The sequence below is a fragment of the Dermacentor albipictus genome, unplaced genomic scaffold, assembly GCF_038994185.2.
Source record: "Dermacentor albipictus isolate Rhodes 1998 colony unplaced genomic scaffold, USDA_Dalb.pri_finalv2 scaffold_67, whole genome shotgun sequence".
Taxonomy (NCBI): domain Eukaryota; kingdom Metazoa; phylum Arthropoda; class Arachnida; order Ixodida; family Ixodidae; genus Dermacentor; species Dermacentor albipictus.
Genome location: NW_027225621.1, coordinates 9,148 through 153,326, shown reverse-complemented (window position 1 = coordinate 153,326; position 144,179 = coordinate 9,148). Strand labels below are relative to the sequence as shown.

Sequence of the window (144,179 nt, the reverse complement as noted above, 5' to 3'; positions counted from 1 at the left end):
CATGACTTGCTTCACGCACCCCTTTTCTTACAGGGGAGGTTCTCCATGTACTGATGGCCGTTGTCTACCAACAGCACAAATTTTCCATGGTCAGCGTAAGCCCACCTGGTCGGCACAGCGACGGCAGCGTATTTAATATCTGCGAATTTGGAAGGCAGCTGGAAACGGGGACCTTCGCCAAATCCTTCAACGCTGCCGAACAGTACCAGAGTGGCAGGCCATGTATTCGTGGGGGACGAGGCGTTTCAGCTTCGCTATGATTTTCTGTGGCTTTTTCCTGACGATAACATGTCCTACACCCACCAGGTGTTCAACTACAAGCTGAGCAGAGCGAGGTATTGGGTTACTAATGACTGCTGTAGGCAGCTATTTGGCTTTTCTATCCATAACCTATAAAGCGACGCAATGTATACTTCGTTTGAAGACTACGATGGTAAACTGTTAATGCTTTGGGTTTGGATATCTTGCGCAACAAGTTAGAAAATACTTGCCAACAAGTGAGCTAACGTTGCTTTGTACTGTCAAATATATAGGCAGTGGGAATGAAGTACCGCAAAATTATAAGTGCAACCAGTCGTATTTACAGGTCACACATTCACAAGCATTATGGCTAAATTGCTCAACTCAATTCTTATGCAACTGAAAGCCGTCAAAATTATTGTGAAAACAGTAATTTGTGATCAAGGTACATCTAATGTAAGCCTAGCTCAGCAGTTGGGCATTACTGTTGAGAAACCGGTTTTTGAAGTTCTGGGCGAGCGAGTCTATTTCATTTTTGTTCTGCCTCATTTGGACAAAACCACATGTAACAATGTCCAAGCTCATAAGCTACTAATTGGGAACGAGCCTGTTGATTGGTCGTACATTGAACACCTCTACAAATCGACGCACGAATTGCGGTTGCGATTGGCTCCGAAGCTGACAGAGCGGCACATCTACCAGAAACCTTTTTCCAACATGAAAGTTAGCAAAGCGGCACAAGTACTGAGTTCATCCGTTAGCATAGTAATTATGGCACTAGTTTATGTGAATGGACTTCCTGCATCAGCCATAGCTACAGCAAATTTCTGTGAGCATATGGATAAGATTTTCGACGCTCTGAACAGTTCAAGCCCCCATAAAAATGCACAAAAGTGTCGATACGGAATTAAGAAGGGTGACAATGAATTATTTCAATTTCTTCGAGAACAGCTTCGGTGGTTCCCGTCATGGAAGTTTTTTGCAAGGCCTCACGCACGAGCAGTCATTGGATGGCAGACCACTATTCAGGCAGTTCTCCATCTTTGAGAAGACCTCTCAACAAATTACGAATTTATTTACTTGCTAACTCGTCGGCTGTAGCAAGGCCCCCTCGAAAATATGTTTGGGCATATCAAGCAGAAAGAAGGGTGCAACACTAACCCCAATGTAGCAAAATTTATTTCTGGTTTGAAACATATTTGCATTCAAAAAGCTTTTAAACTATCCGAGAAAGCAAATGTAGAAGAAGATGAAACTGAACTCCTTAGGGAAGTGTCGCCGTTCTCCCTGAACAGTTCTTTTCTGGTTGACATTATCGAATGGGTTAAGCCTGACGACTTTCCATGTCTCGAGGACATTTCAGAACTAGCAGCCCATATTGAATCTCATATAATCGATGAATCCGCAGCTTATTACGTCGCTGGCTTCTTGGTGAAGTCATTTGTTACAAAGACTGTGAAAGATTGCACTTGTCGCCACTTGTTGCTCGGTGAAGAAAACGCACTGAGAGGAGCGCACCAATATTTCACAATGTTAAAAGCATATCATGTACCAAGGAAACTTTTTGACAATCTCACTGTACCATCACAAAGGGTATTTATTTTTGTTCAGGAATTGGAGACCCACTTCCTTGCCATGATCGAGACTACAGCGCATATTGCGTCTGTCTGTGATGTTTTGTTTCCGTACCTGTCTCACGCTGGGGACATGGAATTCTGTTCCGTTGAGTGTCGGGGGAGGTTTGTCAAGATGTATTGCCGGATCCGTTTGTGTTGGCATATCCGATTTGTGAACCGTAATTTCTATAAAATTCGCTTTCAGCCATCTGTTTCTGGCGTGCAGCTTGAAAAATTCTAAGGCTGAAAAATTCAAATTTCAAGAAAGTAGGACTTCCTTTAAACCAGTGAACATATAATTTTTTCTAACATAAAATTGCTGCTTCAGGTCTGCTACTGCTTGCTTGTTCGCACTGGATAGGAATTTCGAAGGGTCATATGCAGTACAGCAGTGCGGTGGCGATGGTGGCTCCCTCCGGAGGTGCAACAGCTCTTCCGGAGGAGGGGGGGCAACGTGGTCCTTCCAAATGCTATTGATAGCGACCAAGGCACCCGCAGCAGGTTTGAAACTTTTTTTACAGTCGCCGAGTGCCTAAGGGGGAGGAGGTACAAGCATACGAAGTACGGAGCGATCTCTGGAAGGTTACTCATCCTGGGTCCGGTTTAGTGTCTGCATTATTTTTGCTCACGTGACAGCTGACGCGAAGGACAAGGGTGGGTAAGGGTGTAAAGTGATGTAAATGCAAATCACTGTAAGTGGTCTCAAGAAGGCTTGCTTGGAAATGAGCTGCAGGTGCGATACTGCTCCGGTTCATGCCTCTCACGTTCCCGCTTGAATATGCTAGTGCATCTGCATATGATGGATTTGATTATATATTCAGTGGTGAGATGTCTTTTTTGTCCTTCATGTTTTGCTGCTGCTGCATTGCATTTGCCTGAATAGTGCTGTGGTTAGATGGGCCGATCAACTTGCATGTTTGTGAAGCCATGGGAGATGATATTTGTTTCGGAAACTGCGATGGGCTCTTGACGAGGGCAGGTGATGGTGCACTGTTGGCATCATTGAACTGCGCCAAGCTTGCTTTAACGTTGTTTACGAAAACCGTCTTCTCTTCAGTGCTGCTATTGGCATACTGCACTCCTTTAGGTGAACACTTCTGCTGTTCTTGCAGTTGCAGTGGCATTTGAGAGAGAGCTTGGCATCTGGCTGCATCAAGAGGATTACTAGATACCACATAGGGGCTTTGAGCACCATTAGGTTTGCCAAAAGCAACACCTGACAAGGAATTCGCAGCCCTCACTGCACTGTCAGCTCGAAAATTTGACTGAATCGTCGTCGTCAAGGCTTGGTTTCCAAAGCCCACATTGGGAAACATGTTTGATGTCTGCATCACCTTGGAAGGGTTAAGAGAGTTATCTGTAGTGCTAAAGATTGCATTGCGTAATGCTGCTAGGGAAACATCAAAACCGTCACCGGGGGAAAAGTTTGGTCGAGGTACACTCAGGCCAATTGAGTGCTTGTCATGAACTTGCTTGTGCTGCTGGTGCTGCTTTGCCATTTGTTTTAATGTCTGTGCTGCAGGGCTTCGTTCCGAAAGCTTGAAGTCCAGGCTGCCCATATTTGACGCTGAGAACTGGCCAGGACGTGCATTGCTTGAGGAGAAGCTCTGCTGAGGCAAACATGGAGCATTTGCAGCAAGGCTGTCCATTGCAGCTGAAGACCGTTGCTCATACGTGTAGCAACGCTGAATAGGTGCTACGTCACGCTTATATGTATGCACTGCGCATGACCCACTGCGGCACTACTTTGTATATATATCCCGTTCATTCTTGCAATAAAGTTGATCATTGCCTGACCCCGACTCGCCTACATGGTGGCAGCGGTTCACTATCGCTATGTCGGCCCCGTCAACGCTGCTTCCCCCGCCGAAACCACTGGACCCGTCAGCAGACGCATGGCTCGGATGGAAAACTTGGAAATGTGAGTTCACATTGTTCTCCACGGCTACCCAGTTAAGTAAGCAGCCCAAAGAAGTCCAAGCAGCAACGTTACTTGTAACAGTTGGAGAGGAGGGCAGAAAAGCTTACAACGCCTTCAAATTCGAAAATGAATCGGATAGGAACAACGTCGACATTTTGCTTCAGAAATTTGAAGAATTCTACAAACCAGTGACGAATTTGACGTTTAATGAATTTCGTTTCGGATCAAGAGACCAAAAGCAAGGGGAGTGTTTCAATGATTGGCTAACCGACCTCAGGCTTTTAGCAAAAAACTGTGAGTTCGGGGACCTAGAAGACCGTTTGCTCCGCAGCCGAATCATTCTGGGACTGCGAAACAAAAGCTTGCAGGAAAGGCTTATTTCCGAGAACCCGTCATACAGTAAGACCATTGAAATTTGCCGGGCCCAGGAACTGGGAAAAGAGCAATTTAAAGAAATCAGTGAAGGCGCAGAAGCATCACGTGCCGCAGTAATTCAAGCAGTCACCAAAGAAAGGAAACCGTGTGGTCATTGTGGATATACCGCTCACCGTGGCGAAATATGCCCGGCTGAAGGGAAAACATGCAAGAAGTGTGGTGGGCGCAATCACTTCGCCCAAGCATGTAGATCCTCAGTGCGACGACAAACCAGAGGCGCTAAAAACGTGCTGCGCGAGGTACAAGCGGAAGACGACGATTTCTTTTTGCAAGCCCTGACTAAGTGCAGTCGAAGCGGCAGATCATTGGAATGCAGCAGTTGACATTGAAGGCCGTAAGTTTACGTGCAAGCTAGACACAGGTGCTAACTGCTGCGTCATTTCAAACAAGGATGCCAAACTGCTGCCGAGCAAGCCACAGCAAACCTGCCACGCCACATTGACCGCTTTTTTCGGTCATAAGACTACAGCGAGAAGAAAAATTCGGCTGCGACTGTCAGCTAACAGCAGAGTGCACGAAGAGTCGTTTTTCGTGGTCGAACAAAATGTGCCCGTGACGCTGAGTGGATCAGTGGCGGAACGCCTCGTGTTTCTTTGTCGCGTGCAAAACGTTCACGTCGAAGAGTTATACCCGGCAGCACAACCTTTCGCAGATGTTTTCAGTGGACTGGGACAGCTGAAAGGCGAGGAGTACACTATGCAGCTAAAGCCAGGAGCCGTAGGAGTCGTCGTGCCAGCCAGGAGAGTTCCAGTGGCCCTTCAAGACAAAGTCAAGGAAGAGCTTCTGCGCATGGAAGAACAAGGCGTGATAGCAAACGTAAAGGGCCCGACAGAATGGTCGAGTTACATGGTCACAGTCATTAAGAAAGATAAAGTGCGGATCTGCCTAGAACCCATAGCGCTGAACAAGGCGTTGTTGCGGGAAAACTATCCTATGCCTACTCTCGAAGACGTTGTGCCAAAGCTTGCGGGCGCCAACGTTTTTTCAACCTTAGACGCAGCATCGGGGTATTGGCAGATAAAGCTAGACGACGCAAGTTCAAAACTTTGTACAATGAGTACACCGTACGGACGCTACAGGTTCTTGCGCATGCCTTTTGGCATTGCCTCTGCTCCGGAGATATTTCAGGCAGCGATGCACCGCGTCCTAGAAGGTCTGCCAAATGTCGCAGTAGTAATGGATGACATTCTTCTCTGGGGCAAGACTAAGCAAGAGCACGACCACAATCTACAGCTTCTTCTAACGCGCTGCCGAGAACAGAATCTTCGACTAAACTTGAAGAAATGCTTCTTTTTGCAGCGAGAGGTGCGCTACTTGGGACACGTGCTCAGCGCCGAAGGCCTGTGTGTGGACGCCCAACGTGTTCAAGACATTCTAGAAATGCCGACACCAAGAAACTGTAAGGAACTTCAAGTGTTTTTGGGCACTATGAATTTTGTACAGCGCTTTGTCCCAAACATGTCTGTAGTAACAGCACCACTACGAACTTTGTTGCGAAAAGACACTGCATGGGTTTGGACGGAAAAACAGCAAGAAAGCTTTCTGAGACTGCGTGAGGCTCTTATTCAAGCACCTGTGCTCAGCTATTTTGATCCAAGCAAACCCGTGACACTATCAGTTGATGCAAGCCAGCTGGGGGTAGGCGCTGTGCTGATACAGGATGCGCAGCCTGTTGCTTTTTCCTCACGGACACTCACAGAGGCACAGACAAGATACGCTCAAATCGAAAAAGAAACTTTAGCTATTGTTCATGGATGCACCAAATTTCATGACTACATATTTGGACAGCATGCTGTAACAGTTGAAACTGACCACCGCCCCTTAGTGGCGATATTCAGTAAGCCGCTATACCAGTGCCCGCTACGTCTGCAACGCATGCGCCTAACTCTTCAGCCTTATCCTATCATTGTGACGTTCAAGCCTGGCAAAGAGCTGCTCCTCGCTGACGCCTTATCAAGGTTTCCTAGTAAAAGATTCTTGGACGAAAACGAGCAGTTTCAAGTAAATGTTCTTGAATGTGTTTCAGCCTCTGAACGCTCCCTGCAAGATTTACTAGCAGCAACCAATGATGACGACACCCTCGTAAAGCTACGGGAGTACGCGAATACAACGTGGCCTCTTCACAAGCAAGAAGTCCCGGAGCCACTTAGGTCGTATTGGGCGTACCGGGATGAGATACATGCACAGGACGGCCTCGTGTTTCGAAGCAACAAGGTAATTGTACCACAATCAAAGATATTGGAAATGATGAGTCTTCTTCACGCGGCACACGTGGGAGTGGATAAGATGAAGGCGAGAGCAAGGAACGTGATGTTCTGGCCCAATATTTCCAGCAACATTGAGCAGTTCTGTAAAGCCTGTAAAGTGTGCCAAAAGCATCAGCCTCGACAGCCTAAAATGCCACTCCTGAGTCATGATGTGCCCTCACTACCATGGCAAGTTGTCGGCATGGACTTGTTCTTCTTTGAAGGCCACGAGTTCGCCCTTATTGTCGACTTCTACTCCTTCTTTGAAATTCGAGAGTTTCGTACAACAACGGCAAGCTCTCTTAACACGTGGTGTTCTCAAATTTTCTCAGTCCATGGCTTGCCCAGGAAGTTGTGCACTGACAATGGTCCACCTTTTAACAGCAGTGAGTTTAAGGACTTTCTCAACACCTTGGCTATTGATCACATCACCTCAAGCCCCTATCATCCGCGTTCCAATGGCATGACTGAGCGAGCGGTTCAGGAAGCAAAAAAGCTGTTAAAAAAGTGTGCCTTTAAAATGCCTGTGCTTCAAATGGCATTGCTTGAATGGCGCAATACCCCACGGGATGATGTGCTCCAGTCCCCCGTGCAGAGGCTGATGGGACGCCAGACTAGGACGCTTCTACCAGTCCCTACCAGCCACTTGGAACCACGGACAATTCCCCCGGACGTGGTCCAGGGCCGCCTTCAAGAAATACGCCAACGACAGAGGACCTACTACAACCGTGGCAGCAGGAACTTGCCACCTGTGATGCCAGGTCAGCAGGTCACAGTGTACGATACCAACCAGCGGACCTGGTCTCCCGCCGTCTTTCTCCGACCAGCCGATGAACACCGCTCAACGATAGTCAAGACTGAAGACGGCCGGGAACTTCGGCGCACACGAGAGCACCTCCGCCTGGCAGACCCACAGCCGGAAGCTAGCCTCCTGCCCGAAGACGTATCTTCCACAGAGCCCCCGCAAGAACTATGTCGAAGCACAAGACTTCGACGCGAGCCCTGTCGGTACCCTCAACAAGAGACACGGTAACCACGTCTTAAGTTCCCCTGTAAAAGGGAAGATGTAGCAAGGCTGAATAGGTGCTACGTCACGCTTTTATGTATGCACTGCGCATGACCAACTGCGGCACTACTTTGTATATATATCCCGTTCATTCTTGCAATAAAGTTCACTGCCTGACCCCGACTCTCCTACAATACGGTGATACTAGCACCTGCTGCGATGCTTGACTTGTAGCTATGAATGACTCGCTGCCACTAAATACTGTGTGTTGCTGCCTGCTTTTCTTTTCATTTAAAGAAGTGTTGCTCATACCTTCAATTTTGACTGTTTCTTCTGTATTTTTTATGCACTTCATATTATAGTTGAAATTGAAATCAGTCATCAAATCTGATGGATTTGTTATGTCATCAATGAGGCGCCGCAAAATCTCAGGGTTGTCTACCCAAACTTCAGAAGAATCTTCTGGCAGGCTCAGATTAGGAAATCCATCGAGAAACTTTTCTCCGGTATCTGCACTCTCATCTTGAGCTGCTGCAGCTGAAGTAGTGGCGTCCTGGGAACGTGCACAGTCATTGGTTTGACCACAATATCCAACGCTATCACATTCTTGCTCCACATAACATATCAGTGCAGATGGGTTGTGGCTGGTCCCTGCTGAAACTGGAGACTTAGGTGTAATGGAAGGTCCAACAGATTGCTGTTTGATGCATTCAAAGCCAGGAATCTGCATTTGCTGAGAGTCCAAGCTCATCTGCTTCTGTTGCTGGAGCACTTGTTTATCTGAAGTGGAGCTGCTCATCCGAGCCATCTTGGTAAGCCTGTGGTCCTTGTCATCGGAGTACGGCAAGCCTAGCACATTCGCGTTGACGATCATTCACGGTAAAGGGGAATTACGCTCCTCAGCCTCGGTTAGGTGAGCTATGAGCGGAGTCGCGGAAAAGGTCACCATAGCCCTGGCTATGACCGACCCCTCGCGCACCAACGTTTTCACAGACTCACGAGCGGCCATCAAAGCTTTCGAATCGGGTAACCTAGCGCGAGAGGCTGCCTCCATTGTGGAAAAGAGAACCAACCCTGGCACTCACTTCATCTCTTGGTTTCCCGCCCTAATGGGAGCGGACGTTCATCAGAACATCCCTAACCTCAACTAGCTTGCCCATGACCGTGCGCGAGATCTAACGCGCCGCGGCGGCATGGAGGTTTTATGGGGACAGGATGAAACCCAGCAGAACGATCCACTCCTTACTTTTCATGAAATAAGCTCTCACTATCGGCTTAGTAGAAGGGCCTATCCTCTTCCTCGCCCGAAGTTAGACAGGTCTCAGTCAGTTTCACTTAGAATGCTTCAGACGGGCTCATTCCCCTCGCGGGGCTTTCTCAGCCATATCGCCACAGACATCGGTTCAAGCTGTCCGGAGTGTACTGAGATTTATTGTTCCTTAGCGCACGTGCTCTGGCAATGCCCCGCGTTACCTAACGGCCCTCTATCCAGCGAAGCAGACTGGGAAGAGGCACTCTGGAGCCCATCGCTCCAAACACTACAGGCAATCCAGAGGGCCTAAGAAAGGGCAGAACATCACGGTATTCCTGCCCGGACTTGCACGCGGCCAGCAGCTTCCGCGGGCCCCTATGGCCACCGCGGAAGCTCATGTTGGAATAAAGTGCACTGTCTGTCTCTCTGTTTTTCATTGCACGTTTAGTGAGTGGTGAGGGTGTCAACCTTGCTTCATATTTTTGCAGGTGCAGGTGATGACCCAGCCATATTTTTTTTTAAATACTGCCGCATGACTGCAGAGAAATTCAACGATCTGCGCAGTATTGTGAAGAACACGCTAACCAAGTGTTTCTTGTGCAGAGAGCCAGTCTACTCCGAAGAGAGGCTTGCCATCACCTTGAGCTGTAGTAACATTTAACCATATGAACCACCCTAACGTTATTGCGGTTAAGGAAAACGTGGATTGCAAATATGTGTTCTTCAGCAACCTCTCATCTGGGATGGCAATTAAGTACGTAGTCAAGCTGTTCCGGGTCGGCCTAAAACATGTCGAAACATCATTCACCACACATGCTGAGCAATCTAGGAACAGCTACAGCCGCTCTACATGCCTGTAAGAGAAAGTGCTCCTGCAGTTATTTTCTAGGGATGTAAAACAGTGCAAGCTTGTGCCAACCTAAATTATGACTTTGGTTCACGGTCCTGGACACTTGGACAGAATCACAACCACTGGTGTCAATGTACTGAATGGCCGTTTTATCTTTTTGCATCTCTTTGTGCACTGTCCCCGAACCAACATAAGCACAGTATGCATATACACGAAGCAATATACATTGCTTTTAAGCTTGTGTTCCCTATCTTTAGATACGAGCAATGGCAGCAAATTGCGCATGCGTTTGGCACACGTTGGAATTTTCCCAAGTGCATTGGCGCTGTTTACGGCAAACACGTTGCAGAAATGGCACCGCCGAATTCAGGAAGCAACCACTTTAACTACAAGGTATACAATGTACTGAAAAGATCTTACGCTGACACACAGTATTTGGTCTAAGTCGTTCTTCAATTTGCATGCATGTGCTCAGAATCAATTGAAACTAAGGTCATGACTTGCTTCACGCACCCCTTTTCTTACAGGGGAGGTTCTCCATGTACTGATGGCCGTTGTCTACCAACAGCACAAATTTTCCATGGTCAGCGTAAGCCCACCTGGTCGGCACAGCGACGGCAGCGTATTTAATATCTGCGAATTTGGAAGGCAGCTGGAAACGGGGACCTTCGCCAAATCCTTCAACGCTGCCGAACAGTACCAGAGTGGCAGGCCATGTATTCGTGGGGGACGAGGCGTTTCAGCTTCGCTATGATTTTCTGTGGCCTTTTCCTGACGAGAACATGTCCTACACCCACTGGGTGTTCAACCACAAGCTGAGCAGAGCGAGGTATTGGGTTACTAATGACTGCTGTAGGCAGCTATTTGGCTTTTCTATCCATAATCTATAAAGCGACGCAATGTATACTTCGTTTGAAGACTACGATGGTAACTGTTAATGCTTTGGGTTTGGTTATCTTGCGCAACAAGTTAGAAAATACTTGCCAACAAGTGAGCTAACGTTGCTTTGTACTGTCACATATATAGGCAGTGGGAATGAAGTACCGCAAAATTGTAGGTGCAACCAGTCGTATTTACAGGACACACATTCACAAGCATTATGGCTAAATTGCTCAACTCAATTCTTATGCAACTGAAAGCCGTCAAAATTATTGTGAAAACAGTAATTTGTGATCAAGGTACATCTAATGTAAGCCTAGCTCAGCAGTTGGGCATTACTGTTGAGAAACCGGTTTTTGAAGTTCTGGGCGAACGAGTCTATTTCATTTTTGTTCTGCCTCATTTGGTCAAAACCACACGTAACAATGTCCAAGCTCATAAGCTACTAATTGGGAACGAGCCTGTTGATTGGTCGTACATTCAACACCTCTACAAATTGACGCACGAATTGCGGTTGCGATTGGCTCCGAAGCTGACAGAGCGGCACATCCACCAGAAACCTTTTTCCAACATGAAAGTTAGCAAAGCTGCACAAGTACTGAATTCATCCGTTAGCATACTAATTATGGCACTAGTTTATGTGAATGGACTTCCTGCATCAGCCATAGCTACAGCAAATTTCTGTGAGCATATGGATAAGATTTTCGACGCTCTGAACAGTTCAAGCCCCCATAAAAATGCACAAAAGTGTCGATACGGAATTAAGAAGGGTGACAATGAATTATTTCAATTTCTTCGAGAACAGCTTCGGTGGTTCCCGTCATGGAAGTTTTTTGCAAGGCCTCACGCACGAGCAGTCATTGGATGGCAGACCACTATTCAGGCAGTTCTCCATCTTTGAGAAGACCTCTCAACAAATTACGAATTTATTTACTTGCTAACTCGTCGGCTGTAGCAAGACCCCCTCAAAAATATGTTTGGGCATATCAAGCAGAAAGAAGGGTGCAACACTAACCCCAATGTAGCACAATTTATTTCTGGTTTGAAACATATCTGCATTCAAAAAGCTTTTAAACTATCCGAGAAAGCAAATGTAGAAGAAGATGAAACTGAACTCCTTAGGGAAGTGTCGCCGTTCTCCCTGAACAGTTCATTTCTGGTTGACATTGTCGAATGGGTTAAGCCTGACGACTTTCCATGTCTTGAGGACATTTCAGAACTAGCAGCCCATATTGAATCTCATATAATCCATGAATCCGCAGCTTATTACGTCGCTGGCTTCTTGGTGAAGTTATTTGTTACAAAGACTGTGAAAGATTGCACTTGTCGCCACTTGTTGCTGCGTGAAGAAAACGCACTGAGAGGAGCGCACCAATATTTCACAATGTTAAAAGCATATCACGTACCAAGGAAAGTTTTTGGCAATCTCACTGTACCATCACAAAGGGTATTTACTTTTGTTCAGGAATTGGAGGCCCACTTCCTTGCCATGATCGAGGCTACAGCGCATATTGCGTCTGTCTGTGATGTTTTGTTTCCGTACCTGTCTCACGCTGGAGACATGGAATTTGCTTCCGTTGAGTGTCGGGCGAGGTTTGTCAAAATCTATTGCCGGATCCGTTTGTGTTGGCATATCCGATTCGTGAATCGTTTTTTCGATAAAATTCGCTTTCAGCCATCTGTTTCTGGCGTGCAGTTTGAAAACCTCTAAGGCTGAAAAATTCAAATTTCAAGAAAGTAGGACTTCCTTTAAAGCAGTGAACATATAATTTTTCTAACATAAAATTGCTGCTTCAGGTCTGCTACTGCTTGCTTGTTCACACTGGATAGGAATTTCGAAGAGTCATATGCAGTACAGCAGTGCGGTGGCAGTGGTGGCTCCCTCCGGAGGTGCAAAAGCTCTTCCGGAGGAGGGGGAGGGGGGGGCAACGTGGTCCTTCCAAATGCTATTGATTGCGACCAAGGAACCCGCAGCAGGTTTGAAACTTTTTTTACAGTCGCCGAGTGCCTAAGAGGGAGGAGGTAAAGGCATACGAAGTACGCAGCGATCTCTGGAAGGTTACTCAGCCTGGGTCCGGTTTAGTGTCTGCATTATTTTTGCTCACGTGACAGCTGACGCGAAAGGGGGTGGGTAAGGGTGTAAAGTGGTGTAACTGCAAATCACTCTAAGTGGTCTCGAGAAGGCTTGCTTGGAAATGAGCTGCAGGTGCGATACTGCTCCGGTTCATGCCTCTCACGTTCCCGCTTGAAAATGCTAGGGCATCTGCATATGATGGATTTGATGATATATTCAGTGGTGAGATGTCTTTTTTGTCCTTCATGTCTTGCTGCTGCTGCATTGCATTTGCCTGAATAGTGCTGTGGTTAGATGGGCCGATCAACCTGCATGTTTGTGAAGCCATGGGAGATGATATTTGTTTCGGAAACTGCGATGGACACTTGACGAGGGGAGGTGATGGTGCACTGTTGGCATCATTGAACTGCGCCAAGCTTGCTTTAAAGTTGTTCACAAAAACCGTCTTCTCGTCAGTGCTGCTATTGGCATACTGCACTCCTTTAGGTGAACACTTCTGCTGTTCTTGCAGTTGCAGTGGCATTTGAGTGAGAGCTTGGCATCTGGCTGCATCAAGAGGATTGCGTGATGCTGCTAGGGAAACATCAAAACCGTCCCCGGGGGAAAAGTTTGGTCGAGGTACACCCAGGCCAATTGAGTGCTTGTCATGACCTTGCTTGTGCTGCTGGTGCTGCTCTGCCATTTGTTTTAATGTCTGTGCTGCAGGGCTTGGTTCCGAAAGCTTGAAGTCCAGGCTGCCCATATTTGACGCTGAGAACTGGCCAGGACGTGCATTGCTTGAGGAGAAGCTCTGCTGAGGCAAACATGGAGCATTTGCAGCAAGGCTGTCCATTGCAGCTGAAGACCGTTGCTCATACGGTGATACTAGCTCCTGCTGCGATGCTTGACTTGCAGCTATGAATGACTCGCTGCCACTAAATACTGTGTGTTGCTGCCTGCTTTTCTTTTCATTTAAAGAAGTGTTGCTCATACCTTCAATTTTGACTGTTTCTTCTGTATTTTTATGCCCTCCATACTATAGTTGAAATTGAAATCAGTCATCAAATCTGATGGATTTGTTATGTCATACATGAGGTGCTGCAGAATCTCACGGTTGTCTACCCAAACTTCAGAAGAATCTTCTGGCACTCCCAGATTAGGAAATCCATCGAGAAACTTTTCTCCAGTATCTGCACTCTCGTCTTGAGCTGCTGCAGCTGAAGTAGTGGCTTGCTGGGAACGAGCACAGTCATTGGTTTGACCACAACATCCAAGGCTATCACATTCTTGCTTCACATTACATATCAGTGCAGATGGGTTGTGGCTGGTCCCTGCTGAAACTGGAGACTTAGGTGTAATGGAAGGTCCAACACATTGCTGTTTGATGCATTCAAAGCCAGGAATCTGCATTTGCTGAGAGTCCAAGCTCATCTGCTTCTGTTGCTGGAGCACTTGTTTATCTGAAGTGGAGCTGCTCATCCGAGCCATCTTGGTAAGCCTGTGGTCCTTGTCATCGGAGTACCGCAAGCCTAGCACATTCGCGTTGACAATCATTCACGGTAAAGGGGAATTACGCTCCTCAGCCTCGGTTAGGTTAGCTATGAGCGGAGTCGCGGAAAAGGTCACCATAGCCCTGGCTATGACCGACCCCTCGCGCACCAACGTTTTCACAGACTCACGAGCGGCCATCAAAGCTTTCGAATCGGGTAACCTAGCGCGAGAGGCTGCCTCCATTGTGGAAAAGAGAACCAACCCTGGCACTCACTTCATCTCTTGGTTTCCCGCCCTAATGGGAGCGGACGTTCATCAGAACATCCCTAACCTCTACCAGCTTGCCCATGACCGTGCGCGAGATCTAACGCGCCGCGGCTGCATGGAGGCCTTATGGGGACAGGATGAAACCCAGCAGAACGATCCACTCCTTACTTTTCATGAAATAAGCTCTCACTATCGGCTTAGTAGAAGGACCTATCCTCTTCCTCGCCCGAAGTTAGACAGGTCTCAGTCAGTTTCACTTAGAATGCTTCAGACGGGCTCATTCCCCTCGCGGGGCTTTCTCAGCCATATCGCCACAGACATCGGTTCAAGCTGTCCGGAGTGTACTGAGATTTATTGTTGCTTAGCGCACGTGCTCTGGCAATGCCCCGCGTTACCTAACGGCCCTCTATCCAGCGAAGCAGACTGGGAAGAGGCACTGTGGAGCCCATCGCTACAAACACTACAGGCAATCCAGAGGGCCTAAGAAATGGCAGAACATCACGGTATTCCTGCCCGGACTTGGACGCGGCCAGAAACTTCCGCGGGGGCCCCTATGGCTTCCGCGGGCCCCTATGGCCACCGCGGAAGCTCATGTTCGAATAAAGTTCACTGTCTGTCTCTCTGTTTTTCATTGCACGTTTAGTGAGTGGTGAGGGTGTCAACCTTGCTTCATATTTTCGCAGGTGCAGGTGATGACCCAGCCATGTTTTTTTTAAATACTGCCGCATGACTGCACAGAAATTCAACGATCTGCGCAGTATTGTGAAGAACACGCTAACCAAGTGTTTGTTGTGCAGAGAGCCAGTCTACTCCGAAGATAGGCTTGCCATCACCTTGAGCTGTAGTAACATTTAACCATATGAACCACCCTAACATTATTGCGGGTAAGGAAAACGTTGATTGCAAATATGTGTTCTTCAGCAACCTCTCATCTGGGATGGCAATTAGGTACGTAGTCAAGCTATTCCGGGTCGGCCATGAAACATGTCGAAACATCATTCACCACACATGCTGAGCAATCTAGGAACAGCTACAGCCGCTCTAAATGCCTGTAAGAGAAAGTGCTCCTGCAGTTATTTTCTAGGGCTGTAAAACAGTGCATGCTTGTGCCAACCTAAATTATGACTTTGGTTCACGGTCCTGGACACTTGGACAGAATCACAACCACTGGTGTCCATGTACTGAATGGCCATTTTATCTTTTTGCATCTCTTTGTGCACTGTCCACGAACCAACATAAGCACAGTATGCATATACACAAAGCAATATACATTGCTTTTAAGCTTGTGTTCCTTCTCTTTAGATACGAGCAATGGCAGCAAATTGCGCATGCGTTTGGCACACGTTGGAATTTTCCCAAGTGCATTGGCGCTGTTGACGGCAAACACGTTGCAGCAATGTCACCGCCGAATTCGGGAAGCAACCACTTTAACTACAAGGTATACAATGTACTGAAAAGATCTTACGCTGACACACAGTATTTGGTCTAAGTCGTTCTTCAATTTGCATGCATGTGCTCAGAATCAATTGAAACTAAAGTCATGACTTGCTTCACGCAGCCCTTTTGTTACAGGGGAGCTTCTCCATTTACTGATGGCCGTTGTCTACCAACAGTACAAATTTTCCATGGTCAGCGTAAGCCCACCTGGTCGGCACAGCGACGGCGGCGTATTTAATGCCTCCGAATTTGGAAGGCAGCTGGAAACGGGGACCTTCGCCAAATCCTTCAAGGCTGCCGAACAGTACCAGAGTGGCAGGCCATGTATTCGTGGGGGACGAGGCGTTTCAGCTTCGCTATGATTTTCTGTGGCCTTTTCCTGACGAGAATATGTCCTACACCCCCCGGGTGTTCAACTACAAGCTGAGAAGAGCGAGGTATTGGGTTACTAATGACTGCTGTAGGCAGCTATTTGGCTTTTCTATCCATAATCTATAAAGCGACGCAATGTATACTTCGTTTGAAGACTACGATGGTAACTGTTAATGCTTTGGGTTTGGTTATCTTGCGCAACAAGTTAGAAAATACTTGCCAACAAGTGAGCTAACGTTGCTTTGTACTGTCACATATATAGGCAGTGGGAATGAAGTACCGCAAAATTGTAGGTGCAACCAGTCGTATTTACAGGACACCCATTCACAAGCATTATGGCTAAATTGCTCAACTCAATTCTTATGCAACTGAAAGCCGTCAAAATTATTGTGAAAACAGTAATTTGTGATCAAGGTACATCTAATGTAAGCCTAGCTCAGCAGTTGGGCATTACTGTTGAGAAACCGGTTTTTGAAGTTCTGGGCGAGCGAGTCTATTTCATTTTTGTTCTGCCTCATTTGGTCAAAACCACACGTAACAATGTCCAAGCTCATAAGCTACTAATTGGGAACGAGGATGTTGATTGGTCGTACATTGAACACCTCTACAAATCGACGCACTAATTACGGTTGCGATTGGCTCCGAAGCTGACAGAGCGGCACATCTACCAGAAAACTTTTTCCAACATGAAAATTAGCAAAGCGGCACAAGTACTGAGTTCATCCGTTAGCATAGTAATTATGGCACTAGTTTATGTGAATGGACTTCCTGCAGCAGCCATAGCTACAGCAAATTTCTGTGAGCATATGGATAAGATTTTCGACGCTCTGAACAGTTCAAGCCCCCATAAAAATGCACAAAAGTGTCGATACGGAATTAAGAAGGGTGACAATGAATTAATTCAATTTCATCGAGAACAGCTTCGGTGGTTCCCGTCATGGAAGTTTTCTGCAAGGCGTCCCGCACGAGCAGTCATTGGATGGCAGAGCACTATTCAGGCAGTTCTCCATCTTTGAGAAGACCTCTCAACAAATTACGAATTTATTTACTTGCTTATTCGTCGGCTGTAGCAAGACCCCCTCGAAAATATGTTTGGGCATATCAAGCAGAAAGAAGGGTGCAACACTAACCCCAATGTAGCACAATTTATTTCTGGTTTGAAACATATTTGCATTCAAAAAGCTTTTAAACTATCCGAGAAAGCAAATGTAGAAGAAGATGAAACTGAACTCCTTAGGGAAGTGTCGCCGTTCTCCCTGAACAGTTCTTTTCTGGTTGACATTGTCGAATGGGTTAAGCCTGACGACTTTCCATGTCTTGAGGATATTTCAGAACTAGCAGCCCATATTGAATCTCATATAATCGATGAATCCGCAGCTTATTACGTCGCTGGCTTCTTTGTGAAGTTATTTGTTACGAAGACTGTGAAAGATTGCACTTGTCGCCACTTGTTGCTGGGTGAAGAAAACGCACCGAGAGGAGCGCACCAATATTTCAGAATGTTAAAAGCATACTATGTACCAAGGAAACTTTTTGGCAATCTCACTGTACCATCTCAAAGGGTATTTAGTTTTGTTCAGGGACTGGAGACCCACTTCCTTGCCATGATCGAGGCTACAGCGCATATTGCGTCTGTCTGTGATGTTTTGTTTCCGTATCTGTCTCACGCTGGGGACATGGAATTTTGTTCCGTTGAGTGTCGGCCGAGGTTTGTCAAAATGTATTGCCGGATCCGTTTGTGTTGGCATATCCGATTTGTGAACCGTAATATCGATAAAATTCGCTTTCAGCCATCTGTTTCTGGCGTGCAGCTTGAAAAATTCTAAGGCAGAAAAATTCAAATTTCAAGAAAGTAGGACTTCCTTTAAACCAGTGAACATATAATTTTTCTAACATAAAATTGCTGCTTCGGGTCTGCTACGGCTTGCTTGTTCACACTGGATAGGAATTTCAATGGGTCATATGCAGTACAGCAGTGCGGTGGCGGTGGTGGCTCCCTCCGGAGGTGCAACAGCTCTTCCGCAGGAGGGGGGCAACGTGGTCCTTCCAAATGCTATTGATTGCGACCAAGGCACCCGCAGCAGGTTTGAAACTTTTTTTACAGTCGCCGAGTGCCTAAGGGGGAGGAGGTAAAAGCATACGAAGTACGGAGCGATCTCTGGAAGGTTACTCATCCTGGGTCTGGTTTAGTGTCTGCATTATTTTTGCTCACGTGACAGCTGACGCGAAAGGGGGTGGGTAAGGGTGTAAAGTGATGTAAATGCAAATCACTGTAAGTGGTCTCGAGAAGGCTTGCTTGGAAATGAGCTGCAGGTGCGATACTGCTCCGGTTCATGCCTCTCACGTTCCCGCTTGAAAATGCTAGTGCATCTGCATATGATGGATTTGATGATATATTCAGTGGTGAGATGTCTTTTTTGTCCTTCATGTCTTGCTGCTGCTGCATTGCATTTGCCTAAATAGATGGGCCGATCAACCTGCATGTTTGTGAAGCCATGGGAGATGATATTTGTTTCGGAAACTGCGATGGGCTCTTGACGAGGGGAGGTGATGATGCACTGTTGGCATCATTGAACTGCGCCAAGCTTGCTTTAAGGTTGTTCACGAAAACCGTCTTCTCGTCAGTGCTTCTATTGGCATACTGCGCTCCTTTAGGTGCACACTTCTACTGTTCTTGCAGTTGCAGTGGCATTTGAGAGAGAGCTTGGCATCTGGCTGCATCAAGAGGATTACTAGATACCACATAGGGGCTTTGAGCACCATTAGGTTTGCCAAAAGCAACACCTGACAAGTAATTCGCAGCCCTCACTGCACTGTCAGCTCGAAAATTTGACTGAATCGTTGTCTTCAAGGCTTGGTTTCCAAAGCCCACATTGGGAAACATGTTTGATGTCTGCATCACCTTGGAAGGGTTAAGAGAGTTATCTTTAGTGCTGAAGATTGCATTGCGTGATGCTGCTAGGGAAACATCAAAACCGTCACCGGGGGAAAAGTTTGGTCGAGGTACACCCAGGCCAATTGAGTTCTTGTCATGACCTTGCTTGTGCTGCTGGTGCTGCTCTGCCATTTGTTTTAATGTCTGTGCTGCAGGGCTTGGTTCCGAACGCTTGAAGTCCAGGCTGCCCATATTTGACGCTGAGAACTGGCCAGGACGTGCATTGCTTGAGGAGAAGCTCTGCTGAGGCAAACATGGAGCATTTGCAGCAAGGCTGTCCATTGCAGCTGAAGACCGTTGCTCATACGGTGATACTAGCACCTGCTGCGATGCTTGACTTGTAGCTATGAATGACTCGCTGCCACTAAATACTGTGTGTTGCTGCCTGCTTTTCTTTTCATTTAAAGAAGTGTTGCTCATACCTTCAATTTTGACTGTTTCTTCTGTAATTTTTATGCCCTCCATACTATAGTTGAAATTGAAATCAGTCATCAAATCTGATGGATTTGTTATGTCATCAATGAGGTGCCGCAGAATATCAGGGTTGGCTACCGAAACTTCATAAGAATCTTCTGGCACTCCCAGATTAGGAAATCCATCGAGAAACTTTTTTCCAGTATCTGCACTCTCATCTTGAGCTGCTGCAGCTGAAGTAGTGGCTTCCTGGGAACGTGCACAGTCATTGGTTTGACCACAATATCCAACGCTATCACATTCTTGCTTCACATTACATATCAGTGCAGATGGGTTGTGGCTGGTCCCTGCTGAAGCTGGAGACTTAGGTGTAATGGAAGGTCCAACAGATTGCTGTTTGATGCATTCAAAGCCAGGAATTTGCATTTGCTGAGAGTCCAAGGTCATCTGCTTCTGTTGCTGGAGCACTTGTTCATCTGAAGTGGAGCTGCTCATACGAGCCATCTTGGTAAGCCTGTGGTCCTTGTCATCGGAGTACGGCAAGCCTAGCACATTCGCGTTGATAATCATTCACGGTTAAGGGGAAATTACGCTCCTCAGCCTCGGTTAGGTTAGCTATGAGCGGAGTCGCGGAAAAGGGTACCATAGCCCTGGCTATGACCGACCGCTCGCGCACCAACGTTTTCACATACTCACGAGCGGCCATCAAAGCTTTCGAATCGGGTAACCTAGCGCGAGAGGCTGCCTCTAATCTGGAAAAGAGAACCAACCCTGGCACTCACTTCATGTCTTGGTTTCCCGCCCTAATGGGTGCGGACGTTCATCAGAACATCCCTAACCTCAACTAGCTTGCCCCTGACCGTGCGCGAGATCTAACGCGCCGCGGCGGCATGGAGGCCTTATGGGGACAGGATGAAACCCAGCAGAACGATCCACTCCTTACTTTTCATGAAATAAGCTCTCACTATCGGCTTAGTAGAAGGGCCTATCCTCTTCCTCGCCCGAAGTTAGACAGCTCTCAGTCAGTTTCACTTAGAATGCTTCAGACGGGCTCATGCCCCTCGCAGGGCTTTCTCAGCCATATCGCCACAGACATCGGTTCAAGCTGTCCGGAGTGTACTGAGATTTATTGTTCCTTAGCGCACGTGCTCTGGCAATGCCCCGCGTTACCTAACGGCCCTCTATCCAGCGAAGCAGACTGGGAAGAGGCACTCTGGAGCCCATCGCTCCAAACACTACAGGCAATCCAGAGGGCCTAAGAAAGGGCAGAACATCACGGTGTTCCTGCCCGGACTTGGACGCGGCCAACAGCTTCCGCGGGGCCCTTATGGCTTCCGCGGGCCCCTATGGCCACCGCGGAAGCTCATGTTCGAATAAAGTTCACTGTCTGGCTCTCTGTTTTTCATTGCACGTTTAGTGAGTGGTGAGTGTGTCAACCTTGCTTCATATTTTTGCACGTGCAGGTGATGATCCAGCCATGTTTTTTTTAATACTTTTTTTAAAAGACGGCGACACATGCAAGCTGCCCCAACGGGTACGGCAAATCAAAGTTGCATCGTTTGTTAAGGTGTATCTTCTGATGCCTAGCTCCGTTTACATTAAGACTGTATACACACACTACGTCACCGTTTTTTTTTTCGTTCAGATTTTTCAATTAGAGAAGATGCTTAACGTTGATTAGAGACGAGTGTAAGACGGTGGTGAGCGATGTGATAAATTGCTACTGTAGCAGTGTATGAGTTGTGAGACAAAGTAATCTAAGTCTGTTAACATGAGCGCGATTTGTTTCACATTTGTTTTTGTTTTTTTTTCCTTTTACAGGAATCAGACGCCTCCAGACTACGGGTATTGAGGTCTTGCGAAGGAGAGAAGAGAACGAGTTTATTCGCCACCAGAAAGAAATAGAAATCGAGCAGAGAAGGCTTGAATATGATGAAAGGTGCCTGGCCCTTGAAGAACGGAAGCAGGCGACAGAAACTCGGATGCCCAGCGTTATGAAGACAATATAAAAATGCTTTGCAGCCCGGGACTGGCGGCATTTGTAGACGCGGCCCAGTACGGGCGCAGCAACCGGTACGCGGCCGTCTCGATACGCTGGGATGGTACGATAATTAACGCAGCATCGGTCTAGGGGGTAGCGTCCGAAGTGGCCGAACAGGTGGCAATACCCATGGCAATGAGGGACCTCGAACGTCCTTACGTCTACACAGATTCGCGATCGGCGGGCACAGTATTCGCTTCGGGCTCGATATCGCGGGAAGCGGCGACCGTCCTCGGCAGCGAGGGAGCCGCGGGTCATCACATCGTCAAGTAGTTTCCTGCCCACATGGGGGCCGACGTGCACCCCGAATTTCCCAACGCCAACGAGCAGGCGCATGGACGCACGCGAGGATTCACGCACCGCGGCGATCGTGGCGAGCGAAGTGGCGGGGAGGGAGGGGAGCACCGAGATCCCCTGCTCACCTTCAACGAAATAACAACACACTATCAGCTGTCGAGGAGGACCTTCCCGCTTCCCCACGCTAAACTCACTAGACCACAGTCATCTATATTCACAATGGTTCAAACAAGGTCGTTCCCCTCGAGAGGCAGACTGAGCCTTTATTCACCGGAAGTAGAGCCGCAATGTCCGGATTGCGGCGAATCGTACTGCTCGCTATCGCACATGCTCTGGCAATGTTCCGCGTTAAGCGGCACCGTGTTCAGCAAAGAAGACTGGGTGGACGCCCTGCGAAGCGACGACCACCAGACCCTCCGGGCCGCCCAGAGGGCTCACGAAAGGGCGGAGGCTCACGGGCTTCCCGTCCCAAAGTTGGTGCGGCCCGCGACCCCTGCCGACCACTAAACCAATAATGGGTGGGGAGGGGTTCTTCAGGACCCAATAAAGTTATTTCCTCCTCCTCCTTCACAGTATTAAAACTGCGCTCGAGAAGCAGCAAACACAAATTATAAGCCTTTTCAAATAAAGTTCTCTCACTGTGTGACTCAGTTCTGTGGCCTCAAATAAATCCTCCAGCTGCGGAGGTTCAACCCCAAAATGCTGCGAGACCTGCCAACCGCACATACATGGTGTGACAATTTGCAAATACAATTGCAAATTGTATTTGCAAATACTTGCAAATTGTCACACCATGTATGTGCGGTTGGCAGGTCTCGCAGCATTTTGGGGTTGAACCTCCGCAGCTGGAGGATTTATTTGAGGCCACAGAACTGAGTCACACAGTGAGAGAACTTTATTTGAAAAGGCTTACAGCCCCAGCTTTGTACATCCGAGAAACATTTTGTCTCTTCTGCTTCTGATTCTTTCGAAAATCCAAGAATGCAAACAGGCCTGCTATCTTTCCAAAACCCCACTCGACTGATTACCTTAAAGTGCTAATTTTTTTGTTGCAAGCATACTGCAGCAACGTTATGCTAGTCCTTCCATAAGGTTTCAGCAGCAGAGGTCGCAAGGGATAAGCGGGATCACCGCACAGAAAAAAGCTGCGTCCTCTGACAAGCTTTTGGTGCGTATTCCTCTTTCGGAGGACACCTGAAAATATAGAAACACATTTTACTACAGGATATCACGGATGGGTATATCATTGCAACCTGCGCACAGTAGCTGGCTAGCCAATAACGATACACAGCTGAGAAAGCTGCCGAGTGTTATTTTTCCGATGCACACTTCCTTCACGCAACAATGCTAGTTCACGATACTCTATTAAATAAACAAGGTTCCTTCATATTAAGTCGCAATCAAATAGGTATTTCTACTGCTTCTAGTAATGATTGTACCTTTATGGGTGTTATTCCTGTTGTCAATTTAAACTGTAAACATGTTGCACAATAACAGACGAAACTGGCTTATAGCATTAGTATGTTAATTAGGACAGGCCACTGTTTCACCATTTTGAGCTTACTAAATTTTACCATGCCCTTTTCACAAACATGTTGACAATCGTATCACCCCATGGGACAATATTTGTTTCACGACGTCGCTCGTAAGATGAGTAGCAGTTGAACAAGGAGTGCCTCTGAAGCAATTTCAACAAAGGAACTAGTAAGCAAGTCTGTGCTCTTGTCTCGCACAGGTTTGACTGCATTATGCATGTTTGAGTCACAGCATGTAGCGAGTGGCTTTACGTAATAAAAATAATCAAAATCGTTAACTTGCCTGCATCACGTCGATTGCCCACAAATGGGCCGTTCAATTGGCAGATAATTCCATTGGGGGCAAATGATGGACTGGTGTTTAAAGACATGAAGACGCTGGTGCCCCGAAAAGAAGACCCTCTGGTCGTTCGATGGGCGGCAAATGGCCCGCGCTGTGCCATCGATGGAGGCCCAGAAGTTGTGGAGCGGCGCCCCTTTGGAATTCACGCCCTGCGAGTAAATGTGACAAAGCTGAGTACGAGCACACACTGGCAGGTAGCTGAATCCATACCTTGGAAAAAGTTTCCAGTTGAGCGAGGTCCAGCCAGAAATGGTTATTCATCTCTCGCAGAAGGCAGCCGAACGTGCCCTCAATGTGTGCGAGCACCTGCATTAGTGGCTGAAGAAATCACTGAATAATGTCGCCCGAAGAGCGGCTCCAGTTCCCGCAGCCTGTTCGGATATGCCAGCCGCCGCAGCGTTAGTCAGAGGCTCTGAACTCCTGGAATGTTGAGACACTGCGGCGTTGACAAAACTTCCGGCAGTAGCAGTGCACGCTGCAGCCTTCGCACATGTTGCTCGAAGCGAAACTACGTGCGGAATTGCCAACTTGCCATGGCCGTCGATGTCGCGGTAGCCATGCAGTGACAGCGGGTCTCGGCGCGTGTACTGGAACACTTCCTGGCACAACAAATCTTCTACCTCTGACCACTTCAAAGTAGACATGAGAAAGGTGTCCTCCAGCACACTTCTCGGCGGCATCACTAGTGCGAGCGCTAATAACTTGCCTAACGCACCCCCAACTTGTGCTCTAGGGGAATAAGTGTTAAAAAGAAAAAAACAACGTCGCAGGAGCATTGGCGTCAGAAAGGATTGGATTGGATGCGGAATGACACTGCTATCACGTGGCGTTCGTAAAGTGGACGCTTTATTTTCCACTCCATGAAATGGATCGATAATTCATTACAAGCGCACGTCTAGATACTTAATGAACAACGAATATATATATATATATATATATATATATATATATATATATATATATATATATATATATATATATATCGGTTTTATTCTGTAAACGTGACAAAATGGCGTTTTGTTTTTTTTTCGCTACGCTGAATTTGGCCAGAGGGCGCTGCTAATAGGGAAGGTCCGCTCCACTACGCTAAGCGCATAGCTAAAATGTGAAAATCGCCTGCCGCTCCGCTGGGGCTTAGCCGAGCAAATCGGACCGGAGCGGACCGTAATAACGCCAAACTAAAGCACTCTTACGTTGCTGGGATCTTTACTCTGAACAGCGCGTGAATATAGGCACAGTATAGCATGGGCGGCTGAGCTATATAGATGGAAACAGTTGGTGCTTCAAAATACCGCGCGAAAACAGGGGCAGGACGGAAGAGAACGGGACGGCGCCGCAATATGGGTATGCTGCGACGCCTGCCACAGCTAGGGCGCCGTGCGGAGCAACGAGACAAATTACAAGTTGGTGAATGCATGTGCCTATGCATTTGAAGGACTGCATGTTTCGGATGCCTCCGACAGATATAGCTTGAATCTTCAGTAATGACAATGCGCCCGTGACGACTCGCGTATAGTCGCAGTCACTTTGCAACAGTGCGACCGCGGATCTCCGTTAGTCGCGCTGTACCATTTTCTACTGACGCGTCTCGTAATGAACGCCGGGCGGCCGCCGGGGTCACCGTTCGAACCCCACCAGTCTGGCTCTGCGGCTGCCGCCTCGGACGCTCATCGGCGCCCTCCTCCTCGCTTCCTCAACCTTGGCGGCCCGACGACAGCGAGAGAGACCTAATGCCAGACAATGCGAGCTGGTAATAGCGTTACGCCGATCCGAAATTTGCGCCAGGCTCGCGCCGCAATTTCCGACGTCTTGTTTGCGCAAACGAACGCAATGCCGAGAAGGAAGGCCATGCGCAGTTCCGTCAATATAAGCGTGTCTGTTTTGCTGACAGACTGGTGTTTGAGGCGTGGAACGACGCGCCCGAGAGATGCCGTTCAAAAAATATTTAGGTTCACTTGTTGGCACGACAGGATAGCACGACGCACTACACGGAAATCATAACGTCCACGTTACTGCCCACCTGCGCTCTCCACAGTGACTACAATAATGGGAACGAGTGCCAGCGAACGGCCACAAAACGAGCCGAATCTGTCGCTAAGAGTTACTCCTGGGGCAAGCAGGTATCAGAAACGGCTGTGTTGACAATATAGCATGCTTTGCCCATTCCGTGTCATGTGAGGTTCAAAACTTCAAACCTTCAACAACAACAAAAAAAAAAAAGACCACACGCACACATACACATATATGCAGTGGCGTAGGCCCGTTATCTGATACAACTGTTTGCGGCAAGCCCAAACGGGCAAACAATTCTTGAAGCCGCGCGATTGTGACTTCTGTGGTCGCCTACTTGACTGGAAGTGCCTCAATCCATTTAGTATGCGAGTCGACGACTATCAGCAGCATGCGTCCGTCCCTCTATCGGTCCGGCATAATGAATGTGAAGCCTTGACCATTTGGTTCCCGTTTCTGGCCAACAGATAGGAACCTGTCGATGGGGCATTGGCTGAGCTTGTACACATGAGATGCACGAACGTGCAAGGCTTTCGATCTCACCATACAACCCAGGCCACCAGAACAGCGTCCGAGCCAGTCTTTTCATCGCAGATGCACCCTGGTGTGACCGATGTAGCTCAGCGAGCATGGAGACTCGCGCTTTGCGGGGTACGACGATGCGATGAACCCAGTAGAGCAGGCCTTCTGCGCTTGACAACTCCAGTCTTCTGCAAAAATAAGGTTGAAGGTGATTGTGACACGGTGACAAGGGTTTAGGCCATCCATTCAGTACAAAGTGCTGAACAACTCTAAGGTTTTCATCTCCGTTCGTCAGCGCCCGTATGGCGTCCGCTGGCACGAACGAGCTGTCAAGGGGTCTCTGAAGACAACACGTATTCTGGTAAGGTGCCCAATCGACAAACGTCTGTTATCGGCACGGGCAAGCGGCTGAGTGCGTCCGCGTTGGCGTTTTCCTTGCCGGCCTTATACTCTATGCGGTAGCTATATTGGCTTAGAAACAGAGCCCATCTCTCAATACGTGCCGACGCCATTGGGGGCACAGGTCGATCTTCTCGTAGAAGTCCCACCAGTGGTTGGTGGTCCGTGACCAATAGAAACTGGCGGCTCAGCAGGTAGTCTCGAAACTTTGTTACTCCGAATACCCCCAGTACGAGCGCTTCCTTCTCGAGCTGAGAATAATTCTTGTCGGCGTATGTTAATGTGCGTGAACGGAAGGCAATGGGCTTATCCAATGTTCCAATTCGGTGCGAGATTACGGCACCTAAACCCGAACGTGACGCATCGCATTCCAAGCGCACTCGTTGGTTGGGATCGAAATACGTCAGAACAGGCGAACTCAGAAGTGTTTGTGTAGCCTTGAGATGAATTTTGCTGCGCCGTTCCCCAGTGCCATTTATGCTCTTTTTCAAGCAGAAGATACTACGGGGCCAGCATCGTTGACATGTGTGGCAAGAACCGGTCATAATAAGTCAACAGACCCAAAAACGAGCGCAGTTCGCTCACATTCGTAGGCCGTGGCGAGTCACGTATTGCTGCTAGGTTCTTCTCAAGCAGATGCAAGCCGTTATTGTCAATGCGATGGCCCAGGTAGACGCTTGAGTCTTTGCGAAAATGGCATTTTCCGGCCTTCAGCTTGATACCATTTTCTTGAAGCCTGCGCAAAACGTCCCGAAGCACTGAGCCATTATTGTCTTGACGTTCCGCTATGAATACATCGTCCAAATACACCTGCACGGCTGGAAGACCATGCCAGGATCGTTTCCATGCGCCGCTGAAAAATCGCGGGAGCCGAGGCAACTCCAAACGGAAGACGGTTATAGCAGAACAACCCCTTGTGAGTGTTTATCACGGCCAACTTCCTCGCCTCCTCATCCAAAGAGAGTTGGTTATATGCATCCTTCAGGTCCAGTGTTGTGAAAAATGATCCCCTACGTAGCGACCCGAAAATGTCTTGAATGTTTGGTAAAGGGTACTGCGCAGTTATGCACGCAGCATTGATTGTGGTTTTGAAATCGCCGCAGATGCGAAGGGACCCGTCTTTCTTCAGTACTGGTACGATTGGCGCCGCCAACTCAGAATGTGCTATGGCCGATAATATGCCTTGCTCTACTAAACGGTCCAGCTCAGTTTGCACTTTTTCACGAAGAGCATAAGGAATTGACCGCGCCTTGTGGAACTTCGATTGGGCGCCTTCTCGAATGTGGAATTTCACAGGTGGCCAGTGAATGTTTCCAAGTCCTGGCTCAAAAAGGGCAGAAAACTTGGTCCTGAGGCTGTCGGGATCTGCTGACGTCGATTGAACCGTAGCGAGAAACCCAGACGGCAAAAGCGAGAACGCTTGGATTAAGTCCCTTCGGCAAAGGCTGGGACCCGAGCAGCCTGTAACTATCAGTGTGGCAGGTACAGTCTTCCCCGCAAAATGGGATTCAAGGTGCAGTTCACCGACAATGGGTAGCTTGCCCAAGTAACAGCTGAGCGTGTGTTGGCATTTCAATAAGCGTGGCCAACTCAGACGGTGCTTTAGATACACCTCCTGCGGAATGATAGAAAACGGTGATCCCGTGTCAATAATCATGTTCAAAGGCACGCCACCCCAGCGGATAACTCTGCGGAACGCCTGGAGCAAAGATTACTTTTCCCGTGATTCCTGCAATGTGAAGACTGATGAAATATCGCCTTCCTCCGTTTCGGATACAGCGCTCTCATAATGAAATGCGTTAGCGACGCCATCGCGCCTACGACCAAGCCCGGAGCCCCGATTGGGAGCCGCATTTTCTTGCGAAATGACCAGTCTTCCGACAGCGAAAACACTGCTCCTTCTTGTGCAGACAGTCGCTTGCTTCGTGATCGTAGTTTCCGCAGCGCGCGCACTCAGTATGGCTTTGCTTATCTTTGGTGAAAGTCTGATATCGGCGCGATTTACTCGCTACAGTGCACACCGCTGCCTCATAATCAAGTCTAGTCATGGCGCTTACTTCAAGTGCGGCTGTCTCTGCCGCTATGGCAATCGTTTCAGCTTGGGCAAGTGTGAGCTCAGTTTTTTCAAGCAGCGTCTGCTGCACCGCCCGATATCGGATGCCACAAACAATGCGGTCCCGTAACATACGGTCCAAACTGGCGCCGAAGCGACAATTATCCACAAGCTTGCGCAACTCAGCAACATAGTCCCGGACAGATTCACTTGCAGCCTGACCCCTTGTAAAGAACTTGTAACTTGCGGCAACCTCATTAGACTTCGGCGCATAGTGGTTATTTAGGATGGCAAGTGCGTCCTTGTAACTCAGACCATTTACTTTCTGGGGGGCGCAGTGTCCAGCAAGAACGCCTACCGTCGTCGTTGACGGTGTCGAAACCAAGAGCGCCCGTTTCTTATCATGTCTTAATATCATTTGCTTCAAAAAATGCCTCCAGTCGAGTGAAGTAAATATCCCACTTACCTAGATTTTCGTCGACACTTGGAGTACCGAGGTTCGTAGCCAGGGCCATGACCGCCGATGCTCCGTAGACTCGATTACTTTCAGTACCCAGCAGGACTCCCAGCGCTACCGAGACGCCACCGTTCGTAGCGGGGGCTCTGCGGGGAGGTCACCCTCTTCGCCACTGTTGTAGCGGGTGGCAGAGTGACGGAGAAGATCCAAGAGCACGTACCGCATTGTTTTATTTCAGTGACAGCGAACTATATATATAGGCTGCTTGCCTATGACGTAACATAAAAAGAACGAATCATGTTTGACACGTGTGGCACAGCACTTCATATCAGGGATCGGGTTCTTCATCTCGGTACGAGCCACTCGGATGCCAGTGTCGACACCCGGGCGACCCTTGAAGACGGGCTCGTGGACTTGCTGAACACGGCCAGAAGACCTGACGCCAAGGCTGCATCGCCGACCCACAGTGGCACTCGGAAGACTGAAACGTGGAACTATTTCGCGACCGACTTTGACTAGCGGTACCGACACGCCATTCAACAGTATAGCGCCTCGACTCTTGAACTTCGAAGCTGCACTGTGATTTGCGGCAGCTGCTCCAAACTTTACGCCTCCCATGTGCAGGAGGGTCTTGATACCGGAAGGACCGGTCACGGCTGGGGCGTCAATTACATCATTGACGGTACTGCCCTCTGGTGCACTGAGGACAAAACTGCGCCGTGAGTGGCTGTGCGGAGAAGACCATCAGATGGCGGGGCCGAGCCCTGGCTCGCATTGAAATTGAGTATGAAGAACGGCTGAGGAATATGGCAGAAAGTAAATGGGCTGGGAGAGTTTTCAGGTATCTGTACAGAAAAAAAATTAATTCACAGTGGAGGAAAAGAACTAGGAAACTTACCAGCAAGTATGCGGCCTATAGGGTGGGCAACAAAGCAACAAAGAACGTCAAGCGGAAAGTAAGAGAGGCTGAAATAATCTCATGGGTGGCGGCAACGGAAAAGGAACCTGCCATGAGTAACTACTTAAGAGGAAAAAAAACGACATCAGGAATGAAACAACTTATGATGACTCAAAGAGAAATTCATTACTTTTCGAAGCGAGATCGGGATGCCTTAGAACACGCACCTAAAAACGAGATATAAGAAGGTAGAATGCTTGCTGCGGTAAAGCTAGGGAAACTATGGAGCATGTTTTATTAGAATGTGAAGACGTCTACCCAGCGGTCGATTTAGGCACCACTGGCCTCCTTGAAGCCCTTGGGTTCAGCGAGAGCAGCAGAAAAGTAAACATGTCCGCAATAGGCATTAGTAAGAGGCGATTGGAGGATTGGTTGAAAAAAAAGTTGGGAAATGACAAAAAAAAACTGCGACGTACAAAACAGTTCGCAATAGACGATCAGAAAATTTGTTTGTAGGAGTTCACAAGCTTTTTTTTTATTATTGTACAATAGGCAGGTACAATAGGTACAATATTGTACAAATTAGGCCGTACAATAACAAAAGCTGGGTGGCGCAACCCACCGCACCGTTCCAAAGGGCACGCTCATAACACCCATCCCACGGCGAAACGATGCGGTGCCCGTCGAAGTGATACACCGCAAGTCGCAACTATTTTTGGAATTTGATATGGATAGGGGGATAGCGCGAACGCAGTCCCCCACTACCAAAAATTGCATGCCCCATCTGCCCCAGTTTGGGGTAGTGGCAGGGGTCAGCACGGGCGCAGTGCAATGCCCGCGCCTCTCCCTGGGGGCACCGCCTCGCTGATCACGGTTACCCCGGCACCAGGTAAGTATGCCGAGGCAGCGTCGCCACATCGGTGCACACCCCTGGCGATCCGACAAGCGACACCGGTGCGGAGTTGACGACGACTGAAGATTACTGTTGTCTCTCGATAAACTGCGATACGCGTTTGAGAGAATTCAAAGCAGCAATGATCACTAAAAAAGTCTGTAAAGCTAAATTTGACGTAACATGCAGCTGCATTGAGAGAGGCCCCAATTTTGAGTGATTATCATGCTCGTTTCGAGAGCGCAAAGTTTTCGCGCCACTAGGGGCGCCACCGCTGCAGTTGTATCAGGTCAGCCACATGGCGATGCAGACAACAACGCGAAATTTCCACGAGTAGCGCAAGACGGAAAATGGTGGTTAGGACTTAACGATCCGTTTAACATGAGGCTTTAGCTCTGGGGCTCCATATCTAAATAGGTGGGAAAGTAGAAATCGTTTTTGTCGACAACCACTGCACGAAGTTCGTTGAGGTTTGCTGCCTTTAAAGGGAAAATGTTAAAATCTAGTGACTGTTGACAGCGGATTTTTTTTTTTTTCAATCGTCAATTTTTTACAGCGAAGCTGTTAGCCTTTGGGTGGTTGGCATTGTTCATGCCCGTCCGTGAGCAGAAATTATCAGCAATGGCTCATCCACCTCTTAATGCAGAGGCTACAAGCACTCAGCAAAGTCAACAGTGCGTACATTCATTGTAATCACGCATACAAGCTACAGAACAGCATATGTTGTAACGAACAAGCTTAATATCACGAGCCACCCGCGTGGAAGGCAAGTATTATGCCACTCAAACACCGAAGCCACGTATAAGAAGTATTGTACACTTCTGCGCCGATGAATTTTCACGCGAAATGTCGATGCAGTTCAGTCGCAAGCTGAACCGCAGCCAGATAACAATGTCACATATAAAACGAACAAAGCAGACAGTCAGTCCACCGCCTTCTTCAGTGAAGCTCAACCGGTCACACGGTGGATCTATGCGCCTTCGTTTACACCCTGGAAAAACGTGTCGTGCAAGAAGCGGACACGTGGGTCTGGTAGCTGGATTTAAAGAGTTCAGTCACAGCCTCGTATACATATTTCTTTTTTTTTTCCATGCCGGCCCAGTGGCGCCATAACCGAGGGTCGCTGAGATTGCACCGCTTTTCCAATAGTTTCTCCGTTTGTGGAACCGCGGGTACAGTCACGTGGAATCCTTCCTGGCACGTGATCGCACGTTATGCAAAAGCCAAAGATCGGACCAATACGGCATGGAGTGCCCAGCTAAAGTTGTCCACGGCAGCAGCAAGAACAGGGATCAAAAGGCTGGGAATGTAGTGCTGCCGCAGAGGACCCCTATGGTTCCTATGAATATGCGGAGCGAGTGGGCAAGCGCTGAAAAATATAGAAGGCTAAGGTTCAACAAAATCAGCACGCAAAGGCACCCACCTGCTAAGTGAACCCACGCAGTTGTGGGCGGTACCCACACGTCTAGCTAATTATACAGTTCCCGCTCTTTGTGTTGCACGTTGTCGGTATTGTTGAACAAGTTAGACAAAGAGCAGTTTGATCTGATTTCTGAACCTCATTCAGGAGTATAATTATTTTACCGGGACAGACTGTTTTGAAGCTCCTTTCTTCTCTGGCCATGAGCCTTACTTCTCGCATTCCACAGGTGGGTGGATGGCCCCCGGTGTGGCGGTAAGCATATATTGTAAATGCTGATATGCAGGGGTATTTTCTTATGGAAGTTGCTATTTAGTCTTCGTAGCTTCGCTCTCTATCGCACCAGCTCATGTACGATCGTGTATATGCATACTGCATGTTTTCTTTTACCACATGCAAAAGTTTTGTTTCGCCTTTCTCGGTTAAAAGTATTTGAACTGCTTTTTTTTTTTGCGCTGTCGTGGCTGCGGTGGTGTTGTCACCGTGAAGGGAATCGCAACCGCTTAGTTGTCAAGCTGATTCCTCAGCTTTCAGGTCCTACTCCTTTCTGCAAAAGGAAATGAAACTGAATTGAACTTCCACCAGTGACAAGGAGTATTCCCTGAAGCAAATGTTCCGCCCAGCTACTCAGGGGGAAGGAAGTCGTGAAGTGGTAGACATCTTTTTTTATTATTATAAGGGAAACAATCATGAGGAATTCCACTCTGCGAGGGTATGATGATTTACCTGACTGCCTTAATTATACCCTACCAATATTATACGCAGACGATACGACTGTTGCCCTTTCGAATAAATCATTACTTTCGTTAACTTCGACGCTAAACAGTGATCTGCTAAAGATGACTGAATGGTGTAACGCCAATTTTCTAGTTATAAACCCTACGAAAACGCAATTCATGTTATTTAAGCCACCACAGAGACATTTACCTTGCTCTCCGACCATAAATCTGGCATCGCACTCCTTCCTCCACTTGTGTTTCTTTCCTCGGCATCAAATTAGATCCTCACCTTAAGTTTACTAACCACATTGCACACATCAAATAAAAAAGAGCATTTGGCATTAAAGCACTACTGAAATCACGTGCATTTTTTTCCAAAGAAGCATTATTATCGTTATACTTCGCTTTAATTCATAATCATATCATTTATGCTATCGCTGCTTGGGGTAATACTTGTCATCATTCCTCTATTCAGCACATTTAAAATCAGGCTATCCGCATCATAACGCGAAGCCATTTTTTTTTTCTAACGCGTCTTCCTAACTACGTACAAACCGCATTCTTCAAGTTACTGATTTGTCTGACTATCATTTAGCGAAATTATTTTTCAAATTACTAACTCAAGTTTCTTACATCTTCGTATGTTCTGATTTCCTTTTAATCCCAGTAACACAAGGTTTGCAGCACAAGGACGTTTCTTGTTGCCTTTATGTCATACTAATTACGGAAAGATGGCTTGCTCTTTTTGCGCGCTTAAGCTTTGGAACAGTCTTCCATATTCCATTAAGTTGTCATCTACCTTGTACTCTTTCAAATAGGAACTCAAGATTTGCTGTCTGATTAATTTCCTACAATGTTATTTTGCTATTTAAAAGCTGTGTAATTGCCATTTATTGTACATATTTCCTCTTCTTTTCGTCTTTTATGTGTGTCGTCACTCAATTTCCTGGTTATAATTTTCCTTATTTCATAATTTGTTTCTCTTCTCTGTATTTCGCTTTATTTTTTATGTAACTTCTAATCCAAGGGTCCCCGTGCAGTCTCTGACTTTGGGACCCTTGTCTGTATACCATCTTTTGTAACAAACTGTTATGAACGAATAATAAGCTGAAACTGAAATGACGAGCGAAGCTGTTTGACACATGACGCAGAATGTTGAACGAAGCTACAAACACATTTCTCGTCCTGATGGCTGGTCATCGTGAAGATAACTACGCACACACATTCACACCTCCCCTCTTTTATTAAATGAGTAAGCGCTTGTATAGATATGCAACGAAAAATCTGTCCATCCCATAAGACAGTGAATGGCTCATGCCCCCGTAAGCAAGCAAAAAAAATCTATCTGTGTGTACTGATCTTGAAAATTATGCCTTTTAATATTTACTAATCTACTGCAAATGCATATACATGTTATGAAACGTATAAGATTTTGCATAGAATGGCGCGATGTTGCATCTAATTCGGGAGCCGAGTTTTCGCAGGCGCAGATTTGTTGACGGACACGAACAATGCACAGAATCCCAGCCTTCAACAGCTGAAAAATCTAGCACTCGAGTATGGGTCACCTAGTCAGCGAAGCGACCCGCCAGTGCGATATGCGCCACGGAGGGACTTGCCCTAATTCATGCGAGTTCGATTACGAGGTAAACCTAAAGTGCTTAACGATGGTTGAAAAACAGGCTCCCTACATTAGCGTCGAAGTCGCAGGGAGACAATGGCCAACCACCCAAGAGCATTTTACTGTGCTGCCCGACGTTTCCAGTGCACGAATACACGAAACCCGTTGAGGTGACACGCAGCAACAACTCGCAATGAGCAACTATTTTTGGAATTTGATATGGATAGGGGGATAGCGCGAACGCAGTCCCCCACTACCAAAAATTGCATGCCCCATCTGCCCCAGTTTGGGGTAGTGGCAGGGGTCAGCACGGGCGCAGTGCAATGCCCGCGCCTCTCCCTGGGGGCACCGCCTCGCTGATCACGGTTACCCCGGCACCAGGTAAGTATGCCGAGACAGCGTCGCCACATCGGTGCCCACCCCTGGCGATCCGGCATGCGGCGCCAGTGCGGAGTTGACGACGACTGAAGATTACTGTTGTCTCTGGAGAAATTGCGATGCGCGTTTCAAAGAATTCAAAGCAGCAATGATCATTGCAAAAGTCTGTAAAGCTAAATTTGACGTAACCTGCAGCTGCATTGAGAGAGGCCCCAATTTTGAGTGATTATCATGCTGGTTTTGCGAACGCAGACAAGAAGTCGCGCCACCAGAGGCGCCACCGCAGCAGTCGTTTCCGAGGAGGCCTTTTGAAAACATACTTGTTCGTATCAGGCAGCCCAAGGAGATATTTAAAAACAATGATCCAGCCACCCGGCGATGGAGACGACCGCTCACAACCCCAACAAGTGACGATAGACGAAACATGTGCGTTAGAATAGAACGACTCGTTTAACTGCTCAATTGCTGGGCGGTCAATTTCTTGAACGCATGCCCACTCGGCTTTAATGTACGCTTCGGCAACTGCAGTGATATATATATAAAAAAAACAATATCTCCAGATGTCCGCGAGTAAGGTACGACACAGTGCGAACGTGTCGTCGCCTTGGCTTCGTCTCCTGAACTCGTGACATGTTTGACAACGCGCTGGGGCTAGCTGCATGCAGTTTGAGTAACTGCAGCCTGGTAGACGCAAAATATTTCACAGAATATGTAAAAATAGGAGTCGAATGCTAATATAAAAGGAAAAGACACTGATGTAGCGAAAAAAAACATGCGTCGGCCGGGAATCGAACCCTGGCCACCCGCGTGGCAGGCGAGTATTCTACTACTGAACCACCGACGCTTTTTTTTTATTGCCATTCTTTGACAACTGAAACAGACAAACAGACATACAGATGGCGTAAGGATGATATGTACAGTGCTGTGGTGATATAACCGCCTGCCGTCATTTGGCAGGCGTGCATTGTTAGAACCGCTTTAGACAGACGAGTTCATCTAACAAGGTAGCCCATTCAGGCTTATCTTGTCGTGCATCGCAAGCCTCGCGCAAGAACAACATACTTTCAGTAAAGTGCTCTCTAGCTGGGCGAATAACCAGTCTTTCATGCCTGACGTCCATGCGTGTTTTCCACAGGCTGTATAGAATCAACGCCATAAGCATATCATAGGGAACACCACCTTCACTGGGAATTGGAAGGAAACGGATGCCGTACGGTGTGATAGGCAACTCCTTTTTTAGTGTACGTTGCAGAATGTCCCACAAGAAAAGTGCGTCCGAGCAGTCCAAAAATATGTGTTCGATCGTCTCTGGTTTTCTACACCTGCTGCAGTTGATCGACCATGCGACAAAGAGGCCTTTTTCTTGTAGCCAAGGTTTGACAGGAAGGGTTCCAGTATGCAATTGGAAGAAAAAAGTTTTAACCCCAGATCGCACTGGCATCCGTTTCACTCGCTTCAATACATCTGCCCCTGTGGTCGGTGAATACATAGATCGGTACAAAGGAACAGGCATACAAACGTCAATTAGGTCCTTATACAATTTTTTTCTCCCAACAATAGCAAGATAATCAAATGAAAAGCGAGCATGCAAGAATTCTACGGACCAAGCTACCTCCCGTAAAAATCCGCGGAGACTTGCGCCATTTGCCGTTCTTGAGGTTACGATAAATTGAGGTAACGCATTTCGTAAACGTAGTTGGCACACTGTTCGCAAGAAGGGATCCTTCTGATCTCGCAAAAAAAGAAATCTTGAGACAACTTGCCTCAAAAACAAATGCGCCAAACCAAGGCCTCCTGATTTCACGGACCGAAATAAATTAGTGCGGCTCGTTCTCTCCCATGTGGATCCCCATATAAAAACAGCGCATGCTCTATGTATCTTTTGGATGGTCATTCTTGACATGCACAGTGCTTGCAGTACATACCAGATTTTTGCAAAAAGGAAAACATTGCATACGGTTGATCGCGCGAAAATCGATAAATTTCTACCTCCAAACTTTGTTGTTTTAACTTTCATTTGCTCTAGTTCTTCTTGCCAATAGTCTTTTGTATCATGATAATGTTGCAGAGGTACCCCAAGGTACCGCGCAGGGGTCGTGGTCCACTGCATATTTTCAAAAAATTCTATTTTATCATTCCAATTACCATGCCAGATGCCCAATGATTTACTCCAGTTTATCGCACTTCCAGTGCACTTGCAGAATCTGTTCGCCACTTCTACTGCATTAGAGATGCTTTGCTTGTCTCGACAGAATATGGCGATATCGTCTGCGTACGCCAAGATTTTAACTTCTCTGGAGTCCATTGCAAATCCCCTTATGTTATTACTACTAATAACCTTTAAGCAGAATGGTTCAACGTACAATGCAAAAAGTAGAGACGATAATGCGCATCCTTGGCGGAGTGCTGACTTAACTTCTATCATAGCCGTAGGCTGTTTATTAACTATTAGTTTCGTAGATACGCCAGCGTAGCACATTTTAACACCTTGCAAAAGAACAGAACCTATCTTGGCTTGTTTTAAAACAAGAAAAAGGATTTCATGTGACACTCTATCAAACGCTTTTTCAAGATCAAGTTGCAACAGTGCAACCTTTTCTGAGAAGGCATCGCAACTTTCCAATATTGTTCTCGCTACATGTATATTGGTGACAATGGATCGTCCTCTTATGCCACATGTCTGGTGCGACCCTACCAATTGCTGTATCACATTTTGGAGTCTCCGTGCAAGAACCTTCGTGTATATTTTATAATCTGTGTTTGTGAGACAAATCGGGCGGTACGCGCCTGTCGACAGTAGTACATGAGGGTCCTCGGACTTCGGTATCAACACCGTGTGACTCTGACGAAAAGAAGGGGGCAGCACGCAGTTCTCATACGCTTCCGCAATTACATTGTAAAGGGCAGTGGCTATGTCTTGTTTGAAAGCTTGGTAGAAAGCGGCGCTGAGACCGTCTGGCCCTGGCGTTTTTCCGGAACTTAGTGCGTCGATCGCCCATTTTATTTCTTCTAAAGTTATCGGTTCTTCTAGCCTTTCCGTTACTTCCCTTTCAAGACTTGGCAATAGCGACAGGAATTCAGTATCGAATCCTTCATCGCGAATGCGTTCTTGCCCTAGTAGTTCGCAGTAATGCTCATAAAAGGCCTGTCTTATTGTTTCTTTATCTCGTACAACCTCACTGCCGTATGTTACGGCTGTTATCTCGTTCCGCGAGGCATAAGCTCGTTCGTCCCCGAGTGAGCGCTTTGTCGGCTGTTCGCCGCACCATAACTTTTCTGCGCGTGCGCGTACGACCGCCCCTTTGTATCTTTCAGCTTCGACTAGTTCTAACTGGGATTTAATTTCTTTTATTTCCTTCGTATACTTTCCGGGACTGACATTCTCAACACTTAAATAAAAATTTAATTTATTTTGCATTTCTAATTCTTTTTTCTTTTCCTCTCGGCGCAAGGCACCAGACCTCTCTATGGCTAACATTTTAACGTCTTGTTTGAAATTCTCCCACGCTTCTGCATAACTTTTGTGTTCTGTCTCGAACCATCCGTGAAGGCTATCATTAACACCCCTCAAAAATAATTCATCTTCTAAGAGCTTAAAGTTAAATTTCCACAACTCCAGTTATAACCGGTCGGCTTTTTCGGACCAACGACAAAGTTGACTAAGCTGTGATCGGTGAAGGAAACATGATTTACTTCATATAGAATACACAATGGTATTAGATCCGCTGTAACGTAGGCGCGATCCAACCTGGCATGACTATTTCGCTGATAGTGAGTGAATGGTGGCGTCTCTGCATTGGACATCACATCCCCAACATCCTCTAAATTGTATTTTTCTATCGCTGCGTTCAAAGACCACCGACGCGACATGCCCAAGCGGTGCTGCCGTTCAGTGTAGAGCACGGTGTAGTGTAGAGGCATGTGAGCGTCGTGATAGAAGACAGACGTTTTACGGTCATCCTGCAGGCACAAAAGATATCTAGGAGACTATGGGGCCACCTAATCGTTACTTCGGCAGGGTCGCTGTCGCCTGAAAGGGGGGGCAAAGTACACATGCCAGCTGCAGAAATGAAGTTGTTCGCTGTGGTGACCACTGCACGAACAGGGGTGTTTATTGGACTGTGAAAACCGCCTTGAAGATCCAAGAAACTTGTGAACTTCCTAGGTGGCGCGCGCGGCAGATGTCGCTACCTTTAAAATTATGGCGAGGCCTTACTGGCTCCCACGGCGAGTATTCTACCACTGAACCACCGATGCGACATGGCCAAGCGTGCCGCCGTTCAGTGTAGAGGCATGTCAGCGTCATCACTGACGACGGCCCTTCTACGGTCATCCGGCAGGCACAGAAGACATCTAGGAGACTATGGGGCCACCTAATCGCTACTTCGGCAGGGTCGCTGACGCCTGAAAGGGAGGAGGGGGCTAAGTACACTCGCTAGCTGCAGAAACGAAGTCGTTGTTCGCCGTGGTGACCACTGTTATGTTAACTTCCCAGGTGGCGCGCGCAGCAGAAGTCGCTACCTTTAAAATTATGGCGAGCCCATAGTGATACACCGCAAGCAACAACTATTTTTGGATTTTGATATGGATAGGGGGATAGCGCGAACGCAGTCCCCCGCTACCAAAAATTGCATGCCCCATCTGCCCCAGTTTGGGGTAGTGGCAGGGGTCAGCACGGGCGCAGTGCAATGCTCGCGCCTCTCCCTGGGGGCACCGCCTCGCTGATCACGGTTACCCCGGCACCAGGTAAGTATGCCGAGGCAGCGTCGCGACATCGGTGCCCACCCCTGGCGATCCGACAAGCGGCGCCGGTGCGGAGTTGACGACGACTGAAGATTACTTTTGCCTCTGAATATAATTCGATGCGCTTTGGAAGGAATTGAAAGCAGACATGTACATTGCAAAAGTCTGTAAAGCTAAATTTGACGTGACCTCCAGCTGTACTGAGAGAGGCCGCAGTTTTGAGTGATTATCATGCTGGTTTCTGCGAACGCAGAATAGTTATCGCGCCACCAGAGGCGCCCCCTCTGCGGGTGTCAGGCCAGCCACAAGACGATGCAGCCTACCGCGCAAAATTTCCACGAGTGGCGCGACACGCAAAGTGATGGCGAGGACTGAACGATTCCTGGCGCTAGACGGAAAGTGATGCCTGTACAATACAGCTTTATGACGATGACGAAAGTTATAGTGAGGACTGAGCAATTCGTTTAACGTTACTTAGCTCGTGGGCTCAATATCTAAATGCAACCACTTCACGAAGCTTGATGACGTTTTTTGCATTTAAGTGAAAATGCTCAAATCGAGTGACTGTTGGCAGCGGACTTAATTTATTTAAGGCGTCAATTTTTTTACGGCGAAGTTAGCGCCTCGGTACTCGGCATTTTTCGTGCCCGTCGGTGAGCAGAAATTATCATAATCAGCAAGAGCTTACTAGCTCGTAACGAAGAGGCTACAAGCACTCCGTTAAGGTGAACAGTACGCACATTTACTGGAACTGTGCACAGAACGTACAGAACAGCGTACGTTTTAACAAAGAACGGGCTCGAGATCACGAGCCATTCCACTCCGTGAAGGCGGATGACCAGCGAAGCTGCGTAGCACACAACAAAAAGGTGACAAAGAATTATGAACAAAGGTACGATCACATTTACTGTCTTGACTGGTGGGCATCGAGACGAAACGTACACGCACACAGATTTTTTCAAGAGAAGCATGAATTGCCTCATTCGTGTCGGTGTTGCCGTAAGAAAAAACTCAAGCCCCGCGACAAGAATTGCTTGTCTGACTGCAGGTTCGAACCGCCGACCTCGGGAGGTTGCGAGAACACCATGCTAACCGATCCCGGCACTGTCAATTTTTTTTCTTTATTGCATGTAATTATGAGTAGTGTCAAACCAATATTGTTACATTACACTTGAACATACATGAGAAACAAATGCACACATGGTACGTAGTCCAATGAAAGTTCAAAATTTGGGCAAACAAACACAAGCTTCCAGACGCGAAACCCATTCAGCTACGGGAACAAAGGCAGCAACCACACTACATACTCACTTGAGCAGTCTCTTCTCCAAAGATAAATATAACATTTCAGGAATTCCTGTGTCCTTGATCAGCTTTTCGAGGAAGCCTATCAATATGGTGAGCTTCCTCCGTCTTTCTATCAGGGCCACAAAACCTTAATACCAAAGAGCAGTGATAATGATTAAAGTAAACGGATATAGTCCGATATCCGTTACGTAACGTCGATTACTAAATATTTGCAAAAGTACTGACAAATAGGTTGCAGACAGTCATTACTAAATGAGTAGTTGGATATCAAACATGGGGAATGCGAGGACGCTCTATACAGACAAATGTTCATATCACACGTTCAGTCCTTGAGTGCACAGAGGGCAGCATGGATCAAGTAGCTCTTCCCCGGATCGACCTCGCCAAAGCCTGTGATAAGGTTCAGCACGATTTTTTGTCCGAACTGCTGCGACATATTCAGTAAGGGGATGTAACGTACAATGGTATAACACTTGGTTACAAACATTGCAATGCAATGTTAATTGTCAACCGCACCCTCTCAGATATAATAAAGGTACAGTCATTCGTTCGTCAGGGTTGTCCTCTCTCGCCTTTACTCTTCGCTATATACCTGGACCCACTTTGCTCAAGCGTGCTTTGCGACTCAAGCATTAAAGGATACAAGTATGCAGATGAGCAAATTGAAGTGCTAGCTTAGGCAGATGACACTGCCTTCTTTTGCGTCGATAAGCCAATCGTTACCAAGGCAATAAACGCCCTGCGTTTCTGCGAGACTGCAGGAGCTAGTGTACAGATTTTGACAAAAGTAGGGGCTTTTGACTAGGCATGTGTGCGCTCACTTGCTCTGTATTCGCGAATATTCATTGGAACCAGCCTCCGTTGCGATATTTTGGTGTGCCTCTCGATAACTTCCGGAATAGTGGACCTCATTGGACGTCAACAATAAGCACTATCCGTCGAAAGGTGACAAAGACGTGATCTCCATTTTTGCGAGAGTTAAGACATGCAATATATTTCTCGCTTCCAAGCTTCTTTATGTTCTGCTGGTCTTGCACTGCTCACGTATCCATGTTCATGCATTTCATAGAATATCTGCATGTTTTATTTGGCGTTCATCATGGGAAGCCATGAGAAGGGACAGCCTTTTCCTTCCGCTTGAGAAGGGAGGCCTGAGCCTTGTGCATTTGTTTGTGCGACAATTGTACATGGGATTATTTTGCCTCAGAAACGTCCACCATGCATATTTTCTCGCAGTTAATCGCACACGTCTTCTTTCACGCCTCCCTTTTTGTCACGACAAACTGCTCAAGAACTGCTGTTATGGGGCTTCCTGAAGGAACTTGTCGATACTATAGCATATTTAAAAGCCAGATTCACTCTAGAATATTTCTTTACCGTTGATCGAAAGTTGCTAAATGTAGCACTTACAGACAACCTTCTCTCTGAACCTATGTACCGAAAGGCGTCTCTATTTCGTCAAAATGTTCTTTGTCATGGCCGTGGAATGCGCATTACGTCAACAGCGAAAACGTTTTTATTTCATCTGCACACCGCCACCCTGCCAGTTAAAACGTGGCTTTAGGAAAAAGGACTATATGTACCTTGGAATACGAATTGTAGACTTTACGATCAACCCGAGACAAGCGTACATTGCTTTATACTTTGTAGTAACGAATTTCATTTTTGGCCCATTTGACAAAGAACTATCAAAAAACACCCTCTCACATCTTATGGTATCCGGTTCCTTCCTTTCAAAAAGTCAGCCAGTGATACACCATATCATTTCTTTATGTTACTAGGACTTCATTCATTATGGAGAAGCCGAATGACCGACAGACATGCCGAGTCACGTCGCTCCTGCCACTGTCAAATCATCCCCCGCGCCCTTTAAAGCGGGGTGTTATATGGATGAAGAAGTAGACGCAGCGCAAGGCGCGAGTCAATCACAGGCGTTCCCTCAGGAGGAGGGAAAGGGTGTGATCGCGTGTTCGCTCGCCTCGCGCCCGCCTTTCCCGCCAGCAGGGTTGCCGTTGGTGGCTACTTTGCGCCAAATTGGCTACTTTTCGACCCCGTCTGGCGATGAAAATTTCACGTTGGCTCCTTGGCTACTTTCTGGCTACATTGAACTTCTATTTTGGCGCATTCACTAGCCATTTTTTTTTTGCAATTGCATATACAATAGCAAGCAAGAACAAAGAAGAACAATTATTTTTAAAGCTTTGCTCTCCTCATGGCTGTTCCGGTCGCCTTGACGCGCGCGCGCCATAGCGCGCGCGTCCTGTACGCATATATTCTCTCCGCCGGCGGTGCGCACATAGAGACCAACTAGCAGACGCGGGTGCGCAGACGCACGGACTCTGGGTGATGGGCGCACGTCGAAGCAAAGCCCGTGAGGACGTTGCGCGCCATCTGGAGAAAATAACGCTAATTCTAGCGCACGGCGAAGCAAAGGCCGCAAGGACGCTGCGCTCCATCTGGAGAAAATAACACTAATCTAGAGTACTTTCTCCGTTAGGGTCATGCATCCGAAACCATGTGTTTAGGTGCAGCCGTGTGCACGGCATGACACCAGAGAGGAACGAGCAGTACAGGTGAAATAACACTTGTGTACCCCAAGGCGACAAAGCTTCTGTTTTTGTGCCTTCGGCTTGCCGACACCGGCGTCTACCATGGGAAAAGACGCAAGAGCAAAGCGCACGTTTCGAGAAGAATGGAGAAAGGACAAGAAACTGAGCGGTAAGCAAAACGGAAACTATTCTTTAGGCGTTTAGTCGCATGCCGCTTAGTATCTAATATGCATATTACCATGCGTTACAGGATGGATTTCGTCACGTGACGGCGGAACGACTGCTCACTGCAAGTACTGCAATTGCAACATTCGACCCCACTACAGTGATCTGTTGGAGCACGCAGAAACCAAAAAGCACCGCGAGTGCGCAGTAATCCCAAGTTCGCAACAAAAACTGCCGCAGCTTCTAGCGTCTTCGAGTCGAACGTACTATGAAAAGGCTCGCCGAGAGTTAAGGATCGCCTTGTACACTGCAGTGCGCACTTCCATAAATGCTGTCGACGAACTTGGTGAGATTCTGCATTCCGAATTCAATGATTTTGATCTGCACAGAACGAAGTGCACGGCTATAATTACGAATGTTCTCTTCCCGTACTTCACGGAAAACATGGACAAACAACTGAACGGCTCCAGCTATTCTCTAATGGTGGATGAATCAACCGATGTATCCACGACAAAGCAACTTTGCATGGTTGTGCGGTTTCTGAGTTTAGAAGAAAACAGGATTGCAACCACCCTTCTTGATCTCCTAGAGCTGTCTGATGGAACGGCAGAAACGCTTCACGACACGGTACTGAAGATGTTGGACAAGCACGGCCTATCGATCAAGAACTGTCTCGGACTCTGCACCGATGGTGCAAATGCCATGTGCGGCAAACACAATTCTCTGTTCAGTCGTCTTAGTGAGGACAACAAAGACTTGATTCTGATCAAATGCTCTTGCCACAGCCTGGACCTTGTGGCATCCAAGTCGATGGAGGCGATTCCTTCTGCGGTTGAGCACTTAGTGCGAGAAACCTACAACTACTTTGCACACAGCAGCTGCCGGCAAGATGCTTATAAGAGACTGTATGCCAGTATGACAGTGGAAGATGAAAGTGCAAATCCACCGCCCAAGATTCTGTCGCTTTCGCAGACGAGATGGCTTGCTATTGCAGACTCTATAGAAAGAAATTTGGCGCAGTACCAGTCTCTCGAAGAGTTTTTTGAGAAAGCAGAAGATCGCAGCTACAACGTGCGCATTTTACGAGAGATGTATCGAGACAGAAAAAATTATGTTTACCTCGTGTTTCTTGCCTCAGTTCTCCGTAACGTTAGGCGAGAGAACAAAATGTTCCAAACAAACACAACTGACCCACTGGTTGTCTTCCAAGAGCTAGAAAATTTGTATTTGGAAATTCTTAGGCGGATTTTGAATCCATCAGTTTTGAGGCACAACACAACGGCAAGTCTGCTGTCGCTAGACCTGGCAAAAATGAAGTCGATTTTCCTGCAACCAGAGGTAGTGGACCTAGGTGACGTCTTCAGAGAGAAGATTTCACTAGTCCCTATTGAAGACCAACGGGCCGTGAGGGAGCGCTGTTTCCAATTCTTGGGACAAATGGCGATGGGACTGAAAGCCCTGCTAGCGCTGAAACGTGGGCTGAGTCAGAAAAACTAGTCATTGATGTTTGCCGCAAAAATCTTGATATAACCTTGGAACCTAACGACATTGAAAGAGCGCATCGCCTCGGAAATCATTCAGCCGATCGAATTCGTCCCGTAATCGTAAAATTCCTGTCTCATAAAACCAAAGACGCACTGCTATCAAACGGCCGTAAATTGAAAGACACAAGCTACAGTATTGGAGAGGACTTCTCCCGCACCGTTCGCCATGCGCGTAAACAGTTGTTAGTGTTTGCCAAAGCCAATTCTAACAAGTACTCCTTGCGCTTCAAAACCCTGCACATCGGCTGAAAACGCTATGTATTTGACGCATCATCCCAAACCGTTAAGGAAATAGCATAGCAATTGCCCCGTCACAAAACTTTAACAAATCGTCGACCCGCTCCACCGCACAATGTTCTCTCGTTTTCGATAATATTCACTAACATCCGTAGTCTTCTTCCAAAGCGCGAACTCATATCAAACATCATGTCGTCATCCGGGAGCAACATACTAATACTAACAGAAACTTGGCTAAATAGTGACGTAACGGATACGGAAATTTTGGCCGATTTACCCAATTTCGACGTGTATCGAAACGATCGAAATGGCAAACGGGGGGGGGGCGGTGTTCTCATTGCCATTCATCGAGGCATATCATGCTCTGTTGTTGACGTCGCATCAGACATTGAAGCCATATGGCTCATCTGCTGCGCTCCCCCCGTAACAGTTCTGCTTGGCGTTCGCTACAGGCCCCCCCAGACTAATCCAGACTTCCCACGTCATCTGAACAACATCCTTCATAAACTTGTCCGCACATATCCAAATGCCCGTATTCTTCTTTTTGGTGATTTTAATTACCCGGATATTGATTGGCAGAACATAGCTAGTTCCACAATAACGTGTCATGCAGAGGAGAAGAACTTCATCGATGTCTGTTTAAATTTTAACCTCACTCAATTAATTTCCCAACCAACCCGTGCCTCACGAGAATCAGCAAACACGCTCGACCTGATACTAACAAGCAGCCCCGAGAATGTATCATCCATCAGTTACCTTCCTGAAATCAGCGATCACAAAGTCATGCATGCTTTATTCTCATTTACCTCGACTCAAAAACAGACATCCGATAAAACGATACAACTCTACGATAAGGGTAACTATAATGCAATAACTGAAGAACTTAACACCTTTTTTCCTGAATACGTATCCGCATTTCACACTCGCTCAATTCATGAAAACTGGCTGATATTCAAGAACAAATTAAATCATCTCACTAATATGTTCGTACCAAGGATTACCTTTCATACTAATCGCAATAAACCATGGTTTACCCAGCACTTAAAACGACTCGAAAACAAAAAGAAACGATTGTTTCGTACCGCCAAACGAAACGACACGCCTGCCGCATGGGGAAAATACTTCGAGGCCGAAAAATCATACCTACTTTCTGTTCGTAACGCCAAGTACTCATTTTATCATAATGACTTACCTAACTTACTTATAAGAAACCCCAAGCAATTCTGGCACGTTTTAAACCCAACACATCCTCCCGATATTAAACTAATGAATTGTTCACATGAAGCGGTGACTGACCACGACTGCGCAGAAATATTTAACCATGCATTCGCATCTGTGTTCACTACCGAACTCGACGCACCTTCACAATTACCACCCTTTAACTTAGATACCCCCATGCCGGCAGTCACGTTCGTCGAAGAAGGCATTTCATCCATAATTCATAATATGAAACTTTCATCATCAGCTGGTATGGACCTGATTAATTCAAAACTATTGAAAAATGTGGAATCAATTTGCGCATCATATTTATGTCTCATTTTCTCACAGTCACTCTCCTCAGGAATTTTGCCTCTTGATTGGAAAATGGGGAAGGTCGTTTCAGTCTACAAATCAGGTAACAGAGACTCGCCGTTGAATTACCGCCCCATTTCATTGACTAGTGTGCCCTGTAAAATCATGGAACATGTCATTTACTCACAAATCATAAACTTCTTGGACCGAAACCATTTTTTTCACCCTTCACAACATGGGTTTCGTAAGGGCCTCTCTTGCGAAACCCAACTAGCGCTTTTCCTTCACGACTTGCACACTAATCTAGACCGTAATATGCAGACCGACACCATCTTTCTTGATTTCGCTAAAGCTTTTGACAAGGTTCCCCACCGCCGGCTATTACTAAAACTCTCAAAGCTGAACCTACCCCCTAATATTCTCAAATGGATTGAAGAATTCCTAACTAACCGTTCTCAGTCTGTCTATCTTAACGGCCACCTCTCTACATCTCTCCCGGTTACTTCAGGCGTCCCACAAGGTTCTGTCCTCGGTCCCCTCCTATTCTTAATATATATTAACGACTTGCCCCTGCATGTTTCCTGTAGTATTCGAATTTTCGCAGATGATTGTGTTATTTACCGCACCATTAATAACTGTCACGATCAATACACTCTTCAGACAGAGCTTAACAGCGTACTAAATTGGTGTAATAACTGGCTAATGTCCCTCAATCCTAGTAAATGTAAACTCATGTCCTTCACTCGTCGTCCCAATCCATATCTCTTTCAATATTTAATTTCTAACACACAGATTGAGCAAGTACAATCATATAAATATCTAGGAGTCACCCTCTCTTCTAATCTATCATGGCAGGTTCACGTCGGTAACATCACTTCAGCATCAAACAAAACACTCGGTTTTCTAAAACGTCACCTTCGTCTTGCCCCACCACATGTTAAATTGCTCGCGTATAAATCACTTATAAGACCCAAATTAGAATATGCATCCCCCATCTGGAGCCCACATCAAGCATATCTAATCACCGCATTGGAAGCTGTGGAGAATCGTGCTGCCCGATTCATTCATTCCTCATACTCATATGACGTCAGTGTTTCATCCTTGAAAGCTACATCCGGACTGCCACCCCTCTCTTTTCGTCGTCGCATTGCTAGCCTCACCCTTTATCACAAATTCTTTTATTCTCCTCTCAATCAAGAACCGTATATCGCCGCCGCATCACGCATATCTCACCGCACCAGTCATCCCCTTCAAGTTGCCCGCCCACTATCACGTACTACTACGTTTTCAGCTTCGTTATTTCTTCGAGCAGCCACGGACTGGAACGGCCTACCCCATGACATCGTCGCCATCGCTTCAACACCTGCTTTTCAAGAACGCGTAACAGATCACCTTCAATGTTAAATCACCATCGCTGTTTGTTTTTCTCACTACAAATGTAATCCCACCCCTTATGTAACACCCCCTGAAATGGGGGCCTTTAAGGAATAAAACTGAACTGAACTGAACTGGACTGCAGCAGCGACTTCCAAATGCCTCCTCTGCACTTCGAAGACTGTGTACCATAAATCCCGATGGCATAGAAAGTGCTAAGAGCCGTGAATGCATAATGAAGCTACCGCTGCATTTTTTTGGATGTTCCTCAATCGAACTGGAGTCTGAAATACGCCAGCTGCAGAGTGTTAGCGGTGCACTTGATCGCGCATCATGTTTGACTTTCTGGCACGCAGCGGCATCGTACAAGGACCCTTGCGGCGAATGCCCTTTTCAACACCTGGCGCAAGGAGCACTGAAAATTCTGACCCTTCCAATTTCTAACGCTGATGCAGAGCGCGTGTTCTCTTGCGTGAACTTGACGAAAACAGAGATGCGTAACAAAATGAAGCTGGACTTGCTCACGGCGATTCTGCGAATCAAATTTGGGCTACGACTTCAAGAAAAAACAGCATCATCGTTTGACGTTCCTGCTGAGTTGTTGAATAGAATGTGCCAAAATTACTCCGGCATGAACACTATCTACTCTAGATAAACTACGCGGACTGAACTTTTATTTATTTGCAACGTAACTGATGCTTGAAGGCCAAGCAAGAGAACCAAATTTCCTTGCTCTTTATTTACTCTGTGTTCTTGTGTTGATTCAAAATGATATTATTTATTGTTCATTAATAAAAGTTGCTTATAATAATGGTACTTTTCTACTTGGCTACAAATTTGGCGCCAAGACCAGGTGGCGTGGCTACTTTTGGCTACTTTTAGCCTCAGTTCTGGCTCTTTTTGAAAAATTCCCAACGGCAACCCTGCCCGCCAGTTAAGGCCCTGCAGTCAGATGGGGAGGCCGCGTTGAAGGAACGCCAGAGAGAGCGGGCCGCGCGTCGTTCATTCGGCCGAAGCATAGGCGGCGTTTGATGAACGCCGCCGGGAACTCGCTCGGGAAAGGGCTCGTCGTCGACGTGCCGACCTCGCCGTGAGGGAGCACGAAGCCGAGGCGTTACGACAACGAAGAGCAGCGGATTCAGAGCCTCACTTGCACCACTCTCCACAGTAGCGGAAGGGCGGTCATTTTTACACATTCGCGTTCATTTGTGTTATACATTTGTTATAGTACATTTGTGTATATTCGTGTTTTCATTTCGCGATATATCGAGGCAAAGAATTTGGGACCGAAATCCCCGCACCGACTGGCAGTGGGCCAGTGTCTTGGCAGCGGGAGGGGCAGTGTGGGAAGCTGGCACAATGAGCGGCAAAGGAGACAGCTGTGGAAGACGACCACGAACGCGCGAGCACTGGCACGAGCGCGTTCGCGCGGTTACGCCGAGGGGCGCCAACGAGCCAGCTGCGGTCAAAGACGACGAAGAATGCGCGAGCAGTGGCACGAGCCATTGCCGATGATGTTAGGTTTCGCTGACAAAGATTTGTTTACGGACATGGAAAATGTGCGGAACCCTAGCCATAAACAGCTTCGCTGTAAAACAAGCATATATAATCAGCAATGGCCCGTACCCCTAAAAGGCGGAGGCTACAAGCGCTCAGTAAATGAAGCGAACACACAGAACAGCATAAGTTTCAATAAAAAAAAGCAAGCTCAATACAAGCATTCGAACCGTAAATTAAGGACTGCATAACCCCCTAGAAGTTGTAGTGGTGGTTTTTGCAACAGGTTCGCTGGACATCAACTGTCGCAGGGCAGGGATGGCGAGTCAATTTTGAATTTAAAAAATATTCGAAAATAGCAGACTTTCAGAAAACGAATCTATCAGTTTACAACTCCTAACACGGCAGTGTAAAACGGTATCAAAAATCTGTAAACTGCATCAATAGTACATATAAAGAGAGCAAAATCGATATAATCGCTCTCAAATAGACCACTAATATATGTGATTAGGAATTTTGCCAAACCCTTTTAAACAATTTAACAAATTCTCGCGAGATATAAACTGGTGTATTCTCCAACGACTTATTGCACTCGATTTGAGTGCCGCAAAACACGCCACTGACGCATCTTCTTCACGAAGGACTGCACGTGTTTAATCATAATACGCAGAATGACTAACCACGGAGTCAGGAGAAAAATAATACAGCATATTTGATTTCAAGATATAAACACTGATTCCAATTAGACGTACTGCATATGGTACCATATACAGTAACTCTATACAGCCACCTCTCGCAGGGAAAAAATATGAACATGTCTGTGCACAAAGGAAAAGCGCAGACAAGACCAAGCCCACAGGCGTTACGCTAGCTGCAGCTTGATGGGTCCTGGACATTTAGACACAAGGTATCAGTTCGTAGAAAAGGTACACAAATAGGAAATGTCCAAAGATTGCAACTAAAAAAAAAAACTCGGAGCCCTTCCACTCTGTGAAGAAGGATGACCAGCGAAGCTGTCTACGTGCGACCCGTGGCGAGCTGCACCTTCGCCGTGGCTCGGCCCGACATTGCACGATCTTCGGGAATTTTTTTTTCTACACGAACACACGATAGTGGGGAAAGTAGCCCTTAACAGCTTGGCTGTAAAAAAAGAAAGGATGCGACGGAAGATTCAAACGTGGGCCACTCGAGTGGGAGGCGAGTATTCTGCCACTGAACCACCAAAGGTACGTATAGAAAGTGACGTACACTTCCCCGACGATGAATTTCGACGCGAAACGCCGATACAATGGAGTTGCAAGCTAGACCGGAGCGAGATAACAATGTCACATATACAACGACAAACCAGACAGTGGAATTAACAAGTTACACGGTGGATCTATGCGCCTTCATTTACACCCGGGAAAAGGGGGTCGTGCAAGAAGCAGACGGGTCTGGTAGCTGGGTTAAAGAGTTCAGCCACATACATCTTTTTTTTTTTCATGCCAGTGCAGTGATAAACACGCGCAGCGCGGATTTACATCGCGATCCCGCGCGGTGCGGGTGTCATTCCGCCAGCGGTCGGGTCTCTTCGCACACTTTCTTGAGGTAACTCAGAAGGGTAACTCAGAAGGTAGATCCGGCCAGTTACTGCGCTTACGTGGGCGTCACGGTGGGCTGGACGACCGCCTCTGTAGTTGACGAGGCCTACACGTTGCCACGTGCAGGTTTTGTGCCTCACATGGGCACACCCGACGCGCTTGCCCCGTTAGACAGATCGCGGACAAGGCTGTTTGCATGCGTTGCGCAGGGCCGCATTTGGGGGAGCAATGCACGGTGCGTGCGGGGACTGCGGCGGCGTGTTGCAATTAATGCCGACGGGCGGAAAACTTGCTTCCCACCCGACCGGTGATAAAAGTTGCCCCATCTTAGTTAGCAGGGTAGCCCGTGTGAAGGCTAGAACGAATTATGGACAGCCCCTTTTTAGTCACCTTTCGAGCGCGGCACGGCTATGGTGGCATAGCACGGCGGTCCTATACTGCGGCTGCCGATGGAATTCGCGCTGGCAGGCGACTGCGCTTGGGCTCGTCGGGGTCGTGGGCGCATGCGGTGTCACCGCGCCCTCTCCCCCGCTCCACTTTGGTGGTGTAGATTTCTTCATGGCTCATTCTCCTTTACCGTGGAAAACAGGGGGAAGGCGGGAGATGGAAATTCAAGACGATGACCACAACGAGAACAAGGCGAAAGCAGGAGCCCACGTTTCGACAGGTGGACTTGTCTTCTTCAAGCCTTGAAGAAGACAAGTCCGCTTGTCGAAACGTGGGCTCCTCCTTTCACCTTGTTCTCGTTTTGGTCATCGTCTCCTTTACTGTGTACTTTATTCCCTTTCTTCACTGCATGTTTCACTTCAGTGCACCTTACTGCATGTTTTCCATGTATTATCATGCACTATTGTATTCTGTCGTGGCTGCCAGTTGTAAGGCAATGTACACACAAGTTTTCCTTGCGTGGCTACGCCGCCGGCATGTGTTTGCATAATTAGACTGCAGCGAAAGGTGTTTTTGTGTGGCATGTGTTGCTTCCCATGCGTGTATTTGTCGGTCTGGTCGTGCTCACGCGGTATATTTTGATGGACTGGCCACTTTGCGGTAAGTGATGGATAGTGACACCCAAATTAAATTCTTGAAGGCTAATCTTGCTAACACCCGCGATGCGACTAAGTTGATCGTGCATCATATGTTAAAGGGAAATTTTTCGTTCGCGGTGGTTTCCGAACCTTACACGCGATAGCGCACGATCCCCAACTTAGGACGTGAAGTCAATCTGTTCAACGCATCAAGTAACCCGCATGTGGTTGTACTCTCGCGAGCACCTGGTATAGACTTATTCCCTTTGCATACGTCTCAGGATGTGGTTGCGCTCCGCTGCGAACGTGCGGGGCAGGTGTTTGTTCTGGTGGAGCTATACGTTCCGCTTCGTAAACCTCTTGATCCAACTCTAGATGAACTGAGTCAACTTTTCTCCTGTAACGCAGCAAATTCGTTTTGGCCGTGGATTTTAGCGCCAGGCACGCACTTTGGGGAACGGATGTTGGAGATGCTCGTGGAGCGTTACTCGTACAGTTCGCATGTGCAAATAACCTGACCATTTTAAACGACCCAACATCAATCCAAACTTTTGAAACCCCATATGCGCTTTCGTGGATTGATATCACCCTTGCGTCCCTTCCACTCAGAAGAAATGGATACAGTTGGCAGTATCTGACGCCTAAACCCTTTATGATCGCCGCTACATTGAATTCTCGCTGTTTGACATGACTTGTTATGCCGGTGCGCCGACTCACTAACTTCGCGCGAGCTAAGATTCTGGAATGTATCAAGGGAGGTAAATGGTTTGACAAGCGTTTGCCAATGCGGTTTCTCATCGAGGCTGGCACTTGAACTCGTTGTGAGGCGGTTTTATTCCATCTACGATGCGCTCCGCAAACGCTTCTTGCGTAAAGTCAAGGTGCGCAGCCCTGGAGGAAGGCCGTGGTGGACTCCCTCAATTGGGAGAGGAGCGACTTCGGGTGTCTTCATTCCGAAGCCCAACAAACCACTTACACTCCAAAACCTTCGCCCAATCTCGCTAACCTCGTGTCTCGGAAACCTTTTCGAGCATGTGGTATCAGCGAGGCTCGCACAGCACATGAAAGACCATGACTTATACCCTCACAGCATGGTGGGATTCCACCCCCATTTGTCCACACTAGACGCCACGTTGCAAATCACCCATGACATCTTCGATCCGCTCATTCCAAGCCACACTAAGGCAGTCCTGGCTTTGTATTTATCCAAAGCCTTTGATCGCGTCGAACATCACGCGATCATGACTGCACTCTCCCCACTGAATGTGGGCGCACGTACGTACACCTACATTCAGGCATTCCTCACAGCACGCACGGCCGAGCGTAACTTCGGCCCGCTCACCTACCTCACATACTCACTAAAAAGCGTAGGCACCCCGCAAGACTCCGCCCTCTCACCTTCCCCTAGCACGACAATTGGCAACCGTTCCTCACCTGAAACATACTCTCTACGCAGACGACATTACGCTATGGACTACCCATGACTACCCACTATGGTGGGCTTCCGGTCACACCTCTCCACTCAAGACGTCATGCTCCAGCTCTACCACCAGATTATCAATGACCCAACTAGTGGCAACCGCGCCATCCTCGGTTTAGATTTGGAAAAGGCATTTGACAATGTAGCACATGCAGCAATCCTGAGCCGCATAAACAAGCGCAACTTGGGTGAGCGAAGCTACAACTACGTCAGAGACTTCCTGTCGCGCCGCACAGTCACTCTCGCGCTCGCGGTCGGCAGCATGACATCCGACGAACATACACTAGGAAGCACCGGCACTCCTCAAGGATCGGTCATATCCCCGCTCCTTTTCAACCTCGTGATGCTGGGTCTCCCGGCCTACCTCGACCAGATCGATGGCCTCCATCACGCCTTGTACGCAGATGACATCACCCTGTGGGTCAACAAGGGCAGTGATGGTCAGATAGAATGCACCTTAAAAGCAGCGGTCTCTGCAGTCGAAACCTACCTCCAAGACACAGGTCTCCGACTATCTCCACTGAAATCGGAACTGCTCGTCTACCGCTCGCGCCGCCGGCCCAAGCCTACCGCCGAATCGCGCCAGTGTGACGACATAATCCTCTATACGCTCCTAGACGGCTCCTGCATTCCCCGAGTCCCGAAGATACGCATCCTAGGCATGCATATAACAGCCAACGGGTCAAACATAGAAGCTATTCGCAAAATCGAAGGCAAGGTTACAGCGGCTACCCGCCTGATCAAACGCATTACAAACAAGCACACGGGCATGAAGGAGGATAGTGTCATGCGCCTCATACACTCTTTCGCAATCAGTCACATCACTTATGTGGCTGCCTTCCATAACTGGAATGTCACTGAAAGAAAGAAAATCAACACCCTTATACGCAAGACTTACAAGACCGCCCTTGGCCTACCGGAGTCCACAAGCACTGCTCGTCTGCTACAGCTGGGGGTATACAACACGCTTGAGGAAATTGTGGATGCGCAAAGAACCTCTGAACTCGAACGTATGTCTCTGACAGCCACGGGCCGCTACATCCTGCAGAAACTCGGCTTCAACTACCACGTCCAACACGGTCAGAAACAGGTCATTCCACCTGACCTCAGCGACACGCTGATTGTCGCCCCTATACCTCGAAACATGCACCCCGAATTTAATCGGGGCCGACGCCAGGCCCGTGCCAAGGCACTGCTGCACTCCTTGGGTGGAAAGAGGACTACGCGCTTTGTAGACGCCGCAGAATACACACGAGAACACCGGTTCACGGCGGTAGTCGTAGACGTTAGCTCCCGGCTTACGCACGCGTGTAGTGTCGCAACAGAATACTCCGAAACAGCAGAAGAGGTAGCAATTGCGCTTGCGCTTACCGACCCCCTCTGCGAGGTAGTTTTTAGCGACTCACAATCCGCAGTTCGCAACTACGCGCGGGGGTGCATTTCCTCCGAAGCTCTCCAGATTCTAAGGAAAGCTGGTCGACAGCACTTCGATAACACCGCCATCATATGGTTTCCAGCGCACGTCGCCACCCCCAGCGATGAGGGCCTCATTAACTTGAACGAGGTAGCACACCGCTCTGCGCGAGAACTGATCCGCCGCGCAGAATCAGAGACCGCCTCTTCGAGTTCAGAACTGCTGGCTCAAAACACGCGAGAACGCCTGGTCAGGTACAATGACATCACCAAGCACTATACCACCTAGGCAGGCGGTTGTTGCCCCCACCTCACCCCATGCTGAAACGTCGCCAGGCAGTCATCTGGCGACAACTGCAAACAAAAACCTTCCCCAGTCCGGTGCGATTGCAGCACATTTTCCCCGCGCAATACCTGACTGCTCTTTGCAAATTATGTCAGGAGACTAGAGCGACGCTGTCACACATGTTGTGGGAGTGTCGGGTTACATCAGCTACAATGGCAGTAGCTCCGGAGGCTCTTGCGTCGAAGTGGGCCGCCGCTCTGCGCAGCTCGAACCTCAAGACACAAGAGTGGGCTGTCCAGCAAGCCCGAGAGGCGGCGGCGAGGCAAGGCCTCAAAGTCCCCTCATGGGAGACCTGAGCCCGAGTCGTCAAACTTGCCGGATTCAGAATAAAGTTGTTTCCATCCATACCCATGGCAGTGGCGCCATACAGGTCACCATCCAAGCAGCCACCCATCTGACCCAAAACTATGCAGTTAGCGTAGGACTTTCTTGTTCCCCAGAGAAGTCCGAGCTGCTGTGCATTCGTCCCAAGAACCGCAACTTGCCCTGCTCCCCCATCGTCATCGAGCTGGACGGTAGACCGATACCAGAGGTCGAAACCCTCAGGATATTTGGTATGCATATCCAGAGTGATGGGAAGCACACGACTACACTCCGGAGACTCAGGCAGGTAGTAGGGGCGATCTTGCACTTTATCCGCCGGGTCTCAGGCCACCAGAGGTATGAGGGTGCGTGATCTATGCCGACTTATTCACGCCTTTGTACTCAGCCGTGTACTCTACTCCACCCCCTATCTCAAGCTCTCTCGCCGTGAAACTGACGCCATGGACGCTCTTATTCGCCGGGCATACAAAGTCGCCCTCCACCTTTCCATAAATACACCTACCGACCGACTCTTACAATTAGGCCTCCACAATACAATCGGGGAACTTGTAGACGCGCACCGCCAAGCACAATACCTTCGTCTCACACAACCAACACTGGCCGGTACATATTGCACTCCCTTGTAATCCGGATACCAGCCAACGATCCGACATTACGCCCCATATCAGAACCCTTACACCGCGAACTCCCCCGTAACATGCACCCCGACCACCACGTTAAGCGCCGCAAAGCTCGAGCTACAGCGCTGCACCGTTACTACGGCTCGGAACCGGACGCCGTATGGGTAGACGCAGCCTGCAAGAATGATGAAGATGTCGCTGTCATGGTGGATCACACCCTCTCTCCGATTGGAACGCACACTCTCCCCCAGACACCTCTCCTGAAGCTGCAGAGGAAGCCGCCATTGCCCTAGCTATCATCAACACAGAATGTTTTATCAACAACACGGTATGTTTTATCAGACTCCAAAACTGCAATCCAAAATTTCGCACGAGGCCGAGTCCACGTCCCTGCTTTTTGCATACTGGACTCGCCCGTTGCACCCCCGCCCCGTCATGTGGAGCTGATTTGGATGCGCGCGCACTGCAGGAATCCTGGAAACGAGGCCGCCAACCTCTTAGCCCGAGGTTCTTTAAACCGGGCTCTTGCGGCCTCCGATCCGGGATTCACGAAAGAGCGCGCGCACACTCTCAACGAGCAGACGAATGCCTCCAAGGCGGCGCTTCAGCTGTACCCCACTCCGCACAAATCCCTTAGTAATCGACAAGCAACCCTTTGGCGCCGATTAAACTCGCACTCTCCCATCTCATCTGACTCTTTCTCACTATCACCTACTTTTCCTCACATCAGCCTGTAATCTCTGTCCCAAACCTAGCGCTTCTGCTCTCCACCTCCTTTCTCATTGCCCGGCGGATCCTCCACCGCGGGGCCTCGAGCACCTGAAGACCTGGGAGGACAGGGAGACCCTGCTGCGCTCTGGAGACCCACCCGGTCGTGCAGACCATGGCTACTGATCGGGCTGCCAGCGTTAAGCCTGTTTCACATGATGCGATTTTCGTCGCACCGGAAGTGCGATTTCCGTCGTTTGCGATGAAAGTCGCAGTCGCAGTGCCGACCCCCCGATTTTCGGCTGCGACCAAGCGGTTGGTCGCACAGTCGCACCGTCGCACCGATCGCTGCGATTTTCCGTCGAAATTGCACGGAGAGCTGTCAACGAAACTATTTCGCCGGTTTGTATGGGTTTGTTTTGGAAAATGGCGCCTCACATGACAAGTGCAATGCGCGGAGACGTGGATCGTCGAATTCGGTACGTACGCGAAGGGAGAATAAAAAACTTGTACTGCAGATTGCATTCTCCGATTGCTATGCGTTTGTTGACACGCTACACAGCAAATGAAGTGCATTTTCACGTTTGCTTCGTACGCCGTTGCGAGTTGTGAATGCTAGGAGGTGTTCGATCCCCAGCAGACGACGAGGTCGTCACAATTTTCTTTTGTTGAGTAGCATGCAAAAATCGCGCTTACGGAGCAGCTTGAATTATCTCAACCTCGGCAAGGGCAAATGACAAGACAGCAAAGTACCCGAAGTTTCAACGTTGCGCTGAACGCGGTACCGTTCAGTTGCATTTTCTTGTCAGTTTTCAAGCATGAATTTCCCGATGCATCTTGAAAGCTTATCTTGCCTCTTATTAAATTTGACACAGCAAAAGTGTAGGCTATCGTAATGAATTTGCTACGATAGCATTAAATCCGTGGCTTGAATAAAATATTACATGCACGTTAAGTTGCACCTCTTCTCTGGAGAATGTTTTTTTTTTCTTGCACTGAAACCAATAAACATTGACTATGTTGCGGACTTTGTATCCTTACTGCATCTGTATGAACACTTGCTCTGCAAGGTAATTAACTGTACAGCTAGTAGATAAATGGCTTCCTATAGTGGCACAGTGACAACGTACCCTCCTGCACAATTATGTAGAACTCGTGCAACAATGCGAAAAGCAGGCACACAGCCTGTTCTTGTGGGGTTAAAACAGTATAAAAGGACACGCCGAAGAAAAATCAAAATTGTGCAGTGAAGTCAGCCAGTACAAGCAGTTCTTGCACGTTCACAGCTGATCAAGTGTGCAGAAAGATTCATGCCTTACATGTTTCTAGCAAGTTTCTAATAAGCTTGCGATCACATATATTAGTGTGTAAACCCATATAACGATATCCGCTGCGATTACTATCTTTATAAGTAATGAATTACCATGCTACTTGCAAGAACATATATCACCCGAGGATTTTAGAACAAATTTCTGCATTTCAACTATACACAATATGTGGTTTATTCAGTAAAAGACCACAAACTGGGATTTCTTGCAATGACAAACTTATTCCAAACTTTACTTACATACAGGCAAGAAAAAAAATTATAGACAGAAATATTGTTCTTCAATTTGTTCACCTGCCACTGTAGCTATAGCATTCTGCTGCTAACACAAGGCGAGGGGTTGATTTGCCAGCCATGGAAGTAGCATTTCGATGGGAGTCATAGGTGAGAAAAAAAGCTCTTGCACTTAGATTTAGTTCATCACCTTTTATTGAACCCTTACACTTCAAAATACTATTGCATAGGGGGGCATGCTTATGCAAAATCTAACACCAATAGAAAGCAAAGGGCAGAATTGTAAAACAACCATCTTTCATGATAATTCGAGTGTGTAAATATTCATTGCATCAATATGTATTGTTCAACAGCACTGCACAAATAAGCATGATCAGGTGCTTATTTGCTCATACTATGTCGCACGCATAGCACAAAGAAAACCTTTTTCAAGAGTTGTCCCTTCTGGCAGATATGAGTGGGCCATAAGCAGCAGAAACTTTATTGCACGACATTATGTAATACTGCTTATGAAAGAATGAAGAGAGTGAAGAAGCTTTTAACAGCAGTACTGCCTCATGCTGCGCTAATAGGAGGAACGATGAGCAAAAACATTTCTGGTAAAGCACTTAAACAGTAACTTTCTGAAAGACTGAAGATTCCAGGTGAGAGTCGGAGGTACACTTGGCCCACACACACCAACAACACGGGCATACTACATGAAACACTGCAGCCTATGGTGTATTACAGTCTATGGGAAAGCTATCTTATACAGAAATCAAGAATGATGCAACAAGCCCTCGACAACACTGCAGACTTTCTTGGCCAGTCTGGCCTCTCGCTTTCTGCTAAGTCAGCTCATATCAACGTCGGAAAAAAAAGAAAGACTATAATCAAGAACTACCCCAGATTTCACATTGTGATCCACATAGCTGGACAAATATGCCCGCAAGTCAACATCCACAAATCCTCAGCTAGTGTAAGCCCATGACGGCAGAGCCAGCACGTGGGTGAAACAATTATGCAGTGCCTGGACACAACTTCCACATCTGGTGAAAAGAATAATCTCGAAATAATGGGGGTGGACGAGTGGATACTATAGAAAATCGCAGATGCTGTGCTTGTGTCCAAGGTAGCGTACGGTATGAATTACCAGCAGCACACAAAAAGACAACTCATCGAATACAGGCATCGGGTAGTAATAGCAGGTCTTTCCAGCTGTAGCATGCTTGAAGACCCCTATGAGAAAGTAACGAACAAGCACCTAGACGGAGTAGAGTTGCAGCCTGCAGCACAAATTCTTTGTCTCAAAGCTCAGAACCTCGTCCCAAGATACTATGCCAGCTAGCATATGAGATGCAAAGACGACTACCTCTCCCTTCAGAAACACAACGTCGGGAGTACCTGAACTTGAAACACAACAGGCCCATACCGTGGAATATGGGGGCAAACAATTAGGCCAGAAGACTATATGCAACTGCAAAACACACAGAGGAGGTTGCTAATCATGAAGATGCAAGCAAACATAAGGCACATATAGTACACTGATCTGGCAATAGCAGTGTAACAGTAGTACGACACTACATAAACTAAACCCCATATAAGTTTGTACCATTCCAGGTCATCCTATACCTATAAAAGCTGAACTGAAAGCAATCAAAGCAGCACTTGTAGTGCAGATTACACCCTGCACAACACCCTGCATGGATTCACTAGAAACTGTCTGTGCCTGCACATCACACAAGATTGTCAGGAAAATCAGGTGATTGACACGCGACTTGCAAGCACATGGCCAGAAATTAAATTACAGGATACGTAGCCATGCAGATATTCCAGGACACAAGCAGGCTTATAAGCCCGACATAATAACTGAAAACTATATGAGTTTGTGTGTATTCATTATTAACTAAAGTGCAACAGATAGACAACAGACAAGAACGAAGTGCACGGTGTGTTCATTTCGTTCCTGTCCATCACATTTCTGTTGCAATATAGTTAATGAATTCACGAGGCTGCACAGAAGAATGATACCTCTGCCCCAGGGCCCGATTTCACATCCAAATCCACGCCTGTGTGCGCGCGCACACACAAATGTTGCAAGAGTGCATAGCGTGAAGCAGTATCAACAGGATGACACTAGATATGGATGAGGACTAACTTTCAACTGAGGTTCATTAGTAAAAATGTGGCGAGCCATATAAATTACCAGAAAAAAAAGGACGATGAGCAAGACGAGAACAAGGTGAAAGCAGGAGCCAACGTTTCGACAAGTGGACTTGTCTTCTTCAAGGTCCACGTGTGGAAACGTTGGCTCCTACTTTCACCTTGTTCTCATGTTGCTCATCATCTTGAATTTCCATCTCCTGCCTTCCCTGAGTTTTCCTCACAAAAAGAAAGACATCTTCGAAGGATAGATAAAAATTGGTGCTTGATGCAGCCAAACATAAATAAAAATGCTACAGAAAGAAAATAGAGAAAAATTCCAAGTGCAGGAAAAAACTCATTACAATTGCCAATCCTGCATGCCAGCACCTTTCAGGAAACACTGTTGTTATTCCAATAGACAGACTGACGGCTTGCATATGCAAGCACATTCTTCCAGTTCCATGCCATTGGGAAAAAAATGAGTTTCCTGGAAGGTAGCCACAAGCACACTTGGTGATCACAATGTTTTTTCCCTGGACTTGTATATCTATATGTATTTTCTCCCTTTCCTGCTTTTATGTTTGGTTTCATCAAGCACTAGTCTTTATCAGGTTTTATTGGTGTACTACTTCGTGGTAACCTTTAGAGATCACTGCATTTTCACAATAAACCTTTTAATTAGAAGTTAGCATACCCTGTTCTTACTGCTTCACACTGTACATTCTTGCTACATTGGCCAAATAAAAAATTTTGTAAGGTATCACGAGGGCCATTAAAGTGACTTGTTGCAGTCTAAAAAAAAAAGACGAATAGCCTGGTTGCAAATGGCACCAGAGAACACATAGGACAAACAAGAAAACCGATATGATTTAACAACCAAAAGTTTAATGTACACACCGAGTAAATGCTCGCTGACAAGCAATAGACTGAACATACACAAAAAGGAGAAGCAAAAATTCATGTGCGTTTCCTGACAGAAAATGCATCCATTTCTAACGGAGGCTGTGCTGACAAGATTAACCCAGCATTTTTAGATCCACAGCTGCCGTAACTTCTCTAGGCAGCCGATCTGCACAGAATGCTAGCTTCTTCCTCTACAATGCACGCTCAGATGTGGAGAGTGCATTGTAGAGGAAGAAGCTAGCATTCTGTGGAGATCGGCTGCCTAGAGAAATTATGGATGCTGTAGATGCAAATACACTGGAAGAATCTTGTGTCAGCATGGCCGCTGTTACACTTTCAGAGATGGATGCGTTTCCTGTTGGGATCTGTATTGACACACATCAGATCTTGCTTCTGCTTTTTGTGTAAATTCGCTTTATTGCTTGCCAAACAGCATTTACTCGGCATGTTCAATAAACTTTCATTTGTTAATACACCTCATGACTGTCTCGGTCTCTAGCAGAAGGGTTCTCATTCTTTTTACAGTGAAGCTGTATATGCCTATGTGAAACACTCATGGTCCGATCCCAAAAACCCTAGTGTAGGGGTATGAGCCATTGTTTAACGGGCTGTGAGCCATTGCATTCGTCTTGCATGATGGACGGAGACATTTCTTGTTGGGTAGACATAGAAATGCTTATGCATTTCAAACATACATTTATCTGCATATTATTACAGGGAAGGGACACAGAGGGGGATGGGGTTAAGACAAGATCATGATGTCATTATTATCTCACAGCAAAGGTGTGGTGGGCCATTGGCTAGACCGATAGTGACGTCGTTTCTCTCTAGCAGCAGAGCACGCGTGCAGCAGTCTCTCTCAGACTTCCCAATAGGTTCGAAAATGTGTCCCTGTATTTAATTAAATGAAATGTGCAGCCCCGGTGTGTCACTTCATAACTACAGTGCATAACTGAGTCATAAACATTATGATTAACGCATTACAAAACACAAGTGCATAACAGAATTCAGAAAGACTGATGGACCCGCTGGATTAACACAATGAACCACTCATTGCACTTTCCATGATGGTGATCTTGCAAAGTGCAGTGTGTGGCATTCCAAATAAACAATGTGATAAACCCAAGCCAAACATGTGCATAACCTCATTAAGAAAAAGAGACATAACCAATAATATAGAAAGACTTGAATAAACCATTGGAATTAACCCAGTGATAAACACTGGGGCTTCACATTTCAGCTTCGCTGGTTTACCGTCTGTACAGGGTGCATGGGCAGCAACTTTTTCTGTTATTGTTTGTTAAGTATTGTATAATGTTGTGCCAGTAAAATACGTTGGGCTAGTTGGTGTAATGTATTGGTGCTGCTTTTTTTGCTGGTTTTTTTCTTAATGTTGTGCCCTTCTTCCTTATATAACAACTTTTTTATTCCCCCTTGCATAATACTCCAACCTTGCAGCCTGCGAGGTATATAAATAAGTACATAAGCACGTCATTCACTCATCTGCATACACCTCGCACCATTCCTTGCTCAACAAACGTCACTGCGTTGATGCCTCGCAGCATGCATCTACATTAACTGCCATTTGCGTTTCGGTATGGTTTGTGAACAGTGTAATGCATAAAGATTACATGACATTAAGGTTGTGACCTATGCGGCGCTTAAGCAAACCTTGCAAAAGATGACATGTTGGATTGTTGAAAATAAGACAAATTGTATATATCGCAGTTACTTTAACAGCATTTAATTGACCACTTGACAGAAACTTCAGTTTGAATAGATTCCAACACGTACGCTAAATCTGCAGTTTTCTTTTTTGCTTATTAATGCATGGGCCATGGTATTACTGCATGACCACATGGTAGATTTGAAAACAAACTGAAATAAATTAGTTTGTTGCAATATAACAATATGTATAGATCACTGCGATTGTAACATGAGAACTTAATACAAACATGCACACTATAGGATGCAGACAAATGCTCAGGACAATCTCCAGAATGTTTGCATCCTGATACTTATGAAAGTGAACGGTTTCATTCCATGGCTGTCAATGAGAGGGAGAGAGAAAACTTTATTGTGTTCGTGGAACAAAAACGCATTGATAAACTTAGACATATAGTCATTGCTTAACACTTTCGAAATGAATAATTATAGCTTGCTATCGACATTGGAGCAGCCTTTCGACAGCAAGAAAAGGAATCAGTTTTTCCAGCTCTGAACATTGAATTGCAGGAAATGCAAGCAGGCATAAAATTCTTCCAATATAATCTGTTTAGGAATACGAAATTGGAATAAACATTGAAGCTTGCACTTGTACTTTCTCTGGCTGAGCAATCTAGTTTGAAATGACTCCCATAAGCATGTGATAACAATGTTGACCTAAACAGGTTAAATGCATGACTAGCTTAAGAAGTCTGGATGATTGCTATAAATTACAGTGAAGAAACTATAATATCTAATAACATTAATAATATAATAATAATATTTATTTCCACAAAACAGGCTAACCGTGAGAGGCGTGCGAGGCTGAGCAGAAAGCTGAAAAATTCTACGGCAAGTGCGCCTGCCGTGGGCCCACGATCCTGCATTATGAATAGCGCGTACTGACATGGTCTTCTTGTTAGAAGTTCCGAGTATACTACCAGCGCGAGACACGGGACAACAAAGTGGACGAGAAGCGTGTCTTTTAGAATGCTATATTACAACGTACAGGTTTCTACAAAAGCGACGGTAACTGCTCGAAACATTTGATGCGTTGGCTTTTGCGCCTTTAGAAATATTTAGAGAGGGCTCCCATATATATATTTGCAGCGCAATCACGGCGATGGACAAATCAGACTAGCGCTAAGGTTGAATTTCACAACACAGTTTTCATTCCACGTCGTAATCACACTGATCGTTTGAGGCTTCGTTCAGGGGCACACGCGGCCGTTTGGGTTGGTGCTTCTTGTTGCGTTTGGCGTAAGAATATGGCTAGGAGCAGGCACCACATATGCGCAATGACGGGCAATATACACGCATCGTTTCTCCAGAAGCTGACGCCGAGCACGGGTAGCGCGAGGATCTTGCTGGGCTGACACAACTTCGTGGCAGCCGAATTACCAATACTGCATATACGGTGAGGGTAGCTATATCAGCTTGTCGATAGGTCATCTTGTAGATTGTTGTAGCGCAGGCAGAACGAAACGGTCATAGAATGTAGATAAGACAACACACAACGCTGAACCATAGAATGAAGAATCGCTGGCTGAACCACCTGCGAACAGCTGTTTCCGTGCGCGATGTCGCACTGAACTAACAAAACCGCCGTCGCGCACCCCAAGACAAATCGTAACTAACGTTCTTAAATTAGTAAACGTACATATTATTTGCTTCTAATCAAGAGAAGTCAATAATATTATAGTGTAAACGTTTTATTCACTAAAATAAAAGAATTATGCACCGTGTGTCACGAAACCTGGCAGTAAGCAACCCTGGGCGTCGCACCAGTCGCATTGTTGAAATCGCAATCATGTGAAATGAGCCCTCTAAAAATCGCATTGCGACGCGTGCGACAGCACCGATTTTCGTCGTTGCAGTCGCAGCATGTGAAACAGCCTTTATGGAGCGAAGCAACATAAACGCTTGAGTGCAGTGGGGTCGTGCGCGGGCCCCGGAGCCTGCGTGCTCCTAACTCCTCAGTCTTACAATAAAGTTTTTATGATGATGATGACTTCGGGTGCGAGCAATGCGCCACAGACAGCAAAGAGCGGTCAATCAGGATCTCCGGGAGTTATTTCATAGGGAGTATGCAGGGGCATTCGCGATGTACAAACAGTATATTCGGCTGGGCAAGCAGGCTGCGGACAAAGCCTTTTGTCAGGACATTACGACATGCAAGATTTTCGGCTTGACGTTTAAATTAGCCTTCGAGAAGCTTACACCTGGCACGCACCTCCCCTCGCTCGAGGGACCAGATGGCGCCTTTACAGCTACAATTTCAGATTGCGCCGCGATTTTATTGCGGGTGCATATCGCTGAAGACTATCGGGCTGCTGACAACGTCTTTTACAGCACAGTCTGCAGCCTTACTAAATGCCCTCACCCGTTAATACCGGATGATTACCCCTTCACGGTGACGGAGATCGAGCACGCTGCTTGCTCGGGGAAGCCACGCGCGGCGCCAGGGCTGGACGGGCTCACCATCATGTTTGTTCGACATTTGTTTCAGGCCCACCCCCAATTTTTTCTTCTGTTATTTAATGCGGCTCTCAGATTGGGGCATGGTCCCTGTCGTTGGAAGCTTTGTAGCATTATTATCATCCCGAAATCCGGCCGTTCGCCTCAGCTCCCTTCCGCCTATCGTAATGCATTCCCTATTCGGCAAGGTTTTAGAACGCTTACTTAATTCCCGTCTTTATTATTTTCTAAATTCTCGTCATCACATACATACCCACTAATTCGGATTCACGCATGCGCGCAGTGCCCCTCTAGCCCTCTACGCCTCTACGCCTTAAAGCAGCGGTCCCGAAGGCTGCAAAAACTCCAGCAGCCTTAGAGCGCTTGATTTTACGGGCGCTTTCGATGGTGCGTGGCATAATATTGTTCTGCTCTTCTCTCCGTAAAAACAGATGGACCAGTAATCTGCACCACCTGGCAAAGCCTTTCTTGACGGACCGTAATTTCGCGTTCCCATCGAACGCGGGGGAGGTGCCGGCCCACCCTTCGATAGGCAGCCAGCAGGGTTCACCCGTTAGCCCTCTTCTGCGGAATGTGGTCATCCACTCCTTTCTTGACATCGAGCGTCCTGAGGGAGTCTGTATCCAAGCCTATGCGGACGACACCATCCTTATAACAGGAACGTCGCGTTTGCAATTGCAGGCACTTGCCGACTCTGCGCTTACCTTGGTTTGCCATTGGGCTCGGCAAAGCAAGGTCAAAATCAGTCACCAAAAATCCTTTTTCGTCTTCTTCAACAACGGCTACATTGGTACATCTAAGCGGCGTCCGTCCATTCGATTGGATGGCGCTTTTCCAAAACACAAGGACCACATTAAACTGCTCGGCATGGTCTTTGACAACAAATTCAACTTTCTTGCTTATGTTGATTACATAAAGACTAAAGCCGATGTATTGGTCACGCGATCACTTAATTTCATCTGCTCCCCCATTTCACGCTTAACCCTGCGATAATCCGTCGCTTGTACAGGCAGGTCTTGCTGCCTGCGATTGCATATGCGTCCCCTGACTGGTGGCCTTCCTTTCCCACTACGCATCTGACCATCCGTGTTCTGTCAGTGCAACGTTCCATTTTAGTTGCACTGACAGGCGCCTATCACACCACCCGCACCTCGGCGCTCGACATCCTAACTGTCCTCCGCTCACGACCGAGCTCGACAGGTTGGCTGCTGAATTCTCTTTGCCGACTCTTCGCCAGTAACACACTTCGGTCAAGACACATTTTATCCCAGCCAGGTGGAATTCCCTTGCGACCCGTGGTTGGATCATCCCCGGGATATATACACGATTACGTTTGCCAAGCTTAGCCCTGCTCAGACCGGCCGAGTCTTCCGCGCGTCGGTGCATCATTTGTACACTGAAGGTGCATTTACCGGAACCTCGGCGGGCGCGGCTTATGTCCTCTTTGATAGCTACAGCCGCCCGGCTTTGGTACGTAAATTTCGCGTGGTGAATGCACCCAGCGAGTATTGTACGGAGCTGCTCAATGCCAATTCGGTGCATATTTACACGGATTATCTATATTTTGCTGATGACCCTTTCCCACCTTCGTGTCACGGATACACGGGTTCGCTCGATTAAGATGGCGGTCATATCCCAAGCGCTCAAAGGGCGTCTTATTCGGTTGTTTCATGTCCCGGGACACAGACGGGTAGTAAGTGATGAGCTTGACGACTCAGCTGCGGCGTGAGCGAGTACTACAGGCTTCACTCGTGAGAGCCTGCTCTCGGTGTGTTCGATCCGCGAGAGAATGTACAAAACTGCCGACAACCTCTGGCGCCAAGATTGGCATCGTGAGGGGAGGGACACCAGTACCGGTGGGTGCGAAGCGTCTCCACGATTCCACATTGGTTTGCCCTTCTCACTTTCTCACACACTTATTTACAGGGCACGGCCACTTTCCGTAATATCTGTTTCGGTTTAACCTCTGTGCCCCAAATCAGTGTGCGTGTGGTGCGGCGTGCGATTCACTATTTAACTTCATGCCCGCGCAGTACGCACTTAGTGTCGCAATTGCACGCCGCCTTACGAGTCGACGACATTATCCCTGATAATTATGCTGCCCTTGTTGCCAATAAGATAACCCGTACATTGCTATTACACTGGCGCGGCAAATTACTCAGTCCGTACCTCCCGTTCTTACATGCTCCCCGTTCCCAGATGCCCATAAATACTTTTTATGATACATTTTTCTTTTACTCCCATATTACTTTTCCATGTATGTTGCACGCCAACTACACTGTTTAAACCAACCACGGTGGGGTTACCACCGTGATAGTTGGCACTGACTGCGTGCTTCACCTTCCTCCTTTCCGTTTCATGCATTCCCCTGTACATTTAACCTCTTTCTCATGCTTCTCCTGTTACTTGCCTCTTCACATTATGTCTGTCTAGCCCGCAGGCTATGCACACTGCAGGTACCTGCTGTTCTGGGTGCTTCTTGCTCTGCCCATTTTCTCGTCAAGGCATCACCGTCATGAAGTCGACAGCATGGAGGCTGCACATGTCCTGTGGGCTTTTCTGCGGAGCCTTATGCTCCCTTTCGTAGCATACAATAAACCGATAGCAGAGGGACAATTGCGCATTACTGCCGAATCCAGACACATTTCATATCCCAAGAAGCACGACTTATAGCCTTCAGCGTTCCGGTTTCAATTTCATTACACTTACTACATCTGTCCTCGGTGCTATGTCTGTATCCTTCAGGCCTAGCTTCCAATTTTTTATTTTCCGATTCATTTATTTTAGATATGGTTTTATGCCAGTTATACTTGATGATGGTGCAGGCTAACCCCCATATTTATTTATTTTTATCTGGGAGACATAAAGCACTTGCGGGCGGTACCCATACGCAGGCTCCCCGCGACCCCCACAGCACTGGAGTGTTCGTGTTACTTCGGTCGAAGCGACCCGCAAGGGCAATATCCCCCACAGGGGCATGATAAACTTGTTGCGAATTCGATTACACGTTTGCACCAAACCCGTCGAGGTGATACACGTCGCCATAGTGAACTATTTTTCGAATTTCATATGGATAGGGGGATAGCGCGAACGCAGTCCCCCACTACCAAAATTGCATGCCCCATCTGCCCCAGTTCGGGGTAGTGGCAGGGGTCAGCACGGGCGCAGTGCAATGCCCGCGCCTCTCCCTGGGGGCACCGCCTCGCTGATCACGGTTACCCCGGCACCAGGTAAGTATGCCGAGGCAGCGCCGCGACATCGGTGCCCACCCCTGGCGATCCGGCATGCGGCGCCAGTGCGGAGTTGACGACGACTAAAGATTACTTTTGTCTCTGAACATAATTCGATGCGCTTTGGAAGGAATTGAAAGCAGAAATGTACATTGCAGAAGCCTGTAAAGCTAAATTTGGCGTGACCTGCAGCTGTACTGAGAGAGGCCGCAATTCTGAGTGATTATCATGCTAGTTTCTGCGAACGCACAGAAGTTGTCACGCCACCAGAGGCGCCACCGCTGCGGTCGTTCCCGAGGTGGCCTTTTCAAAACATCATTTAATTGTTCGTATCAGGCAGCCCAAGGAGATTTCTAAAAACAATGATCCCGCCAACCGGCGATGGAGACGACCGCTTACAACTCCAACAAGTGATGATAGATGAAACGTGTGCGTTAGGATAGAACGATTCGTTTAACTGCTCAATTGCTGGGCGGTCAATTTCTTTAACACACGCCCACTCGGTGATGCGCATTTCGGCAGCTGCAGGGTGACATGTAAAATAAAAAACATGAACAAGTCTGCACAACACAAAATCCCCAGACGTCCGCGAGTAAGGTACGACACAGCACGAACGTATCGTCAGCCTGGCTTCGTCTCCAGCCTGGCTTTTGCGTCTACAAGGCTGTAGTACAGCCTTGAGTAGACGCAAAATTGTCTACAGAAGATGTAAAAATAGGGGGCCAACGGTAATATAAAAAAAAAGTGGTTGACGGAAGAATACTCACTACAAGGTCGAAAAAAAAAAAAGATGCGTCGGCCGGGAATCGAACCCGGGCCACCCGCGTGGCAGGCGAGTATTCTACCACTGAACCACCGACGCCAGATGGCGAAGTGGCGCCGCCATTCAGTGTAGAGGCATGTGAGTGTCATCATAGACAACCGCCGTTTTGCGGTCGTTCGGCAGGCACATAAGTTATCTGGTACACTATGGGGCCATCTAATCGTTACTTCGGCAGGGTGGCTGCCGCCTGAACGGAGGCTAAGTACACTCGCCAGCTGCAGAAATAAATTTGCTGTTCGCCGAACAGGGGTGTTGAGCGAACCGTGCCAACTGCCATTCAGTTTGCAAACAACTCCACTGAAGGTCGAAGAATTGCCACCAGCGGTAGGCAATTAGGCTGAAGAGCAGATGAACAAATGAATATACTCTACTGAGAAAAGTGCGGCCTTGTGCATTAAGATGCACAGTGGCACATAGCGTCCGGGTCCTTTGTCTGAATTTCCAATAGCATGAATTACCGCTAACTTAATTGGCCCGGACGAATTTTTCGTTGTAAGTGCGAAGTTTTAAAATTATTTCCGATTGACCGTCGGAGTCCTTGAGAGGTGATTATTTAACTCGAGCCATCCTGCCTTGTCTAACGGTGCTATAGAGAGAAATTCTCGAAGAAGGATCGATTTTTGGGCGAGTTGGTACTGGTTGAACATCTTGGAGGGGCAGCGCAATAAGACGAAGACAGAAGGCAGGAACACACAGGACAGCGCTGAACTCACAACGAACTTTATTCGAAGGCAAAAAATGCCTTCGAATAAAGTTAGTAGTGAGTTCAGCGCAGTCCTGTGTGTTCCTGCCTACTGTCTTATTGCGTTGCCCCTTCAAGATGTTACTTCAACATTTCTTTCTCATCCCCCCCCCCCCCTCTTATACATTGAGTCACGATTATTCTATGGAAATAGCAGCGACGGAGGCGATGTAGCCGCCTTCATTCGGATGGCATTACCAAAACATCAGCACAAGAAAGCATCAACATGACAAGGGCAAAAATGACACTAGAAAAGTGAGAGAAAAAAAAAATGCGGCGGCCGGGAATCGAACCCGGGCCACCCGCGTGGCAGGCGAGTATTCTACCACTGAACCACCGACGCTTCTTTTTTCTTTATTACTTTTTTATCAGTTTCTTTTCTTTATTACCTTGATTTCAACACCACTCGAACGCGTACAAAGTAGGTCATTTGGTGCAGAAAAATAACCTTACATCACTTCGAGAGACTGTACATATTTAAAAGGCCCTCAAAGAGGATATCACAGACGCCAAAGTGTCGAGCTCCTCAAACCACTCTGGCGGTTCAATCGTGTGCTTGAGGGCATCACGTGTGTACCTAAGACTTTCACTTAGGCGTTCCCTCGCAGATCTTTCATCTACGCGGGCATTCCTGATATCCATGCGCGTTTTCCACACGCTGCTCATACACAAAAGCATTACCAAGTCAGCCGCCACTCCCCCTGTGTCTGCACACGGTAAGAACCGAATACCGAAAGGACTTCACGGCAGTTATTTCTTCAGAGTTCGTTTTAGGACATCCCACAAGAAAACTGAATCATGACAATCCAAAAAGATGTGCTCAATAGTTTCAGGTTTCTTACATATGATGCAGTTAACAGACCATGGAACAAAGAAGCTCTTGCTTTGCAGCCATGGCTTCACAAGGAGAGTGCCCGAATGCAATTGAAAAAGGAAGGTTTTCGCTGAAGATCTAACCGGCATTTTTCTAGCGCGTTTCAGCACATTGCGTTCAGGTCCTATGTTATACATCATGCGGTAAACAGGATGCGGCAAGAAAACGTCAACCAGATCACTATAAAGTTTCTTACGCGTCACTGAAGTCAAAAATTCATTCGAAAAATGCGCTTTCAGTAAAGAAAAGGACATAACTTCCCTCAGAAGGCCAATTGGTGTTCGAGTACGTTCTTTGCTTATGAGACAACCCACTCAGGCAAGGAAGAACTCAATCTCACCTGAATAACAGTACGTAGAAATATATCACTTGGGTCCCTTAAGAAAAAGAACCTACTAACAATCTGTTTCAAAAACGAATGTGTTAATCCTTCACCGAATGAAACAAGTTACACCGGCTAGTTCTCTCCCAAGGAGATCCCCATATATATACCGCAAACACTCTGTGAAGTTTCTGCACCGAAATCCTTGCCATGCATAACACTTGTAGTACATAATACACCTTTGTAACTAAAAACAAAGTGCGAACACTAGCTCTTGAAAACATCGAAAAATTATGCCCGCCCCACTTTTCTGTCTGATCTTTTAACTCTTTTTACTTCTTCGATCCAATGCGCGGCACTGTCACGATAATGTTGTAATGGCACCCCAAAATATTTTCGAGGGGTAACGCTCCAGTTCATATTGCAAAAAAACTCGGGTACTTGTGGCCAGCTGCCGTGCCATAAACCTAGGCACTTAGTCCAGCTGACAGCACTTCCAGTAGCGGCGCAAAAGGAAACAACCTCTTTCATAGTGTTATTCACGCTTTCTGTATCACGACAAAAAATTGCCACGTCATCTGCATAAGCCAGAACTCTAGTCTCAATTCCTGCGTAGATAAACCCACGAATAGATTGGCTCTTAATTATTTTCAAACAGAAAGGCTCTAAATACAAGGCAAATAAAAGAGGCGACAAACAGCATCCTTGTTTTACTGATGATTCCACTTTCATACTGGCGCCTAATTTCCTATTAATTACTAACTGCGCAGTGCAATTCTTGTACACCATTCTTACTCCATCTGTTATCACTGCACCTGCTTTAACATGTTCTAAGATCAAAATTATGACATCATGGACAACTCTGTCAAAAGCCTTTTCAAGGTGAACTTGTATCATAGCGACTCTGTCCTCTCTTTCATCGCAGCATTCCAGTATGGTCCTTGCAGTATGTATATTCGAAAAGATCGATCTGCCTTTGATACCGCATGTCTGATGGGGGCCCACATGTTCTTCTATAACGGTCTGCAATCGTCGCACCAGTACTTTAGTGTAAACTTTATAGTCCGTATTTGTCAAGCTTATTTGTCTGTAGGCTTCAACCGCCAAAAGTCGCGCACGATCTTTTACTTTAGGAATTAAAATAACGTGCGATGTCCGAAAAGAAGGAGGTGCTTCCTTATTCTCGTACATCTCCCTTATCACGCGATGTAGTGATACAGCTATTCCACTTTTAAAGCTCTTATAGAAAGCCCCTCCAAGACCATCAGGCCCCGGCGACTTGCCGGGAGTAAGTTCGTCAATCGCATCCTCAACTTCTGAAAGGCTTATTGGTCTGTCGAGCGTTTCACAGACCTCGTCTGATAATGTTGGCATTAATGGCAAGAAGTCAGTTCTAAACCTTTCGATATCACATGTCCTTTTCCCCATCAAACTTTCATAATATGACTCAAATGCGTGCTCAATCATTCCAACATCACTAGTGACTTCCTCTTGATATCGTATTTCTGTTATTTCTTTGGAAACCGCGTGTTTCATCTCGTCACTTATTGCTCGCTTGGTAGGCGTCTCCCCCATCCATAAACTCTCCGCCCTTGCCCTTAACACCGCACCCCTGTACTTTTCTTCATCCATGACTTCAAGTTCAGACTTAACTTCTTTGATTTCTTTCGAAAATAAGCCAGCCGAAGAGCTTTCTGCGCTGAGCATATATTTTAGCCTAAGGTGTAATTCCTTCTCACGCTCTTTTGCTTTGTGATGGACTACGCATGCTCTTTCTATCGCGGTGAATTTAACGTCTCTTTTGAAGAGTTCCCATTCTGCAATGAAGAACGCTGACGTAGTTATGCAGAGCAAATTTTCGAGCTTTCCTTGAACTGCTTTTTGAAAAACGTCGTCTTGCAAAAGCTTATCATTTAGCTTCCATAAGTCCCAGCTGAATTTAGATGGTCTTTGTTTCTTTCCTATGGTTGACATAACTAGGCAATCATCGATAAAACTAACATGTAACACTTGATAACTTGAAAATAACGGTACAAAGGTTGACGGAGCATAAATTCTGTCTACCCTGCCATGACATGACACTGACCTTGATAGTGCGTATACATAGTATGGTTTTCACTTGACAACACGTAATCAATGTCTTCAAGCTCTTGTTGCCTTACAATAGAACTTAAAAGCAATGCACTTTTATCAAACACTAGTCAACTTAGATTTATCTTCTGGAAAGCAAACACAATTAAAATCACCCAGTAATATGACATGTCTTTCACAATTCAAGTACTGCTGAATATCACCAAAAAAGACTTCCCACTCCCGTGCTACGTTCGGAGCACAAACACATATAGCCCTCCAAGGCATCTCTGAAAAAGTAAAATCGCAGAGGACCATTCTGCCATCCTCGGATGATGTGACGGCTTCAACTACAGCAATACTGCTACGCAAAAGAATAAGGCAGCCCCCAGACTTACCTACCGCATGACATATACTTACGGTATATCTAGGACGGAAAACGTTAACCATTTGCTCCGTGCATTCATCAGTTGCAATTTTTGTTTCTTGAATGGCCAATAAGTCAATATTATTTTCAATAAGAATACGGTTAACTTTGCATTGCCTTCTACGCCCGCTAAGTCCACGCACGTTCAACGTCGCGACACAAAGACCAGTCGAAAAATTAGCTGCCATTTAACGGGAGGAGAATCCAAACCAATTACCGCACATCGTCCGTCTCACATCTGCTACGATGACTCGACGGTCTAGGGAGGCGAACCATGGTTTTCTGGACATCAAAGCCCAATGACGACGGCCGACGCACATCCTGCCCACAAACCCCAGTCCCCAGACCCCAACAATTTTTCCTAACCCGGGAATGGGTTGTAGAAGGGCGTTTGGGTTGTAGAACGGCATTTGGCAGGAACGCCGGGCTTGGGCTTGAACGCCGGTCGGCGTCCCGGGGTAGCTTTCGGAGGAGGCTCGTCATTCCCAGTCTCTTGATCATCCGCCTCTTCGTGATGCCTTTTAGCAGGTGCACTACTTGACGTTGGCGTCACGGTGTCGTCAGTTTCGTGCTGTTCACCGGTCGTCACTTCTGCTGATGTGCACGTTTCTTTGGCCTCTTTTACCTCGAACTCTATCGAGTTAGTTGGTTCCACCGTGTCATCCCATGGGTCTTTCCAGCCGTCCGATGACTTTTCTTCATTAACAGTCGTTGCCGTCTTCAGGGGCGTTAACACCAAGGGCTGGGTCTCTTTCCCTTCGCCTGCGGCTTCCACTGCGTCGACCGCGTCCATCAAGTGATCTGTGACATCTTCCTTCAATGCCGGGCCTGTCACTGTGGCATAGGTTCGGACGCACTGGGTCTCGTCGTGGCCGAAACGACGACAAAGCCCACAGCGTGGTACACGGCACTCGCGTCGGATGTGCCCGATGCCGCGGCATCGGCGGCAGAGGGGAGCTCTGCCAGGGACGTGCACGAGCGCAACATCTTCCGCCACTCGCAGCTGGTGGGGCAAGTCTTCAGCGGTGACGCCTACCTTCAGCTTAATAGTGATAGTACGGGTGGTTGACCCTTTGTCAACGCATCCTTGTACCCGCCACCTGTCCCTGGTGATCTCAGTCACCTTTCCAAAAGGCGACAAGGCAGTGCGAACGTCGTCGTCAGGTACACCGTGAAGCAGCCAGTAGAGCTTGATACGGACGCCTCGGTCACACGGGTCGACGACCACACATCGGTGGTCTTTGACATCAAACGCGTCTGCAGCGATAATCCACTTTCTCCCTTCTTCGTCCTTGAAAGTCACTGCCCACAGATGGTTCATTTTATATGCACCCCGTGCAACCATTTCCGGCATGAGAAACAGCCGTGTAAGAGCGTCACGAAAATGTTCCACTCTGTAAGGCCTCGCCTTAACGTCACCATGTAAAAACACCGTATGCGGAACGGACGCACCTGTTGGCAGCGTTGGTAAAATCATTTGGTAGTCCTGACCTGGTTTTTCGGTTGACCTGATACCGCGGCCCAAAAGGGTCGCTGAAGCCGCTCGTGAAGAGCCCGACATTCCGCGTCCGCTCACCTAGGCATAACGGGGCACGTGCAGGCACAACTACTAGCTCAGTGCCGCTACCAAGACGCATCTGATGTGGGATGCGGTCTGGTGCGACACCCTCACGCCACAAAACCCGCACTAGACGCGTCGACGACTCGGCGCCCTCAAAGTCCCCGGTCTTTCACCGATCACTGATGCCTTCCTTTACCTCGCCATACTCTCGGAAGGCACTAATTCCACCTACCTGCTGAATTACTCCAGCATGTTCCTCGTTTCTGTTTCATGCATTCACCTGTACATTTAACCTCTTATGCTTCTTCCGTTACTTGCCTCTTCGCATAATGTCTGTCTAGCCCGCAGGCTATGCACACTCCAGGTACCTGCTAATCTGGGTGCTTCTTGCTCTGCCCATTTTCTCGTCAAGGCATCACCGTCATGAAGTGGACAGCTTGGAGGCTGCACAAGTCCTGTGGGCTTTTCTGCGGAGCTTTATGCTCCCTTTGGCAGGAAACAATAAACCGGTAGCAGATGGACAATTGCGCATCACTGCTGAATACAGATACATTTCATATTCCAAAAAGCGCGACTTATAGCCTAGAAGCGTTTCGAAAGGTTTCAATTTCATTACACTTACTGCATCTGTACTGTGTCTGTAACCTCCAGGCTTAACTTCCGATCTCTCTTCTTTATTAGCTTTTTCTTAACATAGGTTTGAGCTGCTATTGTAGGCCTTATTCATTTACAATAGATTTGGTTTTATGCCCGTTATAGTTGATACTGGTGCAGGCTAACTAACCCCCATATTTTATTTTATTTTAATCTGGGGGAAATAAGAAAGCACTTGCGGGCGGTACCAATACGCAGGCTCGTTCCCGCACGACCCCACTGCACTCAAGTTCATGTTACTTCCGTCGAAGCGACCCGCCAGGCCGATCGATATCCGCCACACAGGGGCATGATAAGCGCTTAAAGACAGTCTAAAAGCAGCCTGCCTACGCTACTTCGAAATGGTACGAAGTCAGTGGAAACCACACAACAGCATTGCACAACGCTGCCTGACGTCAGAGTCATGTTGGCAGAAACCCCGCCGAAGTGATACACCTCGAATTAACCAACTATTTTTGGAATTCGATATGGATAGGGGGATAGCGCGAACGCAGTCCCCCACTACCAAAAATTGCATGCCCCATCTGCCCCAGTTTGGGGTAGTGGCAGGTGTCAGCACGGGCGCAGTGCAATGCCCGCGCCTCTCCCTGGGGGCACCGCCTCGCTGATCACGGTTACCCCGGCACCAGGTAAGTATGCCGAGACAGCGTCGCCACATCGGTGCCCACCCCTGGCGATCCGGCATGCGGCGCCAGTGGAGAGTTGACGACGAATGAAGATTACTTTTGTCTCTGAACATAACTCAATGCGCTTTGGAAGGAATTGAAAGCATAAATGTACATTGCAGAAGCCAGTAAAGCTAAATTTGGCGTGACCTGCAGCTGTACTGAGAGAGACCGCAATTTTGAGTGATTATCATGCTGGTTTTGCGAACGCAGACAAGAAGTCGCGCCACCAGAGGCGCCACCGCTGCGGTCGTTCCCGAGGTGGCCTTTTCAAAACATCATTTAACTGTTCGTATCAGGCAGCCCAAGGACGTTTTTTAAGAACAGTGATCTAAGCAACCGGCGATGGAGACGACCGCTCACAATTCCTGCAAGTGACGACAGCCGAAACGTGTGCGTTAGGATACAACGATTCGTTTAACTGCTCGATTGTTGTGCGGTCAATTTCTTGAATGCATGCCCACTCGGCTTTGATGTATCCTGCGCATTTCGGCAACTGCAGGGGGACATCTGAAAAAGAAACTACATGAACATGTCTGTGCACAACACAAAATCCCCAGATGTCCGCGAGTAAGGTACGACACATTGCGAACGTATCGTCAGCATCGCTTCGTTTCCTGAAATCGTGACATCTTTGACAACGCGTTGGGGCTAGCTGCATGCAGCTTGAGTAACTGTAGCCTTGCAGACGCAAGATATTCTACAGAAGATGCAAAAATAGGAGTCGAATGATAATATTTAAAAAATCTGGTTGACGAAAGCTTCGCAATGAGAGGAAAAAACACTCACAAGAAATTTTTAGGGAAAAAAAATGCGTCGGCCGGGAATCGAACCCGGGCCACCCGCGTGGCAGGCGAGTATTCTGCCACTGAACCACCGACGCTTTTTTTTTCTTTATTGCCGACTTCGACGTTCTAAATCATGGTTTACAAAGGATAAAACGTGTGAGCCACACTTTGGTGAACATGGTACTAAAATCTTTTCAACATCGCTAATTCATCAAATACAGAGATCCATTGCGGTGGATCAGGCAGCGCTTTGAAACCATCTCTCACACACACGACACTCTCAATGAAATTTTCCCGAGTCGGTCGAACAACAATGTCTCCGTTTTGGAATTGCAGTCTAGTTTTCCACATTGCGTGGAGGCTCAGGACCATAATAAGGTCATACGGGACATCCTCGGTGTTATCAATCGGTAAGAAGCGTATTCCATATGGGTCTAAGGGTAAGTGTTTTTTCAATGTTCTCTGCAGAACATCCCAGTGAAAGATGGCGTCCCAGCAGTCTAGGAATGCATGTTCTATTGTTTCCGGTTTTTTGCATAATAAGCAGTCGGTGGTCCAGGGGATGAATATACCCTTTTCATGAAGCCAGGTCTTAACGGGAAGTGTGTTTGTGTGTAAGTTGAAGAAGAAAGTTTTAGCTGACGGCCGTATTGGCATTTTTTTCACTCTCTTTAGGACATCTTGCCCTGGGCCTCCACGGTGTGGAAGACGGTACAAAGGTGCAGGGAACATCGTGTCTACGAGATCTCTGTAACGATTAGATGGCTGCATAGTGTCCTAGATAACGTATGTGCCTACCGGATGACCGCAAAACGGCCGTTGTCTATAATGACGCTCACATGCCTCTACACTGAATGGCGGCACCACTCCGCCATCTGGCGTCGGTGGTTCAAAGAAAAATCTATACTGAACCACCGACGCCAGATGGCGGAGTGGTGCCGCCATTCAGTGTAGAGGCATGTGAGCGTCATTATAGACAACGGCCGTTTTGCGGTCATCCGGTAGGCACATACGTTATCTAGGACACTATGCAGCCATCTAATCGTTACTTCGGCATGGTGGCTGTCGCCTGAAAAGAGGCTAAGTACACTCGCCAGCTGCAGAAATGAATTTGCTGTTCGCCGTGGTGACCACTGCACGAACATGGGTGTTGAGCGGATTGTGCTAACCGTCTTTCAGTTTGCGAACTGCACTGAAGATCGAAGAAACATGTGAGCCACCAGCAGTACTTAATTAGACTGCAGAGCAGCTGAACAAATGAATGCACTTTACTTTACAAAGACACACAGTGGCACATTGCGTCTAGGTCCTTTGTCTGAACTTAATTGGCCCGGACGAAATTTTCGTTGTAAGTGCGAAGCTTTAATATTCTTTACGACTGACCCTCGGACTCCCTGAGAGGTGATTTAATGCGAACCACCCTACCGTCTGAGAAATTACTTCTCCAAGGTTTCTTTCTTCCCCTTCCCCTCTAATACACTGAATGACGATGACTGTAAGGAAGTAGCAGCGCCTTCATTCGGATGGCAATAAATAAAAAAAAAAACTCAGGCCATGCTTTCATGGCCTGATTCGAATGCAGGAAAATAACAAAGATGCGTCGGCCGGGAATCAAACCCGGGCCACCCGCGTGGCATGCGAGTATTCTACCACTGATCCACTGACGCTTTTTTTTATTACCGACATGGCAACATACAAAACAAGACGTTTTAGCAATACACAACAGTCACGACAAAATCTCTGCCATTGGTTGGCGGTCACAGGACTAAAAACGCTTGAAATTCGCTAGCTCAGTCATCACACTGAGCCATGTTGGTTTTTCTTTTTGCAAATTATACATTTCCTTAATATGACAAATGCTTTCAATGAAGTATTCTCTAACAGGCCGGGCGTTTATTTCGGCATGTCTCACGGCCATTCTAGTTTTTTTCCATAAGCTATGCAAGGACACTAGCATGAACATGTCATAGGGTACTTTGTCTTCATTTAGAGCAAGCAGGAAACGAATCCCATATGGTGTAATCGGCAAGTCGTTTTTTAGAGTTTTCTGCAAGATGTCCCAATGGAACACAGCATCCCAGCAGTCAAGAAAAATGTGTTCTACTGTTTCGGGTTTCCGGCATAGTAAGCAGTTGACGCTCCAAGGCACGGAAAGTCCTTTTTCATCTAGCAACGGTTTCACAGGTAAAGTATTGGTGTGGAGCTGGAAAAAGGACTTTACCGACGGGCGTACTGGCACTCGTTTTACTCTTTTTAGTACGTCCTTTTCAGGTCCAATGCAGAACATCGAGCGATACAATGGCACCGGTAACATTGTGTCTACCAGGTCCTTATATAAGCGCTTTCGTGCTACCCTACTTCAGTATTCCATGGAAAACCGAACCTTTAACAGCTGAAAAGCCCAGACTACCTCTTTTAAAAAACCACGCGTTCTGCCTTGACTGCACCGATGTGACGATACAATAAACTCAGGTATAGCTTCGCTCAGCCTTGTTTGAAACATCGTTAATAAAAATGGGTCATTTTGGTCCCGTAAGTAAACAAACCTCGACACAATCTGCCTAATGAACAAATGTGCTACACCTAATCCTCCATTTTTAACCGAACGAAAGAGATTAGTGCGACTGGTGCGGTCCCAACTTGAACCTCATACAAACACCGCGAGTACTCTGTGTAAACGTTGTATGTTAGTCCTTGACATGCACAACGCTTGGAGCACGTAAAAAATTTTGGCAACGGCAAACAGGTTGCACACTGTCGCACGAGCAAACATAGAGAAATTGCGGCCTCCCCACTTAAGTGTACATTCCCGAACCCTTTCAGTTTCGGCATTCCTGTAATCAACGGCGTCACGGTAATGCTCAAGCGGCACCCCCAGGTGCTTTGCCGGCGTGACTGTCCAGCGGATATTTGCAAACCTACTCGGATGGTCTTCCCAGTTGCCGATCCATACCCCCAGGGATTTATCAAAGTTGATAGCATTGCCTGTCATTCTGCAGTATGATAGAGCCTCTGCGACCGCGATTTCGATGCTTTCTTTATCCCGACAAAACAACGCGATGTCACCCGCTTATGCCAGCACTTTCACTTCCGCGGACTGCACTCTGAAACCCGATATTCTATTGTCATTCTTGATTTTCCTACAAAGCGGCTCTAGGTAAATTGCGAATAAAAGAGGCGACAAACCACACCCCTGGCGCACAGATGACCGGACGCTAAAGCTTTTGGTAACCTCCGTGTTTATAATGAGGCTGGCGGTACACTCATGATAGCACATCTTTACCCCATCTAAGATCAAATCCCCTACCCTTATGTGTTCTAGAATACTGAAAATAATTTTATGGGCCACACGGTCGAAAGCCTTTTGCATATCTAACTGTAACATGGCACAGTGTTCACCTAGGTCGTTACAGTATTCTAAAATGCTTCTGGCAATATGAATATTTGTGTAGATGGACCTTTCTTTAATGCCGCATGTTTGATGCGACCCTACTATTATAAGATATTTACAAGAGTGCTCGGAAAGCGATTACAGGGTGTGGTGACCAGCATAGTAGTCTACATTCATTATTGATATCGGCCGGTAACCGTCGACAGCTAACAATTTTTCTGGGTCCTCTGATTTAGGTATCAGAACTACGTGCGATGTCCGAAAAGATGGAGGAACCTGTTTTTGCACATATGCCTCCTTAAACAACCGTAACAGGATCTCGCTGACATCACTTTTGAAGGCTTTATAAAAAGGCCGCTCCGAGTCCATCAAGTCCCGGGGACTTGCCTACAACTAAATCATCTATCGCTCCTTCCACTTCGGTGATGGTCAGAGGCCACTCCAGATGCTTTTGAATGTCTTCCTCTAATTGCGGCATGTTTGACAATAAGTCCATCTTGAATTCTTCTGTGACGTCTTTAACAGTCCCAAATAATTTGCTATAGTAATCAAGAAACGCCTCTGCAATTTTTTGAAGTTGGCTCGTGACCTCGTTCTCGTATTGAATCATCCTGATTTCATTTCGCCTCGCGTATGCCTTTTCGTCAGATAAGGCTCGTTTAGTCGGTGTCTCACACAGCCAAACCCTTTCAGCTCTTGCCCTTATAACTGCTCCTTTGAACTTCTCTTCTTCGATAAGCTCGAGCTGGCTTTTCAGTTCTTTTATTTCTTTTGATCGGCTCCCAGGTCTCTCGCTTTCCACGGTGTACAAAAAATCAAGCTTACGTTGCATTTCAATTTCTTTTTTCCTTTCATTAAATTTCTCTTTAGTGGCTACTTCTATAGCACTGATCTTGACTCCTTGTTTAAAATTCTCCCATAATTCTAGCACGTTGCCATCTTCGGCCTCGATCAAATTATCTAACTTTTCTTTCACGCTTTCACAAAAGGAATCGTTCATTAACAGCCCATCGTTAAACTTGCACAACTTCCAGTTAAATTTCGATTTTCTTTCATTGGTACCTACACTAAAGGTTACAAGGCTGTGATCGCTGAACGAGACGTGTTGCACACTATAGCTGCCGCACATCGGAACAAGCTCCAGTGCGACATACCCTCTATCAAGCCTTGCGTGACTTTGCCCTTGAAAATGGGTGAATGCAGGCGTGCCGGTATACAGGAAATGACCGACGTCGTCCAGATTAGATTCTTGCACTAGTGTGTTTAAAAGTAACGCACTTTTGTCACGCACTGGAAGGTTTTTCACTCGATCGGCCGCGAAACATACACAATTAAAATCTCCTAGCAATACGACTTTCCTGTCACTCTATAAATGCTGATTTACTCTCTCAAAGAAAGGCACACGCTCATTTTCAATGTTGGGGGCGTAGACACATATCACGCGCGAACCTGCCCCCCCCCCCCAAAAAAAAAAGATCCACAAAAACCAGTCTTCCACTTTTACAAGACCCCTTATCTGATTCCCAGGTTGTTTCTAACGAAGATAGCGCACCCCGCGGAACTCCCGACAGCATGTGATACACAAACATTGTATCTATTCCGAAACTGCAGCACCATGCGATCCGTCTGTTCCTCACTTTCTATCTTTGTCTCCTGCACCGCTGCTATATCAACATCTGTTTCTAAGAAAAGCCTGCTGAGCTGGTATTGCCGTTTTCTGGCACAAAGACCGCGGACATTTATAGTAGCAAAACGAAGTGCAGTGTTTTGAGCCATTCTTATGTTTTACGAAGAACAAACGAACCGCATGGTACCCACCTCATGCGTCTGGGGCCAAAGCTGCCTTCGATGTTTGCTCAAACCTTCCGCAGCTGCCATGGCAGCCTTAGGAAGGCACAGTTGATGTCCCTGTCATGGCGTTCCATCGTCCCTTGAGTTTGGCTTGATCACTAGGTGGACTAGAAGAGACGCCGCGAAGCACACGCTCTCGCGGCTACGTCGGCGGCGTCTCCGCCGCCCTCCGGTCCGGTGGTAAGTTCGGACGCGGTCTCAGCGTTGACCGCCGAATGATCGCCGCCTTTGGCGGTGGCCCCTCCGAGATCCTTGCAGCCAGGGCATCACGCTCGTCCAGCGTAGCGTCGTGGCCGCGCTTGGAGACTGAGGCTCCACTTGTTCCTTCGCTTACTTCCATGAAGGCTGGCTCCTCAGGTGACTTCGACGGCGTTGAGACCTCCTGCACTTTCACAACGGCGGTGGCGTCGCCAGCTGCGTCGGTCAGCTTTCGGCTTTCCTTGTTAGCACTTGCGTCTTGGGGCATGTCGGGCGAGGTTAACGTTGCCGCATCAAGTACCTCGAGCTTCGGCGTTGCTTCGCTTGCGGCTTTTTCAGCGTCAGCCTCGTCCATGACGAGTTCCGCGCAGTGTCTTCTCCTCCAACCGGCCCCGCAACACTTGCGTACGTCTTCACGCACTGAGATTCTTCGTGTCCAATACGACGGCAGTGCGTGCAGCGAGGAACCCGGCATTCTCGTCTGATATGGCCCTTACTGTGACACCGCAGGCACAGTGGCGCTCCTCCAGGCGCGACTAGAAGGGCCATGTCACCGGCTACGCGAAGCTGGTGTGGAAGGTCATCGACCTTAATGCCGTAATGGAGCTTGAGGCGCACCAGGCGTGTCGTCGACCCCTTGTCTTGGATCCCTTGAACTCTCCACTTTTCCTTCGAGACCTCGGTCACCTTTCCGAACGGAGCAAGCGCTACACGCACATCATCGTCAGCCACATTGAAAAGAAGCCAGTGAAGCTTCAAACGCACGTCCTGGTTTGCCGGATCAATAACCAAACAACGTTGGCCCTTCACCTTCATTTCGCCGCATTCCAAAGCTTTCTTCATCCCTTCCATGCTCTTGAAAGTCACAGCTTATACGTGGCTCATCTGGTATGCCCCCAACGCTACCACTTCAGGGAGAAAACTAAGACGCGCCAACGTGTCCCGGACATGTTCGACTCGGTAAGGCCTCGACCGGACATCCGCGTGCAAAAATAAAGTATTCAAAACACTACGACCTGATGGCAGAGTAGGCAAAACCACTTCGTATCCCTCGGTATCCATTCCGTCGATCCTTTCACCGCGGCCGCTGTTAGCCGCAACAATAAAATACTCGCGTACACGCAGAATAGTCTCATCTGTATGCCTAAAGGCCATTCGATTTTTTTTATAGACTGTGTAAGCTGATAAGCATAAACACATCCCACGGCACTTCGTCTCCGGTATCTGCCGAAAGAAATCGTATGCTGTAAGGCGATGAGAAGTTGCTTTTTTAAGGTTCGTTGCAAGACGTCCCAGTGAAATACAGCGTCTGTGCAGTGAAGGAAAATGTGGTCTATAGTTTCCGATTTTCTGCAGATTAGACAGTTTAGGGACCACGGGACAAATATTCCTTTTTCTTGAAGCCATGACTTTAAGGGCAGTGTGCCAGTGTGCAGCTGAATGCTTTCATTGAAGGCCGCGCCGACATCTTTTTAACACTCTTCAGGACATTCCCCGCCGACACATTGTATGGAACGGTACACCGGTATAGGCAACTAATTGTCCATGAGGTCTTTATAAAGTGGTTTCCTCCTAAATTCAGCAAGATACTGCGCAGAAAAACGAACTTTCATCCATTGAAAAGCGCGCACAACCTCCCAATGAAAGCCGCGCACCCACACGTTTGACAGGGCTGGATGATACAACGTATTCGGGTACTGCTTCTTTCGGCCGAATTCGCATTACCGTATGCAGGAACGCGTCTTTTTGGTCACGGAGCAACATGAATCTTGCACAAGTTGCCCGAGAAACAAATGAGCCGAACCTAGCCCCCCCCCCCTCCCCTTTTCTACGGTCAGAAAGAGATTTGTGCGACTTGTCCTCTCCCAGCTCGACCCCCAAATGAACACTTCGAAAACTCGGTGCATTCTCTGGACTTCGTGCATACGTGGCACAACCATGGGTTCCTTTCTGAGCAACCACTCAGTGCTGCTGCCCCGTTTTTGTTTTCTCTTATTTTCTTAAGAAGGTTCTCGGGCACTACTGTGATGAGCTCACAGTAGAAGCCCGCTGAAAGCAGCCTGTTAATTTGATTCTAAAAACTGTCTTGCATTACATGCAGGCATGATTTTGTAAGAGCAGGTTCCAGGCAGGAACTTGCAATCTCTTAACTATCTTCGAATGCGCAGAATCATAAGGTAAAAGCTCTTTCTGTGCTCGTGGTGCATAGGGCCAGCAAATATGATGCAGGCCGAACTGCAGTTCAAGACCTAAGAAGTGCAATGAACCGTTAGTAGGAAGTTCGCGCGTGAAAGCCAAACCCTTTCCATATTGTCTAGGAAGGGCTAAAATACTGCTCACTGAATCAGTGCAGGTCCAGGCACTTTATTTGGATACAATTAAAAAAGTAAACATATCTAAGTACCCTTCTTCCTGTGTTCATTCTCCATAAGGCGCAACTCTTCCTAAAACGCAGCCACGCATCAACTCGCCCAGCAAGAAGTTCCTCTAAACGTTGTTACGGAAGTTGCTATTTACATTTCGTAGCTTCGCTCTCCATCACACCAGCTCATGTATGATTGTGTACACAAACATACTGCATGCTTTCTTTCACCATATTTAAAAAATTTTGTTTGGCCTTCTTCTGTTAAAAGTATTTGAACTGCTTTCTTATTTTTTTAGCGTGGTCGTGGCTGCAGTGCTGCTGTCACCCTGCGGGGAGTCGGAACCGCTTGTCAAGCTAATTCCTGAGCTTTCAGGTTCTACTCCTTTCAGTAAAAGGAAATCAAACTGAATTGAACTTCCACCGGTGACAAGCAGAAGAGTGTATTCCCCAACGCAAAGGTTCCGCCAAGCTACTCAAGCGGAAGGGAGTAAGTCCTGAAGTGGTACACCGCTTTTTTTTTTTATTATTATGAGGGAAACAATCATGAGCAATTCCACTCTGTGAAGGTAGATGACCAGCGAAGCTGTTTGACACAGGACGCAGAATGTTGAACAAACGTACTAACACATCTATCGTCCTGATGGGCGGTCATCGTCACTAAAGTACGCACACACATCCTCGCCTCACCACTGTTTTATTTAATGAGTAAGCATTTGTATGCCTACCCAACGAAAAATCTGTCCGTCCCATAAGACAATGAATGGCTCATAGCCCCGTAGGCAAACAAAAAAATCTACCCGAGTATACTGATCCTGAAAATGGTGCCTTTTAATAATTAATTTACTGAAAATGCGTATACCAGTGATGAAACGTATCATCATCATAAAAACTTCATTGTAAGAGTGAGGAGTTTGGGGCACGCAGACTCCCGGGCCCCCGCACGACCCCACTGCACTCAAGCGTTTATGTTGCTTCGGTCCATAACGCTGGCAGCCCGATCAGTAGCCATGGGTTATCTTTTGCACAGAATGCAGCGATTCTGCATCAAAATTCGGGAGCTGAGCTTTTTTTCGCTGGCACAGAAACTTTGACGGGCACGAAAAAGCCACGAAACCCTAGCCTTAACTAGCTCTGCTGCGCTATTTAGCACTTGAATGTACGCCTAATCCGCGAAGCGCCCCGCTAGTGTGCCACAGAGGGGAGGGGGAGGCACTAGCGTGGCGAGTTCGTGCTACTACGAAGAGCATTGTACAATGCTGCCTGACGTCAGTCATGTTTGCACCAAACCCGTCGATGTGATACACGTCGCAATGCAAAACCATTTTTGGAATTTGATATGGATAGGGAGATAGCGCGAACGCAGTCCCCCACTACCAAAAATTGCATGCCCCATCTGCCCCAGTTTGGGGTAGTGGCAGGGGTCAGCACGGGCGCAGTGCAATGCCCGCGCCTCTCCCTGGGGGCACCGCCTCGCTGATCACGGTTACCCCGACACCAGGTAAGTATGCCGAGACAGCGTCGCGACATCGGTGCCCACCCCTGGCGATCCGGCATGCGGCGCCAGTGCGGAGTTGACGACGACTGAAGATTACTTTTGTCTCTGAACATAATTCGATGCGCTTTGGAAGGAATTGAAAGCAGCAATGTACATTACAACCGTCTGTAAAACTAAATTTGACGTCACCTGCAGCTGTACTGGGAGAGGCCGCAATTTCGAGTGATTATCATGCTGGTTTCTGCGAACGTCGCGCCGCCAGAGGCGCCACCGCTGCTGTCGTTCCCGAGGTGGCCTTTTCAAAACATCATTTAACTGTTCGTATCAGGCAGCCCAAGGACGTTTTTTAAGAACAGTGATCCAAGCAACCGGCGATGGAGACGACCGCTCACAATTCCTGCAAGTGACGACAGCCGAAACGTGTGCGTTAGGATACAACGATTCGTTTAACTGCTCGATTGTTGTGCGGTCAATTTCTTGAATGCATGCCCACTCGGCTTTGATGTATCCTGCGCATTTCGGCAACTGCAGGGGGACATCTGAAAAAGAAACTACATGAACATGTCTGTGCACAACACAAAATCCCCAGATGTCCGCGAGTAAGGTACGACACAGTGCGAACGTATCGTCAGCATCGCTTCGTTTCCTGAAATCGTGACATCTTTGACAACGCGTTGGGGCTAGCTGCATGCAGTTTGAGTAACCGCAGCATCACAGATGCAAAATATTCTACAGAAGATGTAAAAATAGGAGTCTAATGATAATAAAAAAAATCTGGGTGATGAAAGCCTCGACATGACAGGAAAAACACTCACGTTCCATAGAACGTAGGGGAAAAAATGCGTCGGCCGGGAATCGAACCCGGGCCACCCGCGTGGCAGGCGAGTATTCTACCACTGAACCACCGACGCCAGATGGCGAAGTGGCGCCGCCATTCAGTGTAGAGGCATGTGAGCGTCATCATAGACAACGGCCGTTTTGCGGTCGTTCGGCAGGCACATAAGTTATCTGGTACACTATGGGGCCATCTAATCGTTACTTCGGCAGGGTGGCTGTCGCCTGGGGGCTAAGTACACTCGCCAGCTGAAGAAATGAATTTGCTGTTCGCCGTGGTGACCACTACAAGAATAGGGGTGTTGAGTAGACCGTGCAAACTACCTTTCAGTTCGAAGATCGAAGAAACATGTGAGCCACCAGCAGTAATAATTAGATTGAAGAGCAGCTGAACAAATGAATACACTTACTGAGAAAAGTGTGGCCCTGTGCATAATGATACACATTGGCACATTGCGTCTGGGTCTTTTGTCTGAACTTCCAATAGCATGATTTGCCGCAAACTTAATTGGCCCGGACGAATTTTTCGTTGTAAGTGCGAAGCTTTATTATTCTTTACGACTGACCCTCGGACTCCCTGAGAGGTGATGATTTAATGCGAACCACCCTACATTGTCTCAGAATAGCTCTGTAGAGAGAAATTACTTCTCCAAGGTTTCTTTCTTCCCCCTCCCCCTCTTATACACTGAATGACGATGATTGTAAGGAAGTAGCAGCGACGAAGGCGATGTAGCCGTCTTCATTCGTATGGAAAAAAAAAAGAAATCAGGCCATGAAAGCGTCAACATGACAAGGGAAATAAGGTAGACACTAGAAAAAAAAAAAAAGAGAAGCTAGTTTGAGGAACTGCAGCCTGGTAAACGCAAAATATTCCACAGAATATGTAAGAATAGGAGTGGAATGCTAATATCAAATGAAAAGACACTGACTCAATGTAGGAAAAAAAAGTGCGTCGGCCGGGAATCGAACCCGGGCCACCCGCGTGGCAGGCGAGTATTCTACCACTGAACCACCGACGCGATTGCAAGGCCATATTGTGGGCATGTCTTTTAGCCCTTAGAATGGCAGGAAATCGCCAAACAAGCACACGTGCTCTGCCAACAATATTTATTGCCCCGCGTGCCCAAATAGAACGTTTCTTTTCTGAGCGGCAACGTTCGACCCATTCAGCTCGTTCCGCTTTGTGAACCTGCACGCAGCACACGCAATGCATGTGTGACGTGCTTTCCTCCTTGCGTACGGTTTGCTAGTTTAAAGGTGCGTACGTACTTGGACAGAAGCAGTAAGCACTACTCGTACGAAGAACCTTGTTACATACTATATTGGCGCGTTCGCCGCGCACGATAGAGACATCCAGCGCAACGACGACCTGCAAATCTACTCACACGGAACAGAACCCCGCGGGTAAGTTACAAATATTCTCTGGCGAGTGAATTGTGCACAGACGGAGACTGTAGCACTGGGACGGGACCCAGAGCCAGCCCCCAATCCTTCGCCGTGCGGCAATGACTGAGCGAGCCAGAGCGCCGGTTCCGCTTTATGTGCACATACTCCCCCGCGGCCGGCATGTGTTCCGGCCACTGCTTCAACGTAGCAAAGACGGTAGACCTTCTGGACGAGCCACACTTTATCAGGGAGCGAGCCAGCATCAGCATGCTCGCAAAACGTTGTCGCGACCAGGAAAAAAATAATAAATAAATAAACGTAATTCGGCCTATTTTCCACAGGAGAACTAGGCTCCTGTAACGTATGTTTAACGTAATTATTACACAGAAAACAAACAAACAAAGCAATGCAGGTGCTTTTGGTCGCATTATGACGAGGGCGCGGACTGCACGTACTGCGCTGGAGATGCAAATTTTGCGTGCGCATCAGCCATCTGCCTCCGCGCTCTCAAATCACCGATTTGTTCCGAAGCTCTTCACTTTTTACGGCATCGTTGAACTGGGAATGCACTTGGTTCCAGTTCAACTGGTTTATGGAACAATTCCCAGTTGGTCCCCATTGTAACTGGTCCCAGTTGGTTCCCATTGTAACTGGTTCCAGTTCATCCCCTTTGCCACTAGTCCCCAGCTGAACAGTTCCAGTTCCTATTGCAGCTGCTATCGATTGTGCAATAGGGATAGTGAGCCATGGCCAGCAGGAACAACAGGTACACACTTACAGATGGCATTCAAGCTGGCCATACCTTATATACATCTTTTTGATTGCTATCACATGTCGCTAAGAACCAGCCGTTTCAGTGAACCTTAAGCAGCCGAAGCAGCTTGGTGTTGAAGCTTGAGATTTACTGGAACACTTGCAGCTTGTGTTTAGTGATGAAACATCTTGAGTGCTTCCTTGAAAACATGGCACACGTTGACACATTTCGTAGCTCTGGCACATCACCATCTCAAAGAAATATTTATATGCGTTCAGTAAAAAAAGCAATCACTACTTCATGCAAGTAATTCTACCAAAAATTTTACTTTTGCATCATATCCATACTGGTGTATCAGTAGCTCTGATAGACATAATACAGTGTGACCTGATGCAAAGCCGAAACTGCCCTTGAACAGAAGCTATTGGCCAAAGAAAGAGTATGCGATGACAAATAACTCTTGTTTAGCAGTAACTAGAGCTTTTAGTATGAGTACATCATGACACAATTCCCCACTGAGATAGCACTGTTATACCGGGGCAAGGACTTACGGAGTCGCCATCTGTCGGAAGCGCCTCCCTTGCGTAGTACGAGGGATCATGCGGCATGCTCCTCACAGGTTTCGCTTACGGCACTCAATGATAACACCACGTGGCAGCCCTCCAGGACATTTCTGTAAGTACTCTCAAAACGAGGCAAGTTTTTTACTGTCGAAATAATAATCTTGGGCAAACTGAAAGAGAATGGTTTACACACGCTATCTCTTTACCGAATTCGTACACTGAATGTCACTGAGCATGGTCGCCATGATGAAGCCTCCCAAACAGGCTTCTTGCGTGAAAGGTAGGCAAGCGTTGTGAGCAAAGCATGCGAAATATGCTCTTATAGTGGGCTGTCTGTATAACTAAATGGAGTATAACAGAATGAGGCCTCAATGCAGCGATTGCACGGGTTCGCGGTGACCGACTGCATGCCTGCATCTATGTACGCGCACAATGTTTCCCTTTCACTGCGAGCGTGTTTTTGCATAGTGCCATGAGCTTCAGGCAGCAGCATATGAGCATTTGACAGCACACAAGCAACCACTGTTGCGTGGAAACTATAAGAGCTGTTCAAAAATAATTTCGTTATAACAACGGACTTCGACACCTACCAGGCCGGCTTGGATGTCCCGTCACGATGACTGAATCTTTTTTTTTCTTAAGTCTTGGATGTTTAAATACCATTATTTATCTAGTTGTGTCGCACTGCATGTTTATCGGTCTTCTCAGCGTGCGATTTCCTGCTGCTTCTTTTTCGTAATCCAGTGCATCAATTCATAACACAAACATGACCATATGCCATGCCTTTATTTATAAGCTTCTTGCCGCTCTCTTTTCATTCCAGTGAACTTGCCAGTATCTAGCATCAACAAGTTCATAGACCAAAACTTCATGACGTTAGCGGGGCAGCACGCGGGCGAGCGTCTCAGTGTGCACTTTCTGCTACTCACCTAACATCGCAGCCCCGATGCTGTATTAGAAATCTTCCTCGCATCTGTGCTTGCTGTACACTCGAGTTGAAGCCGATGACTATCTGCCGGTTTTAAGTTTCGTGAGCCAAGCTTCCCACAGCTTCTTGTCTTGCGGCTACGTGTGAATAAGGCTGATACCGGGCTCCGTTGCGAACGTGCGGCACTAACAGTAGCCTACCATGCTGCACGCCTTCAATGGCAGCCACTACCTATTATACTGCTTTCAAGTGTTGTCATGCAGGCACCCAAGGCAGGAAAGTTTCACCACTTAATCAGAACCACAGTGCAGGTGGGACTTTAACCTTCCGTTTTCAGTTCGCTTCAGCGCCTCCGAAGCAGCCGATATTGCTGCTGTGTCCACATGATCCTTCATGCCACGTCACACTGACGGTGGCGCCAGCTTTTCCAGTAGTCGCCCCAAATATCAAAAACCTCGCAAGAGACATTTTTCTGATCAAGTATTCAGAAGTGTGAGATCCTATTTCATGTGCCCTTGTATGCGATCAATGTTTTGTGCAAATTTGAATGCCTACTTAAGAAAAAAAAACATTTCATTATGAGCGCGCCTTGATCGAATGTGCCTGTAACAGCGAGCGGAGCTCCATGTACACCCAAGTGTTCATTAATTGTCATATCTACAACTGAAGTAAAAATCTTGCACGACAATCTTTTTAATTCAGATCATGTTTTATCCAAAGCTTATGCTTCTGAATTCTGCACCACTAACACAGTCAGCTGAGTTTGTGCTCTGACTTTTTCCAATAAAAATAATTCAGAGACATAACGTATGAGCTGTCTCATGCTTTGTAGCTCTTGTACATCACCATCTAATCTTTACGCAAACAGATATTATGTTTGCCAGAGCTTTTTATTATTATGCCAGAGCTTTTTTCTTTTATTTTCTTGCCTTAATATAGCCTGCACATGGATCAAGTTTGGGAATACGCACTTGCAGCACAAGCACACCCTGTATGCGCTTCTGTTACACGTTAGAGCTACAGATGCAATAGCTTGCATGAGTCAATATGCTTGATACTTCATGTGCTATTCAAAACATAAGTCTTGCTCAACACTGGTTCATATTGACACGTGTACTCGTTTACCCTTTTCTCGGGGACTGCGCTCACCTGCTAGCAGCTTAAATTTATCGCTCAGCGCAAGACGTGCCTGCATGATTGGAACTTACTTGAATGTTATAGTTGATTCTATGTTCTCGCCAAACTTAACCAGATTGTATGCGCAACACGAATTGTGTAGTACTTTCTGGAAGTCATGCGAGCACTACCGATTACGCTGGAACCTTTGGCGAGTGATGCAAGACAAACGATGTGTTTGACTCGCAGATAATGGGGCTCAAAAACAAGCACCAAACTCGCAACCATTGTATGTGTACAAACGTCACGTAGTACAACACTTGAGTCAATGACAGTGTGCTGGAGTATTTACACCTTTGTGATAAAGAACCCCTTACAATCGAATCATAAATAAGTGAAACATATAATTACCTCCTAATGGCAGAATCAAGACCAGGGAAAACGGCGCACGTCAATCCATACCAATGTGTCCACAAAGCTGCGTAGTCAGTGTTAAAAACAGGTGCCATCTGTTGGCCTGTAGTCATGCCGTCTTCCAAAGGTGAAAATGTCCGGCACTAATACTACTGCATAAATAAGGTTACACAGGCAATGACACTACACGTTCCTCTTGAAAATTCATCTTCACAACAGTGCACGCCTCGCTCCATGCTACCGCATTCTAGTACACTCTACTCCATGCCTAGCTCAACTAGCTTGCTGTCAATATGGCTGCTGAACTACGCTGTCACGTTTCACCGGTTTCACCTTTGCGATTCAGTTTCTCGCTATTAATACAATTACACTTTATCTGAGGTAACAACTTTATTTTACCTTTATTTGAACTAATTTCATTTTATTGCTATATCATTATTATTGTTTGAGTCATAGAGGTTTGAGCCAAACATGACAAGATGCGCAACAAATGCCTTTTTTTTTTTCAAAATGGCAGCTGTAGTGGTCATGAATGCATAGTAAGCTTGCGTTATGTAGCTCTATGCGTTGCAGAGCACTTTCTTTTCATTTTTGTCGTAGGGAAGTAATCGCTGTGCTGCAAACACCAGCTGTTTCCACCAAATATCATTCAGCTCACTAGCGCTTAGCTAAGCAACAACGTCAGCTAAACAAAGTTGGTGCAACATTACCGTAACACCGCAGTGTCGGTCAGGCATGCAGCGTAATGTCACGAGACGAACCAATGCCTCATTGGACAACTAAAGATAAGGGCCAAGTTTCACAAATTTAGTGCGCTGAAACTATAGCACGCTGTTAAGAACGGCCCGATGACGCACAAGTTTTGCCTGCCAGTTGCGACAGCGGGCGTCAACTTTTCCTGGAGCGCCGCCGCAAACCTCTAGCTACGGCGTCACTAAGTCGACTTTGTGTGGACAATACGCGCATCCTCGACTCTCCGTTGCTGGAGCAGAGTTTGACGAAGCAGGCTTTGTGCCTGAACCCGCCACTGCGGACCTGATCTGCTATGAGCGGGGGAGTTGCCGCGGGAACGTCTACGGAGACCCCTTCCCACGCGCCGATCAAGACGCAAGACAATGGGCAGGCGGCGGGCACGCTGCAGGGGTCAGATCAGGGAATAAAATGCGCCTACGGTGCCTGGTCGTCTCGCCTATGGTGCATGGTCAACTTGTTTACGGTGCCTAGTCAAACGTTTTCCCTCACCTTGGGATCAAGGGAGGACCGAGTGTTTATAAACCGCTGTTGTGCGGCTGCTCAGAGTGCTTTCTCAAGCAGTCATGTTAGACTAACATACTTTTCCCTCGCAGTCATGCTAAACTCATGAACTGCATGTTGATACTGTAAACAAACCCATATTCCTCGTTCTCGATGAGAAGCAGTCCTTCCCTTCATCAACGTCCTCAGCGTGGAGAAGTTGGATGACGGCATGGGCCAGCTACCGTCTAATTCGTGCCTGACTCCAATGTTGACGAGTTACGAGCGATGGGATTGAGCCCCCAATCCTAACAATGCGTACATGCCAAGGCAATGTGCTCCGCATTAGTGCAACAGGATCCTGCATGATTCAATTATCCATATAAATAAGCCTTTTGTTGAATGAATTCCATCTCCAATGTTGCACTCGTTGCAGTATCATATCACTTAACTCATCTTCTTCATGTTAACAGTTGTACGAGTACTTGTCAAGGTATCACTTGGATCCCAACTACTACCAGTTGCTACTATAAAAGTGGTCAAAGTTCCAGTTGGAATCGAAATGGAACTACTTGCTACCAGTACAGCTGGTTAAGGTTCCAAATGGATCCCAACTGGGACCATTTGCTTCCAATACAATTGGCGATGGTTCGAGTTGGAATCGCAACTGAAACCAGTTGCTTTCCAGTTAGCTTGTAACTGGAACCAGTTGCATCCCAGTAGGTTTCTAACTGGTACCAGCTGTTTTCCTACTGGAACCAGTTGGTCCCAGTCAATGCCATTTGGAACCAGTTGGATTCCAGTTGAACATTTTTCACCTGGCATGGCAACTGCCGATGTGCGGCTCCAGTTGCTCTATAAGAAGTATCTTCTTAAACAAGGTGCTTCTGCTACAATGTCAACCCCGTGGGTGATGGTTGCAAGTGTGCAGAGTTTGAAATATTTTCTGCACAGATCCTCTTACGTGATGGCCTATGATCCTGAGTTTGTCAGAAAATATTACGGGGTGACATGGGAAAAATTTGCTGCAGACCTTGCATGTCTTGTTGGAGACTGCCACAGCTGCATGCCTTGCTGGAAATGGGGCTTTCAAAACTGGCTTTTCAGGGAGCCCATGCCCTCACGATTCCACTATGCCATCACATTCCATGGTGCATATAGACAGCTACCTAATGCACATTCTTGGTACTGTAGTCCAGACACTACTTGACCAGCAAATCTTGGCTAGATACGATGAACTCTGAATGCCACTGCGATAAAGAACTCCACGAAGCACCGTTACAAACCTTGGACCACTCGATGTTTGTTTGAACAAACCAGTGAAAGATAGAATTCGGGCGCTCTACACCGAAACTTCTCAGTGGCTGCCACGAATTCACGCCCACCAATAAAATGAAGCGTTGCTCGCTGCAGGACTTTGCTAAATGGGTGAAAGATGCATGGCGCACGATCCCGTCTGCCATGGTCAACGAGACCTTTAAAGTGCAGGATTTCGAATGCCATGGATGGCATCGAGGATGAAATGCTTTGGTCTGTTGATAGCGATAAGAGTTGTCTTATAGCAATGAAGAGTGATAGATATTGCCCCACGCGACTCGTACCAGCGCAGTGAAAATCTCGGCGGCAAGGTACGCCGCTCCCATTTGTGTTTTTATTCATTGCAACTTTAGTGTGTTGGAAATAAGCTTTTTCCAAATGAGAGAAAACAGTACTTCTATATGAAATCGCGAGGTGCTCGTTATTGTACTCTTTTCTTTTTTTTTGGTCACGGAAAAAGGGTGCAAGCTACAATCGAGGGCATGTTAGAATCGAGTAAATACGCTACGAGTACAATTTTCTTTAGTGAGTGCAATACAGCTATAGTCGCAAAAGCTGGAGACTGCATTGAAGTGTAGAAACTGCAATGTGGTAACGCAGCAAGAGTGATTAGAGGTTAAGTAACTGCGACTGGAATTACACCAGACGAAACAAATCTTCTTTGTATCGTGCAACAAATTTACTTCAAAGTTTGTAAAGGTACCGAACCACAGAGGCGTACTCAAGAATGGGACGAAGTAATGTGTTATGTAGAACACCTTAGTAATAGTATCACGCGGAGCTTTCGTTCAAAGTCGATGAAGAAATTATTAATGATGACACGGGTGCCCGGGAAGACCATGATTCGGACAAAGAGTCATGCGAGGAGGTGCAGCCACGACCTCATCGCACCTCACGACAAGTCATGGAGGCGCTACTGATATTGGAAGACGTTTGCCTGAGCACTTCTGACAGTTTGCGGGCTGTTGGCCACTAGGAATTTAAGAAAAGTTTTGATGTCAGCCGAAATCTGCATGAAAAATCAGATGACTATTGCAAGATACTTGAGTAAATAAAGTTATGCTTCTCCAACTTGATTTTAATGTTGTTTTTCCTGTTCGTTAATTCGGCATTTGGATAATTCGGACATTTATCCCGGTCCTGTGAGATCTGAATTAACGAGCTTTTACTGTATAAAGCATCTTTTTTTTTAGAAACTTCAAATGTTTTGTCTTTAGTTATTCAGCAAATAAATTTTGAGGTCGCAATGGTGCTCCCAGTTCATCAGTACATCAACAAAGTTTTTTTTTGTGTAACTTGCTATGCAGGCACATACCTGCGTGCAAGGGAGAAGGCGCGTGAGGATGAAGAACGGACCATGTACCCTCTACAGACACAGAAATGGGCAGCAGGGGGAAATGCCGCTGCCCGACTGGCCACCATGAAACTCCTCAACGCCAAAAACCCAGGTAACTGCTATTTTATATGTCATCAGACAAATCTTTTTCAGCGTGTGCACATATAGTAATGAATTTCAATATGTGAAATTAGAGTATTGGATTGTATAGGCATTCTCAAAAATTATTTTTTGCACTGGGTCCGTATAATTTACCGTGTTAATAAGTTATGGCTTTAATACTGTATTTTTTTCATCTAGGCAAGTAACTTCAGCAACAGTGCTTGTTAGAAATCCTGTGCAGCTCCCTGAGCAGTTTCTTGTTTGAGCCGCCCAATGGAAGGTCCCTGACATACTGATTTTTTGCATTTACCTTTTGCAATTTTTTTTGCCTAATAAATGCCGCACATTCACATACTGTAGTGAATCCTTAAAATAGTTTGTAACACGATTGTAGTTGTCTAAACACTGTTCACTTCTACAAGCTTTTAATGCAAGATGATGTAATTACTGTTTCAAGTGATATGAACAGAAATCTACCTGACTGATTATCATATTAAAATTGAATAATGCAGTCAGGTTACGGTGCATTGAGTTGTAATGTGATCCAATTTATGTATTAAAGAAGTCCTGCTTTTGCAGTAGCTAAGTGGCAATTTTTGCACCACTATATGGGCCAATAACTGGAAAATCATCCCGGCTCTTATGGTCCTTCAGAAGGGCCGTACAAGATGCAGGTTAGTTCTCAAAGGAAAAGGGCGCCTCTCTGGCACTCCAAGAGGAGTGCCAGAGAGGCGCCTCATGGTTAGCTGCGCCATACAAAGTCGTCAGAAATGCTTTGAAATATGTTTCAAACTGATCGGGGGAGCACACAGGAAGGGGTGTGAGGAACAGAAAAGGAGGCGTGATCCTTCGTCCCTTATCCGCTGCGCACTGCCATGGGTTGCCAAGGTGACTTGCAGAAGTCATGTTGACTTTCTTGGCCACTGCTGTCACTTGTTTATGGGCCTTTGATGCCAGACGTGGTGCAAGCATGTTTCCAGAATTGGAGCAACGCGCTTCTCGGCCACCAATGGTTTTAATGCAGTGCTTATATTTGTGCACTGTTGGGGAAGGCCTTAGGACAACGTAGAGGTTGCTTATGTTATCTTCCCCCGGCTGCAAATATGTGCTTTCGTGAGCAATTACCACTGGGAAACCATTACTGGATTTGCGGAATCCAAGTAGCCTGGCCCACGGCTGTGTGCCATTTATGAATTTTCTAACTCTTGCGGGTAGCTGTTCATTATAGCCCAAGTAGCTGTGGTTTCTCGGAAAGATTCCTGCAGCTAGCTTGCTGCCTTCATGCTGGAGATGGTCAACTTGCGTGCATGCGAGTGCACAAAAGGGAATGGCAAGAACAATTTATTCCCACCTGCAAGAGCCTGACTTCAAGCCTCCAGTGCGAAAGTGTGTCAAGGCCAAGGTTCGGTGTCAACAGTACAAGGGATTGGAGGTTCAGACTTTGTGCCTTCTCTTAATTAGACAACTGCTTTTCACTCATGCTGCTACCGGTACCCCTCAAGCCAATAAGGAACCTTGAACATTTTCTTTCTTTAAGTGGTGCTGCAGCCAGTTGAGGACAACATAGAAGTTAAGCAATGGGTAGTAGTTATTGAAGTTCAGAATGATCACTGATGCCAAGCACCATGTTTACTTTTATAGACTGCTCGGAAGGTGTGTCCTATGAAAGAGACCACACAGCTGTGCACAAGACATAGGTTATAAATTTAAGTTAAAAACTGTTAATGACAGTTAATGATTTTAAATATGTGCTTAACACAGGCAGAACTGCCTCGGAAAATTCCAATTAGCAGTGGCAAACTATCTATTGTTTATAGAGTTGACACCCAGACCCAGTCTTAGGTTGCACTTAAATAGTATGTTGCCACCTGAGTAGTCGACATTGATTACATTGGACAAACTGTTCTCCACTGCTTAGCATTTATCACAAAAGTCATAAGCAATGTGACAAAAATTATTTTATTGAACATTTGGCAGGTCCCCATCTCCATCAAGTACAGACTCTGAGTCTCACCCTGATAAACGCTCGCTAGGGACACCACCTGCTTTTGACACTGACAGGTTTTAACAATTTTCTACCTCCTTATGCTTTGAAAATAGTTCATACTGCTAATGAATGAGGTCCCCAGAAGAGCTGTGCACAATAAAGGAATGCATGCCATGTTGAATAACAAAGTGTAACCACAAAAATCGGCAACGGTTGCTCACTAATTCATTTATTTTGTTTATGGGAATTGAAAATTCAAGCAATAAGTATGCTTTCTCCGAAAGAAACATTTGTTCAGATTAGTGAAATTTACATGCATGTATGGTTCAATATATGCCGTCATGCGATTGCCCAAAAATTGAATGTGCTTCTCCATAAATAGCAAATGAGAAACTTCTTGAAACCGCTTAAAATCTCTCTTTGTTGATTAAAGATCCGGAAGGATTAGGAATTGTCTGGTTTGTCTCAATGAATTGTTACTATTATCATCAGCCTACATAGCATAAAGACTGCAGGATGAACACCTTTCCCAATGATCTGCAGTACCCCTTTATCTGATGACACTATTTGATGCCTGAAACTTTCTAATCTCATCATGCTGTCCCTGACTGCACTTCCCTTCTCTCGACAATCATTCTGAAACTAGTAGACCACCAGTTATCTATTGCATGCATTACATTGCCCTCCCCCAGCCCCATTTCTTCCTCTTAATCTCAAATAGAATATCTGCTACCCTGTGTGCTCTCCAATCCGTCCCGCTGTCTTTTTGTCTGCTAATGTTACACCTAATATTTTTTTCTCTATTGCTAGTTGCACGGTCCTTAACTTCTCAAGCTTCTTCGGTACGTTTCTGCCTGATATGTTAGTACTGGTAGAGTGCGGTGATTCTACATGCTTCAAATACAACACTACGCTGCCAGTCATAACTTGGTGATGCCTTCCGTAAGCACACTAATATTATTCTGTGTATTTTCTTTTTCATGATCAAGGTCTCTTCACTGGCCTAGATAAATATAGTCTTGCATAGATGCTAGATGCTAACTGCTAATCACGAATTTTCATTCTTGTGGCTCTGTCTTCTGCCTTACTACTCTAACTCCACTTTTGGTCGGCTAAGGTCCTCAGTCATTTCAAGTCACCTACAGCATTGCTGAAAAGGACAATACCATCCGGAAATCACAGGTTGCTGTAATATCGAAGGGCATTCTGCCGAAAGCTTTTCTGGAAGCGTGTCACAACAAATAAATGCAAAAATATTTTTTATTGACAACTTTGAACTGACAAAATTCTTAAAAATGTTTCTTTCAGATTTTCATCGCAGAGCGTATGTTATCGTATATTCTTCGGCCGCTTATGCTGTGGCCACCCTCTAGGCAGTATGACCGGCAGTGGCTTCACCGAGTCCTATGGGCGGCTGCAGGGACTGCCACTCGGGAAGATTCGTATAACCTCCTTGTATCTAGTTTATTGTTAAAACTGGTTTTGTTACAAGTGGGTTTGACTACTGTGCAGATTTATTCATTAACCTGTTTCATGACATGAAGTTGAGCCATTGTTAAATATTGCTTCTGAAATCTGGCCTGCTCTCATTTCATTGAAATGAATCATCACCCTGATGCTATTTAAGGTAACTAGTGATTTTTTTTTTCCAATACTGAAAGCTATACATATTAGTACATGAACTATAAGTACCTCTGATGTTCTTGATTTCGCGGGACTGGGCAGACAGATTCTACACTTCAGCAGTACCAAACAAGCCCCAGATGTAGTGTGCCTAGGTTTGAAAGGTGCACATTTACTTGCTCTTGTTCTACGTGTTATGAGCAATGTACTATTAGATGTTTGCATGTTTAATTTAAAGAGGTCAGCCCTATTTGTATTTTTGAACCTGCATGAATTGTAGGGTAGACATCTTACGCAATTCTTTTAGCTGAAATTTAGGAACAGTTATGGTCGAAAAACATTACCTGCCATGTTTAACTCTTTATTTTCATATTTGCAAAATTTAGAAATTCCCAAACTGGTCATGTCAGCTATGAGCACAGAGAGTACTCTTTGTTCACGTATGTCCCTAAGCTTTTCTGCATTTCCAGCCTCAAGTGTACTGTTTTTATCGTAATTCTATGCTTCTTAACAGCCAAACAACTGGTTATGCACGTCACCTACAAGTAGAAACACCACCAATGTGAGTTACGTACATATGCCTTACCAAGGGTAAGGTTCCTTACAAATGCAATGATGTATTTTTGCAGGCTGACTCATCAAAACACATTGAACCCTCGGGTTCAAACAGAGTAAGTATCATTAGAGCTTGCTCATACACTGTATATTTGCAGCAAAATGATTGTACTCGCAGCTCTGCACAGTACCACAGCCAGAACACACAGCAATTCTTTGGCCTTTCTCAGTAATTGTTTGAGAGCACCAACTCCATCTGCCGCTGGCAGCTTTCATTATTTGTCTTTAGGTTCCCAAATACCCAGAGTCCATGATGTCACACATGTCGCACCCTGATGCCTATAGCTTAAGGCCACTTTTTTACATTAAGCACAGCCTTTCTGTTATGCCTTTGCTGTTGTGTATAATAGGTGTTCACAACCAATTTCATTGTATAAGTGCTTATTTACTTTTACAGTCGAAGCGGCACTTCCATACAATTTGTGCAAGAAAGGTTGGAAGGGCATCCTGCAATGTTTGCTACCATTGAGCCTGTTGACGTGCATGTGGAGCAAAGTAAGGTTACAGCTTTAATTTTCAAAGAGCATAGGCCATTGCACTTGTCCAACTGCATGGTTCTGGCTATTTTGCCTGTCACAGCAAAATAAGATGTTATTTTTAAATATGTTGATCAAGTGCGTGTACGGAATTATGATTTTTTCCATAAATTTTACACATGCAAATATTAAATGGTCAGCTCACTCTCAGATCTAGTAGAACAGCGTCTGCCGCACGTGTGCTGGCACTCATTACGTATTAGTTCAAAAACCTGACACGGAACAATACTTTCTAGGGCTGACGTACATTTGGCAGGTGTTGAAGTTGTCAACTAGATCATAATTTCTTCATTCTTAGATCAAGGAAGAGTTCTGAAGGAGCTGGCACATATCCGCCAACAAAATGAACAAATCATCGAAATGCTGAATGCCATGGTGCCACGAATGCCATGCTGAATGCCACGAACTACTATCTAACCTCAACCACCTTGTTTTCATACTAAGCATCCAAGAACATGACTCGGAAGGTTCCTTCGATTTGTCTACACTGGCTGAACTAGTTTAGGCTGTGCAGCAAATGTTAGTGCTGAGATAATAACGGGCAGCCGAAATTTTTAGGAATGGTACGAAGAATGTGGCTGCCAGCTTCTTAAAGGGAAGCTGAAGAGTCTGTCGAATTCAATAAGACGCTCATATACGGATGCGGGAACCTTATAAACCATGTAGGTCAAATTTGGGTTTTTTTTTTTCAAATAGGAGCGACGTAATCGTCGGTTGAAATTGCGCTGTAGCTCCGCCCCCCGTCGAATGCCGCGCGCTGCTGCTGACGCTGACGATGCGAGCGGAGACCGGAAACCGCGGTGTTGTGACGTCAACTTTAGTGTTTTGCTCCTTCGCAGCCTGCGCGACCGTGCCTGACCGTGCTTGTTTCTGCGTGCGGGGCGCCGTAATATGCTTCGATCGACCCTGCATTTCTTTGTTGGTGCGTCTGTGTGTATGTAGAGTGGTGGTCAACGTGCGCAGCATCAACTGATGTGGTGGGCCGATCATGCCGTCTTTCTGTGCAGCCTACGGTTGCACGAACACCAGCGGCCGCGACGATGTTGTCTTCCATTGCTTCCCACAAGACAAGAAGCTTTTAAGGAAGTGGGAGGCTGCTGTAAAGCGAAAGAATTTCAAGCCCTCAAGAACAACACTGCTGTGCTCCAACCACTTCCGTGACGACGATTATCACCAGAATTTCCACTAGCAGGCTTTCTAAACGCAGCGCGAAAAGATCGGAGCAACGAAAACAAAGACGGCACGAGTGCGGACTGACTGATGATAACTGGTGTTGGAAGGCCTTATGAATACACGAATTCGCCCAAACCTGGATTTTGATTTACTGCGAGCTCCTTCATGTTAGCACGCTGAACGGAAGGTGCATGTTTATTTCCCGCCCTCGACGCAGGTTTCGTCGCAAAGCGCCGCGAATTTTCTATTCGCACGTGTGTTGTAAAACAGCCTGCACGCAGCTACCATAACACAGTGCAAATGTAGAGTTTGCATGTGCTGGAAAGCCGGCGCACGCCAAGACGCTACGCTCCCCCCGTCTCTCGCGCACAGCGAGAAACCGACCGTCTCGCGTAGCCGACGGAATTCGCCGCCTTTACGACTTCGGTTACGAGTAGTGTGCGGATGGCGCACAGATGAAGGTCACTACACGTACTGCATGAACCGGGAAGCTTTTCACGCGTTTGAACCGTCTTTGTAGGTTCCCGACAGCTTTGGACAGCGCACAAATGCCGACGATCGCATCCCCGCTTACGTTCCACGAGGAGGCATGCAGGAACACAACACTACAGTTGTTTGACCGGAAACGAGCTCACTAAATCGGCGAAAGATCGGCGAGATCACTAGATCGTTTTGCAAAAAACATACTCATCAAAGAGCATTTCCAACACGAGGAGATCCCAAGACTTCGCTTTCGTTCTCGTCGAAAGCACTGCTCGCACCAGCATCGTTTGCTTCTTCGAGAGGCCGGCTCTTTGCAATCGGCTCGTACATGTAGGGAGCAACGCCGAACTCTTCAGAAAAACGCAGTCTCTCTAAATTTTCTATTACCTCTTAATTTTCCATTACGGAACCAAACTACCTGGCACCGCGCTTCATGTGGAGCGGCAGCGGTCGGTCGCTAAAGTTGACGTCACTGGTCGCCTGACCAATCACAGGCGGAAACGAGACGCGCGAGCTGGGCGTGTCCGCTGCTGCACTTTTCGTCGAAACAAAATATATTTGCGCTTTCTTTCGCTCAACTTCGATACGATATTCGAATTCAGAGGGTTGAAAACCATTATGTACACATGTTCACTTATTTTTTCTGGAAAACCTTTCAGCTTCCCTTTAATTGATGAACATGTATACTTTTATTTCTTCCATTTTTAGGCCCTGTGTACATAGATACACTATGTGACGAATTATTTCAGTTGTGTCTGCAAGTTCCCAACTTCATTTAACTGTTTACTGCAACTGTGTAGTTTCGTTATTCCTGCCTCCCGGCTATCATATGCCACGTACCCAGGGGCTCTAGACCTAGTCAAGCCACTTACTGCAGCTTATTTGGCGTCCCACCTAAATTATGCGAGAACAGTCTCATTCTGATGCAATAAAGCAGTGTATTTTGCACAGTTACTGTAATAATATATGGTACGTAGGAGTGAAAAAAAGAGCCCAATACGAATGATGACACTTCACCTTGCAGTGGCAAAGAGGAAACCAATTTTTGAGTGGCGGCATTGGTGCCTCAGGAAGCCAGGCTCAAGAGAGCATGGTCATGGCATGTGCAGTGCGCGAGATTCGGCGTTCGAAGGCAGAGCTTCCTCACTGAGCGTCCTGCCCATAGGAGCAATTGCTGCCCACGTCGCTACACCTGCACCTGAACTGATACCCCCACCAGCTGACAGAGTACCTAGGCCAGTTCTCCCTCTCGACAAATGGCCCAGGAGGACTGGCATTCCTGAGCCTTGTCACATGAGCATTCGGGAGAGCAGAACTAGGCCAGCCTCGCTGGCTGTGGATGTGACATGGTGGGTTTCTGCTGAGTTCTCCCAAGCACAACCCCGCCATCGGAAAAAGCGGGCACATAGAGGCTCCCATTTGTCGACTGTGGCGCAACGCCACCTATGCTCTACGCAGCCAGAGGACAACGCCTGCCGTATGACCCTATGTCCGTCACAATTTCTGCGATGTCTCCAACACAGTGACACCTGCTTCTACTTGAAGTGTAGGCTGCATGCTTACCTTTGACTAATTCACATATATCCGTGCGTCCTCTGGAATGTACATTAGGAACTGTTGCGTGTGTCCCGTATCTATGTGTTAAGTCTGCCTAATACAAGTCTGACGTGTGTTTATACTTCTGCGTACTTCCTCTATCTCTTTCTGGAGTGATCCTGAAATCAATACCATCACACTTGTGCCCAGAATGCCACTCTCTGCTGATCTCCCTTGCGTTCAACATGGACAGGAGCAGTTCTATGCTTGGCAATGACCATGCTCACAAGGCACTCAGAGCAGCAGAATATGCCCTAAAAATACTATAAGAATTTGAGGCTGTGCTTCAACTTTGTCTGCCATTCACTTAGAGCAGTTTCCATGCTTTAGAGTAGTTGTTGCTTGAACTCAAGGCTTCACAGGGCACTTAACACTACCCAAAGATGGATGAGTTGTTTCTTGCTGCACTGCTCTTTCAGCGTGCATAACTGCTTACCATTTTCAGATTATTCGTAGTGACTGACAACACACCAACTCTGGTTATCTCATGCACGGGCCTTTGCTGTGAATCTGCACATGACATCTGCCATAGGCGCATCGCACAACAAGGGTAATACTTGTCCATTACATTCACAAGCAGAGGTCATGGTTGTGCATGTGCTCAGTGAGTTAACTTGCATGGACTAACTATGGCAACATGGTGCGTCTTTAAGAAGGCCTCCGTATACACTAAGCAAATGTTGCACTTGCACACCCGGCCGTTTTACAGATAGACAGCTGAAGAGCCACAGGCCACAAAATTCACCTGAGCTAGTACTGTGGGAGGCAAGAGGCTGTGACTAAGAGAAGCTGGACAATTTTGATCTTGAAATGCAGAACAGTAATGTGCAAGGAATTTTCAATCAGGCAGTCATTAAGCTTAAAGCACGCTTTAACGAAAGGCCTGCCTGGCATCTCTAGAGCAAGTTTGTGCACCGCAGAAGCTTGGCTTCAAGTTCAAGAAACGATTGCGGAAATGTACAGCAGCAACACCCATATTTCACACTGGTGCACTGTTGGAAAATGCTGGTCGTGTGACATTCAAAGTATGAATTAACATATCCATTGTAAGTGCATGCAAACTAAATGTTCTAGCCTTTGAATGGGGCTTTGACTTTTTCCCTACCGTGAGGAAAATAGTTTTTTTTCAGTAGGTTACACTATATTTTTTTTTTCTGGAAGTACTGCACTCAATAGTTTGTCTTTTATCATCAAAGTTTAAACAAAAATGCCTGCGTCCAGCAGCAGCATGCGCACTCCATAACATCACAGGTCTTGCAATTACGCTGCATCTGCGGTTGATTTTATCCATGGCTGGAATGCGTGCACTGACAATCTCCCAGATTTTTCTCCTGTTGGGTTCACTGTCGGCAATCACAAGTGAACTGCACCAATCTGAACTGTGAGTTAGACTACTTACAGCTCTTTTTCACAGATGAACTGTTTGAAAAAATTGTGTGCCAAAGAAACTGCATTGCACATAAGAAAATGTCTAACCCAGGCATCTCTCTCAAGCACTCCATATGGAAGAACTGGCAAGATGCAACTCCAGATAAATTCAAAGCTTTTCTTGGGAGTTCTGCTGAACATGGAACTCAATCCCAAATTAGAAATCAAGAATTCAGCTAAGATCTGCTAAAGAAGATGCCGTTCTTCTTACAAGCATGCATGAAAGTGAGATTTTCCAAAATATTCTGTATGCTACACATTGCTCCATCCAAAGACACCTTTTCAGCCTTGGCAACCCGGGGCAGCAAGACAAGGGATAGTGCTCGGCAAATTGATGCTAAGTGCCTTGAGCATTACAAAGTGGGGCAATAAATTTGTGATGAGAGCACCGACAGCTTGAAAGGAAGAGTCTCCTTCCAGTGCTATAGCCTACAAGAGCTGAATAAATTGGGCCTCCACATTTTTGATCTTGCAGTTCGTATCACCAGGAAGTGGTTATACAGTGAAAGCTCGTTAATTCGAACTTCAATAATTCTAATTTATGGATCATTCGAACTGTACGATTTGGTCCGGCCAAGCTCCACAGAAGTCTATGTATAAAAAAGTCCGTTAATTCGAACGCGAGAAGGTTCCCTCACGGATAATTCGAACTACGCTCGCCTGGCACACGGCCAGAGAAACGCGCCTACTGCCTACACACAAGGCTGTATTGCCTCCAAAACGGAGAGAACGGCGAGAGAAGGCAGCGGCGGCTGCTGCCTCTCCGTTCTACGTAACCTCCGAGACTTCTTGCCCGTTGCGAATCTCAAGAGGCTTTACAAATCTTGTACAGCTGCTAATGTTGTGCGGAGATGGCACGGCAAGCTCCAAAACACAGCGAATCAAGTACGTCGCAGCTGCGCTTGCAATCAAGAACCAACGAATCAGGGCCTTTGCCACCTTCACATGTTCAGCGTCTTTGTCTTGGCAGTCTTCATCGGTTGTGTACCTCTGTTTCCAGCTTAGGAGGTACCGGCCATCGCGATTCATTGTGATGGTGTTAAGCCTCAGCTAACGTTCGTTTCGGTGGACATCGGTGGTGTGGCACAGTCGGAGCCAGAGCTTCCACTTGAAGATGGCGTGTGCCCGCGGCACACGCCATCACTTTCTGACATGCCAAATTTCTGACATGCCCTACTGCTTCCAAATCGCAGTGTACTGTTGCCCTCCTTCACTTTCGTCAGTTCGAACTTTCGTTAATTCGAACTGAAGCGGCTTCTCCTTGCGGTTCGAATTAACGAGCTTTTACTGTAATTCGCGTACGGACAGATTCTACACATCCCCACTGCTTATCAGGGGTGGGACTGCCCAAAGTCATTTTGGAGCAATTTTCGGAGCGAGTAAAGTTTCCTTTTTTTAACAGTTTGGAGCAGACAAAATAGCATTTTGGTGGAAATCTGAACATATCGGTCGTATGAGCCTAGGGCCAGTAAGCCATTGTTGCCATTTTCGCCTGGTCATTTTTTAAGCCCGTAAAGAGGGGTATTGCGAAGCTAACTCTAACAAACACTCTTCGCCACTCTTGTGTTCATAAGTGTCAAAGCAGTTTTCTGGCCCAAACAGAACGCCTGAAAAATGCTGGGTACCCACAGTCTGTGATCACTTCAGCAGTCAAAGGTTTACTTGAAGCTTTCAAACATGACTGCCTGAATGCACAGACTTCTTTGCCTCAATCTTAGAATGCCATCTGAACCTCCACTACAGAAACTGCAGGTGCAAGCCCAAGTACTCGGAAGTGCTATGTAGTACCAAGGAGTGCCACAAAATTGACATGCGAGATAATAGAAGCAGTGAACATCGCTACATTGGGTGACACGTGTGTGAGTGCACGATCAGTTGATCTAACAAAGAAAAAAAAGTTATCTTAACCTCAAGCCGTGAACGATGTGGCAAAAGGGCAACCCAACCATCCAAAGACGCTCTAGGTCACTCATCTTCTAGGTTTAACTTTCTTTTTTTTCAGTGATCATCATTGTGAGGTCAATATCTTACAAATGCGGTTGCACAGGCTGTTACTAAAACCCCATATATATGACCATGACGCATCTGAAAATAAATTGTTGGAAGTTGGTGCCTGCCTTTGTTGGTTTTCACTCTGTCCTTGTCTTGTGTTGTGCGCTACATGCGACCCTAACATGCCCAAGCTTACATTTCAACTTATCCTGTAGCATCATAAATTTCCGTTTCTTGGCTGGAGGCGGCATCTTAACAGGCTGGTAAAGCAGACAGTCGAATTGTCACACACAGTTGATGCACCTTAGCACCAACCCCACAACATAGCGACCACACTACACACACACACACACACACGACCATGTGCGGCGGTACACAAAGCATAAAGCGTCATCGGGGTTATCAGAGCCTTCATGTGTTTATGATTATGATTATCAGTGATTATGAGTCAGCATGCTATGCAGACATTCCACTCCACATTAGCACGTTATGATGGCACACAAGATTATAAAAAAATTTGCCTACTGTGATATTACCTGTTTCTTGTCTTGTTTTTTCATTTTTGTAATTTATACACTTATACAGAACTTTTGGTAAGGGCCCTGCACTGTCACCTGTTGCAATGGTCAAACCACCACCATCACCATCATTGCTGTTGCCTGTTGCAAGGTGCAACTGCTCCACTAATAGCTACATTATAGTTTTTTTTCTTTTTCTTCTAGAACGATAATGGCAGCAACCACGCAAGTGCGCTGTGGCGGCAGTTTACGCAATTTAAGGGCACAGCGAATGTATTTGAGCAGTATTTGGATAGTGTTACTTGAGTACATTATTTGCAAACTGTCCTTCAAAAAATTTCGTTTTAATGAGGAATTGCTGTAAAGAAAGTTTTGTTGTCATGAGATATGCAATGCATTGACTCCTATGGGCGTTTGTTGGTGATCCGAAAATGTTTTATTGCCCCGAGAGTTTGTTATTGCGGGTTTCAACTGCAATGACATGGATACAATGCAGCAATAAACCCTCTATATGCCAGCTTGATGTGCTATCCAGTTTCAGCGGATAAAGGTTGCTGTGCAAGTCAGCAGCTACAGCGATATCTCGTTACCACAAACTTCATATTGAGGATTCCTTCAGAATAAAGAAAACTTCAAAAACCTACAGCCAGAACCATATTGTTTTATGTAGAAATGTTTAATCCAAGTGCCGCTGAAAATAATCCAGGTGCCAGTCAATTTAATTTGAGCGCCAGCATTTTTAATCCTTGTGCCAATTTAATCCAGGCACCACCACATTCAATCCCAATGCCACTACATTTAATCCCAGTGCCATCCGAATTAAACCGCCTGCCAACTGATTTAATTCTTGTGCCAACTATTTTATTCCCAGTGCCAGTGAATGTAATCCTGTTGAAAATTGATTGAGGAACAAATCATTCTTACGAAAGAGGCTGTAAGAGGCATCAAGTATGCCATATATTTATTCCTGTCATCACTGTATTGGTGTCAGCACTATAGGAGCACAGTTTCCATGCTGCCAGTGTAGTTATAGCTGGTTCAGAAACATTTTCATGTGGTATATCGTTCATTTCCTCCTCTTCGAGTCACCTTTCCGAGTGACTCACATGAGTGAGTCACAATCGTGATGCACATTACGCAACTTGGGTTGCGATCGTGACATGCCATTTCCTTCCCTATCGTTATACAGATAGATCAAAATGGTTTGCAAGAGTAAAAATTTGCTCACCATTACTTATGCACTTGATATAATTACTAAGCGACTCATTATGGCTCATTAAGCTTGTACCTCGCATGCACTCCTATGCTACCGAAGTGCATAAGAAATGAAATGGTTCTGACAGTGTAACGGCTTATTCTTGAGTCACATGATTAGGTCACTAGAGGCTGACTCGACGTCACCACCGTCGCACCTCATAGATTGCCGACTAGCATATAAACTTGACGTCACCTCCATCACACCTCTCCTATATTGCTGACTAGCACATCAAACGAAATACCTTTCAAAGGGTAACAATCTTCTCAATATCACTCAGCCAAGTTACAAGATCACTAGTGACTCGCATCACGGCACCACAGTTCTCACCCATGCATGCACTCTCCTAACCTGCTGAAATGCATATCAAACAAAATGGTTTTCGAAAAGTAAGAAACTGCTCACTATCACTGTCAGATTATGTGATCACTAGTGACTCATGTGACTTCAGAGTTATCCCTCACGCATGTACTGTCTTGACCTGCCGAAATGCATATTAACCGGAATAGCTTTAAATAGGTAACAACATTGGCTCACCATCACTCATTTCCATGATGCGATTACTAGTGACTCACGTGACGTGGCCACTGTTCTCATCCACGCATGCACTGTCCTGACCTGTCAACATGTGTATCAAACAAAATGGCTTTCAAAGGTAAACAACAGGCTCACTATCACTGAGTCCCATGATGTGGTCACTAGCGACCGTCGTGAGGTCACCACACTTTTTACCCAACCATGCACTCTACCTACCTGCTGACATGCATATCAAACGCAATGGCTTTGAAAGAGTAACTACCTGGTCACTATCACTCTGCTCAAATGAGGTGATCACTACTGACTCACGTGACGTTGCCACGCTTTCTACCCAACCATGCACTCTACTAACGTGCCAACATGTATTTTAAACCAAATGGTTTTCAAAGGGTAACAGTCGGCTCTCTATCACTCAGTTCCATGATGTGATCACTAGTGGCTCATGTGATGTCACCATGCTTTTTACCCGACCATGCACTCTCCTAACCTGCCGACATGCATATCAAATGAAATAGCTTTCGAAGGATTACAACCTGCTGTCATTCAGTGAAATGAAGTGATCACTAGTGACATCACCACAGTTGCACACGAGCATCAAGTCCGCTTACCTGCCGACATGTATATCAAAAGAAATAGTTTTGAAAGGGCAGGTAGCTGCCCCCCATCGCTCATTCACATGATGTGATCGCTAGTGACTCATGCTGCGCTGCTTCGAGGCACTCGTACTAGGGACCAGGCTAGAGGAGAGGCGAATTGACAGGCGCAATCTGTATTACCATGGCGACTCAGATGATGTCCCCTTGAAGAATACTTAGCACGAACTCTCCCAAAGGGCGGCATTAATATAAAAATAAATTATTTTTAAAGGGCAACATAGGCACATTTAGTCATGTTTTTCTTACAAATGAATCGAACTGGTCATAGCAGAACCACTGTTCTAATATGACCAGCAACATATTTATGCAACTTACCTGCTATCAAAATATAAGTCTATGCAATATTCTGTCGATTGCCATGCTTTAGTCAAATATGAATCTTGGATGTGTGGTTGAGTGCGCATTCTTTTCTTACAAAGCTCAAGGAAGAACTGCAAGGTCAACCTGCAAAATAGCATCGTGATGTGTTTAATGAGACATCTCCCTCGACATCAGATGTACAAAAGATATGGTGAAATCACCTGAACGAATACATGTAATTTATTCAATGCAGTGTTTGATTGCACAAGAGACCAGGGCACTTCCTGAATGGGTTTATACAAACAAAGCGAGAACTACATGTTCTCCTCTTTGAGTGCAGCCTCAACAAAAGTTGCGCCTATTGAATGCCGCGCAATACACACATTAAACAAGTGGCATTGCATGTTGTGCAACATTCACAAGCAACGAGCGCCTGTGCTCCTTTTGTGTGGTAACTCCTTGTGGAGTCACCAGCACTGTGTCGCCCCACTCACTGAGGTACTCTCTAACTTCACATTTGAACTTGGAGAAAACTTCCTCAATTGAATTAAAGAAAGGACTGTATGGCAGCAGGCGCTTGATGATGGTTGATAAAATGGTTCGAGCTGACCAGATTTGCCTATTCTGCATGTTTGTGAGCGGGAGTGCTGTCGAAAATGAAGACAGCCTCTGTGTCCGGCTCCTCAGGAACCTGAACAGACATGTCGTCGAGAATGTCATTGAACACGATCCGATGGACCTTTTCAACAATTCACAAGTGCAGCACACCGTTAGCCCACAGGCACGCGATGATGTTAATGTTCGGCCTTTTGTATGGAGCGCCGCTGTGCCCTTTTTTGTGCAGCCGAATTTTCATGAGCACCATATATTGCAATTTGTTTTGTTGACGTAAAAGCGGCAAACCCAAGACCCATTGGTCTGTAACCATTGCGCATACTCTTTTCGCTTCTTCACGTCGGAGAGGTTACGGTCCACTGGCCTCTGGGTCGCTAATTTTATGGTGTAGGTGTGTGCGTCGAGGAGGTGGTAGACCGAAGTGGTGCTGATTGCGAGGCTAGGTACTTCTTTTCAACAGTTCGCTTTATCTGTTTCAGCGTGAACATTGGGTTTTCGTCGACAGTTCTTGTTACGTTGGCGCCAAACTTTCTGACGGAGCTCGCCATATTCAGAGACACTTGATGGTCTGTTGCTGCAATTGACCTAGCAGTTTTGGCGTTTATGCCCAGTGTCTTAGCGACTTGTTTCAAATCTCCGCTGTGCCTAGAGGCATCGATGATTCTTGCTCGGTCAATATCAGACACCCTGTTGTTTTCCTTTCGTGGCTCATTTCGATGCTTGAATGCAGGGCCCTACTTTCACATGGCACTCGCCTGTTTGTCTGCAGATGTCCCATCTTCCATCATGGTCAGCTCAGGTAAAGATCAAGCACAGCAGTAGCACCGGGAGCACAAAGCAAAACATCAGACAGCCAGACCACCACTATTACAGAGGCGCTGTGAACGCAATCGGTTAAGTCTGCTAGATTACGAAAGGGAATCATCTGCTTTTCAAGCGGAAGGTTGAATGCACTTGCAGACAGAGAAATCGTGGAAGTACTAAGAGTTTGTGCTCTTTACAATAACATTACACAAGGTCATTCTGAATCACATATAGCAGCACAACAAAAAGAAAAGCTAAAGCAGACAACAACTTACTGTCTGCACCACTGCAGACGAAACTGCATACTCTATTCTCCCGAGATGGTAGTCAAACAAAAACGAGGAAGTCAGTAGACAGGTTCACGGTGCCTCTGTATTAGTGGGGGTCTCGCCTTTTCTTTTGTGCCCCCAATGCTACTGCTGTGCTTTATCTTTAGTTGACCTGACCACCGTGGTAGATGGGACTCCAGCAGACAAACAGGCAAGCTTCGCACGAAAGCAGGGTCCTCCGTTCAAGGATCCAAATGAGCTGTGAAAGAAAAACAGTGTCTGAGGCCAGCGCAGCGTGAGTCATTAGTGATCACGTGATGTTAATGAGCAATAGTCAGTCAGTCAGTGTTTTATTTTCACCAAAGAAAAACATTTGTGAAAAAGGCAAAAACATTTGTGAGACGGCAAAAAAGCTGCGGATACTGCAGCTTGACTAAGCACTGTCCACCCTGTAGGAGCAATGACAGGGTAAATATACAAGCAAAAAGTGAATAATTAAAGTGACAGGGTAAACACAAGCGAAAGCAAATAATTATTATACAACAGTACAAAAAATAATAGTACATATAGGATCATTTTTGCTCATAATAGAGCAAGAGAAGACAAATTGGCACTGTAGTTCTATGCTAAGTGAAAACTTAATGATATAAAGCAATACATTTTAAGGAATGTGCAGTTACAAAAATAAGCTAACTACATTGGTGGGGTTTAGTGTTTTGAGTTCAATGTCTTGCTGCTCATATGCGTTAAGAGTGCTTGGTAATGTATGGCTAAGCCGTTGCGTTCCGTAAATAGTGCGTGAGAATGGAGTTTTCCAGGGGCGTTTATACCGATGGAAGTAAATACTTTGAGTAGGTTCAAGATTTGCAGAAGTGAGAAGTGTGTCGAGCTTCCCGCGATTTGCACTAATGTAGGATTGTAGTAGCCTGCATTTGTATATATTGTTCGCCGTAACAATTTTATGCTTCACAAAAAGATGGCTGGTGTGTTCAAGGTATGGTATGTTCTCTATTGCCCTAATAGCTATTTTCTGAAGTATGTTTAGCTTATTCAAATTGGTTAATGTAGTGTTTCTCCATATTAAAGCACAGTAGTTCAAGTGAGCATGGAAGAGAGCTTGATAAATAAGACGCTTTATGGTAAGAGGCAAAAGGTGTAGACAACAATATAAAGAACAAACCACGCGTCTCAGCTTTAAGCTAATCTGATCTATTTGCTCATTCCAGGATACATGTTCATTAAAAATTACTTCAAGTGTCTTAATTGATTTGGTTACTGAAATTTTGTATGGACCTAGGGTAATATGGTGAGGTAACTGTAGAGATGTGCCAAGGGCTCGAAAAATGGCATTTTGTTTTTGTCTCATTTAGTGTTAAATTGTGTTTAGTACACCAATCGCGAAGCTTATAACAGGTGTTTGCTGCTAGTGCCTCGAGAGTACCTAACTAATAGTATGCAATCAAATAGTATGCAATCATCAGCATAAATTATAAATTTCCAATCTCCGTCGATGTTGATTATGTAATTGATGTAATATAAAAATAATACAGGCCCTAGAATGCTGCCTTGTGGCACCCCTGTTTTAATTGGTTGTGTGCGTGATTTAAAACCATTTATTTCAACGTACTGAGACTGTGCACTCAAATACGACTGAATAAGTTTGAGTGAGATTCCTCTAAATCCATAGCATTTTAATTCATTTAATAACAATTAATGACTTACGCCATCAAATGCCTTGCTGAAGTCCAAATATAATGCAAGTGTCAAAAGCCTGTTTTCGATATTGCATAATATGATTTCTTTTTGTGCTAATAGAGCGCTCTCAGTTGAACATTTCTTTCTGAAACCATATTGACATTCGGTAATAAGATTCTACTTTCTCGAGAAGATATCAATTCTATCGTTTATTATTTTTTCAAGGCATTTCAAGAAAATGGGGAGTATAGATATTGGGCGATAATTGCTTAAATTGTTTTTAACTCCTGTTTTGTATATTGCGGTAACATTTTATAGTTGCATGAGCGTTGGAAAAATACCTGTCGAAAACACCAAGTTGTAGATATGTATTAGTACTTCCACTATGATAATACATACTTTATTGGTCGCATTTCTATGCCATCAGGATTACAGCTGCGACTATTTCTTATTCTACTGAATAGTGTAATTACTTCAGAACTGCAAGTTGGTTTAAGGAAAAGTGTGTTTGGTATTGGATTTATGCCAGTTGTTTGTGCGCTGTGGCTGGCATTTCCGATTTTCACGAAAAAAATCATTGAATTGTTCTGCAAGCTCAGTTCCGTTTAACGGTTTTCCGTCTATTTCCAGATTATTAATTTTAGTGGGGGTGGCTCCTTTATTCAGTACTTCATTTAGTTAGTTCCACATGGTATTACCTACTGCTCTGGACGTTGTGGCTCGAATATGTGGTAGTAGTAGTCCATTTTCACCCTTTCCTTTTCGTTATTCAGCTTATTCCTAACAGTCTTGTATTCAGCCCATAAGTCCGCATTACGTGTTTTAACGAACTGCTGGTAAAGTTTATTGTTATAGTTTATCTGTCGCTTTAGATAGTTTGTTATCCATGGTTTCCGCAATTTGTTTGGTCTGTGATATGTCTTGAGAGGAAACGATTCAGTTCTTTAAATGTTGTTATAAAGTTATTATACGAGTTGTTTGCATCTCCATCGGCCAAAATATCATTCCAATGCAATTGCTAGATACGGGGCCCAAAGTGCTTCAATGTTGCAGGTGTCACTGAGCAGTACATGAATTTTTCTGGTTTCACGTACGCCAGGTTTGTGTGCATTTTCAGGAAAATAAATGTAGGCAAGTGATCGCTTATTTCGCAACTTAGTACCCCTGAAATTCTTTCTTCTGTTATAGAATTGGTAACAAACATGTCCAGCAATGACATTATTGATTCAGTAACTCGTGTTGACGTAGTAATGACATTTTCAAAAGGGTTGCACTCAAGCACTGATAAAAATTCATTACTTGTGACTGAGTTCTTCAAGACATCTATATTAAAGTCCCCACCGACAGTAGGCATATAATTCATAGTATTTGCATGTGAAAAAGGCAATCGGTAAATGTTAGGAAATCAGCCATAGGACCGCTAGGAGGGCAATACAGAACAGCGAACACATTGGTACCCTTCTTCATACATAAGGCTTCGTAATTTTTTGTGATGAGGCTGTATTCTTCAATTCACAAAACTCAAGATTTGTTAGAATGGCAATGCCACCCCCCCCCTACTTTCCATGCGGTTTAAAAAGAAATGGTTGAACCCCGGCAGCATGAAATGTTCTGACTCACTAGTATACTACGTTTCTGTGAACATTAAAAGGTCAAAGTTTATGCCACATGATTCTAACAGCCAAGTTATATCATATTATTTTGTTGTTGTTGAAGTGACCGTGCATTTAAATGCATCACTTTGAACAACTTAATACTGTTTTTCCTCGATTTCACGATGTGCTGAATGTCCTCAGGGGCGATATAACTAGCCGACACAACATTGCGAATGGGCACCATCGAATGATTGTAACACTACAATTGTAAGGTGCTGTTAATCTTTTCCACATCACTTTCGCGACGATAGCAATGATAGGTGACGTCTCCGTACGACAAGCAAAGATGTTCCCATTCCTTGTCTAAACGAACTTCCATCCATTCTTGCGTTTTCAGGAAATTGCCATCCCCAGGATTCTTTTCACTGCCGGGCACAAGTGTTCATTTATATGGATTGGAGTGTCGTTTTGCAATCCCATGGCAGCGTTCATTATCTTCTTTTTTCGAGCGACGTTGAGAACCCTGCCACGTTTTTCCCGGCGTTGAAACTGGACAATTATGTTCGGTTTATCTTTATCTTTAGTATGCACCCTGTGGCACATATCAATGTCATAGGCTGATATGGGTTCTCCGATAGCTTCACCAACTTTCGTCAGGAACTGTGCAAGGTTCTCATCATCTGCTTTTCCTACTCCCTTGATTTCAATATTTCGATTTTGCGAGTATTGCTCCAATTTTAGCGTGTTTATTTGACAGTCAGCAACATCTTTTTCGAGAGCATGGATCCTGAGTTTGAGAGCCTCATTTTCCTTCTTAATACCTTTGTTCTCGTTGAGAACAAAGTCAAGTCGACGGCTCGCATCATCGAGACTTGAGCTAACATAATTCAAGCTACATTTTAGTTCTCCAAATCTCACACGCATTTTTCGCTCGTCTGTGCACATGCTTCGTTTGACAGCATCCTTTGTGCTTTTCTTTTTTAAAATCTCGCAACAGCTTTGCAAACTCTTTTGACATGATAGGTACAACAAACATACACAGGAAAGAAGGGGACACAGGGCAGCAGCGACAGTGGCTAAGTGTTATACTAGCTATGTCAGATCAATGCAAAAAACATGTGCACCAACCTGGAAAATGCAATGGATGCTTGTAAAGACGTGTGCACACTGCTGTCACTGCTGCCAAAGTGCCGATCCGTGGGGCGGGGCAAAATATATAAGGACCAGTTGCCGTGACCAATTGAGGCCTCGTCCGCCAGTCGTCACTTGCAGTCAGTCGTAGTGTTCTTTCGCATGCGCCGATAAGATAGTGGTTTCCGCAGCTGTTCAGCAGTGCTTGACAGTTCTCGATATCCCTCGGTGCTATGCACTGGAAAATGCAATGGATGCTTGTAAAAACGTGCGTACACCACTGTCACTGCTGCCAAAGTGCCGATCCGTGGGGCGGTGCCAAATATGAGGACCAGACGCCGTGACCAGTTGAGGCTTCGTCCGCCAGTCGTCGCTTGCGGTCAGTTGTCGTGTTCTTTCGCATGCGTCGATAAGATAACGTTTTCTGCAGCCGTTCAGCAGTGTGCTTGACAGTTCCCGATATCCCTCGGTGCTACGCTCTGGAAAATGCAATGGATGCCTGTAAAAACATGCGTACACGGCTGTCACTGCTGCCAAAGTCCAAAGTACCAAAGTACCAAAGATAGCAGCTACCGCGCCCTTTCAAAACCATTTCTTTTGATATACATCTCGGCAGGTAAGGGGAGTTGATGCTAGCGTGCGACTGTGGTGACATTCCTAGCGATTACCTCATTTCACTGATAGTGAGCAGGTTGTAACGCTTTGAAAGCCATTTCATTTTATATGCATGTCGGCAGGCTAGGAGAGTGTTGGGTAAAAATCGTGGTGACGTCACGTCAGTAACTAGTGATCACATCATGGGACTGAGTGATAGTGAGCCTGTTGTAACCCTTTGAAAGCCATTTTGTTTGATATGCATGTTGGCAGGTCAGGCCAGCGCATGTGTGGGAAAGAATCATGGTGACGTCACGTGAGTCACTAGTGATCACATCATGGAACTGAGTGATAGTGAGTTTGTGTTACTATTTGAAAGCCACTTTGTTTGATATGCATTGCTGTGGGTCAGGTCGGTACATGCATGGGTGAGAACCGTAATGATGCCACGTAAATCACTAGTGATCACACCATGGAACTGAGTAATAGCAAGCCGGTGTTGTTACCCACTGAAAGCCATTTCGCTTGATATGCATGTCGTCAGGTCAGCAGAATATACGCGTGTGTTGGAACCGTGGTGACATGACTTAAGTCGCTAGCGATCATCTCATTTGACTGAGTGATAGTGAGCAGGTTACTTCTTGTAAGCCATTTCGTTTGATATGCATGTCGGCAGGTTAGGAGAGCGCATGCGAGAACCATGGTGACGTCGCAAGAGTCACTAATGGTCGCGTCATTTGACTAAGTGATAGTGAACAGGTTAAGCTTTGAAAGTAATTTCATTTGATATGTTAGTTGGCAGGTCAGGAAAGTTGCGACGGCAGTGACGTCGAGTGAGTTGCTAGTGACCTAATCATGCGACTCAAGAATAAGCCGTTACACTCTCAGAATCGTTTCGTTTGATATGCATGTCGGTAGCATAAGAGTGCATGCAAAGTACAAGCTTAGTGAGTATAATGAGTGGCTTAGTGAATATGCCAAGTGCCTGAGTAATGGTGAGCAAGTTTTTACACTTGTGAATCATTTCGATCGATATCCATGACAATAGGAAAGGAAATCGCATCTCATAATCGCAACCCAAGTCCATAATGTGTGTCACGGTTGTGACTCGCTTATGCAAGCTATTCTTGTAACTCGGAACAAGACTCAAAAAGTAAGAAATAAGCAATATACTACTCGGAAGTGCTTCTGAAGCAGCCATGACGACACTGGTAGCATGGAAACTGTGCTCCTATAATGCTGATACCAATAGAGTGATGTCATGTGTTCACAACGGCTGTTACCTGTATTGCAAGAATTATTCATTCCTCAATCAATTTCCAACAGGATTAAATTGACCGGCATTGGGATTAAAATGAGTGGCACTTGGATTAAAATTGACTGCGCAAAGATTAAACCAATTGGCACATAGATTAGGATGGTGCTGTGATTAAGTGTGGCGGCCCCTGGATTAAATTATTGGCACTTCGATGAAAAATGTTGGTGCACAGATTAAATTGACTGGCACATGGATCTTTGTCAATGGCACTTTGATTAAATTCACCAGAAAAACCTGTAGTGCACTGATGAGTAGTGACCTCTACATCTCCCTTCCCCCCCCCCCCTTACTTAGAAGTAAAGTTAAACATAAAATCTGCAGTCCATTTACTTAACAGGAGAATTTACCTCGACAGAAACCATACTGACAAACTGCACAACCGCAGCTTGCAAAAATATAGGGAAATACAGCGAACTTTTACAGCATGAGCTGTTATGAGCTCATTCCAATAGCCGTTTTTGTTGGCGATGTCCGGCGCTGCTGCCGGTGTCCATTGCAGCTATCGCCAGAAATAAGGAAAAAAAAATACCCAGTTCTTGCTGGGATCGAACTCTGGCCCGCTGTGCGCTCAGCTACTCTACCACCGAGCCACACCACGAGATATGCGATGCATAGTGCCTATAGTGTGCCCTTTGCACCCTTGCGTATTGTTAAACCAGATGGCATGCCATGTAGCAGTTGCACAGGTCTGTACAATGTAATGAACGTATAATGTACATAGAGAAGTCTAGAAGAAGAAAAAGAAGATTATGGAGCTGTACAGAAATTGCTGCAATAAAAAACATGTATAGTATAACTGATTAAACTAGGCAGGCTAGGTAATATTAACCGTCCCGTGTCAAAGGGAATGCCAATAGATCATCATAATCTCATGCCATTTGTCATGTGATCTGATATGCACGCCACGTAGCATCGATACATGAAAACTTTGCACTGCAGTTACATTGAACTCTACCAGGTGTCCCGACATGTAGCCGTTGCATGTAGGTGATCCTAGTTAACTCAAGCCGGCTAGGTTACCATTTGTCATTATGCCGTTTCAAAGGGGATGCAAATAAATCATCATCATCATCAACAGCACCGTATCTGGTCCCGAGTCAAGGGATGGGACATGTGCACTGCGTCATCTGGACACCTGTGTTTACGCTTCAGTACACATTATGGCTCCTCCTCACAAAGTACGGACTGCTGCCAAAGAAGTGAATCATAGGGCTACACGTGCAGCTGCAACTAGGAAACGTCAAGCTCAGCAGACTGCTGTGCAGAGAGCAGCACAAGCCACAGCTCACCGTCGACAGTGGGCGAACAGTTCATATCGTTCGCAAAAAAACAACGCCAAGAGACTTTGCCGCAAAGACCCTCTGGTGCGTGCTGCTGAAAATGGTTCTCCTATGGAGCTGCTCTACCAACTTACCTGTGACTGCGCTGTGTGTGCCATGCAGGCCTGTGACTTTTTTATCCGAGTTGGGGGACAAATATATTTGAAGGTTGGCTGCACTGCTGAGTATGGCAAATAAATATGACATAAAAAAAAACAGGCACTTATGGCCCGTCCGAAAGTGCCTCTCCCAGCTGGTTCCGCGTTCACTCCTGGCATAGGCAGGGGTGGGAATCTCCCAAGTCCCTTGTAGCAATTTCTGAAGCAGTCTGGTGCAGGAAATTTTCAATTTAGAGCATTATTGTAATTAGGTGGGGTAACACAAAATCCTGCATTCTGCAGCATCAAAAAAGTGTTAGAGAGCAGCCTAATTTGGAGAAAATCCTAACATTTTTTTACACTAATTTTGTGTAAAATGCTAATGAAGTGACTGAAGGTGTTTTCCAATAGAAGCTGTGAAGAAGCTACGATGAGTGAACATCACAGTGTTTTTTTCAAAGGCATTTCTAGGTCATTCGGTAGCCCCAACTCAAACCAAGATTCTGCATGTGACTGACTTCACTTTGCCACTTATTAGACTCAATAGACACACTTAGACATCTGAAGCTAACATTGAGTGACTGGGTGTAAGCCCCCTGAATAAGCTAAAGAGAGAGACATTCCCGCTGTCTTGGCCTCTCTTTTTTTAGTTTGGATAATGGAGCTTACAAATTTTGTTAGATGCTTCCAAAAGTGCCTTCATTTGTTCAAACCCTTTCAGGAAGAGAAGTGTTGACACATAAGGCCTCTTCTCTCTCATTCTATTTCTAGGAACTACAGGCAGGTGGCCACGTCGTTGCAAGAAGCATCATAATATAATGAGAGCGGCGCAAGGGCTTTTGAACTCGCAAAGGTACCTTTAAACGTTTTGAGACTTACTTAATGCTGAAGTAACTCATGCTGGGACTCAGTGAGCTCCACATTACATACAAGATCTTCTATGTTTGACGAAGGAAAATAGATGACTAAAGCCTTGAGATAGTGTCAGTGAGCTTAGGCAATGCTTTTCAAACTTTTGGAGCAAGGCACTAGCTGAAGCCAGTGAACTTAAAATTCAGAAACCCTCCATCCCAGCTTCAAAGAGAACGTCTCACTGATATGATAATGGATCTCCAAGCCACATGTTTCATTCCCTTGAATATGTGTGTTGCCAGGAATACAGTACTTTCCTCCTTAGATGGCACGTACTCTGCCGATATGTCGCAGCATATTGAAAATATTGAGCAGCTTCTCGCAGGAAATGACAACAGTACACAGGTACCCCAGTTTTATGGGTCAGGCTTTCAAGCTCAGCACGTACAGCTGCACTGGAACATGCTCATTGATATTGCAAAGCAATGCAACGAATCTCCCATAGGAATGTTCGAGGGCATTGGTCAGATGTTCAGGGGTGAAAAAAGGTGAGCATCTGAGAAGGCTCCTTCCTGGAGTGGCCAAGCTAGTTAGTTAAACTTGCACTAACTATGCCAGTCATATACACGTCAGATAGATCGTTCTCCTGCCTCCATCGCATTGAAGCGTACTTTAGGTCGACAATAGTACAAGGAACAAATGGCATATTGGCACAAAGGCTTTAGCAGGAAGAAAAATTTCATTGTGTCATATACAGTTGAACCCGGCTATATCGAACTCGCAAAGAAACGCCTATCAGTTCAATATAGAGCATAATTCGATATAAGCCTGCTAAATAACTGGGTGTCATAAAAGCACATACCATTTATAAAATCACTTTATTGATGAAACTAGCTTAGTTTCGCATGAAATAGACCTGCATTTTCTTCTGCTTGGGTAATATCGCTGCCTGCGACGCACGTACCTCTCCACATTGCCTAAGGAGTTGCAGCAGCTAAGGCCGCAACCTTCCGCATTCGCACAGAAGCACCGGACTAGTGTGGGCGCACCAATCACTTCAGAGGGTGTGGGCACAGTACCGTCGATGCTTTCCCCATGGAGCCCACTTTAACTAGTGCTCGGTACGATGTCGGCAATGTAGTTCTCATTTTCGGGCTCTCCCGTGGTCACGACACCATCATTTGCACTCACAAACTCGTCCACCGTTGATTCGTCAACAGCTTCCGGAAATTCTGACAGCTCGCTCCAAACTTCGGCAACACCAACAACGGCTTTGTCGCATTCATCAGAATTTACAGTCATCACCGAGCACACAGAAGCCAGCACGGCTGAAGCAATTTCGGACGAACCACTCGTACACATCTGCATCGGCCGCCATGGGCACCGGGTCGCGAGTTTGGTCGCTTTAACGCTAATCTCCCTCTTATTCTTCAAGATCGTGCCGAGAGTTCTCCTCGGAATCTTGCACGCTGCAGGGACATCCGACTTCTCACCGCGTTCAACCCGATTTATGATTTCGAGCTTCACGACGAAAGGCAAATTCTGTTGCTTCATCATGGCAACACTGGGGGAGAAGGCCCACAAGGCGCACACACAATGAACCAAATAAGCAGCGAGACAACTCGCACCTTCGCCATCTTGCATGACGGGGGCACAAGAGCCCCTGATTGGCTGTCTGAGCAAGCACTGCGGATGGGCCAGAATAATTTTTTGCAGGGGGGTGTTGACGGCTCATCCGAGGCAGCGTGATCACGATAGGTAGTGTTCCTGCTCCCTGCGGGAGCAATATACAGGACCACTAACGATGAGAGCGGTTGGATGGAGCTGCGCCACTGGGTTTACTCGCCACCACGAGGGAAAGCCAACTTCTGGGGGCACTTTTCCATCTCTCGACGTTCGATATATTTGGAGTCACTGCTATTTTTGTTCGATGTAAGCGTAATTTTTGCTATATATACTCAATGTAACTATACCATGTCCAGAAGTTGTTCAATATATAGAATAACTTGATGTAAATGGTTTCGATATAGTCGGGTTCGACTGTACAATTTTCTTAGCCTATCCACTGCACGAAGGAACACAGCCTTCATTATAGAGTAGCACATATATGGCTCACCGATCCTAGGGAGCATAGAAATGGCCCATTTTATTTGTTTTATACGTGTTGAGTCATAAGCTACTGTTATGTGACTACTGATACATAATTTAAAACCTGTACAAACTGTACCGCAGGATTCTCGCACAAAGAGGATGACATTTAGCAAGTGTGAATGTTGGAAAGAGGCACTTTTTAGAAATTCTAATTTGCTACTAAAGCTGGTCTTGAAGTGTTAGATGTGGCGTGATCAACACTGTCACGACGTCAAGACACACAGCAAAATATACTGACGTGTAGCAATCGGGCTACATTTGTGGGCGCTCATACCACAGCTGATTTGTAGAACCAGGTGTCATAAATTATTTAGGGCACTCTTACTCTTATTTTCGCTAAACTTTAGAGCACTCAGACCCTCATTTAGCATAAGAAGTAAGCCGAGAATGTAATATCAGTACCTCTTTAAAATTACCGTTCTTGCACTTGAAGCTAATAACCTCCCTCACCTTCTTTGTACTTTGTATTTGTTTGTTTATTCCATCTGCCTAATTTCTCATTTGGTTCTGCTGGTGCAGAAGCAGCAGAAAACAAATTGTTTACAGATGTTTTTTGCTCAAACTTGCATATTTGCTCATACAGATCAAAACCTTGTCATGAGCCTGCCGATGTCCATTTGTGTTAATGAATGCATACCTTTCCCTCTTCACCTTTCATTCTCTCTTGTACATATGTATAAGCCTATAAGGAATGTACGTTCATGACTCTTTAAGAGGTCCACACATAATTCTGCATCTCTTGTTTCTAGTGCATTATGACATCATTTACTTACATCACTTAGTGGTTGTAGTATACATGCTCGTATACATGATCGTATGCATGCTTGTATGCATGTATTGTAGAGACATACACAGGAGCCTTCTGTTAATTCGACTTCGCTTAATTTGATTTTCTGATTAATTTTATCCCAACTGACGGTCCCAGATGGTGCCTATGCATCTCTATTGGCCCTAGCTTTCATTTGTGTACTTTCCCGCAACTTAATATGATTGATTACGTCTGGATTCTCACTTGATTCGTGTACAAGAAATCTGGATGGCATATCAGCATCAGTGAGGATCAGGCCAGGATGGCGCGAAATTACAAAATCAAGCTGTTGCAGATAGTTTACCCATATTGCAATGCATCCTCTTAGTTGTGCCATGCTCAGAAGTTGAGTCAGTGCTTGATGGTCAGTAAAAAGCATGAATTTCGCACTTTCCAGATAAGTACGAAAATACTGAAATGCTTTTAAGATGGTCAAAGCTTCCTTTTCTGTGGTAGGGTAATTGATTTCAGCGGGTCTGAACGTATAGCTTTAGTAACCCACAACGTGGTGCTTCATTTGATTAGCTTGTTTTGAGGGTTTCTGGTGTAGAGCTGCACTGGCTGCATAGTGTGATGTGTCTGTGTTCAGCACGAAAGGAAGAGAAAAATCCAGTGTTAGCAAGATGGTGTTCGAGGATTTTAGTTTTACTGGCTCACAATAGACACTTTCGCACTCCTTGCCCACTGAAAAGGCATGTCCTGGGTTAAAGATGTGAAGCATCTTGTTCTCAGCGCAGTCTGATAAACGTCATGAAATGTCCTGCTATGCCAAGAAAAACACAAAGGGAGTGCATGTCATAAGGCTTTACCAGTTTACCGACCCTTGCTTAGTGCTTTTAGTGTGTCCAACACCTTGCCAAGAAATACTGCTTTATCTTGAAAGAACACACTTTTCTTGAAGTTGACTTTGAGTTGGGCAAGGCTGAGAGCATGAAGAACTTTTGAGAGACAATACGGTGCTCCTCCTCTGTCTTCAAGTAGATGATGATGTTGTAGACGTACACATTGCAAAATGTGCCGAAGTATCAGAATGTAGGTCATAATCTTTTGAAATCATGCAGGAGAGTTTTTCCAACCAAATGGTATGTGGTTGTACTGAAACAAGTCAAATGGGGTTAATGAACTCGGTGTACTTTTTCATTTCACTTAGTGGACTCTGCCAAAAGCCCTTGCACAGCTTGCACAGATCTATTCGTGAAAAACAATGGCAACCACCACTTTTGTCAATAGCATTGTCGATTCTAGGCATTGGGTAAAGTATAAATTCAGTTTGACAACTGAGAGCCCTTTAGTCTGTATGTACAGAGGTGGAGTGTTCCATCTTCTTTTGGTGCATTAGTTATAGCAGAACCTAACGGGGATGCAGAAGGCCGGGTGATACCAGTGTCCAATATTTCTTTGAACTCCTTTTTCAGTCACACCTTTTCATCTCTGGACATTTCACAGGGCGCTCTGTGAACCTCTGTTTTATCTGCAAGCTCGAAAGAACAGCATGCGATTACATTACGGGAGGATAGCTCTCCATGCATGTAAGCTATGGGTACTTTGGCTTGATGACTACCTGGTTGGTTCAAGATCAACCTTGATACAGCAGGTTCTTCACTAGAATATTCTGTTCTTACGTTGTCTTCGGCCATTAATTTGTGGTTCCAATAGAAGTTTAAGTTTTGTCATGTCTGGGCAGGACACAAGAAAATCATAGGCAACATTGGGAATTGCCATTATGTCACTGATACTAGAATGTCCTTGGAATTCAATAGCCAGGGTTATCCATTCGCTATGCACGGTTGCTGACCCATTGCAGGCTTGCACCCGCAATATTCTACCAGCATGCAGACTACCGCCATCCACTTGACTTTTGTTGATACTGAGACAGAAGCCACTGTCAATGAGGGCCTTCACTTCAATGCCATCTACCATAATGGGGGCATACAGGAAGCTTGACGATTCTAAGTACACGGTTTCACTATAGCTCTTTTTCTGGCACTTGTGATCCACGGTAGTCAGTTAACGTGGAAGGAGTATGTCATGAACTGTGGTAACTGGTCCTTCACCATGACCACAGTCATGATTGACGGTTCCCAGTGGTTTGTTTATGAAGCTGTCCACACTCAGATGATGGCAACAACTCTAGATGTTTACTCAGCTTATGAGAATCAAATTGTTCTGTTATACGGCCTGGCTGTCTTCTCAGCGTAATTGTTGGCACTGAGGTCTGTAGACAGCTCAGAAGCTCATCAAATGTTCTTGGACTTATGAGCTGGACTTGACTACGGAAGTCAATACACAACCCTTGCACTACCAAAGCTACAACTGCAGGACATGACAGCTTCAGTTCTGCAGAATAAAATAGACGACACTTCTCAAGACAGTACTCAAACAGTCGCATGTACATCTGAACCATACCACAGCATCCCATCTTTCTACTGCGTTTGCTCGGAAAGCTGCTAAAAAGTTACTTCTCTACTGTTCGCAACATGTTGGTCCGTAATCCTTGAGTTGCACATCATACCAGTTTGAAAGGGAAAAAATTGGCATCTACCCGAATTGTAGCACAAAGCTAGCTACAAAGGAAACCCATAGGGGCTTCTCAGAAAGAAAGCCTTGCAGTTGAAGAAGAATTCTTGTTACAGGTGTACTTGAAAAACCACAGCCTTACGATGGTGTGCACTATATGAGTATCCATCAAAATTATCTAGCTCGACAATTTCTTGTGGTGATTTCTCTTGATAAGCAGTTGCACCAAAGTTCTCATTATTTCACTTTGTTGCATCATGTTCCTCTGCAGTTGTGTAAGTCAAGGCCAGGCTCACCTTCCTGGCAGGCGTTTCCTCTTTGAGCATGCCACTGATGTATGGGTTCCAGAATGAGTTCGCTCAGGGTCTGGAGCTCTAGATTCGCTGTCATCCATCCTGTTTGCACCAGGGCTTGGCAGCTGATCACAGCTTCTTGCAGCACCGGTCAGCCCTGTAGAACTACCTTCGCGAGGAAGGTTCGTTGATGGCTCACTGTGCACTTGGTATCGGGTGAAAACAACGAACTCCAATGACGCCTGGTCGATGAAAAACATCATCCACGTTTGGTCTTTAAAAGCTGTCAGCTGCGTCAAAATGTAGCACACCTAACTAGAACGGCTATAGAAAAGACAATCTCAGTGAGACGGGTGTCCTCTGCCATTTCATCTAACGTCTTCGTACTCCCTTCTTTCCCTAGCATCTCTTTTCATGCATCCAACGCAGACCATTTTATTTATTTATTTGTTTTGTACCCACAGCGCCCATTCAGGCATTACAGTGAGGGAAGGGGGGGGGGGGGGGTTCAGAATAAATAAGCGTAAAAATTGCAGGTTTGCATAAATTCGTGTACGTGAAAAGAGATTATTATACGCCGATACAAAAGCACATAGCCACGTTGCATGCAGCCACATCAGACACAGGCACGCTGCAGATGTCACATGTGACATGTTTAATAGTATTTACACAATTCTAACGTGCACCTCGTTCTTTTCCAAAAAAATTGGGCTAAAAATTGCTTGTGTGGTGCAATCAGATATGAAACCAAAACCACCTTCGTGGCATTTATAAGCTTTTTCGTGTAGCACAAACGTACCACGGCAAATAAGCTTGGGTACATATAAGCTTGGTAAGATTATGTGTTGAGTTTACCTTCATTAAGGAATAATTTTTCATATATTTTTCTGATAGCTGGCATTCCCGTATAAAAGAAGAAAAATGGTTGATCAAATGGTTGATCCAATGGTAACACATTAGCATTAACATACTGCACGTCTTGTTTGAAGGCAATCATTGTTCCAAATTGCAGAAGACATTGGCAATCCACCTCTTTGGAATTTTTTGTTCGATGGTTAGCCACCTCAACAGGCCATTTTTTTACCGCTTTACCTACACTTCTGCTCATCACAATTCACGCTTAGCCTGTTTTGTCTCGTTTCTGCCTAATGCATAGGTCCACCTGATGCTTAGCCCGCTTTGCTTCAGACTCCCTTGCTAATCGGCGCTGACATCCCTCCTTTGACTCTGCAGCACGATTTTGACACTTTTGCTTCTGCTGCTGCAGCCAAACAAACCTTGTGGGCTTCCTCTTATTCGGCCTGTTGTCACCATCGCGTTGCCTCAGCCTTCATCGGTGACATTTCTCGGCACGACTTTCCATAGCACTCGTTCACAGAGCTGCCATCCCTTTTAAACTGTATTCAAAGACTTGGCTAAGCCTAACGCCACAGGCATTCTGCCAAGTCTGCTGCAGCGCGCTATTACCCTCTCCTTGGCAGTCTGCCAGCTGTCAGCGCCGAAGCGTGATGCGACACGCTGCCTGTATTCCTACTGGCTCCTAAGGTGTGAGGCCACACCCCACTCTATCCTTCATGCACCCTCTCTCAGTTTCTCTCGACTCATGTCATCACACACTTCCCTCATCCTCTCTCACATAAGGTAACCGACGAACGCCACCGTGTTTTCACTCACGTGAGCAATTCAATGAGGACATTATCTGTGAGTTCCTGCCAATGTGTGCTGTGCCCTTTGTTACCCAGATCCCTTGAGACCCCACACACATACAGGGTCAATGCCAACTTCAGTCGGCAAACATATCGCACACACTGGTCAAGAGCCAATTCTGTCAGCAAGTGTACACGAATTTGGTGAGAGTAATAGTGAGGCAGTACTCACCAAAGCTCAAACATGAACTGGATAATGGAGCAGACAATTAACAAGGCTAACTCCGAATGATGCAGGACTACCAGAAAATGTAAATGCAATATCCAGTGTGACAAAAATTCCATGGACTGATTAATAAAAGTGTTAGAGTGCATGGGTACTCACCTAAGATGTGTCATGTGGTTCACTGTTGAAAGGTTGGCATGACATGACTTACCGAAGTTTTCTCTTTCTCTCTCTGCACCTTTCGCAGTCTGAATGCAGTGGGTGGGATGGAACGATAGCTTGGCAACAGTGACGACTGGGGAGGCATAGTTGATTGACATCAAAGGCAATGTGCTGTGGTTGCTGTTCTCAATGCATCCACACTTTTGCAGCAGGAAGATTGCAGCAGCTGGTGTAGAGGCTCCCTCCTGCACAACCAAATAGTGTATCTGAACACTGCTTATGATGACAACTATACTGGAGCACTCCTGTGGATTTGCCGAGTGTTGCTTTTTTAATGTTAACAGGATTTTTTTTAGATCCCTTGGGGAATGAGGTACAATTTACTCATAAGCTGGATTACTACAAGAGGTTGACATTACTTACACAGGAAATCAAAATGCACAATTGACTAATCAATAAAAAACCACTAATCAGCTTTTAACCCCCTCCCCCTCTTTAACCCCAGAATGATTCGGAAAAATGTACCAAATTTTGATTCCTTTTTTTTTTTGTAGCTATGCATTTTTGTCATTCTGATTCTGAAATATATTACTTGATTCTTGATACTTGATTACATGTCTTTTCCGGGCTTTTAACACCCTTTAGTGCTAAAAATTGAACTCAAAGCCAATTACCGACCGTAACTGGTCTTTGGCAGCGGGAGCAGTAAAACATCGGGCTAAACAAGTGTGCCTCTTCATTGGCAATATCAGGATCCTTCAATACTCATCTCGTCGTGAAACTTCACCGAAAGTTTCACATAGGGACAGAAGGTGGCACCAGAGGTGCTGGCATAAGTAGAAGGTGAGCAATCTGCCGCGCCTGATGGCCGGGCTGCGCGATCATGCAAATTTTTCACAAGGAAAAACGCTTGTCCCACATTTATTTCAGCATGTTTATAGAGTGAACATGCAACGGGAACTTTTGGCAAAATAATTGATAGTGCAATGCGTTTGTGTTCAACACGGCATTGTTTTATGATTGACGTCACACCCCCTCCCTCCGAGCAGCCTTTCTTGCACAAACTGTTTCGTTTGGCTGTCTCTATTTGCACTTCGTCTAGTTAGTTGGATAAGTCAGCTATAAGTGATTAGTTAGTTCAGTTTGTTAGTTATTAGTTGATCTGTTAGAATGTCAATCATATTTGCTTAATTACTATAGTTAGGTATGTATTAATTCGTAATTATGTTGTCAGATAACTTAGTTAATTGGTTAGCTTTGTTAGTTTGACGAGTTAATTAATTTTGCTAGTTATCATATTTATTTATTTTAGTTGGTGCATTACTTAGTTATTATGTAATTTATTGGTTGTGTTGGTTTTGTTACAACACCTTATTACTTAAGTTTAGTTAATGCAGTCAGACTGGTTGGCATGTTAGGTTAGTTATTTGTTTGATTATTAGTTTAGTAATTACCTATTTGTTTGGTTACCTAATCAGCTGGTTAGCTTTGCTAGTTTAGTAATTGGTAATTAGAATGTAGCTGTTCATTATTAATTAGATGTAATTAGTTAGACAATGATTAGTAATAGTTTAGTTATAATGGGTGATAAGTTTAGTAACCAGTTAGCTTTGTTAGCTTGAAACACAGGCTTTTCATGCGCAATTACATAAAAGTGCAACACGAACTTGCTCTGCAGTCAGTTTCTAACGAAGGAGTAGTGCAAGTGCTGAAATTGAATTATAAATGAAGTAGCTGTTTTGAATGCAGTTGAAGCTGGAAATGAAACAAGGCATTGTAGTTGTTTCAAAATTGTTTGCGATTAAGTTCATGAACACTGCACAGAAACAGGGCGGCAATCGGCAGGTTATGTAGGCAATATTCACAAGCTGATACAGGCAGTCGACCCTTGCACAATAGCGAACTTTCGCACAGAACGACTGTGGCGCTTGTTCTGTGTCTGCTCCCGTCCACCTTCTACTTGTGGCAGTGCCACGGTGTGCCCACTACGGGTGCATATGAAGCTCTCCCATAGTGTTACGTGGAAATTTCGTGACTGCGTAGGAAGTATTAAAGGACCCTGGTGATATTGATACAAACTCCCATGATGTGTACAGCGCAGGATTGCACTTTAATGGATTAACTAACTACTTTAGTGCACAAATTGCAATATACGAACTGAAGCCAGTATTGGAACAAGTTTTGAAACTAGCACCAGATTTAAAATAAGCACTGTCAAACAAGTGGTAAAAATGAACTGCTGTTCCACTTCTTTAACAAAGCACCTTTTTATACTTTGAAGCTAATGGATTACTCGAATACCAATGCCTTTCATTGCACATTTTGGGAGCACATATCTCGAAACTGGTGCGATATTCAGGATTCTTTCCAAGTGGATATGACCTTTAGGGGTAATCTGAAAGTAATCCAGCTCAAGTACTCCAATTGTGCTACATGCTACGTAAAAAATATACCGTATTGAACAGCTTAATGCGTGGTACATTAGATCAACACAAGTATGAGTAGTCTACACTGCTAGAATTTAGGGTAAAATTAAGTGGTTTTGTTGTTGTATGCTTGGGCATTGCTGAATTTACCAGCCATGCTTTATACAATTTATCTCAGTAGCTCCATTCTCACTGTGACGGCACTCTATAACAATGAGTGCGTTTCTACGAGTGACATCTTAACATGAGCCACAATATCACTGTCATTTTAGATTGTTAGCAAATACATGGGTCAGTATAGTGCTCATTGATGGAAACGTGATAATCGGACTACGGGGTGGTCAGCGTTTCTTGTTCTACGGGGAGCGCCAGGGGGCTGCTAGTGGACCAAATGTAGTTATATTGCATCACAAAGGCTTTCGCTTTCATCGTACACCTTAAAGGGACACTGAAGAGAAAATTGATTTCCTGTGCATCAGTAAATTATCTTTCTACGACACCAAAAACACCACTCTAAGCACTATAAAACACTTGGTAAGGCAGAAAAAGCACAAGAACGAAAGACGGGTGGCGACGCCTCCTTGTAGTTCGCGCACCTGGTCGCTGTGACGTCATAGATTTTGATGGCATCTTCTAGGACCTACTTAATTATACATCGGTACAGATTGACTGCTTTGTGTTCTAAAGAAACCAAATATTAAATATGGCAAATTTCAGGAAGCTTTACTCAGCCAACAAGGCCCAAATGGGAAAACGTAGTTTGGAATCCCTGACGTCACACTGACGTAGCGGCGTCGGGGTTCCGGCGCGAAATTCAAATACTGATACTTCGACCTTCATTTTCTTATCTAATAATCAAACTATTATTTTGAAATGACTGCCTGCAGGGTATTCAAAAAATTCTTTATTTGTCTAAACTGATTTATTGCTTCGCTTTAATGTCCCTTTAATGTATCATCTTGGCGTCCCCTGCCACCTCTGCTGGCGCGAAAAGCACTATAATCCACGTGCTCCGACTATCACGTTTCAGTCGCTCAGCACTGTACATGTTAGGACTGTCATTAGTAACGGCTGTTTATGATGTTACATCAACGGGCTAATAGAAAGCCTTTACGAATAGCTTGTCTCAACTGGAAGAAATGCTGGCTGATGTTATGCAGGCTTCATTAACACAGTTGTACTGAGAGAGCTTGCATTAATAATTGCCAGTGCCACACAGTTTCTTACAATACCATTTGCTAGAGAAGAAACTGGTGCTGAGCAGCTGTTGTATCCACAAGAATGTTGGAATGTGGTAGCTTTGCATTGACATTATTTTCGGAGAGCCAGGACATTTCGAAAGCGTGCCTGACTAGCTCCGTTCCATCTGTCGCATCAATTCATTCCCTATAGAAACAGCACCTAAAGCCCTGTTCTTTTTTTTACCTTTACACACACACAAAAAAATCTAATTTTGAGAACTTGTGCTTGGACGTGCAATTATATGAAATTTAAAGATTAATGGTGCATTGCTAAAGATGGAAGACTGACAAGCTCTTTGCTTGCTGTGCAACTGTTTCAGTAATCGGCTTTTGTTTTTTTCTCGCTTACGCACTGGTGAGCTAACTTTTATAGAAAGATGTAGTACAGGTCAATGAAAATTTTATGAAAGCTTCATCTTTGCAGCTATGATCCTGTTTTAAGCCAAGCCACGTTCGAGACAAAGCCTCAAAGACCCATATACCAGCATTCCCAAAACAGCATGGTGCCCTCTAGAAAACTTACGAGAGACTGGCACTAGATTTCCATATTATTCTAAAATATTCTATGACCAGTGCAGTCATCCTAGAAGCAGCACTTGCCATGTGCTTTTAGCAACCTCCCGAAGAAGCAGACAATATGGTTGCTAGGTAGTGACGATAACTGTCAACTAACTGTTCCCTTCTTAAGGAGGGACACAGGGCAAATAATTGCGATTTTTGGACAAAAAACATGTTTCCAGATCATAGAAGTTTCAGAAGTTTCAGCAAAAGCCAATGCATTTGACAGCTCAAAAGTGCCTGAAAAAAAAAAAAAGAGGAACCTTCCAGCTATTGCTGCAGAACAAAGCTGAATTGAAGAAGGCCAAATGTAAGCTGCAGGAGAAGTTTAATTATGACAGATGCAATTTGAATAAGGTGACATACTTCAGAACTTTTGGAGCCATTTTTCTCAGTTAATTTTTCCCAAAAGTTCGTAACTGCAAGAACTATCGTTCTTGTATAAGAAAAAGAAGACTTCTCAGTAGGGTACTTACTGGGGTTGAACAATTTTATGCAGAATGCAATTGCATGTAGACTCAAATTTTCATATTCCACAATTTTATATGAAAATTGAAATTTTGGCCACAAGGTGGAAGTTCAATTTCTGGTGAAGCCTATAATGCAAATTTTATTTCTAATAAAGACTGCACTAATTGGACAAAATAGCTGCACAGAGGCACACTTTGAGAATTTTTAATATCATGTTATGCACAAGAATTCAAAAACTTGTCATTTGAGGAATATAGTTTCTGCGTCTTACTCACTTCAACAACTGAAAGTCAGTGACTTTCAAAAATTCATCAGAATAATAAAATTTGCCACCTGACCTTACGATATTGTCCTGAACACATCCCCAATTTTTGTCAAAATCAAGTTAGCAGTACAAAAGTTCATTTCGCAGGATCAATACTACGTTTTCAGATCACATTTAAAAACGTGTTTCCATTGTCTGCAAAACAGCACCAGTTGCGTGACCCTTTACTCTGCAAATGAAAAAAAAAAGAAGGAAATATTGCCTCCAAGAAAATTGTAATCGTCAATGCCCCCCCATTTCTTTTCTTGCACAGCACTGCACTGGCTTGTAAATTTGACATTCCAAGTGGTCACTGACTACATTTGTACCCCTTAGTATGTTAGCTAGATGTGGCACATTGAAAGTACGTGCCCCAGTTCAGGACAACCTGTCTAATAGATTGTTTTACTGTAATTACAAATTGTCTTGCAACACACCTCAGTCGGGCTAGATGCTGCGTTCGCTGCTAATGTGAATTTAGCAGCCGCACCAAGATGAATGCCCCATCAAATTTATGCAACTGCTAGAAGCACTGATCATGTTTACTTCACTTGCTGCACTTTGAAAGCAGCACTGCTGTCTCGTGCAGCTAGGCGAAGACTTTTACTTTTTAAGTTATTGTGAATATTTGCTTGAATGAAAAGAAAGCAGCCTAAAAGATAAAGTGCACCTAATAAAGATAAAGTGAACCTCATAAAGCTGAAATCTGACGCCCTGGGAATACAATTGAAGAAGCCACAAGGTGCGCTAGCAAAGGATTTCAAATATATGTACATTCACTGAAAGCAAAATCACACCACCTCTGTAACGTCACTCATTTTTTTCCAATTCTTATTTTACCATAATGTCTCCGTCTTAGGGGCCATTTCCACAGACACCCGTTTCAGGCTGAAGGATGTAATTCATGGGGAACTCTACCACAGACACCCATTTTTGAATTTCACATTCTTTTATTTCAACAGTTACAGGAAGTATGAAACCGACGCTGCCATTGAAAGAATGGCTTTGTGCTGAAAACATCTACAGGTAATAAAATTCACCTAATTTCACAGTGGTATAAACTGGGCCCTCTGAGAGACTGAAGTGCAGTGATATGCTTAACCTCGTCATAATTTAGAAAAAAAAAAGAAAAGCAAGCATGGACACCCTCACAGATACCAAGTAATTATGGACGGTTCGTAATATCGTGAGCCACAACATCTGCTTATGTTGACGAAGAGTAGTCAGAGCTGGCTTAAATGCAATCAGAACACTGTCATTCAACAACTTAGCAAATTAACAAGAAAGTGCACTTTCTTCCATTTAGTATGTCTGCCCTTAGGTACATTTCCATTTTTATTTGTATTTATTTGGGAGAGAAAGTTTAGTTACAAGCAGAAAAAATCAAGGGCAGTGCCTACCCTACCAAATTTTATTTTACGCCTGAACAATAGTGCCAGTATGCTAGTATGACGTTGCAGACTTCAGAATCTTCTCGCACATCTGGACCACTTTTCAGAAGTCCTCAAGATTTGCTATGCTTCCTATTCCTTCAAGACTTAATTTAATCCTTGGTCATCAATAAACAGCTAACTAGTCTGTAGGAGATACTGCCCAAAGCTGACGTCACACAGTGGCAGCCAGTGGAGAAACGTTGAACCACTCGTTAAAGTCTTGCATCTTTCCTGCCGCCTCAAGTAGGACTTCCGCAATTGCTTCAAGTGGGAGATACTGCCACTCCTCAGATTAAAGGGACACTAAAGGCAAATATTAAGTCAAGCTAAAGTGATAGATTAGTCCTCGAGAATCTCCAAGGCGCCAAGATTATTGCAAACAGAACCTTAATTATCGAGAAATTGAGGTAAGTGCAGGACATGATTAGAGACTCCCCCGGGGCATTCAAGTAATTGCCCAATGACGAAAGCACTCCTCAGTTAAATTCTGTCACTAGCACTCAACCACTTGTTACACAAAACATCTTTGTATTGTATTACAAGACGAAATAAAATTCTACTTGTCCAGTTCTATTTGACTTTTAGAAAAGAACTCATTGAAATAACCCTGACAATGGCACGGGCAGTCAAAAGGTTTCGTTCTCGTTTGACTCCATACTGCCCATGCTTTCGCCTTTCAATAATTATCACGTCATGCTGCGCTGGTTTTGCTGGCTCGCAAAACTCGCACAAACTGCAAGTATGAGAGAATTCAACTTCCATGTGATGTCGCGGGATGCCCGAACAGTCTATGCCACTTGATCAAAGAGCAGCTGCAGCGGCGAATCCACCGCTCTGTCTTGGCTCGGTGCCACCGTCTGTCGGGCGCCACTTTACTGCCCCACGGCCGCAAACGGGGTGATGGCGTATGCAAGGTCACATCTCTCCCAGTTGGGTGGTGGGAGATATGAATTGCGATAAAGGTATTCGGACCCTTCAAATGCAATTTTTTCATAAACTAAATATATTCTCGACACAAAACAAGCGTTTCAAGATTTTTGGAATGCTATTTAAACAGTCCACGTCGACTTAGTATTTGCCTTTAGTGTCCCTTTAGGGTACTGAATACCAGGCAGGCCAAAAACCACAAAATATGTAAAACACTACAATAAAAATTTTTTAAAAGCAAAATGAATAAAAAATGTGAAATATGCCAAAACCAGTATGATTTTTCAACGTGTCAATTGTTTACTAAAGATCCTTAGCTACAACTAAATGCACCACTTCAGATTAGAAAGGTTTATAAAGTTTATTCATTAAATATTGAAGTAATGCAGGCAACAAATGTGATACATTGGTTGTTGAAGTTGGTGTCATGGCTGCAGATAGGTAACAATAATCAGCGACTTAGAAAAAATTGGTTTCTGAAAAATCAGTCAGCGACTGCATCTGCACTCTTTTGAAATCAGTTTTATGCTAGACTAGATGCACATAAAATTGTAAATTTACTGGTACCATTATTACAATTATAAAGAAACATTCAACATTGAAAACATTACGATAAGATTGTTTATAAGGTTGGCAGGTGTGCAATACCCTTCAACCACGCTCCTCAGCGATTCATCATCAATGATCTTGTAATTTGGAACTCCCAGAATATGGTGAATAAGTGAACAAGAGGAACATTTCCCAAATAGCTGTTCGTAGTAGAAATTGCAGAGGTTACTGCATCACACTGTCAGTGCTGTGAGGTCACAGAAAATGAAGGAGTGCATTCGTGAACATAAGAGACGAGACTACAAACAGAGCGATATATTATGCCTCCACTGATCTCTCAGCACCTGCCCTGCTCATAAAGAGGCATTGTTTGTGGAGAAAAAATTGCATAAGTCTCAATGACCTCATGCGCAGATAGGCACACAAGTTCCTCTAAATCCAAGAGTCCAGCGTTAAGCCAACAATCGTAGAGGTCCAGGGCATCTAGTACATTGGCGGCTTCCAATTCCCTGATTTTTTTCAGTTTCTCGCTGAATGCTTTAATTCCCAAGCAATACATGACACCGCAAGGTCGGCACAATGAAGAAATGGTGACTTAGAGCTTGCCAAGTTACAATGCTAGCCCATAGCTTTAAGAGATATGAGTGAGCTATAAATAAGGTAGGAATCAGATGTGACTCACCCGCCGTGGTTGCTCAGTGGCTATGGTGTTAGGCTGCTGAGCACGAGGTCGCGGGATCGAATCCCGGCCACGGCGGCCGCATTTCGATGGGGGCGAAATGCGAAAATACCCGCGTACTTGGATTTAGGTGCACATTAAAGAACCCCAGGTGGTCGAAATTTCCGGAGTCCTCCACTACGACGTGCCTCATTATCAGAAAGTGGTTTTGGCACATAAAACCCCATAGTTTATTATTATCAGATGTGACTCAATCATGTATCTCCCTATATTGCAACCACCCAGGCAAGCTCACACTCAGAGAACCAGCAAAAGATAGCATTGCATGCGTAATGCGTAGGTTCATTCGCAAACTGCTCCCTTCGGGCATACCACTAGCTTTGCCATAATTGCTGTAGATACCCATTTCTTCGTATTCAAAGCAACCATAGTGAGAATTTCCTGTTTTTTCCCTGAATTTTCCATAACTGACACATACCTTAAAAATTGCATGCTTTTTCATGATGGCATGAGTTAGTGGCCCTGAGGTCACTAACTCATGCTCTCAGTGAGTTATAGCAAATAAAGGGCACCCCATTCCTAGCAAGTATCCCCATGAGTGCAAGCTTATTCTGAATTTCTGAAGTGATGACACCATTTCTCCATATTGTTCACACCATCCTCTCACTTATGCAAGCTCGCTTATAGTGAAAAATACCGGATTTGTTTTTCGGCAACAGTAATTTATCGCTTTAGCTTGGCAAGTTTTTTCTCTGTTGGTCAGCTTGTAACAACAGAAACAATCCCATATACCTATTAGCAATATCAACAAGAAAGTATCACGGAACGTGTCGGACTTCTAGTTCTGCTGCCATAAGTTTTGTTCAGCACACTCTGCGCACTGAAAGATTTTTTTACACTTTTACGGACCCTGGCAAAAATGCTCAAGTCTCTCAATGCCTGCAAGCACTTGCTTTTTCAGCTCTGCTCCAAGTTCCCACATTTCCTTGACTGAACACTAAACAACAACTGCAGCTGACATGCAGTCATGTATTTGATTATTTCCTCAATGTAACCTGTTTTTTGCAGCATATGTTTCACAGGATGTTTTTCGCAATAAAAGTGTTCACCTTAATTTTGTTAATTGTTGATGCTACAGAAGCCTACAGAATTTTTCCGTTATTCACACGAGTTGAAATGGTGATCAAGTGGTCATTCCACTAGGTGCTAGTATACAGTACTGTTGTTCCAACATGTTTTCGTGCACAGTCCTTTTTCTTTTTTAATTAACCGAAATGTGGCTGCAGTTAGCAACGGCCAGCCTTTGCTTTCTTTTCCATGAGATGTACATTCAGCAAAGTAAAATGCTGTATGTTCCATCTATAGGTGAAGGAAGAAGAGCCACGGCATAGCCAAATACTGTTAGCACATCTTGTGCATAATAATTGACACTGATATGTTCACCTCACCACACCTTTTCCTTGGCAGGCATTGTCTTAATTCCTTAAAATTTACTGTCTTAAATATCGTATTTTCTGGACAATTAATCACATTCTTTTTCCGAAAGTTTCTTCAGTACGTCTTATACATAAACCATGTGTGTAGGCACTACCAATATGAGAGCTTTTCTTTCTTGCGCACCATGCCAGAGGAGCAACGCAAGCAACATGCCTACAGTGTGTCTAAAAGTTTCAGAGGCCAACGACGGTAACCAAGTGACGCTGCTAGCCGAAGTGGCTGAATTTTCTGACTGCATCAGAGGACGCCGGCCTTTGATGACTTTGAGTGAAGTTCAATAAATGTTGATTTTCAGCCCCGAAGTGAAGTGCTGGTTGAATTTTTTTCTGCTATAATTTGTGGCTCGCAAAAATTCTTTTCATGGAAATGCACTGCTCTGAAATTGGCAAGTACAGCATTTTGCCACAAATGCACAAGCGTGCCAATGAGTGCACAAGCAGGCATAATTGAAATTTGTAATGCTGACTAACTTAAAATAGGCAAGCGTCCACACACGTATTATATATCAATATTTTTCTTTGAAGCTCTTACAACGGGGTGTGAGTTATACGAAGGTGCAACCTATATGCCTGGAAAATACCGTACTTTTTCTCAGGCTAACTATGGCTAATTTTCTTAGCAAGATCTTGCCCCATTGACCTGATGCTGCTTTAATAGCTGTCTTTCTGAGCAAGACCCTTGCTTCCGTCATCAACCTCAGATGCTATGTGTTTATGACATGGCACATGAAAGTATAGTAGAAGGCTCCTTTTTGTTGGCAGCCAGCAGGAACTGTTTCTCACTTGTTTCACAGCCCATTTGAGGATGAAAGAGCTGAAAACGTGTAGTTTATGTTGGATGTATTGTTACAGTTTATGTTAACTTCTAAGTTCAATTATTGTTCTTTTTCTCAGTTGATCTGTGCATCTTTTTGTATACTGTATTAGACCAGGAACTTCCATGTTAGGGCTCTCGCTCCAGATATTCCTGCATATCTATTTTATATGTTGAAAATAAGCTTCAAGGAATTGATTCAGTGAAACAATCACAAACAAAGGGCAAAAGCAAGCAGGAACTTGTGCCTCTTACGAGATCAGGCAAACTTTACTACCTACAGTCATTTGGGAGCTATATATATTTTTGTGTGGCTTTGTGCACTCAAATACCCAGACATCCTTGTACATTAATCTGTACTTTCTTTGCCTTCTTTTGTATGCCTGGACCATTCCACCCTATAACTTAGGGTCACTTCTTTCTAAAGCTCTTTATAGTGACAAGCCAAATGCAGGAGGAGCTCTTCGCAGAATAGGTATGATGTCCCCACCATTAAATCTACCTACTTTAGAAACAGTTTCCTTAAAAATGCCCCTGCATGAAGAGGAGCGCTATTATTCAGCGACAATGAGCACATTTAGGCATAAAGTGTGATAAAGAGCTCCCAATGCAAGTGGGTACTCAGAAAAGGGGGATAAGAATCGGGAGGGAGATTTGTACGAAGAGATTGAGTTCTGGTCGCCCACCCACCCACTCATATACACACACATGCCCTCTCCTTCCCTCATGTGTGGTTGACCGCCACCACCAAACAGACCTATTCATCCCGTCGCAAACGCCAGTAATCACTCGAACCCAACGCACAAAATGCTCTTCACCGGCGTGGTGAGGAGTTTCTCCGAAAGGAAACGTCCGAGGAAGGGTAAGGCCGCAGAGACATGGATGCAAAGGATATACAAGGAGGCTCAGAAAGAGTAGGAAGCAGTTCACTAGCTGCCGGATTATCATGTATGTTTACTTTGATGGACACTTGCCGCTCTGAGTTCCTAAGCTACGTAATTCACAACAAATTATTTTTCCTTAGTACGCAGGCGCTATAAAGCCGAGCGACGAAAACTACGAGTATGCCAATACGTGCATGTGCGAAAGCAACGCAAGCTATTGCGGAACTTTGCGCACGACGCCAAAAAAACACGCCATGCTTGAAGCTATAGCATGCGCCGATTCGCGCAGGATTACTTTCATTCTAAATTTATTGCACTACAAGGTGGGGGGGGGGGGTGATCTGCAAGAGTTCACCTGGTGGACATGTCGTCTGCTGCTGAAGTTCTGATTGGCTGGGTTGGGGTACGCGTCAGTAGACAGGCGCTTCCAGCCAGTCAGCACTTTAGCAGCAGACGAAATGGACATGTCCACCAGGTGAACACTTGCAGATTACCGCCAATACCGCTCGGAAAGACAGTCTACTCTGGCACGTGTTGACAGCAGGCAGGTGTGTGCGACAACTGCAGAGCACGAGAAATCTAAAAGCGGGGGTCAGCGTTAACAGCTTATTTTAATTTAAACAGGCGCTAGCTGCATCGAGCACCATGAATCCTGGTGGTGACTGGTTAATGTGTTGATTAAACGCAGTAGGCTCTCCTGCAACGGAGCGACTTCAGTAAGCTCGTTAAGCCTAATATGAATGTGCGGCGTTTTTCCAGCGACTACTAATTTATACTGGAGGACATAAAAGCGACACTGAGCTCGAATAACCATGTCGCACTATCTCAGCAGAGGCTAAATGTTTTCCGTAATCGCTACTGAAGCACGCGTGGTCCGAGTTTACGAAAACCGACAGCAACGAGCCCGTCTAGCACGAGGCACATTGTTTCGAAACTGTTCGGTTCAGACCGCATTATTGGGAAGTGTTGTGCTAACCTCGCGCTCGCCGTTTTCTCAACTGCGATTCTGATGCTGACCGAATGAACAGTTGCGCAGTATACGTACGAAGTTCGAGGTCCAGCGCCACACTCACCTGCGTAAACAATGCACTTCTAGTCTGCTGCGTCGGCGAGCGCAACCGCTTCGGCGGCACCACACCGTTGCCATGGCATTGAGGGACCGGCTGATTTGTCATAGTGAACGCGAAAGTTTGACAACAACAATAGCCGCCCTTGAACGCAGTTCCAATGAAAACGCAAGAACTACGCCATCCGCAAACACACGCACATCCCTCCGCTGCTGTCACGAACCGCGCGCAACAAGCGGCTGCGCGCGTGCAGCTGTCATGTGACGGTATGGCCTCTTACCATTGGCTGCGGTTCATAAACTTCCCAAAGCTTTGAATGAACTCTTGCCCACTATTGAATAATAAAATTTCATTCGTTTTAATTTGTGCCCAACATAAATAGCCTAGCTATTCTAACAAAGTCTACAGACCAAAACTTGACGGAGGCACGATGACATAGCGTAGCGCTTTCGTAGGTTTCGCTTTTGTTATCATGTCGGCCGTCGCGTCGCGTCAGCTGAAGCAATGGCCCATAGAGAAAGAATTCAACTAGAGCGTATTGTAAATTCAACCCCTGCCTATCATTCAACAATAGCGGACACTCCCAAAGAGCCCAGCGGCCGAATTGACCGATGCGCACCAAGCCGCCGACAATCTGAACCCCACTTCCGTTTTCGGTTTTGGTCGCGCGCGTTTTCAACGCTAGTTAGAACGCGTTACGCCGGCAGCGCTGCACCCTAAAAACAATTGCACCCTCTGGGGTGTATATTTACCACACAACGATAATCGCCATCTGCCTTGCTTGCGTTTCCGTTCTTTAAGACGCTGCGCTCGTTACTTTCCTGTCGAGAATGCTCGGTCATGCTGACAACACGCATGCCATTCGTGACTTGGAAGTACGGGGCTTGCAGCGTTAAAGGTAGGAA

The 144,179-nt window shown here is 45.9% G+C and overlaps 3 protein-coding genes, 12 non-coding genes and 1 pseudogene across 25 annotated transcripts in view; 1 reads left to right on the top strand and 15 right to left on the bottom strand.

Annotated features, from left to right (window-relative positions):
• LOC139053073 (uncharacterized) overlaps positions 1 to 7,815 on the bottom strand; it is a 15,283-nt gene extending 7,468 nt beyond the window's left edge. The window contains exon 1 of the mRNA XM_070530227.1: positions 7,662 to 7,815. The gene's annotated coding sequence lies outside the window, so the exon portion shown is untranslated. The remainder of the gene's footprint in view (positions 1 to 7,661) is intronic.
• Positions 7,816 to 12,610: 4,795 nt separating this feature from the next.
• Positions 12,611 to 14,015, bottom strand: LOC139053072 (uncharacterized; annotated as a pseudogene).
• Positions 14,016 to 18,715: 4,700 nt separating this feature from the next.
• Positions 18,716 to 19,918, bottom strand: LOC139053071 (uncharacterized). The gene has a single exon (XM_070530226.1). It carries the CDS (start codon positions 19,916 to 19,918, stop codon positions 18,731 to 18,733), a length of 1,188 nt encoding a protein of 395 aa, XP_070386327.1. The 3' UTR covers positions 18,716 to 18,730.
• Positions 19,919 to 30,702: 10,784 nt separating this feature from the next.
• LOC139053077 (U1 spliceosomal RNA) lies at positions 30,703 to 30,866 on the bottom strand. Its single transcript, XR_011510207.1, has one exon. It is a non-coding gene; the product is annotated as a U1 spliceosomal RNA (small nuclear RNA).
• Positions 30,867 to 34,846: 3,980 nt separating this feature from the next.
• LOC139053075 (U1 spliceosomal RNA) lies at positions 34,847 to 35,010 on the bottom strand. Its single transcript, XR_011510205.1, has one exon. It is a non-coding gene; the product is annotated as a U1 spliceosomal RNA (small nuclear RNA).
• A 762-nt stretch (positions 35,011 to 35,772) lies between these two features.
• On the bottom strand, positions 35,773 to 35,843 carry TRNAG-GCC (transfer RNA glycine (anticodon GCC)). The gene has a single exon. It is a non-coding gene; the product is annotated as a tRNA-Gly (tRNA).
• Positions 35,844 to 39,589: 3,746 nt separating this feature from the next.
• On the bottom strand, positions 39,590 to 39,753 carry LOC139053078 (U1 spliceosomal RNA). The gene has a single exon (XR_011510208.1). It is a non-coding gene; the product is annotated as a U1 spliceosomal RNA (small nuclear RNA).
• A 29,516-nt stretch (positions 39,754 to 69,269) lies between these two features.
• On the bottom strand, positions 69,270 to 69,432 carry LOC139053076 (U1 spliceosomal RNA). The gene has a single exon (XR_011510206.1). It is a non-coding gene; the product is annotated as a U1 spliceosomal RNA (small nuclear RNA).
• Positions 69,433 to 70,215: 783 nt separating this feature from the next.
• Positions 70,216 to 70,286, bottom strand: TRNAG-GCC (transfer RNA glycine (anticodon GCC)). The gene has a single exon. It is a non-coding gene; the product is annotated as a tRNA-Gly (tRNA).
• A 975-nt stretch (positions 70,287 to 71,261) lies between these two features.
• TRNAG-GCC (transfer RNA glycine (anticodon GCC)) lies at positions 71,262 to 71,332 on the bottom strand. Its single transcript has one exon. It is a non-coding gene; the product is annotated as a tRNA-Gly (tRNA).
• Positions 71,333 to 77,370: 6,038 nt separating this feature from the next.
• LOC139053081 (U1 spliceosomal RNA) lies at positions 77,371 to 77,534 on the bottom strand. The gene has a single exon (XR_011510210.1). It is a non-coding gene; the product is annotated as a U1 spliceosomal RNA (small nuclear RNA).
• Positions 77,535 to 78,374: 840 nt separating this feature from the next.
• Positions 78,375 to 78,445, bottom strand: TRNAG-GCC (transfer RNA glycine (anticodon GCC)). The gene has a single exon. It is a non-coding gene; the product is annotated as a tRNA-Gly (tRNA).
• Positions 78,446 to 87,497: 9,052 nt separating this feature from the next.
• On the bottom strand, positions 87,498 to 87,661 carry LOC139053079 (U1 spliceosomal RNA). Its single transcript, XR_011510209.1, has one exon. It is a non-coding gene; the product is annotated as a U1 spliceosomal RNA (small nuclear RNA).
• An 829-nt stretch (positions 87,662 to 88,490) lies between these two features.
• Positions 88,491 to 88,561, bottom strand: TRNAG-GCC (transfer RNA glycine (anticodon GCC)). Its single transcript has one exon. It is a non-coding gene; the product is annotated as a tRNA-Gly (tRNA).
• An 871-nt stretch (positions 88,562 to 89,432) lies between these two features.
• Positions 89,433 to 89,503, bottom strand: TRNAG-GCC (transfer RNA glycine (anticodon GCC)). The gene has a single exon. It is a non-coding gene; the product is annotated as a tRNA-Gly (tRNA).
• A 114-nt stretch (positions 89,504 to 89,617) lies between these two features.
• On the top strand, positions 89,618 to 140,799 carry LOC139053074 (uncharacterized). Of its 11 annotated transcripts, XR_011510200.1 has the most exons (9): positions 89,618 to 89,888; positions 97,503 to 97,643; positions 101,758 to 101,805; positions 101,873 to 101,914; positions 102,256 to 102,353; positions 106,092 to 106,196; positions 122,542 to 122,623; positions 136,388 to 136,451; positions 140,642 to 140,799. XR_011510200.1 is itself a non-coding variant. In XM_070530228.1 (8 exons), the coding sequence occupies exons 2-7, from the start codon at positions 97,576 to 97,578 to the stop codon at positions 136,437 to 136,439; spliced, it is 390 nt and encodes a 129-aa protein (XP_070386329.1). In that variant the 5' UTR covers positions 89,618 to 89,888; positions 97,503 to 97,575; the 3' UTR covers positions 136,440 to 136,451; positions 140,642 to 140,799. The 11 variants fall into 11 exon arrangements, 5 of the variants coding, with proteins under 5 accessions (XP_070386329.1, XP_070386331.1, XP_070386330.1 ...); XR_011510199.1 differs by lacking the exon at positions 136,388 to 136,451; XM_070530228.1 differs by lacking the exon at positions 106,092 to 106,196.
• Positions 140,800 to 144,179: the final 3,380 nt, after the last annotated feature.

Bases quoted from the DNA above. Each gene is read 5' to 3' on its own strand.
- LOC139053071 (XM_070530226.1), bottom strand. From the start codon at position 19,918: ATGGCTCGTATGAGCAGCTCCACTTCAGATGAACAAGTGCTCCAGCAA.
- LOC139053074 (XM_070530228.1), top strand. From the start codon at position 97,576: ATGGGCAGCAGGGGGAAATGCCGCTGCCCGACTGGCCACCATGAAACT. The intron at 101,915-102,255 runs GTAAGTATCATT...TTACTTTTACAG, and splicing joins AACCCTCGGGTTCAAACAGA to TCGAAGCGGCACTTCCATAC. The intron at 122,624-136,387 runs GTACCTTTAAAC...TTATTTCAACAG, and splicing joins GGGCTTTTGAACTCGCAAAG to TTACAGGAAGTATGAAACCG.